We start from the raw sequence: 126,863 nt of genomic DNA on the forward strand, positions 1-126,863 counted from the left end.
GTACCTGAGCTCGTTGGATGAAAGCTAGCTCAGGTATGACTACCTGAGCTGCAAGCACACCCCATTGTTCCCACATAAACATACCCTGAAAGTGAATGAGGACCTTGTTTACAATTAGTTACAACTGTGTAACCCCACTAAATATACTAGTGTTGCACACACATAGCAGAGGGTGCAATCTGAAGACAATGGAGTTCCACAGGGATAACGGAGAACAGAGTTTGGCTCACAGAATCTTTATTTCAGGGAGTGAGAAGGAAAGACCCCAGCTTGACTTTCAGATCCCAGCAGGAGCCTGAAGTTAGAAAAAACACTTTCACTTTTAAGGGCAGCTTATCTGATCTAAAGCATTTGAGACACAACCAACATGGATCCTCACAATTCTGTCTTTACAGAGTCACTTTTAAGTATAGGATCACACGCTAAAGATTTCCCAGTTGTCGGGGACACAAGAAAACACAGAAAATATAATACATCTGAGGATCTGTTTCTAAAACATGTCTTCTAATATTTTCCACAAGGCATAAATGATGCTAATGGTTTGAAGATACCAGGGAAGAAACAGATATTAGAAAGTTTCTCTGGCATTGGCGATCTGAAAATCTAGATTAGACGTCCTTCTGAAAGATCTGCTCTAGTTAAATTTGAGGAAGTTCTAAAGTTAGTGTTATGCAGGAGTCAGAATAGATTTTCTCAGTGGTCCCTTCTGGATTTAGAATTTATGCGTCTGAATAAAATACTAAAACTGCTAAAAAAAAAACCCCAGTATTCAGTCAATACGACATCACACTGGCTATTGCTCACATGAAATTAAATTAAAGGTATTTTCCCATTTGCAGAGGTGTAACTGCATTACCTTGAACTGATTTGTAATAGAAAGCTAGTAATGACAGGTGAGCCCCAACCCCCATGCCACAAAACCTGTTTGCCAAAAGCAAGAGCAAACTGCAGAGTGACTTCTCCTCTGTTCACATGTTGTTATTGACAGAGGCCATGCTGGCTCCAGACACACAAAGAACAGCACTGAAATGATGTGAAACATGTCTCTTCCCAGCACAACAGGAACCCCTGGTCATTTGTAAGCATGGCACAACAGAAGCAGGTGATCCTTTACCACTGTGGGTTTTGCTTTTTGCATTTTATATCCTGCCTGAGCATTGGGTAGTCTCCCCTTACACCTGCTCAGCTGGTTGATCCATTGGAAGCTGGTTATCACATGCTTGTTGGCTTTTTGTTGTATTGTATTATTCTATTTCATTTTTTAATTTATCTATTTACTATTTAATTAATCCAAGATAAGATGATTAGTGTAAGTGGAAACCCACTACCTTGAGTTAATAACTGTCCCCTTTAATATACTGGGGAAATGTGTCAAGATTTGACCAAATGAATGCCAAAATAATTCCTGTTTGCAGTGTTGCTGCAGCTCTGTTGGTCCCAGAGACACAAGGTGAGTGAGGTAAATAATTTTTATTGGACCAACTTCTGTTGGTGAAAGAGACGAGCTTTCAAGTTACACTCTGAGTACCTTTCCCAGACCTGAAGAAAAGCTCTGTGGAGTTCAAAAGCATGTCTCTCTCACAAACAGAAGTTGATCCAATAAATAATTCCTGGTATTCAAGAAATATACCCACTCTGGGGCTGATATTGCAGCATTTAGGCAGGTGAAACGGATGTTGACTTCAGCCTGCAGTGTAGTTACAGCTGTGTCGGTCCCAGGATATTAGAGAGACAAGGTGGGTGAAGTAATATATTTTATTGGACCAACTTCTGTTGGTGAGAGAGACAGTTTTTGAGCTTACACAGAGCTATGGCTTGAAAGCTTCTCTCTCTCACCAGCAGAAGTTGTATCTCACTCACCTTGTCTCTCTAATTAACTTAATCCGTAGTTTTGCTACCCCCACCCGCAGCAAGATGGCCGGATCAGTCATCATCTTACATGGCCTGTGGATTGCTGGGAGTGGGAAGTGATCTAACAGAAAGAGGCTTCAATGACTCCTCCCAGGTCACAGAGACTCAGGGCCACAAACAGCATCTGTGCCCTGCCCTCATGTGTTTTTGGCCAACAGACCCATGCAGTAATGCTCCCACACCAGCCACGTCTCCCCAGCTCCTCGGGCAGAGCTGTGAAGAAAGTCACCAGAGAGCACTGCTCCACAACAAATTTGCAAAGAGGCCATCTCCCCATTGGTGGAACCCCTGCCTTCCAACCAGCGGCCCCCGCCCCCATGGTTACACTGCCTTCCAGGCTTTCTGCTGCTCTTCTGCTAGCTTCAGGATAAGGCTGGGGATGGATTAAGGAAGTCTCCACAGATCAGGGCCTGGGACTGGGATGGGGCATTGAGACCCACAGAGTCAAAGGAGGGGGAGCCAGAGGCAGGATGCACAGGATAGGGAGTCAGGAGTGTTGCAAGCAATTTAGCAAGGGGCATTGGTTGCAAGGGGGCGAGCTTTCCTTGGACTGGATCTGGACTTCATTTAGTCTAAATCCCTCACGGGGTTAATGAGCAAGAGAAGTTTTGTTGTGTAGATGTGTAACTGATCTTCACCAGCTACAGAGTGATGTGCTAACAGATGAGGGGCAGAAATAGCCATGAAGTGAGCATTCGTCATTCTTTAATGATGCCTCGCCCCAAAAGCAACTACGGCGCACTATGTGCTGCTCATCCAAGGGCCCCAACAACAAGTAAAAACAATGACCAGCGATGTCAAAATATGGAAATACAACATTTACCCAATGCCCTTCCCATTGGCCTCATCTTCTGCAACTATAGATTGAGAATGACAGGGAAATAAACGAAGGTAGAAATTGCCCCTAGCACTGAGGCCACTGGGGTGCTGCACCTAAAATAATATTCAGTTTTAAAATCAGAAAGCATGCCGAATGGCCTAGCTACAGGAACAACCCCATCACTAAACCTCGCACCTATAAACTCCCTGCAATATCTATTTGGCCTAAATTTGTCTGAGTGCAGTATTAATAGATTACTGATTGCTTTTGAAATGCAATTCCATCTTGATTTTTTTAAACAAGGTTTCATTAAATGTTTTTTAATCCCAACTATACATATAAAATGATGGGGTCTAAATTAGCTGTTACCATTCAAGAAAGAGATCTTGGAGTCATTGTAGAGAGTTCTCTGAAAACATCGATTCAATGTGCAGCAACAGTCAAAAAAGCAAACAGTGTTGAGAATCATTAAGAAAGGGACAGATAAAAAGACAAAATATATTGCCTCTATATAAATCCATGGTGCAGCCACATCTTGAATACTGCGTGCAGATGTGGTCGTCCCATCTCCAATAAAGATCTGTTTGAATTGGAAAAGGTTCAGAAAAGGGCAACAAAAATGATTAGGGGTATGGAACGGCTGCCATATAACGAGAGCTTAATAAGACTGGGACTTTTCAGCTTAGAAAATAAACAGCTAAGGGGGGATATGATAGAGGTCTATAAAATCATGATTGGTGTAGAGGAAGTAAATAAGGAAGTGTTATTTACTCCTTCTTGTATCACAAGAACTGGGGTCACCAAATGAAATTAATAGGCAGCAGGTTTAAAAACAAACAAAAGGAAGTATTTTTTCCACACAATGCAGTCAACCTGTGGAACTCCTTGCCAGAGGATCATAGAATATCAGAGTTGGAAGGGACCTCAGGAGGTCATCTAGTCCAACCCCCTGCTCAAAGCAGGACCAATCCCCAATTTTTGCCCCAGATCCCTAAATGGCACCCTCAAAAATTGAACTCGCAACTCTGGGTTTAAGCAGGCCAAAGCTCAAACCACTGAGCTATCCCTCCCCGCATGTTGTGAAGGCCAAGACTACAACAAGGTTTAAAAAAAAAAAAAAATGAACTAGATAAGTTAACGGAGGATAGGTCCACCAATGGCTATTAGCCAGGATGGGCAGGGATGGGGTCCCTAGCCTCTGTTTGCCAGAAGTTGGGAATGGATGACAGGGGACGGACCACTTGATGATTACCTGTTCTGTTCATTCCCTCTGGGGCACCTGGCACTGGCCACTGTTGGAAGACAGGATACTGGGCTCGATGGACCGACCCAGTATGGCCGTTCTTATGTACATGTTATTTAGAGTGAATTTAGCCAGTGGTTGTGCTACGCATGGCTTTTGCAGCAGATGAGCATACGCACTGGTAGGTGATTTCTACAGAGTATGGGACTCATTAGAATCAGCTGGTGGAGTAGAATGGTGGCTGCTCACATTTAAAAAGAAGATGGCTAACATGAAAATACACAGAGGACACTTTAAAGTGGCTGAGGGAAAAATGGAAGTGACGTGATGCATGCCGGGCATCACTCTGATCTCTCTGCTTTTATATTGTATCTGGAGCTGGCAAGGAAATTCCTTTTTCCCCTTGAAAATTTGTGACAAAGTCTAAACCAATTTCATTTTCCTCAAAAATTGTCTTGGAATTATTTTGGGGTTTTTGTTGGAAATAAAACAAAAAGTGATCTTTTGGTTGCCAAAAAACTGAAAAATTTTCCAGGTTCTGTGTTTCTGATGGAAACCCAAAGAGCGTTGATGAAAATAGGCATTTCTTTTGTGAAAATTTCCACTGTGCTGAACATTGTCCATTGAAAAACTGTTTCAATGGAAACTGTTCAATCTGCACTGGTTGCATCTCTTTCTCCTTTGTCTATTTAGGTTCCAAGTTCTTTGCCCCTTTGACTGTCTCTTGCTGTGTGACTGTACAGTGCCCAACACAATGGGGCCTTGATCTTAGTTGGGGCCTCTAAATGCTACTCTAATACAAAGGAGTAACTTAGAATAATTAGGAATGAGAGGCTAAAGGTTACCAAGCAAATATATTCTTACAGACTGGAATGTAATAAACATTAAAATATATTACTATACTGGATAGGGTGCAAAATTACTAATAGAGATGGACCCAAATGGGAATCCTACATCTGAATCCTCCCCTTGGGCAAATACAGGCTCAGGTCTCAGTTCAGCAATCCATCTCTGTTCAGCAGAGCACTTAAGCATTTATTTGTCTTTGACCGTGTGCCCCTTAGTCCTATGGATTTGAATGGAACTTAAGCACTTGCTTAAAGTTAAGCAGATTGCTTAATTTTTTTGCTGAACTGGGGCCTCAGATCCGAGTCCAGATCCAAACATAATCTTGCCTCGAGTCCATCACTAATTAACAATAAATAAATAAATTAAATAAAGTGGAAAGACTATGCAGTTACCCAAACACGTGGCTAGGAGTCGAAATCTCAAACATTTTCTGAAGGAGGCTGATCCCCTCCCTCCCACCCCAGGATTCCAGGGTCCAGCTCATGTGAACGATATTAAAAAAAATATTTCTTCTGAAATTCAAAGCCCCGCTTTTAATCCATGAAAACATAAACCTTGATCCTGCCAACACTTCAACACATATCTCCAGTGGGAATACTCAGGTGCTTAAATTAAGCACATGCTTTTTCAGGATTGGAGCCTTATGCGGTCGGAATTCACTGCTGCTGTGACTACAGCTCCACAGCAGCATCCTCTGGAGTAGCTACAGTATGTTTATCATTTTCTAGCCTGTAAAATCCTGGTGCGTGTTTGTTGCTGGCTCTTTGCTCTCTTGCCTGTCTTTGTGGGGGAAGGATGCTCGTGAAGTAAAATGGGGTTTAGGAGTGAGACAACTTTAATAGGAATTGGACAGAATGGCAGATGGTTTATGAACACAGCTCAGACTCTGGTGTATGCATTAAACAACCACCGCCACCTATAGTTAATTAATAATGTCTTTTTGCACCATCAGTGTGCTTGGCCCTGTATCAAAGGCAGTTTTTGCCCCAAGGCTTGGCGGGGGGGAGGGGTTTAACAATATGTTTGGCCCCATAACATTAAGATAAATCGACTCTCCTTTCTTTTAAGCAGGGTCCAGAAGCACAGACTAGCCAGCAATTAAATATGGGGAGAGGGGTAGGTGAGGAATGGAGAGGCAGCAATAAATAAAGGAGACAAGGCAGAGGGTTTGTTTTTCCTCTAGGTACTGGGCTGACAGATTCCAGCCTGCCATTAATCATCACCCCGCCGCAGGCTAACCCCGCAGCCTGTTTTGTCTGAGATAAGCCCGCTGTGCCCAAGGAGGTAGTGGGTTAAGCATCTGGTGGGAGAGCTCTCTTCTGGGAGTCTCCACATTACGCAGTTCCTGTCTCTTTAAATCCGGGCTGAGCATGGAATCGAGAGCAGCCCGCCTAGGAGCTGTTCTCCTTAATAAGCAAGATTTATAACCACTGGGAAGACGGGAAGAAGGGGACCGAAGGGAGAGCGGGGGAAGCAAGACGACCCCTCTTCCCCCCCCCCGCCCCCCCCCCAGACTGGAGATACAAAAAAAAAAAAAAAAAGAGACACCCCCCCTCCCTCCAGATCCTTCTCCCCCCACCCCATCCTTCCCATTGCTGAACGCATCCTTGCACCAAGATGCGGGACTTATTGCAAAAGCCGAGCGGAGGCCGAGCGGAGTGAGGTTTGCAGGGGGAAGGAATCAGAGCAGCTCCCGTTGTTTCCTAGGGTGAGGAGAGAGAGCGTGTGTGTGTGTGAAGCGTGTGTGTGTGTGTGTGTGTGTGTGTGAGCGCGAGCGTGAGGCGGGGAGACACAGACACTGCATTGCTGCTGAGCCACGAGCCTCCAATATGCTGCCGCCGCTTCTGCCGGGGCTGGGGCGCGCGAGTCAGCAGCAGCAGCAGCGGGCAGCCCCCGGTGGAGGTCACAGGCGTGGGGCTGAGACCCTGGGTGTCTTCTGATTTGAGAAGGATTCTTTAAAAAAAAAAATTGTTGGCAGTTAGTCTCCCCCCCCATCCCCTCCCCACACTTTCTTCTCCCCCTCCCCCTTTATTTCCCTTTCCTGGGCTCTGCCTTGGATGATTTTTAGGTGGAGTCGTTTGCACCAAAACCCTTCAGCTGCTGCTGCTCTTGCTGCTATTTCCCCCCACGCCCTCTTCCCCCCCCCCTTTTTTTTTTGGTGTGATACTGTTTCCACAGCAGGAGAAGAAGGGACTGATCCTGAGGATCCTCCTAGAGGATGAATAACCCCAAGAAATTGACTGAAGCAGCTCGCTGGACCTGGTGCACCATTCAGATTTGATTAAATAATAATTCAGGTTTTTTTGCCATTTTCTTTTTTCACCTTCTGGGGGCTTTGCAAACCGAATTACATGCATGTCCAGTGGGGGAAGGTTTAATTTTGACGATGGAGGCTCCTACTGTGGAGGCTGGGAGGACGGAAAGGCTCACGGCCACGGAATCTGTACCGGCCCGAAGGGTCAAGGCGAGTATACCGGCTCCTGGAGTCACGGCTTTGAGGTGCTGGGGGTCTACACCTGGCCCAGTGGCAACACTTACCAGGGCACCTGGGCACAGGGCAAGCGCCATGGCATCGGTGTGGAGAGCAAGGGGAAGTGGGTGTACAAAGGAGAGTGGACTCATGGATTTAAGGGACGGTACGGGGTCCGTGAATGCACTGGCAATGGGGCCAAATATGAAGGCACCTGGAGCAATGGATTACAGGACGGCTACGGGACAGAGACCTACTCGGATGGAGGTAGGTGATGTGTTAGTATCTTCTGAGCTGGCTCAAGCCGTGATAAAAGGAAATAAGAGGTTAGAAGAAATCTCCCCTGCCTCCCCCATAAGAGGGACCCTTTGCCTGGGCTGAACTCTCAGAGTTTGCAGCCTGCTAGTTGGGAGCAAGTGATGATCATACCAGTTTCCTACAGGGTACAGGAAAACCAGCCCAGCATGGCATTATCCCAGCGTTTGCCACAAGCTGCCTCATATGTTCAATGGGGCTCTAAGCTTTTTCTCCCTACTTAGATGACCAGAGCTTTTCAGAGGAGGGTATGGGAGCAAGAGGGAGAAAGATCTAATGCGGGAAAGCAGGAGGCAGTGTAGCCAAGTTGAAAGGAGATAGGCCAAGTTGGATTCAGAGTCATTACTGCACCACCATAACCTGTAGGATCTCCACCAAGCCTGCAAAGCAGCCATGGATAGAATGGACATTGCACTGCTGCGAGATCTTGTACAGATATTTGAAACTCTAGCTATAAGAAACAGATGGCAAATGCTCTCAGCAAGGGTCAGATCTTTACATCCATGTATCGCCTTCCTGTCCCCTCCAAATGCAAACCTACACTTGATAATACTGGGCAAGATAATTTCATTCAAACAGGGTTCTTATGCTCCTATTTCACTACAGCTTAATGCATTTTGTAGGGGCTCAGAGGGATAGAAAGAGCTCTTCTCTCAGCATGGCTTAATAAAATGTTGAGGGAAAATGAGGATTAAATAAAAACAAGAAAACTCAGTGAGGGTGATCAAAAATTGTCAGACTAACAGGCTTTAAGGCCGAACAGCTGTATTTCTGCTGCAAGTGGCTGTATCATTCCATCTAATCTAAACTGCCACCATAAGAATAATCAGGCCTATCTGCTAGAAGCCAATGGAATTAACAAGGCTGGCCTGTTGTTTTTGTTGGGTGTGTGTCTATCAAAACTGGGCTTTCCAATGGTGTTCTTTTCCAGAACTCTCAGACTGAGATAGGTCTCATAAACATTGCAATTTTGTGTCTTCCTGGAAGCTGGGAAAAAGCTCTTCTTGCAAGACATGTCTCTGGAAAACACAGCTCACTGCTTTGTGATAAGATAAGAAGGCAACATTAAATGTTACCTGAAACAGCTTTTAGTTTTTCCAAAAAGAAACAGAATGATCTATTTAAAAGTAATAATTTTGCACTGCTAGGGTTTTCCCCAAAAGAAAATACAATTGCAGCCTTCTGCTTCACATAGCTGGGAAAGAATGAGGAGCCCATTTTAAATCTGTTTGGTTTGTGTTGTGAAGCAATCTTTAAATACTGATAATCTTCTGTACAGAGGTAATCTAGGTTTGGAAATGATTTTTTTCTTATGCACTTGAAATGCTAGGACAGGATCTGGACAGCTTCGGTATGCACCTGACCACAGTACTGCCTTTCTATGCCCCTCGTGACATCTAGGCCCTGATAAACAACATTTTCAGTAGAGACAGACTGAAGTCAGGCTGTAAAAGTCTCAAACTACATGGCTCTGCGAACTGCATGTCACCAGACTGGCCGAGCGTGCATGCATGCAGAATACGCAGTCACCAGCAATGCATGCCCGTGACTAGTTGCAGCGGAACAGTTCTTTGAGAAGTAAGGGCACCAGAGTCAAATTGGGGGCAGACTAGGAGCAATTCTTAGTTCTCAAGAAGCTGCCGGAAACAAAGCTTTCATCCCCATCTAGTCTGTGCTTGGGATTTAAAAAAAAAGTGTCTTATTTTAGGAAGGGTTAAGAAAATTGCTAGGTAAAAAAGAAGGATGGCATCTGTAGCAAAATTATTTCAATTATAAGGGTAGGGAAAAGGATGTGATAGATAACTATGTAAAGTGGTACCTATGGTTAGGCCTGCAATTACCAAGAAAAACTACAAAGCACAAAATGTATACTCCAGTGAACTGGTTGTACTCTTTTCAAAGCACAGCGCCTCATAACATCTCATTCTGATGCTCACCTTGGGACAACTGAACCCAATAGAAATCGCACTTAGGTGAACTCTGCTCCAGCATCCCTGGGTACCAAGAAGCCCTGGTCCCTTCCTGAATGGATGTCGCCACTTTGTCTGGGCAAAAAGGCCAGATCTGGCATCTCCCGTCTTCCTGGCGCTAAATCTAAATGATCACCATGCATTTGGATAATTGGGTCCAGATGTGTGCAGTCATTATATTGAAAGAATAATTATCTGGCTATCATAAGAAAGAGGCAGCTATTGGAAATTATGTGCATCTCATTAATCTAGCCAAATTATTAGTTTAGTCACTTTCTGGTGCATTGCAATCATTGTCCCATCATCTGTTGCTTGCCACCAATACTAAACTTCAGTCCCTTGCATTGTATGGTAAATCAACTGGTGCTAAATGAGGGATCACCAAATGGGTAGCAGGGATTGGAAAACAGGATGCTAATGAATGAGGGGTTTTGGCTCAAAATTTTACTTCTTCAACAGTAGATAGAAAAGCAGCAAAGAATCAGCAAAAGTCTCACAGCTACAGCGATCCCTGCCAATGCTGACTTTGGGAAGCCGTATTTTGCATGGAATAATGCACAAATGTATTGTGCATTTTGCTTGGATTTAGGATATGGCATGCAAAGAATTCAGTTTTGTTTCCACCAGTCACTCTTCCTGTCCTGCTCACAGACATGTGTGTCTTCCCCCTGCCCAACACACACATTGTTCTCACACCTGTCTCTCACACACATCCCCCGTATGCAGATCACAGACTCTCACACCTCCCACAGACACACTCATCACCAGGCACATGCTCAGTCTTGCCATACATACCCACATAGTCCCTCAGCCCCATACAGATGCTCACAGTCTCCCTGACACATCCACTCAGACCACATAATTATGTCCCACAAACAAAGAACCACATGCATGTAACATGCACCCACCATGAGCATTGCAAACACACCCTTCCCCATATCACACTGACATTTACACACACACACACACACCCCTGCTGCATACAGATACACTCACTTCCATGCACAGTCCCATAGATATAACTCCCACACAAACCATATTTTGCAAAGATATCATACCCCAACTCCTCTGAATCTAAACCCTTCCTGCCCTCTAGCCCAGACTCCTACTTATGCCCATTCATAAACAGGCTTCAAATGAATGATTTACTGTTTGCTTTATGTCAAATTCTGATACTGGGCCTGATTTACCACTGGGTTACTCCAGTTTTACACCAGTGTCACTTCATTGGAGTTATACTACCATACAACTGGATTAATGGAGATGTGAATCAGATCTGCTGTTTACGGAGCTACCGATCAGAAATCTTTTGAAGGCATAGGCCCTGATTCATCAAGGAACATTACTGTAGGCACAACTTAAAGCAAGTGAATTGTTCCATTGAGTTCTTTACTGAATTGAAACCTCAGTACAGCTTGGTTAAAACGTGAAACAATTTCCCGCAAGTTGAACTGGGGGGGGGGGGCAGAGGGGAGGAAGAGAAATTATAAAAAAGAACCAAACCACAAATCAAGTAGAAAATAAAGTACAGAAATCCTTTAAAAACAAACAAACACGAGCTAGCAGGAAAAGCTTTGTATTTTGAAGCAGATTCTTTCTTAGTTGCTAAAACAATGGTTACTAAGAGGTGGGGTTAGGGAAATTAAGCAAATATCAAATTTAATGTTGCTAATCTCAGGCCTAAAAATGGCTGCTAAAAAAATAGCCTTAAAAGCTATTTTCTTTCCTACCCATCTCAATTTTAGCTACTTTATATTTGGAAATTGAGGCAGCGTTGGGTAAAGAATACCAAGAACCAGCACCCTCTTAAAATAGCTAATTGATACAGTAGTGATTAGGCCTGACTGACGTTCACAATTTGAATTACCCTCGCCAAACCTCAAGGGGAAAAAACCCACAGCTCAATCAATCTAGTCTCTGAAGACTGGCTTGTCTCTCTTCAGGACCTTGGAGAGAGATAGTAGCACTGTGCTGAATGGGCACGTCTCACCAAGCCCATGCTGAAAATATCTACTCCTCCATTCTTTGCAGGACACTTACAAAAGGGTCCATGTAGCTCTTCCAGGTCTCTCTTTAACAAACCCCTTACAAGCCAACAACCTGGGGGTGAATAGTTTGCATAAATCAAGTGAACATTCTTTTAACTCCAGAGAACGTGCTCCATCATAAACGCTGTGTAGGATGCTTCATGCAATAAGAAATGTTTCTCAGCGTATTCTCTCTCCATTTGTTATCATACCACAAACACTAGGGCAGGATAAATGACCAAAAGAAGACCAAAGGCTAACTGCAAGAATGCTTATGTGCCATACGTAGGTGATTTTAGCAGGACTTATATGGGAGTCTGGTATTTGAAGTCTTGGGGCAAACATCTGAGGTTGTTTGGGCCCCAATAATTTGTATGTCTTATAAACCACTTACATCCACACAGCCATCCCAAACCCAAAGGATTATTATCAATATCAGTCTTCCAAAGTTCTCCTTGTCCACATGCCTGGGGTGAATAATTTATTTGATGGGTAAGTGCAATATCATTTGTATTTTCCACTAAGCACGGGTGAGCAATTTGATTTTGTGCCTGGGCTAGCAAATTTTCATGACTGTTTTGGAAGACTGCCATAGAGGTCTAGAGTGCTTTGCAACCAGTAAGAAAAAAGATGGAGGTGTCGGAAACTGTCCTGGGTATGGTCAGGCCTAGGAGGCGAGGGTGGGGTTGGTGCAAGGCTGGAGCAGGACTAAGGTTTGGGGAGTCTGTTGCCACTATCAGGCAGGAATGAGTTCCAAGCCCCAGAGTGGTGTTGAGCAGACTGAGCTGCTGTTCCTCCTGTGAGGCTTCAATACCTGGTCTGAGAGTCACAAGACCAGTTCCTGGCTTTTGGATTGGCTGGAGCCTAGCACAGGAGTGACTCATCACCACCCAAGGGGCAGATTGGTTCAGTGGATGGGAGATGAGGCTTGGAGTCAGGAGGCTTGGGTTCCATACTTGACTCTGCCATGTTTAGCCTGGCTTAAGACCCTTAACATCTCCATGACTCAGTTTCCTCATCTATGAAATGGAGATAGTGATACTTATAATGCTGCTTTTGTCGAATGCTCGGAGATCTACAAACAAAAGGTTTTAAGTGTTGTTATAAGAAAATACAAAATACCTACCCCCCACCCCCAAAAGCCAGAGAATGAAATTAAGTCCTTGCCCTGTAAATCCTATGAACTAAAGGTGTAAATGGGTGGGTGCAGTAGAGATGGAACAGGAATGTTGGGTGGAGGGCCCACATTTACCTTGTATGTCTACAAATTTAGGGCCAATTTCTGCTCTCAGTTACGTCCATTCAAACCCTCCTGAAGTTAATGCAACAGAGAAGAGGATGTGACCCATTTTCCTTAATGTAGAGACAATCTGTTTTAAACTAACGCTGCATATTGCCATTAAGGGTGCTTGCAGAATCTAGTGTCTGTGTTGTATTGCTATTTGCATTGATGTTTTTCCACAGGTTTTCTTAATGCTGCAAGGAGCCAACCACCCACAAGGACAAATTTACATGAGAGCTGTTCATATCCTGGATGGCAGAAGTGCCATAGAAGTGTCAGCTCTCAAGTTATTTTGTTCCCATAAATGGCTTGTTGTAGCATTTTAAAAAGTCAGTGGGAAACAAACACAAATACTGAGTGTTCTTTAAATATTCAGGTTCCTACAGAATCCAAAGGCGAAGACCTAATTGCTGCTAATAAGATGATTTTAAAATAATTATTGTTAATTTCATTACAATAATAGCTTTATTTATAAAGCACCCAGCTGCCTAGAAGTTTACTGGGTATGGTTCATGCTTAAAATACAAGAATGATAAGAAGTGAACAATAATTAAAACAGAACAGAAAAATGATCAAAATACTAAATGACACACATAACATGTTACTTCATTCAAAGCACAGAGAGGTACTCAAGTAATAGGAGTCTGGCCCAGGTAATAACAAAAAGACACAGGAATTTGCAGACAGGATCAGACTAGTCCAGTGTCCTGTCTCTGATGAGGAGTAACCCCAGATGCTTCAGAGGAAGGTTTAAGAATCCTGCATTAGGCAGACGTGGGATAATTTGCCCCACACAGAGACCAGAATGAGACCTAACAGTCAGACACAAACTTGGGGCCTGAAGCACACTGTTTAATATTGCTTCCAAAATCTGTCATTGTTAATTGTTTAACTCTGGATATTGTACAGAAGTACAATATCCAGATATCCACAGAAGTATCCAATCCCTTTTTGAATATTTATTATTAATGATTATTATTATAGCAGAGACTGAAGCTTTTATTCAGAAGATCTCAAAGTCAGAGAGTCAGAGTTCAAGGCTGGAAGGAACCACCAGATCATCTGGTCTGATCTCCTGTATAGCACAGGCCAGCACCCACACACTAAACCCAGCATCTGAAACTAGACCCAAGTATTACAGCCCAAAGGAAACTAGACTATTGTGTACCATAGGCAGAGAATGGGCAGGACAGAGGCACGCGAGACCCCTACAACAGCAGGGAAATGATGAAGTGAGATATACCTAGATAATCCTGGCAAGTAACCTGCACCACATGCTGCAGAGGAAGGCAAAAATCAAACTCATGCTCACTGCCAATCTGACGTGGGGGAAATTCCTTTCCGACCCCACATATGGTGATTGGTTAGACTCTGTATGTGAGCAAGAACCAACCAGCCAAGCACCCGAGAGAAAGAATGCACAGTGCCACCTCACAATCCAATGACCCGTCTCTGGCCATGGCCATCCCTGATGCTTCAGTGGAAGGAGATTAAAAAAAATTATGGCAACACTGCAAGACATGTGGGGTGGAGGAAACCCTTGCTGACCCCTGCAGGAGCTCGGCTGGAACCCTGCAGCATGACCATTTAGAAACACAAGACAAAGTGCTTTACCAAGGTTGGGAAATATTATTTCCATTTTACAAGGGGTGGTGGAAACAAAGTCACAAATAGATGAGGAGTGAATTGCTTAAGGTCACAGAGACCCCAGACTATAGCGGGACTAGTCACGTTTCAGTGGTCCAGGATTGGAGCCATAATGAGCTAGTGTCAGAGTCAAGACTGTAGCATAAAACTAGAAGGCAGGTTTCTGTGCTAAAAGTACTAGCCAGACCACCTCCCTGTCTGCAATATCAGGGCCAAGGAGTGCTGCCATCTCATACAGCATCACAGCTATTAGAGACAGAAAAAGACCTATTAGATCATTGAGGCTGCTCTTGCAAGGGCAGGAGACAGTCCCCTGACACAGACTGTATCAGATGTTAAATTGATGCTGCACTTGCTCTCCGCCAAAACTCAGAAGAAGCAAGGAGGAGATTACAGGCATTTTAGAGAAGCTGGTACTCTCCTTTCCGTGCTGCTTCCAAGTATTTCTTGCCAATTTCATTCAGGGGGTTTTAGATTTTAAACACTAAAGTCCATTATTAACTGAGCAGCTCAGCTGAGCTTCGTCTAAAAGGACCAGATATGTTTACCTTAGGGCACATTTTCCCGCAGAATGTCAGGCCTGATCCTACCTCATTTAAGTCAGTGGGAGCTTTGCCATTGCCCTCTAAGGGCCCAGCCCTGCTCCTATTGTAAATATATATCATTAGTGGGGCTTCGTGGCTCCTTTTTTAGGGGAGGCTTTTCACAAGGATAGAAGAGATCTGGAAACGGAACTCACCTCTTACTCCTAGAGGTTATCCCTTCAAACCAGGGTCAAAGCACATGAGCACAGGGTGTTCTGCAGAAGCAGGATGTTGCTTAAGCTACCACACCCAGCGCTGTACCCAGAGAGACCTTCAGCGTCCAGGGCTGTCATCTGGCACCTCCTGCCAGCACCAAAACTCACACAAAAAATAATCTATCATAGGAACAACTGAAATGGGAAGATTGGAACATCCTTATAAAACAGCCTTGCCATCACTTGTTTATTGTGACTCTTGTGATCTTTAGTGTTTTTCCTCAAAGCCCCAACTTCTGGAATCAGGTGATTCTGTGAGATTCTCAGCTTCATTTGTTTTTTTTTCTAAAGTAAGTTTGTAGAGAAATGCTCGAAAAGGTGGCCATTAAAGGCTCAGAAACCAACTAAAAAGAACCCAATGTGTATTATTTTTAAAAATGGTATGGTTTTTAATTCAAATCTCATGATTTGGCAGGGGTGGGGAGGAAGAAAGCAAGCAGGAACCCATCTCATGATTTTTGAATGTTTGGGATTAGCATTCATGATAAACATTTATGTTCTGCTTTACCCTTGACATGACTGAAGAAAAATATCAGAATGGTGTAAACACCAGGGAGGCAGAGGAATTATTCAGGATTGGACAATGGAATAATGGGAGGAAACTAAGAAAGAGGAAATGGTAACTGACTACTGGGGGAAAATAATACTTTCTGATACTGAGATATATTAATGTGTAGAATTATTATTAGTTAATTGAATGTTGACATGCTTGGAATTGTACAAACCACAAAAATAAGGAGATGGAGCCTGTTCCGCAGCTGACTCCAATGGTGTCATGCAAATTTACACCAGCTAAGGGTCTGGCTCAGTCTGGAAGAGCTTACAGCGTAACAACGAGATGTAGATAACATGAGACACAGACATTATGTGTTTATAGAGTCCATGCTGTGCTGGGGAGGGTATTACACTGAGGTGGGCTAGTGTGTACAAGAACTGGGGGTCTCTGTAGGTGGAATTGAATGGGGAGTGAGGGGTTTGATGCACTGGAATGAGAAAGTCAGTCCATGCCTGCAGGACAGCGTAAAAGAGATTACGATGATGGAGAGGGATTCATAGATCCCAAGGCCAGAAGGGACCACTGTGATCATCAACTCCAACCTCCTGCATAGCACAGGCCAGAGACCGGCCCCCCAAATCATTCCCAGAGCAGAACTTTATGAAAAACATCCACTCTTGATTTAAGAATTGCCAGCGATGGAAAATCCATCAAGACCCTTCATAAATTGTTCCAGTGTTCATTTACTCACTGCCTGCTAAAAAAATTGTGTGTCATTTCCAGTCTGAAAATGTCTAGTTTCAACTTCCAGCCACTGGATCCAGCAAGGATAAACAGGAAGTTTTGAGGCTGGAAGTGGTGGAAGCTCCCGTCTCTTGGTTTATTTAAAGCTAGACCAAACTAAGCCCTAGCAAATGTGGACACAGACAACGGCCCTGGGCACTGGCAAGGAGATAGACCAAGGGGGTTATTTTCATCCCCAGAGTCTAGAATTTTATTACTGTGCTTTCTCTTCCCAGCTACTCTCTTTTTCAGCCCTGGGCAGTAGGCATAAATCAGGAGGTAGAAGGCCCAGATCCTGCAAAGGCATAAGGATGTGCTTAGCTTTAAAACAGGAGTAGCCCCAGTCAGTTAAGCATGTTCTTAAGTCTTCAGGATTGCCATCCCCCAAGTTAAAAACAACAAATTCCTCCTCCAAAACGTCATGGGATTGGCCCCAAAATAAGGAGTTAAAAAAAAAAAAAGGGTGAATTGTGGGGTTTGGTGTGTCTTTTGATTGAACTCCCCTGCCCCACCCCCACGTGGAGTGGTGTGCCAATTGGCGTCGCCAGCTCCCCCAATTGCACTGAGTGAGTCTGGCCCTCGCTGCAGAATCTCGTGGCTGCCTGCGGGTGCAGAGCTCCCAGCTTCTCCCCAAACATCTCATTAATTAATTGCCGCCCCCATCACCACACATCCCTGCCCTTTCTCCAGCCCCAGCCATTCATTATTCAGCCTCTACATCTGTTCTAGCCCTTCCCTCAGGTGCCCCGCTGCAGTTCCCAGGATTCTTAACCCCACTCCCCCTTCCCAGGCCTGGTAAGGGCAGGAAGCAGACAGACCCATTGTTCACAGCGGGGCAAAGGGAAGTAGAGCTGCTGCGTTCTTTCTGCTCCCTCCTTCCTTGCCCCCCAAAAATCCTCTCAGCTGCTGAGGGGAGAGGGAAGAGCTCTGCCTGTCTCCTGATTGGCTGCTCTTTCCCAGGAGGTGAGCAGGTGGGGATGGCAGCCAATTGTTCCCCCCTACCCCCAAGCTATGCTGAAATTAGTGGGAGGACTGGCACTTCTGGCCCTAATGCAGTGGTCCCCAAACTTTTCAGGGTTGGACCCCCACCCCTGCCCTATTCATGCCACCCCCTCCCCGAACTGGGGCCAGGTACAGAGCTGCAGCTTGGAGGAAGGGGAGACAGGGGTAAGGGGGGCTGAGGCCAGGGCCAGGGCCAGAAGCCAAGCTAGGTGGCACCCCCTCTCCATCCCTGTGGGAGTTGGCCCAGGTCCAAGCTGCACCCCTCCAAATGGTCCTCCTCACCCCTTAGGGGGAGGCATGCCCCACCGTTTGGGGACCTCTGCTATACTGGTGTAAAGCACCTTTATTTTGATATATCTGCATCCGTACTAAGGGGGAGCGTGCCCGTATAGTTAAAGCAGTACCACTTTTGCATTTAGACAAGGCCTTAGCAACACGAGACTTTACTACAATGAGCTGCTGTGAAAGCTTTGCTGCAAAGTGTGGCGAGATCACAGAGTTTTGAGGAAGATTATAGGGTTGGAGGATTAGCAGAGTGAGAATTAGCCAGATTCGACTGTATTTTGTGAGAGAAGCATATTAGAAATATTAAGGAGGCTGAATGTATTTTAATGCAGTTAGCATCTTACATGCTAAAGCCCAATATGTTCCTCCCCCCGCATCATGCAGACAGGTCCCTGAGGGTTCACCCGCATAGCTCTGATTGTAGGGCTGTTGCTTTGCTTTGTTAGGAAGCCTGGATTGAAGCATGCATGTGAGCTCCCTCCAGAGCAGTCAGCCTGTTCCTGGGGACAGTTATGGGTCTTATTTCTGCAAGCTGCCTAACTCGCTCAATTCCCACTAACTTCACATGGAGTTAGCACAACTGAGCAGTCCAGTGCTGTCAACCCTAAGCATTCAACAATCATTGCAAACCCCGGTCAGGCCCCCAGAATTGTGAGATTGGCTTTAAAATCATGATAGTTCCCCTCTCCCCATAAATAGGCTTGATTTGCCTTTAGGGGGATCATTTTCCTCCACCTTTGCTCTGCAAATAGAGGGCTAGAGATTTCCTTTTACAAAATGAAAGCTGAGATTCTCACGACTCTAGGAACTGAGACTTTAAGAAACGCAGCAACTCACTAGAGCTAGCAACCACAGTTTTTTTTTTAAAGTTATTCTCCTCTAAACACTGGCTGGAAAAGGAAGTTATGAATGAAACACACACAAGATTCATGGGGGAGGATGGGATATAGATACAGGGTTAGTGGGGTGGGCAGAAAGGCTAAGAATGTATTTGTATTTTACAGTACACGGTGGGGAGCAAATTGAGTTTTTGCCTCTCAAAGCATGTAGCCTAAATGCCTTAGAAGCCATTGTCAGGCATGCTCTAAAATGTATACATTAGTTTGCAGGGATTCCTCCATTACAGATGTGAGCCTAGCTAAATGTATGTGTCATTTTCTGGTGTGACTTCTGTCAAATATTCCTGGGGGAATATACCCAACCTGGTTAGCCCACATTGATAGTGGTTTAATACCATGATGTGTTGGGAAATCTCTTCCCAACTGTGGCCATATTTAGTAAAATCTAGTCATGGTCTGAACATATATAATCGAAGGAAGGGCTGGGAGGAGGTTAGTCTGCAGCTGGCTCCATGTCTTCTTGGCATTGCATACACTGTACTGTCACTGAACCTCATCCAGTGCCTCAAGCATCACTTGCGGCTCTTCCTAGACCTCTATGTGACTCCAGTGATAGGTTTAGATCACCATTTTAGGTGGAGCTCTGCAGCCCTCCTTAGCTGCCCATGTGTTGTTAGCCATGGGCAGTTCAGAAGCATCCCATTAGTCCTCTGTTGCAGCTACTGGGCTGTTTATTGCAGGTCAGGTTTTCCACTGGTAGAACTTCTAGTGCAGCTTCAGGCACTGGAGTGACTGCTCCCTAAGTGGATCTATGAGCAGAAAGATCAAAGATCTTTGTGTCAAATTAGCAGTTGTCATTGGTGCAGATATTGGGCGGAAGGTACAAGCAATTGACTGGTGTCATTTTCTCACTTTTTAGAGTGGAGCAAAGCTCCCTGTGCCCTGACACAGGGAAACTCTTCTTGGGTTAAAGTGACAGTGGTGGGACCACAAGGGGAAGGGTGCCCCTGGGGGCAAAAAGCAGCTTAAACACACAAGCCAAATACCCCCCCCCCCCACACACACACAAAGATGAATAGGGCATCACACACTATTTGAGCCACAGTCCAAATAAGGTGGCCACTTGATGCTTTCTGCTTCTGGCACACACACGTGTATATGTGCACATCCATCCATGGATGAGTAATTACACGTATGTGTGTATGATTATGAAGACAATTAAAAACTATCCAAAATAGACAACATTTCAAAATGCTTCCCATCTCTGTTCACCTGTCCATCAACACTGGTCCTGCAACTCAGAATCCCGTTCCCGTTTTTGTATTTAATAAACACTGGTACTCTGTCTAAAAACAGAATACCTCTGCCCAGCCATGGGGGAGGCTGCTACATGACCACCCCAGTTTGGGGTGCCCCTTGCAATCTTGGGAAAAGTCGGCATTTACTTTTTCCAAAGAAAATGGGTCTAAACTTCAGAAGGGCCAGGCACCCACAGCTCCCAGTCCAGCACCTTGACAATCAGGCCCTGTCATCTTAGTGCAGTGCCCAACACCCGCATCAGCTGGCGCCTTGGTCAGCAGCGTTAGCAGAGACCGGACCCGATGGGTGGATGTGGTGACTGAACTACCCCTTTTGCCTGTAGGGTGATCACTGAGTCAGCGCCGAGACATGGTGCCGAGGACGTGGAGCAAGGAACCATCATTCTGTCACTGCTTGTGATGTCCTTGTTCTCTAGGGCTGTCTGGGAGTTGACTCACTGCTGATGCACCCCCTCAGGGCTGGAAATGGCCAGCTTTCCCTTGCTAGCATCCTCAGCTGACCGGCTCCTGCCCTGCAATTCTCTGCTTGTGACTTGCCTTTCTAGCCAGGTCACATTCAGTTCCCGCCACTTCTGGAGCAAACAAAGAGCCCAATGAAGTAAATTCAAGCAAACTTAACTCTTCCCCCCTACTCTGACTCACTCCTCCTGGGCTCTGCAGGGTGGTTGTTCTGCTATTGTGCAGAGGGATGCCTCCCAGGGCTTTCTTCCTGGCAGCCCAGAGCCAAACTCAACAGTTCTCTCTCCCCTTGTGTCAGCATGGTTCCACACCACGTGAGGGGACCCAGGCCCTCCTTCTCTGGGCTCCAGTCCAGGGACCCTGTGGCAGGCAGCTAAGGTCTGCTTCCTCATATGCTTTGCTGCTTCCCTGGACTTCTTCCTAGGTTGGCCTTCCTTCAGGCCTTTACCAACAACCCCTCCCTGAGCTTCCGGTACCTCTGCCCCCTCTAGGCTTTTTTTCCACTCTAGTCTCCTGAGAGAACTACAAGAGTTTTTCCCTTTCCCAGTTGACTTTTCCTCTGAGCTTCCTTCCTTTATGGTCACCACCCAGCACCTCCCTGGCCTGAGCTTCATCTTCATTTGGGCCTGGCCCACCCTCCAGGTGCAACCAGGAGCACTCATTCCTCTATCTCCAGTTAACTCTTTCATTACACACCCTGTCACAAGCTCCTTTTTAAAAAAAAAGGTCTCACCACCGGCTTGCAAGCACATTGGGAATCTCAGGGCCTGGTTTCCCTCTCCCTGGCACTGCTTTTGGCCTGGAGAAGTTCTATCACCTTCCTGATTCATGCCTCCATGAGTAAGAGAAGAATCAGCCCAAGCGTTTCCCACCAGTGATGAACAGAGGCATCTCTTGGGATGTTTGAATTGTATATTAAAATGGAGATGATGCTCATGAAAGCTGTTGGACTGGCAGCATGGGAGAGCAGGGGCCTGTATGTAGCCACAGCCTGGGTAGCATCCATGCAACCTCAGCCCCACTGCCAGCTGCTCTAGAAGAGCCACTTTCAAGGGCGAGGGGAATGCAATCTCCATGGCTCAGTCACTCCTTGGCCCCTCTGCTGAGACTGCCAATATGGAGACCAATTAATGCCAGTTATAAATAGTGAGGTGGGTTCTGTGACAAGGACACCAGCATCTGAGCTGAGACCCCCCCCCCCATCTCACATAAGTCACCCAACCATCAGCAAGTAATGTTTTCTGTTTACTGTCAGCCTGAGCTGAATTTGAACTAATGAATGAGGGGGAAAAGGCTCTGGGTCCTGAAACTGGGCCATGCAGTCTCCTTTTGCCTCTCACACTTCAGTTTCCTTGGGACATATTTTCTGAGATGCTAAATATGCTTTTTAAACAACTGCATGAATATTACCATAGATACAGCTCCCCAGGCCTCTCTGATACTGAATTGCTGGCAAGTGATATCTGTACAACACGCTTTCTTGTATCATAATTCAGAAGATCTCTTAGAAGAAGATATGGCAGAGAGATCTGCCTAATTATTGTCGTTAGACTCCTTTAATTAGTATACTACAGACTCTACAGATAAGAGAGAAGGTGAACTCACCAGCAGGATTAATAATGAAATAAACTAACAATTTGCAAGGTACAATTCATTCCATCTGGTTTTGCAATGTGGACAGGCAGTTTGGGCCCTTCAGACCTAATTGCAAAGCCCCACTGAGTGCTATAGTGAGGTGTCCACGTTTTGGATTGCTGCCTTGGTCTGATATTGTCCTCATACCATGCAAATCTGGACATGCTTCAAATAGCACATGGAACAACAAAGAAACTGAGTTTTTGAAGCCTGCCACTCACAACCTCTGCAAAGGGCCAAGTACCTATATCTATCTGTCTTATCTATTTTAGGCAACCTGAAAAACAGCCAGAATTGTAGTACCTCGCACAGATATAGCCGTGCTAACCTGGCATGCACGGTTACAGTGTAGGCCTTCCCTGCACCCCACCATGGCCTGGGGTGGCACTACAGCACCCTGCCTCAGTTTCCCCTTGTCTCAGAGCCACTTAAGAATTCCACACAGTCCAAAAGCTATGTGACAAAATTCCCAAGCTGGGGGTTCTACTCTAATACACCCCCCCCAAAAAAAACCCTTTAAAATCTTCCCCCCCAACCCGCTTTCAGTCGGACCCAGTTCCTCCTACCTCAGGATCTGTTCTTCTCCATCAGCTCTCCTTTCCAAGAAACACGACAGTTCTCCCCTGGGCTGTACAAATCCCCGTAACACCCTTCCCCTAGAAGGGGAACTTTCACCCCATTCTCAGGCTGGGCCCAACCTCTCCTCCCTAACCAACTATCTCTTCCTGCTCTCGGATAACTGGGGAACAAGCCAGGCCTGCTCTCTCACTGCACCAGTTCCTAGCTGTCCCTTCTTTCCTACAGCTCTTTATGAGGGAACACCTGGCCCCCTTCTCAGCTTTATCTAAATAGCGAACAGGGCTGGCTGGCCCCAGGTCCTTAAAGGCGCAGGCCACCCTATTACATGCACTAAAAAACAACTGGCACTTAACTGGGGGCTATTTTTATTTATTTCTTCAACTCAATTTTTGTAACATAGGGAAGGAATATTTTTCTAAATGCATGATTCTTTTGACCTGACAGTGTCAGAATAACAACACTTAGCACTCGGGTGCCACTCTGCAGCCATACACTTCAAAGCACTTTATGAAGGTATCTATCTCCATTTTAGAGATCTGGAGACTGGCAGAGCTAGGCTAAGGACCTTTGAGGGCAAGTGCTAGGTCCACAAACCAATCAGTGTGTTTTATTCCTATCTGAGTGTTTCAGACACGATCCCTAGAAGGTGTGGAACATGCTGGCCTCAAACCAGGACAAGCACTTATATGCTTAAAGTTAAGCATGCGTATAAGTAGTCCCATGTGCTTAAAGTACAGCATGCACTTAAGTGCTCTACTCACTGGATCAAGGCCAAAGAGCTCAGCAACTTGCAAGCTTTTAGAGATGTTTGATGAGCCCGTTCCATAGAAGGAAAAATTTGATGGAAGAACGGTTCAGCCATTCAAAAAACCCCAGATCTCTTTTGTCCGTCTGATGGTGTAGACAGGAAGTGCCAGATTTTATAGTCAAATAAATGACACTGCATTTGGTGAACGAAATCCACAAGAATTGTGTATGCTGAGGGATAGAAAGGCTGGTTCTAAACTTTTGATTGGGTATAATAGATGAGCAATGCTAGTGTATCAATTTAATGTGCCAGACCTGGCATTTTGCTCTTATACTCTCTATGATACAGAACCTTCTGGGCGCTGTTTATTTATTTGAAACTCAGGCTCACTGGGATATCCTCCAGGGAGCAAGAACTTGTTTTTGCGAGTTTCCCAGGGGATGCCATTCATACCATCTTACTCCAGTACAAAAAACAAACAATAGAAAGCAGGCCACTCAACCTGAAGTAGCAGACAGCACACTGAACAGTCATCGCAGCATTGCATGTCACATGGCTATAGTTTCTTTCATGTGCCGAGTATGGTATCGGTTATTATAAATAAATCTGACACGTCTCTTCAGCGGGGGGAGGGGAGGGATATGCATTTTTTTTTGAATAGTTGAACCTCTTTTCCAAAATGTTCTCCGTCTCTTGTTTTCCAGTTGATAAAATGAGCCTAGAGTACACCTCTTTACACTCATTTACAGGAATTAAATCAATTGAATAACTTTTTAAACTGTGCCTCAGATTTTTGAAATTGTACAGGTGATATGGAGCTTGTCATTTACACATGTAGTTTCTATCGATGTGTGCACAGCCATGGGAATGCTTTTGGCTAGTTAGCTATTCAACTTCCCCTGCACCTTCCCTGTATGTTGTCTACTTATATGCTAAGCTCTTGGGGTAGGCACCTTAGGCCACAATTTTAAAGGTATGGGCATTTAGGTGCTTTCAAAAATCCCACAGGGCACCTAACTACATCTTTAGGTACCTAAATACCTTTGAAAATCTGGCCCCTTGTCTTCATATCTGCCTGTAAACTGCTTAGTGCATAGTGGGCATTATACCAATAATTAGTGCCCCATTTGGAACCTGGCCAGGGCTTTTAATTTCCCTTCACTTACTAAGTTGTGATGGGATCTTCTATAACTACATGTAGTCTAGACCTCAGGTTTTAAGTCTCACCTGAAAGGTAGTACAGCACCTCCTAGCACCAAGCTGGTGCACTGGTGCAAGACTGGTTCTGGGAGAAACACACCACCACTAAGTCACCATTACCACTTCCCATAGTTTGGAGTCTTTGGAGGTCAAAGGAGTACAATCTCTAGGTAGCAGGGCTGAAGGAGGGGCATTTGAGAAGGTTGCTTCTCCCATCCACTCAAGTGGAAGGAGGAATGTATGGTTTGGATAAGTGGGACGGAAGGGCAGGGATTGTTTCTGAAATGAGAGGCACGAGGACAGAAAGCAGGTGCCCTTTATTTCCCTGCTGTCACACTGCCCTGGGATAAGCTGTAAAAATACCTTTCCTAAAGCCAGATCTACCCTACAGATTTATATCAGTATAACAATGTCGCTCGTGAGTGTGAAAAATTCACACGCCTAAGTGACACAGTTATACTGACCTAACCCCGTAGTGCAGACAGCGCTATGTCCATGGGACAGCGTCTCCTGTCAACACAGCTACAGCCTCTCCGGAATGTGGATTAACTATGCCGATGAAAGAAGCTCTCCCATCGACACAAGAGCACCTTCACTTGAGCACTAAGTAAAACAAAACGAATAGAACATCATAATTCTTATTAAGTCTGTAACACTCCAGATCTTTCAAGCACTTTGGAAACGGGAAGATTGATTAGCTCCTAACACCTGTATGAATTGCTCAGGTATTCACAATATTATCCCTGCTTTTCAGATGGGAAAGTTGGGGCACAGAGAGATTGTTCACCCATGACTGGCACAAGGCAGCAGAATAATTATAATAATGCCTAACTCTTCATCAGGAGATCTCATCACTTTAAAAAGGAGGTCAGTATTGGTCCCTTTCCGGTGCCTCAGTTTCCCTAGCTGTAAAATGGGGGTAAGTGACTTGTCCAAGGTCACCCAGCTGGCCAGTGGCAGAACTGGGAATGGAACCCAGATCTCTAGTGTTGCAATCTAGTGCTCTGTTCAGTAGGTCACACTGCCTCCCCAAGGATTAGTGCTCTAGAGCCCAGGTTTACGCTCACTTCTGTAACCAGCTCTGTGCAAGGTGACCCCTGCACCCATGGGGATCTGCTGGCAGGATCATCACCTAGAGATCCATTCTGATCCCTGCTTTCAGAACCGTGCTCAATGGACGCGACACTTCGGGGGTCAGATTGGACCCCAGCTGTTCCCTTGGGTGGTTCAGTTCCAAAGCAGCCAACTCTGCCTTTCATACACTTGTTCCCAGCTCCTCACAAGGGGGTGCTGGGAGTGTTTGTAGCAGCGAACACATAAGATGCTGTGGCAGAGGAATGAGACAAAAACTATTCACCAGCCTTCAGCCCACCAGACATCTCTGCCCATTAGTGTCACAATGAGCCCCACCATGTTATCGCACTCGATACAGCTAGCACTTAACTTCCAGCTTCACCCAGGGTCAAACCCATCAGCTGGGCTGAACTTGCTGCTAGACCCCCACCAGCACCCAACTGATTTATTACTGCCATCAACAGCTATGTCAGGGGTAAATCCTCTGCCCCTGCCCAGCTCTGGGCCTGCATTCAGGAGTGTCCGGTGGTGCTGGAGGTAAAAGAATCCTCCCCCTTCACCAGCAGGCAGTATGAAGCCATTCTGTGGCCACTAGGGCCGTATGCAGAATACATCACCAGTATCTTCCCCATCAAGGATGTGGGGCTCACCCCCCCGGAAACACTTGTTGCTCTCCCTCTCTTGGCCATTTTGAATAATCGTGTAACTGGGGTCAACTGCCTCCCATGCAACCCCTCACAGCCTAGGGTCATGCTACAGGCTGTCTGCCTCAGTCTCCCCACTTGGACTGTTCAAATAAAATGTCCCTTCAGACCTTTTCTTGGTCAACAATACCCCTCTTTGAGGACTAGGGTTATTAATATAAAATGAACAGCAAATGAAACTCAACATCCCAAAACAAGTCCATCCCTAAGTCCACACAACACAAGATTTCTCTTCCTCCTCCCAGACCTTCCTGCCCAGGGTCTCTGCAATCCCTCTTTTGGCTGGACAGGGTCTTTCCCAGGCATCCTCGCCTGGTCTCAGGGTCTTCCTTACAGGAGCCTTTCCAAACTCTGCTATGGATTCCAGAGCTTCTCCTCCTACCGCACGGCAGCTTTTCATAGGAGGATCACCTGAGCCCTTTCAGGTCGGGTGCATTCTGTAATGAGGGTTGGCTAGCTCGAGCTCATAGGAGACAAGCCACTCTGTTACAAATCTTATATGACATCCATCACCCTACTATATAAGGTTCTCTGAAAAGTATGAAGTGGGTACAAAGCGATAGCTTTTCTCTTGCTTCCCCCACACACACCCCAATGAGCAGGGCCTGCAGTTTGGCATGTTATTTATTTAGTGTTTGCTGTTCTGACAGGTAGGCCAGCTCAGGGAAGAGGGTTTTGCATTTTGCTTGGAAGGTGATGGGCCAAGTGCATTGAAATCTTTCAAAATTTTGATGAAAGGTGGGGAAAATAGTGAATGGAATTTTTTATGACAATAGTTTTTGTCCTTTTTCCATCTAGCTCTAGTGCGGGAGTTGTGGCCTCACAAATATCTCTTCCAGGGGTGAGTTCCCGATTAGCAGGTCAGGTCAGGTGCCAGAAAAGAGCTGAATAATGAGGCCCAGCGATGTTACCTTTGCGACTTTCCATTTCTCAGGCATGTGGAACCTTTTATCCTAGAACTTCAACCAAAAATCACCTGTCAGACTCCACTCATTTCTTCCCTCTTAGCTGCCTGCAAAGAGACACTGTCCATTCAAATTTGGATTTGTGTGAAAAGATTTTACAAAACCTAAAGGCCAATAGAAATGTTTCTAGAGTTAAAAAAAAACCAAACCCAACAACTCTGGAACCAGTTGTGAAACAAATAAAACCTTCCCCTAAGGGTTTGGCAACCCAAACAACCAAAGACTATAAACAACAATGAAACTGACCTCATTGACTGTAACAGCCGAAGCTGAGAGAATAGAGCACAAGTGGAGGGAAGTCATTTGACTTTTTATGATTCTCCCCATTGCTGTTTTTGTTAATAATGTGGGAAGAGCGTTTGTTCACAGTGTGTGACTACTAAGGGTTTGCTCCCAGGTTTCACTAGATTAAAATTTTTTGCCTGACTCTGGAGCAGATCCCAAGGTGACAGTGCCTCTTTAACCTTTGGCAAAGGCTGTTATCTGGCCTTTGCCTTGGGAGCAGCTGATCTCTGTTATTTCCTGTATCTTTGATGCACACCGTCTAATTCTTTCCTTCCCAGAGCAGGAATTAGGATCTCTGCTGCGGGCAGTTCACCATCCTTCCCCTCCTTGATAAAAAGAAAAGCAAAAGAATCAGCCATTTTCTTCTCTCCCCCCTCCCTGTTGGCCCACAATCTTTTCTTTTTTTACTTCTGGTGAGTCAGTTTCCTCTCTTGCACTCCATCTGGTACGGATGCAGCTGAAGATTTTGCTATCGTCAGGAGGAATATTCTCAGCAATCCATCTTTCAGCATGTCAATTTTTTCCCCCCACCTCCAATTATCTTTCCAAATTATTTTGGTTCATGTATGTGTGTGCGCGCATGTGAGATCTCCTTGTTGGCTAGTTTGTGATTCTCAGAAGCCTGTCGCTTGTTGACACAGGAACAGAGATTGCACAAGCCAGGATTACTCAGATGTCAGAGGGAAAGAGTTAGAGGGGACTGCAGAAAAGGGATATAAGGTTATGATGGTCTAGTGGGAAAAAAATGACCCCTTCCTCCATTTTGATGCTGTTAGCCAGGGTGATGTTCACCCCAGTGCAGAGACCCCGCACCAACTTTCTGACACTCCAGTCATGTCAAGAAGCAGAGCACTGGGAGGGGCAGCAACCAAGAAGTGGAATGCAAAAGCTTTTACACACACACACACTCTCTCTCTCTCTCTCTCTCCTGGAAAACCAGCATGTGTGAAATTAGAATCAGGCCTGCTTAGTTATTCATTCTGGCCCTGCGTCTGCTCCCCCTGAAGTGAATGGCAAAAGTCCCATTGACTCCCATGGCTCTTTTCACAAGGGCGGTGGTTGGGATTCCAAGGCTTGGATTCCCAACTTTCACCTTCTTTCCTTGCATTTGTTCTTTCAGCAACTGCCATCAAGCATTAGCCCCAACCACATGGCCCTGGTGTCCATGTCCACGGCAGCCTGTGGGATGCTGCTGACCGCATAATGGATGCTGCATTTTCCTAAATGCACTCACACCATTACTCTCATGCCGTTCATGCTTCGGGTAGCACTTTGCGTTGATTGATTACGCAGAAAGTGCTACACAGCAAATGGCTGTTGCTCTAGTTGTATTATCAAAGTAAGTACTGGACTTTTGACAAAAAATATAGCAAGAAAGCATTTCCTTTCAGCATTCTAGCCCACAGGGCTGGCTCATGGTTGCTCCATTGCTCTTTTGCATTGGATATGCCAGTGCAAAGAGACCACAAAGCAGCCACCTGCAAATGAATAATTCCTGGCACAAGAGCATGTCTGTGGGAACCACAGTGCTGGAAGAGCAACCCCTGCACCCTTCTAGCAGGAGACCCCCGTGCAAGGGAGGGCAGCTGGAGCATTCTTACTCTCCGGTTATTCTGTGCCATTGGCATGTCCGATAACCTGCTAGCAGTGTTGGTTCGGAACTGTTTCCCTTACTGCCCTGGGTTGTAATCATGTCAGTTCTCATGAAATATGAGCGGGATTAGGCTAGGTCAATGAAAGACCATCACAAATAACCTGGGAGCTGCAGGAAGAGTTGCCAGTAATTCAGTGGGTGGTGGTTTATCCTTTATCAATATTGAGCCATTATCTCAGCATGGCAATAGGGGGCCCTACAGGGCCCTGAAATAATCCCATGGCACATTTTGCAATAGTGGGGTAAAGGGATCATCCCAGGTGTCCTGCCTTTATTCCAGTCTTGGGTAACGACAGCACGTTCAGCATACCTAAAATTCCCCGTGCAGTTTCATTTGGATATAGGATCCTCAGTCCTGCTGACTTCAAGATATCAAAAATGAGGAGCTGGACCTCCCAAAATCATAAGGGTTTTTTTTTTAAAGACCATGTTGTGTTTTTTGGTCCCTGCCCATCCCCAGCGCAAGAGACAAGTGTATGAAACAATCCGTGTTTCCCACTCTCCCACATTTATTGAATAAGGTGATTCTGGCCCCAGCGGATGGAGCTCTCACCCTCATGTCTGCCAGTCCCCTGCCCAACTATTAATTCTGCTCCTCCTTTGCCCCCACATCCATCAGTTCAACCCCCCCCCCACCAGTTCAGCTCCCCCAATCCCCACCCCATTAATTCTGCCCCCATCAGTTCAGCCCCCTACCTCCCCTCTGCTCCTCCTGGGGCTCTCCACCCCCCTTTCCAGGCTGGGGGGGCAGCAGGGTCCCCCCACCCCCTCCAGGCTCAGGGGGGCAGCTCCAAGGGCTCTTCATCTCCCTCTGCCCCTTCCCAGGCCAGGTGCTGCAGGGAGGGAGAGGGGAGGAGCAGAGGGACTGTCCTGACCCCCTTGCCCACAGGAGGGCAGAGGGGAGGAGGGGGCAGACCCATGCTAAGCTGTTGGGCTCTTTACTTCCCCCTCCCCTCCTGGTGGCTATGGGGAGGGAGAGGGAGAGAGAGCTCTGCCTACAGCAGCTCCAGTTGGCCTTTCTGCCCCAGAAGGCAGGCACGTTGGGTGGGCAGCATGGACCCAAATTCTCTAGAGGGCCGGAGCATCTTGCATTATTGAGAGACTGGGTCCAGCCCCGGCCCAAATCCCACTGGCTTCTTCTCCACTTCCTGCCCTAATCTGTTGGGCAGCATTGTTGTGCGCTGTCAGATGGAGGGCATGTTCCACCCTAGAGGGGACTGCATGGCAGCAGGAATGATCTGGCATCTTATACATAGGGTGTAGAAGCCCTGACTCACTGATGACGCTCTCGCTCAGTGCTGGGCGTGGCATAGCAGTTTTTTCCTCTGTTCGTGCCCAGATGTTGGAATGTTTAGCTGTTCTAAAAGGCTTAGAATCTGAACAAAGAAATGAATGTTCATTTAGAGGGGCAGCTCAGCTCCCCCAAAACACACTCCAGGCCTCAGTTGATTTCTTTGCTCTTTTTCATTAGTGCCATTACGCGTTCCCACCCACCAGGCTGATTGAGATGCTGGCAGCTGTGCTTTCTAGCCAATCCCCAGTAGCAAAATCCAGCATGTCTGTGTCCGACGGGAAAGGAAACAACCATGGAACAATATACATTTAAGCTACCCTCCGGGGGAAGGGTGATACGGCTTGTGTTTTACTCTCTGTTGCACCAGGAATGGCGTGACAGAAGGAAACCGCTGGGTGGGAAACCTGGCCTTGTGTCTTTCCATTCTCTTCGGCAGTGTTTTCCAAACTATGGCCGCCGCTTGTTCAGGGAAAGCCCCTGGTGGGCCAGGCCAGTTTGTTTACCTGCCGCGTCCACAGGTTCGGCCGATCGCGGCTCCCACTGGCCGCGGTTCGCTGATCCAGGCCAATGGGGGCTGCAGGAAGGGCAGCCAGCACGTCCCTCGGCCCGCACCGCTTCCCGCAGCCCCCATTGGCCGGGCACAGCAAACCGCGGCCAGTGGGAGCTGTAATCAGCTGAACCTGCGGACGCGGCAGGTAAACAAACCGGCCCGGCCCACCAGGGGCTTTCCCTGCACAAGCAGCGGCCCTAGTTTGGGACACACTGGTCTCGGGGTTTGGTTAAAAAAGCCGAACCAAACCTGCTAAGGAGCAGAGAACAATTGTTCCTGGCCACATGCAGTTCTGGAAATGGGTTTTAAGGCCACACATTGGCTAGGCCATCTCTGGCAAAAGAGGCTGCAGTCTCACTGTGTCCTTCACGTTGATAAAGAAATACACAGACAATTGCTTCTGCTATAACTTGGGGCAACCAATTTGCTCCCTGAGGGCCCTCAGAGATTTGCTCTGTCTCTCCCTGATAGTTTTTCATTCTGCTCTTCTGTGCAGCCTCTGGTTTTCAGGAAAGACCTGGATTTTTTTTATTATTATCTGGCTTAATCCAATTTTTCAGCTGGGGATTGACTGAGATACAGAGAGGTCAAGTGACTTGTGTGGGGTTGGAAACTGAGTCAAGTGACTCAGATGGGAGGGGGAGAGTTCAGAACTTGAGCAGAGAAGCCTACAGCTTGTGTAGCCGTGCTAGGCAGTGCCTTATTCCTCCGTCCCCCCTCTCTGCACTGACAGTGTGTATCCCCTCCTCTGCACCTGCTCCTGCAGTTGAGAATGTAGGAAGGAAGCAAAGATGGGTCTAGACCGGCACCCGGGAGCAGGCAGCCTGGAATGCGGAGAAATTAGGATCTCATTTTGCTCTCAATCCTGCTTCTAGGAGGAAGCAGGGACCAGAGGCTATGTGGCTGGGTTATGGTCCTTAGGGTTGAAAGAAGGGAGTTTGAGGCTTGGGGAAGAGGGCTTGGGGAGAGTTGAATCCTTTTTCCTTAGGGTGTTCCCTGATCATGTTCCCCAAAGTTTTCTCTCACAGGGACAACCCCAGGGAGGAATTCACTGGCAAGACAGCTATGCAGGAGAGAGAGCGACTGCATGGTACCTGTTCAGCTGTAACTATGAACAGAATTGCCATTAGGCTTCTTGGATATACCACTGATACTGAAGTAAGGAGCATTCCTTGATAGCAAGGATGTTCCGGAGGCAGTGTGGTCCTGTGGATGCGGCCAAGGGCTAGCAGTAAGAGGTAGGGTCTTTTCCTGACTCTGCTACTGACCCCGAGAGGCCAATCTCTGTTGTGCTAAGGCCCCTTTACATAATACTGGTGCCATAAAGGCACCTGTAAAGGGCAGACAGGCCCCAAGAATACCCCCTGCATGAGGGACCTTTCCCATCAGTGGTGAACAGCCAAAATGGCCCTGTGCCAGCCCCTGTGGTAAGGGTCACGTCAGGACTGAGGAGGAGACATGGCCAGAGGGCACTGGCTGTTCTCTGCATCTCAGGGCCCACGCGAAGCCTTGGTAAGAAGAGTGTGAGAGAGATGAACTGGGGCCTGAGGCTCCTAATCTCCTGCTCAGAGCACTGGCCTTCTTTTCTTCAGCTGTTTCCTGGGGTATGTCTACATTGCAATAAAAAGCCTGCGGCAGTGTGTCTCAGAGCCCAACTGAGGGGGTTCAGATCTAGACCCCCGTGAGTGGGGGGAAAGGTCTACACTGCAGTTTTATAGCCCTGCAGCCCGGGTCCTGGAAGCCCGAGTCAGCTGACTTGTCACAGGTCTTTTATGGCAGTGTCGACATACCCATGGTGTATGGCCTGACATGCAGCCTCTCTCTCTGTTCATTGAACCCCCCCCAGCCCCAAATGCCAACATGAGTCCCTGACCTTTCCACTTTCTCCCTCCCACCTCTCCCTGCACCCATAATCCGGACTCCCCTCCCTCCTGTCCTATACTAATCCAATAAACCCTCAGTAAATCCTCTGTCTGCCGCTGGCTCTTTCCCTGTTCCTTCTTGGAGTAAGTCTGGGTGGGATCCTCTCTCTCGGACTCCAGTGCAGCTGGTGAGGGGCTGCTGCTTGCATTGCTTCAGTTTTGCTCCTGGCTCAGGCATGCCTCTGCAACAACTAATGTTTGAGCCCCTGGAGCAGCCCATGTGCCCCAGTGGAGGCCTTCTGAAAATGCCATTTGGATGCACATCCCCCCACATCACACTGCCTTGGTGCCCTGACAACTTGGGTGTAACCAGATACTAGCTTTGAAAAGCCCTTGCAGGCTCATCTCCAGTTGAAACCTCTAACTGGAGGCACAAATGGCTGGAGCAGCTCGTCAGTGTTGGAAAAAAATTAGCATTAACCTTGTATTCAGTTTTTGGCTGTGTGTGTGTTCTCTCTGCGTGCTGCGCTGGCTCTGGCCAGAGAGCCCGTACAGCAGGTTCCGATCGAACTCTCCCGAAAACCACAGACTCGGTTTGTACAGTGAAGACACTCGGACAGGTTTATTGACCATGAAGCATGGTCCTAGCTCCCCGGCTCAATATCTACAGTTACACTAGCACATGTATGCTTGTGACAATGGATGTGGTTCAGTGAATGACGGGACTTTCCATTCCCCGCCTTGGGTGGACAAAGACACCTGTGACCACTCTTTTACATACTGATACAAACAAGTTATATATTGCCTCTCTGACATGGTTAGTTACCACCCTTTATCTTGTATAAGTAGGTTTGATCAAAACATCTCTAGCCAGCACCCTGTCATCCTGACCTTACCTTTCAGAAGGGTCAGTGTGTCCCTGAACCATCTTGGGAGAGTGTGTTTATATCATAATCTTGTATCGGGGTGCTCTGCAATGGGTTTACGTGAGTGTCCTGTGCCTAGCACTTCTTAGGAGGGTTTGCATTTTTGCAATACAAGCCCTGTTCTTGCCAAGTTCTGTGAGCTTGCAAGTAGGTCTGCGTTGTAACAGGGCCTGACTTTTGCTCATAGCTTGACTCTCGCTAACTTTCCTTTATATCAGCAGAGCCTGACTACTTCCGTTCAGGCCTTTGGCCTCATACCAGGCCCCTTATACCAGGCCTCATGTCTCAGGCTCTTTCTTTCTACAACAAACCTATTTGTGCCTTAGTCCAGGGATCAAATGCTTTGAAATCCTTAGATAGAAGGTACCAATTATTATTATTACATATTATTTAGCTTATTGTAGAAAACAGATAGCACTGGCTCTAGGGGGAGGACTAGAGAGAACCGACCAGACTTTCCCATCTTGAAATTCTATGCGGCAAATAGCCTAGTAAGGTCTTTTAGAAAGGATGAGCAATGTGAAATTACAAGGACTGTTGATCCTCACACGTCAGGGTAATAATACCACCTAGCCCTTCTCTCACACTTTTCAACAGTCGCTCTCAAAGCGCTTTAAAAAGCACATCAGAATCATTAGCCCCATTGTACAGATGGGGAAACTGAGGCACAGAGCAGGGTAGTGACCCAACAGCCCAGCAACAGAGCTGGGACTAGAATCCAGATCTCCTAAGTCCCAGTTGTTTCGGATAAATCAGCCTGTGGAAGCTCAGAGCACAAACCTGTTACCTTTGGCTCAGGAAAGCAGAAGCAGAAAGTGTATCCAACTTCTCTGGCGACTTTGAGACATATCACAGGATGCACTATTGTCATCCCTCTTCCTCAGTGTCCTTACGGGCTCTTAAGGAAAGTAAGATCCTGATCCAGCTTTAAGTCAAGTCCTTGGGACGACTCAGGTGTTTAAAGTTACACACATGCTTAAGTGCTCTGCTGGCTTGGGGCTTTAGCAAGAGATATGGTACAGCTGCAATGCTTTTAGTGTGCTGATGACATTCAGTCTAATATCTCTGTCTCGCCCAGCTCACAGAGTGCTTCTGAGAATCGAGATAAAAGGGAGGTGATGATGATGTGCTGGGAGGAAGCAAGCAGAGAATTTGGCGGAGGTTTATGTCCCTCGCTTGTAACTGACGTTCACAGTCTGGGGGGCTGGTTACATTCCCAGTGGCTCCCAGATGAACGAATAGCCTCAGTATTAGCCAGGGTGGCTGTTTCCCGTTTGTATCTGGTTACAGCACTGTGTCCTTTTCTTTCATATGTGGGAATCTCATTGCTGAAATCCACTCATTGCCTCTGGATTGGACAACTGCAATGTGCTCTAGTTGGGGCTACCCCGAAATCCACTCACAGGCTAATGCTAGTGCAGAACACATTAGCTCATTTGTTAAATGCCATCGCTCAGCCCAATCACACCGCACCAGTGCTCTGTGATCGTCGCTGGCTGCCGTTTAAGGTATTGGTTTTGACCTATCAAGCCCTAAATTGCCTGGGACCGTCCGACCTGAGACACCTCTCTCCCTGTGCCACATTGCCTCAATTGTGACCAGCACGGAGGTGCTCATGTTGGAGCCCCGCTTTGGTTTATGGGCTTGTCTACATGGGGACATGCAGGAAAATTAATCTGAATTAACTACAAGTGTGAATTTGAAGGGGCTTAATTAAACTGCATTCAATCCCTGTGTGGATGCTGCTATTTAGAATTAAAGCGGACTTAATTTGGAAGTGAATTAAGATAAAGTGAATTAAGGCCACTTTAATTCTGAATGAAGGTTGTTCACACTGTGGTTAATGTGGTTAACTAATTCACTTCAAATTCACACCTTCACTTAATTCAGATTAATATTCCTGGATGTTCCCATGTAGACAAGCCCTGTAAGGGAGGGGACTGCTGGCAGGTTGTTTCTTATGTGGGCCCCTCCATTTTGAAATTCACTTCCTCTCAGTCCCAAGTAGCCCCGGATCTGCGGCCTTTCGAAATGTGTTTGAAGAGAACTGAGGTGCTTGTGAGAGCGTGGGGGCATTCCTTTGGGAGACTCAGGTGTGGGGACGTGACTGGCTGTTATTTTGTGATCTCCTGTTTTGTTTTTTGTTATTCATTTGGATTGTATTTTTGATTAGCTGGCAAGGCCTAAGCAGGTCAGGTGTCTAACTCCCATTGATGCCAATGGGAGTTAGACACTTAACACACTGAGGTGCTTTGAAAATCCCTGTAGGTGCCTAGCAGCATCCTTAGGTGCCTGAATCCCTTGGACAGTCTGGCCCCTAGAGCCCAGGTCAAGAGTTTTTCACAATCTGAATGTGCCACAAATTAATAATACCGTCAAGAAGACCAAAATGATAGGGTTTCGGTTTGAACTGTTTGAGGCAGGCTGGGCTTTCTGTTTTTCTCATCTAAAACACACCAAGTAGGCAATGCAAATAAGAGACCTGGCTTCCCCCACTCCATTTTTCAACTCGGGCGGACAAATACAGTAGGACAGGACTATTAAAAAAACAATTGATGTAACCGATGGCAAACAATATTCGGACTGTAAGGCTTGGCCAAAAGATGAGCAAGAGAAGGTGATAACCATAACTGCACAGAAGTGTCTGACCAGCATAGATTTCAAGGAGGGAGCAGGATTATGTACTGAATTTCCAATAACAGGGAATAAAGGGAAATTTAGATTGCATTTTAGGAAATATGTCCTAGTGGTGTGAGCTGGGGGAAGTTCTATGGCCTGTGATATACAGAAGGTCAGATTAGATTCTCCTAATTAGCTCTTCTGACCTTAACAGCTATGACCTATCAGGCTGTACAAGAGTCTTGCAAAGGAAGCAGTAGAAGCCCTATTGCTCAGGACACTTAGCACTGGAAAACACTGCAGGGAACAACCTTCCACCAGACACAGGGATGGGCTAGGAAAAACCTAACAGGTCACTAATTTCTGCATGATTATTAGCAAGGGCAAAGAAAGTGTCATGCTGTATGCGGAGAGGATAGAAAGACTTTATCAGACTAAGTCCGAGGTCATAATCTGGGCTTTACCGGGGCCATTTTTATCAAGGTTTAGTTTCATTTTGGTTCAGAGAGGGGTCACTGTTCCAGCAAGTCTATTTTCTGAAGCCCTTGCGGCGTCGGAGTCAGTATGGTACAAAGGAAGGGCCCAGTTTTGGAAGGTGCTGAGTGTACCCAGGGTGGTGCTAGGCAGAGCCCGTTGGTGTTAGAGGGAGTGCAGGGAGCAGAGCACTTTGCAGGAGGCTGTCAGCACATTGATGGATCAGGCCTGAGAGAAGGGATTTGCCCAGGGAGGTTGTGGAATCTCCATCATTGGAGATTTTTAAGAGCAGGTTAGACAAACACCTGTCAGGGATGGTCTAGATAATACTTAGTCCTGCCATGAGTGCAGGGGACTGGACTAGAGACCTCTTGAGGTCCCTTCAAGTCATAATTCAAATTTCTATGAAATACGGTAGATGGCTTCTTAGCAAAAACTTAACTCCTGCCCAATGCACATTATCACTTCATGGCTGGCAAAGCAAGGAGTGTTTACTAGTGTTCATAAATACCTCATTGTGCACTCAGTCAACTTGGAAACTCTGGGCCCTCTGGGCCCAGAAAGGATTAAGCCACTATTAAGACTAAGATCTGCAGTTAAAATGCCTGGGATAAAATTACAAAGGACGTTGATCCCGGTGGTTCAGGATACGAATGAACATCAGCTCAGGGCGGGAAGACAGTCCTACCCCCCCATCCCCACACTGAGTACTGCACACTTACAAATGTAATAAGGATGTTATACCTTCCCATGGACTGTTACTTATAGCCCTCAAAACTGCACATACCTTTGCACCCACAATTACTGCAAGCGCCCATGTATACATGTAGACTCCTAAATATCTGTAAAGTAACCCAGGTAAATGCCCATGCAAACGTAGGAGTGCAGGTGGGTGCATGTTTCTGAATGTAATATCCAGAGAGGTCTCTAGGCATGTGGCCTTTATTTCTCTATTGCTGCTTCCTTCCACTGCTCTTTGGATGGAAGGCGCTATGTATAGAAATAAATCTTTTGTAATGTACCAGCCAGCTTTGATCACTGTCGGAGGCCAGTGACCAAAATAGATGGGATTTCAGTCTGCTCTAGGATAAGAGTTCCTGGGCTCTGTCTCCCTGCTCTCTTTCCTTTCAGGTTAGGGCGTGGGTGTGATAGGCAATTCCTGGAAGGATAGGCCCATGTGATGTGGTGCCTTGGCTGTTTCCTATTATTTCCGAGCCGACTCCCAAGGGAGCTGAAATGCATTCCTGAAAACTTGCTAATATATTTCTTCCTCCTTCCCCCACCAGCACACTGGCTGCCCCCAGAAATGAGATAGGCCTGGACTAAGAACACCTCCAGGCTTGGGAGGGGGGGTTGGATCTGGATCTGCCCTTTGCTGGGTTCCCATCCTCCCAGGAATGAATCACTCAGAGATTGCTATGCTCCTGTATACAACCCGCCAGGCAGGGCTCTGTGCAGTGCGTAAATCAAGCTCTCTCTGGTTTTTTCCTCCGGCATCTCTGTTCACAGGGACGTACCAGGGCCAGTGGGCTGGTGGCATGCGCCAAGGCTATGGCGTCCGGCAGAGCGTCCCCTATGGCATGGCTGCTGTTATCAGGTCGCCCCTGAGGACATCCATTAACTCGCTGCGCAGTGAGCACACCAACGGCACGGCGCTGCACCCTGACTCCTCGCCCGCCGTGGCCGGCAGCCCCGCTGTCTCCAGGGGCGGCTTCGTCCTCATGGCCCACAGCGATGCCGAGATCCTCAAAAGCAAGAAGAAGGGGCTCTTCCGGCGGTCCCTGCTGAGCGGGCTCAAGCTGCGCAAGTCTGAGTCCAAGAGCTCCCTCGCCAGCCAGCGCAGCAAGCAAAGCTCCTTCCGGAGCGAGGCGGGCATGAGCACCGTCAGCTCCACCGCCAGCGACATCAACTCCACCATCAGCTTGGGTGAGGGGGAGGCCGAGCTGTCCGTCATCGAGGATGACATCGACGCCACCACCACCGAGATCTACGTGGGTGAGTGGAAGAACGACAAGCGCTCAGGCTTCGGGGTCAGCCAGCGCTCGGATGGCCTGAAGTACGAGGGAGAGTGGGCCAACAACAAGCGCCACGGCTACGGCTGCATGACCTTCCCGGACGGCACCAAGGAGGAGGGGAAGTACAAACAGAACGTCCTGGTGAGCGGCAAGCGGAAGAACCTCATCCCGCTGAGGGCCAGCAAGATCCGTGAGAAGGTGGATCGGGCCACCGAGGCGGCAGAGAGGGCAGCCACCATCGCCAAGCAGAAAGCGGAGATTGCGGCTTCCAGGTAAGGCAGCCCCGTTGTTATGTCTGGTCATTACAGAGAGGAGGGGAGGTCAGGGGAGATGTCGGCTGGCAGAGTAGCCAAGAGCCCATCACGTTGCTGTGACTCTGATCTCTATGGTATTCTGTGTGACCTGTGGTGTCCCTCATGATGGAGGAGAGACAAGGTTTGGCCTTAATGAAAAGAACGGGGATTCTTTATTGGGGCTGATGGACACAGACAGAGCCTGTGGTTCTCTCTGGCTCTCCAGCTCTCACGGGCTGATAGTCACAACCTGAGCTGCTCAGTGTCACCCAGGGCTCCTTGTATCCTGGGCTGGACTTTGCAATAATGGAATTGACTGTTTGACTGCGCTACCTTATTCTAAGCAACAAATGAGGGCTCCCCCACGCATCTGAACCAGCACGTTTGCCGCGTGATCTCCATTCCCCAGCACAGTGCTTTGTAACTGGGAGCCTTTAATTTGCATAAAAAGGGCTCAGTTCTTCAATCCAAATGCAGGCAACGCTCGTCTGGATGTCAGGGGTTAGGTGCTGCAGGGTTAGGCCACAAAGCTCAATGTGCCTGATTTTCAGTCCCTGGCTTCCCACTGCAATTTTGCACCACCACACTGATGTGTGCAGTTTGCTGCATGCATTGGTGACAGTTTCTAGCAGCCTGTACAAAACTGTCAGTGCCAAAGTGGACAGGTTGGGATGTGACTGCAAATCTGGGCCAGTATTATTAAGGTGAAGAAGTAATAGTTTTATTGGCCACATGCAACCAGCTTGGAAACCTAACATATGTTCCCAGATATCCTGTCCCTGCATAAACTGGGTCTCATATAAAACCAGGGATGGATTCTTCAAGGGCTGTCTCAACATTACTTGTTCCAAAGTCCTGGTCAGGTGTAGGGAGAGGAACTTTCAGGGCACTAAAGCTATGAAGGTGAACAAATGTGATAAGCTGGTTGCATTAAATCAGCCTAGAATTCGGCTCTGCATAGATCTCACCAGCCCTCTGTTTGCTAAGGATGGCAATCGTTTGTGTTGAACTCACGGGATAGACGATTCTCATCTGAAGCCAACTCTGCCCTGAGGTGAAAGGTCAAAGTCACAGCAGCTCAGCCACACCAGAGGCACGTTCAAAGGATGTTCTCAGGTCCAGAAAACTGGTGCTGGGTGTCGAATTAAGTGAAGAAAGCAAAACAAAATCTCAATTAATATGCGAACCCCAGGCAGCATGTGCTACTGTTGTCCCATGTGACGCTGGTGGCACCATCTTCCCCTGTGGCAGCCAGGACAGTGGCAGAACCCCAGGTTCATTTGGTGGCGACCTCACGCCAATACCCAATGAGCAATATCTATAGCAATACCTACACAGGGGGTCAAAGCTCATGACCCTATTTTGCAGCATTGCATCGCCTGCTGCAGGACAAAGGCTGAGAAGCTGCAGCCCTGTTTGTCAAGGAACTGGGCATCAGCTGTGATTCACGGTTTCCTGGCTCAGCACCCTCTTAGCCGGTGACTCTTTCAGCCTGGTATGCAGAGATTTAGCTGTGCAACTACCATTAAAGCTTAGCAGGAGCCAAGCAGCTCGGTCTCCAGGTACTGCATGTGAACTATGCCCCTCACTGTCAATATTGTGGCATGGCCTTGGTGTTTAATTTCCTCTCCCTATTTCTTTACCGGTGGCATCACTTGTATGGGACACAGTGACAACACAGCTGTCACTTAGGAGGTGCTGTGTGTCATTAACCCCTCTGCATCCTGTTTTGAAGCCCTGCATTAATGGGGACCATATCTCTAATGCCAGACAGAAGGGTTCTCTAGAGGTTACTCCCCTAGTATTTTCTTGCTGGTCTATAGCTCAGAGAAACCTCGTGGGTCCGAGCCGATGCTTATAAATAATAAACAAGATTTCAAAGGGAAGAAGAGACAGATCCCTAATTACAGCTGCAGCTTCGGGAAGGGCTTGCCCTTTGCTAGGCTCTTTTATTCTTCTCTGCTTAGAGAGCAGGGGCTCCGTGTACCCAGTGGTGAGCTGGAGCCGGTTCTCTAGAACTGGTTGTTAAATTTAGAAGCCCTTTTAGAACTGGTTGTTCTGGGGCTGGAGCACCCACAGGGAAAATTTGATGGGTGCAGAGCACCCACCAGCAGCTCCCTGCCCCGCCCGGCCCCAGCTCACCTCCACTCCGCCTCCACCTCCTCCCCTGAATGCGCTGCCCCGCTCTGCTTCTCAGCTCCTCTCCACTTCCCGCGAATCAGCTGTTTGCATGGGAAGCCGGCGGGGGGGGAGGGAGTGAGAAGCAGGCAGCGGCTTCGCGCTCAGGCCCAGGGAGGTGGAGGTGAGCTGGGACAGGCGGGGTGTGAGGGGGCCACCCACGCTGCTGCAGGTAACCCGGGAAGTGCGCAGGGGAACTGCTCCCCTCCCCAGCTCACCTCCGCCTCCCTGGGCCTGAGCGCAAAGCTGCCATTTGCTTCTCCGCCCTCCCTGGCTTCCCGTGCGAACAGCTGATTCACAGGAAGCTGGGGGGGTGGAGAAGAAGAGCGGGGCGGAGCGTTCAGGCGCGGAGGCAGAGCGGAGGTGAGCTGGGGCCGGGCGCGGGGCGGGGCAGGGCGGGGAGCTGCCGGTGGGTGCTCTGCAGCCACCAAATTTTCCCCACACAGAGTCGGCACCTAAGGCGCCACTTTTGATGTGATCAGTGGGGGGAGCGGTCGCTCCCCATGCTCCTCCCCAGCTATGCTCTCCTGCCCCTAGGAGCCAGAGGGACCTGCCGGATGCTTCCTGGGAGCTGCCCCAGCTAAGCACCACCGGGACTCCCCACCTCGCCCCCCGGCAGGTCCTTCTGGCTCTTCGGGACGGGGTGGGCACCCACTACGGTGGCCCACAAGACCCTCCTGCCCAGTTCTGGGGGCAGTCAGGGGAGGGGGGTGGATGGGGCAGGAGTCCCCGGGGGGCGGGGGTGGGCCACGATCCCCTCGTGGGAACCGGTTGTTAAGATTTTGGCAGCTCATCACTGCGTGTACCCAAGGAATTCCTGCATGTCCCAGGAAACCAGGCACTCAGCCTAGAGATGTCTTCCTGAAGCTCTTCTTATTAACCACAGAGCAGCGCAAGGGACCTGAGGGAAAGACCCAGTTTTAGTTTTTAATTACACTTGGAAATTTTTCTTTCTTTGGGCCTGTGTTTGTTCTATCTAATCTATCTATCCATCCATCCTTTTCCACTCTTTCTCTCTGGGCCTTTGTGTGTGTGTGTCTCTCTCTCTCTCTTGGACTTTGTTTTCCTGTTCTCTCTCTCTTTCCCAGTGCTGACTTGCTCTTGGGTACATATTGGCAGATGCTTGCTAGGCTGTGTGATTAAATGCAGAGCCCCTGGAAGACCAGCACGCTATGCCACTCACTGATGGTCACAATGCTTTCCGTGATTCAGCGGCAGGGACATTTCCATCAAAGCTAGGGCAGGTGGGCTGCGCAAAGGGAAGGCCTCACTGTGACCCACTTTCCCTCCTACCCACTCTCATCCTATTTCCCTCTGCATGGCTCACCTGGGTGGCATAGTGCTGGCCTCTCAGGTATGGGAGCTGCGTGTGCCTTATCTCACACTTCTCGTAGCGCTGCTATGCTCTGTGCCTGTTCTGTGCCGCCCACGAGACTTTTAGCAAGATCCAGAGAATTCCTGTCAGTCAAGGGAAAACCCATTCATCAGGGTGAGGCGGAAATGCAGCGTCGCCCACCTGAGAAGCTGCTGGAATGCAGGGACGATGGCCTTGCAGTCACTTGGCTGAGGAAATCTCATCTGGGCCTATGTGCCTCCCCCATGTTCCCCTAAAGCCCCCACCTGGAAAATATCCATCCCAGGGCTAGAATAAGAAATACACGTGTTGCCAAAAAACAAACCAAACAAAAAACACTTCAGCTTTATATGAAAAAAGTGATCCTATTTTCAGATCTCTGTAAAAGCCTTGGGAATGCTGGGGTTGGGGGAAAAAAAGAGTCCTCTCTCTCCCTCTTTCCTTCTCTTTCTTTAAATATTTAGAGCCAAATTCTATTATTATTATTGTAAACTGCTTGTATTACAGTAGCACATAGAGGCCCCAGCTGAAATCTGGGCTCCATTGCGCAAGGTGCTGTCCATACACACAGGAAGAGTCGGTTCCCGTGACCAAAGGGTTTACCGTCTAAATAGACAACACAGTCAAAGGGCAGGGGAATGGAAGAATCATTATACCCATTTTACAACTGGGGAACTGAAAAACAGAGAGGAAGTGACAAGGTCACACAGGAAGTCTGCGGTAGAAGTCACAATCGAACGCAGAGCTGCTCAGTACCAGTCCCGTGCCTTCTGCAAAAAAACATCCTTCTGCCCATGTCCTCTGTGCAACCCTAGAGAATTCACTGGGGAGGCTGTGACCCTTCAAATTCAGTGGATACACTTTCCTCACAAGTTAGAATAGTTTGACAGTGGGTTGGATTTCAGGTCTTGGCTACTCCACCATGACCTGCATTTTTTCATTAAGGCATTAATGCTTGTGTATATCAAAGAGGGGTGAATTTTAGAGCTCTTGGCAGTGAGCATAGGGGTGGTAGAGCTGGCTGGAGATGAGCAGTTGCTGTGGGGGTATTGTGCAAGCATGCCCACCCAGCTCTGCTAATGTCCCACAATCCAGACTTATGTCGCACCTGTGCTCTTCCAGCTCCAACACACAGCTGTGCTAATGAACCCTAGTTCTGACCTACAGCCCCCTGGCTATTCCAGATGTGGGATCCCCATAAAGATCCTCCAATGTCCCTCATTCCTGACCCACTCCACCCCCTTGCTGTTCCAGTCCTGAGCTCTCCTGTGCCCCTCAGTCCCGATCTGCCACTCCCCATACTATTCTAGTCTTTTGGGCTCCCTCCATTTTCTCTGCTGATATTTCTGCATCCTGACCTGCCACCCCTTCTGATATTCTAGTGCCAGCTTTCCTTTCAATGGACACTGCAAATTTAAATAAAGTAATAATGGCATTGATTCCCAGCCCATTCAGCAGCCCAGTGACCAGGCAAAAGCATGGGGGAGTGTTATCCAACACCTCCCATTACCCAGGCTCCTCACTGTTTGAAAAGCCTTGCTAAGTAGGCACTGTTCCAACCCTATGTTTGTCCCACGAGAAGTTCCATTTATTCCTTTCCTTGTGCCAGTGTCCCCTCTCCCATTCCATTCTTAATAGAAATCTTTAGACTTATGGAAGCTTGGTTGTGGAGCGGTGGTGGGGAGTAGGGAGGGACATGTGCTAATGATGTGTTCAGAACAATGTGATCCAGAGACAGATTAAACTATTCTCTCTCTGTAGCCAGCTAGCTAGATTTATACAAATGCGCATGACAGATATACACAGCTAACTCACTGGTTCCCAAAATCTACCTGAGAGCCTAATGACTCAGAACCTACTCCAGGCAAAAGAGAGGAGGGCTGGGGAGAAAAGGCTCCTCTGTTGATTAAATGTCCCTTAATATTACTGCTCAGTGCCTTAAGGCTGCAGTGCAGAGATGGTTTATTACAGCATAGCATTTCCTCTCTGTTTTCTGAGTGAGATGAAATTAATTAGAAAGGAAAGGGGGGAGAAAAAGAAAAGAAGTCTGGTGCCACCCAGCTCTAACTGGATAAGACAAACTGTAAGTTTCAATCACCTGTATTCAAAGTGACACTTAAAAACCTTTATCAGAAAGTGGGCTGGATCTCTTATCTGAGTGTGAATGAGCCTCCTGGGCTTATTTTTTGAGCATATTTGCATTTGATGATACTTTCTAACTGGTGTTGTATCAAATTATTGTCAAAGTTTAGAAAAGAAAAGAGAAAATAACGGTAGAACACAAGCAAGTCCAGATCAGGCAGCGTGGTTTTGGGGGCCTGGCTGATCTGATCCACCCCCAGGTCTCCTGCAATATCATGAACTATTGCCACGAGTATTGGCTGCAGTGCAAAAGCTGTGCCTTTTGTTCTGATAGGAGGTGCCTTATCTGAGCACCCGTGAATTCTTCATCCCATGGTGGTAACTCACTCATAATAGAGGAGTGGGGCGTGTGATTGATCTGTCCTGAAAGACCAATAACGCAGGAGTGCTGGAGGAGACATAATTCAGAAATGGCGATGCTTCAATTAGCTTGTGGCATTTAAAGTTATAGCTTCTATTTGTTTGTTTGTTTTTAAAAGGAAGGAAAATATCAAACTGGACAAGTGTGCTTGTGTTTGTAATTAGCTCTCCCCCACCCCAAAACACTCAATGCAGCAGAAATCCAGGGCCAAGAAAGTGGGGGATGGAAGGAAGCTTGCACTGAGCTCTGCCCCCGGAGGAGCAAGCCCCTCTGGGGAACAAGCTCCTTGTGAGTGCATGGGATCTGAAGCTGTAGTAGCCACAGGTGGTTATCTCATCAGATCTTGCAAAATGAGCTGAATCAGCCCTGGTCAGTGCTCAGCTTGGAGGCTTGCAAGGGAAACCCAGGGCAGTGGAGGAAGGGCTGCTGGTGACTCCATAGGTGACCCCATCTCCTAGTACTGAACCAACGCCCTTCACTATGGGGCCCTGTATCTTTCAGACAGAGGTGAAAGTAAGTCGGTACGGTCTGGTATGACATACCGGCAAGAGCCAGTACGCTGTGCCAGACTGGACTGGCTTCCCTAGGCTGGCGATTTAAAGGGCCTGGGACTCCCTGCAGTGGCCAGAGCCTGTGGCCCTTTAAATTGCCGCCCAAGCCTGGCTGCCGGAGCCCCAGAGTAGTGGCGGCAGGGCTCCGGCGGTGATTTAAAGGGCCAGGGGCTCTGGGCGCTGCAGGGAGCCCCGGGCTAGCGTCAGCAGGGCTCTGGCGGTGATTTAAAGACCCTGGAGCTCTGCTGCGGTAGCGGCGGCCAGAGCCCTGGGCCCTTTAAATTGCCCCAGGGCTCCCAGCCACCTCTGCAGCTGGTAGCTCTGCGGGTGATTTAAAGGCCCTGGGCCTCCCAGCCACAGCTGGAGCCCCGGGGCCTTTAAATCTTGATTTAAAGGGCCCAGGTATTTAAAGGCCATGCCTCTTCTGGTTGAGGCCACACACCCCTGCTCAGGACTACGAAATACTGGTAAGTCCTTTAAGTTGCTTTCACCCCTGCTTTCAGATGAGATGCAAAACTGAGTTCCTGACCTGTCTTGAAAAGAGAAAAGGAGTACTTGTGGCACCTTAGAGACTAACCAATTTATTTGAGCATAAGCTTTCGTGAGCTACAGCTCACTTCATCGGATGCATGTAAGCTCACGAAAGCTTTTCTTTTAGCGAATACAGACTAACACGGCTGCTACTCTGAAACCTGACCTGTCTTGGTCATTAATAGATCCCATAGTATTTTCCCCAACAGTAGGGGGGTTAACTCTAGCATCCTGGCCAAATCCCAACTTTGGTAACCACATTCTGGCTCCCAACTTGGGTATGGTACTTATTTTTTGTGCAGAACTGTGCTGTTGTTGCTGTGTATTGTTAAATGGCTGATGCATGCCATCCCAGAGGTGGCTGCATTTCAGTAATGGGTCAAGGGAACCCCGTATACACTATAGCTTGTGTAAACACTCCACTTGTAAAGTTTGTTATGCATACTGAGATCTTTGGAGGACAGTGGCTATCTATCTTTTAGCTGTTTAAAGAGACACCATTAACTTAAAAATCATTTTCCCATCTGAAAATCTTGTACCCATTATTGTTGCACTTAATGCCTAGGATTTCTATAACTGAAAGAGATGAAGGAAAACACCGTTTTCTCTATTTCTGGTTTACTTTGTGCATTTTGACAGCACTTTGCATGCAGTCAGTTTCACTATTTATTTGACAGTGCATGCCCTTTCCCATGCTCTGCAAAAGGAACAGTGGCAGCATCAAACTCAAAACTGAAAGTGAACTGGCAGCCAGCAAGTATGCACACAGACAGAGAGAAAGGAGCCAGAATATTTCTGGGAGTGTTGCTTTTGAGTGCACCCCAAAAGACACTTCCAACCATCACAAAAAGGAGTAAACACAAGCCTTTGCATTTATAAAGGAATTTTAACAAACCAGGACACGCCAAGGTCTATCAGAAACTGGTATAGTCAATTTTTTAAGAGATTCCAGTTGACAGAGTACTTTTAATGACCGCTTACTCCCCCTACTCCCTTTAGAGCCAGCAAACAGTAACACTACCAGGAGGCCATGGGTAGTCTGATCTCTGCATTCTGTAGGACTGCTCCCTATACCTTTCCCAGTCAGCTGTTATCTAGCCTTCTCTTCAGTAGGCCCCTAAGAAAGAAAGAGAGCATGGCCTCACGCAGAATTGAAAGCTGTGTTCTTTTTATTTTGCAAATACTGTTTCCGGTGTGTGAAGACGGCTTGTCTATTGAAAAGACCCTTGAAGATTATTTAGCCCAGCGTACATTCATTCCTTTGTAAGCAGATAGTACTTGTAAGTTTCCTTTGAAATGTTATGGGCTAAATTCTCAGCTCCATGTAAATCAGTGTCATTCCACTGAAGTACACTGGAGCTATGCCAATTTTCACCAGCTAAGAATCTAGCCCTGTATGATTTCATTTCTGAACGTTATGATTCTCAGCTTCTACAGTCTTTAAAAGGCCACTCAACTCCAAGATGGTCCAAAATTTAGAGACTGCAAACAACAGTTTACAAAACCTAAGAGCAATTAGAAATGTTTTCATGTTTTTATCTATTTAAATGTCTCTATTTATTACAATTTTGTTAAAATCATCAGCATTCCCCTGCAGCATCTGCAGCTCAGACACTGCAATGTTAGTGAGTGGAACCTGAAAGGGAAACCAACTGTCACCAAAAATGAAAATCTCTTCACTGAATTTCACTGTCCAAATGGAGAGAAATTAAAAAAAAAAAAAAAAAAAAAAAAGGTAAAAATGCAGCATAACTAGTGACAGGTCAATTGGATTCTCAACATTGTTTCAGTTTTAACAAACCGGAGTTAGTGGTAACATAGGAAAGGAAGTTTGTTTAAAATGTTTTAACTTAAACTTTGGATAAATAAGAATTAGGGATGGAGTTTTTCCAGATTTCTTTTAATGCAATTAAAATGAAAGAATATGGTTCTAATTCGCCACTCTCTTACATCTATTATATGCTGGTGTAGCTCCAGTGAAGTCAATGGGGTACCAGAGCAAGGGATCAGGTCTTATGTGTTTGGAAATTAACACTGACATTATCTATTGAATTTCATTTTAAAAAAATAAACATGGAATCCCTCCAAGCCTACTTAGAATGTATTTCCATGGTGCCCAGAAGAACCTTCTGTTTGTATTATGGGATGTTTCATTCACATTTCGCTACTTAGCTTTACTCCACAGTTCCATAGCCTAGAAGGAAGCAGAACTAGACACCAGACCCTCTGTCACCTAGTGATGGATGGACTCCAATAGGTTAAGTGTACAGGTGGCCCAAGCAAACAAGATTTAGAGCTGGGTCATGTAGTGTCCCTCATTGCTGAAAAGATACAGGACTTGACTGTAATGGGTGGGAATTCTTTGCTGGGGTTACTGCATACCCACAGGCCCTGTAGTTCTCCTTGACTATCTTGTAGCATGAACAACACACCCTTTGCTGCCCACTGTCACCAGTCAGGGTCTCCCTAATTCCTGGAATGGACGAGGCAGTCATGGAAGGGACCACTGACTACACTACAGGTCCTAATCCCTTCAAAGACTGGGGATATTCAGCATATAAACTGGTCACATGTCAGGACATGTCTTACGGAAATAATTTTGTCAATACCTTAACCAGCTGCTCCTCGGAAGAACAGCTTCTAAACCACTCAATAGGTGATGCTACTCCCAGGTTAGTCCCAAGTACGGCACAGGAATTGGTTCAAGATGTATTACAGTTGAGCCACTAAGAAAATGACGAGAAAAATATAATTAAGTTTGCCGTCCACAGCGGATGAATTGGGCCAAAATCTGTAATAGTGACATTCAACTTTAGAAAGGGGAACTTGAAAATATTTTTTTTTTTTTAAAAAGAACAAGAGAGTCAAAAAGAACCGGACAAAGATGAGACTATTAAAATCCTTAGATTTGGCATGACTGCTACTTCAGAGTGCCATAACAGAGTCAAAGAAGGCCTGCATGCTCCAACAGAAAAAAGGAAGCCAGAAGGCAAGAAAAATCCCTCTATAGTTAAATGGCAAGGTGCAAAAGGTTATTTGAGCCATACAGGTCTCCTTCAAAAATCCAGCCCGAATGAAACCAACGGAACAGAACACTTACCGTCCAAAACATTCTAAAGCTACAATAAAGTTACTACAGGCAGTACACTGAGTTACAACAATGCTACTCTAGTTCTTTGTAAAGCTTATGTACAGCGTCTTATATTTGTACTTAGCTGTGGTTACACTTGCACTTAAGGTTTCTGCTGGCTTTTTTGATGCCTCAGGGAGCTATCTATGGGGCTCTTTCTTGAGTTTATTCCTACTCCCTTGTGTGTGTGTCATCAGAAGTGTCTTTGTAACAGATGATGGCAGAGCAGTGAGGAATCTGAACTGGTGGTAGGAAGCAATGGTCCACGTACAGCTGGGTTTCCTGCTTTCTGTCTTTGGTGAGGAACCATTTGGGGCCAGGGTGAAGGGGAATTTGTTGCTCACAGATTTACGCTGAAATGGGTCATGGTTAAATATGATGTTGGAGGCTGACTGAGCGTGAAAGTTCAACTTTGAGGAGCAGCAGCAATGAGCCGTGTCCCGCGCTGACCTATTTTAAACAGTGAGAGCAGCTATTACCGAAAGCAGTGAGCACGAGAAACGCAGCCATTCATAATTCATGCTGTAATTGTCTCCTGAGCTTGGGAATTGTGGAGGGAGGGGCACAAACTAGAGGGCATGGCATTGTCCTGGGAAATGACCCGAGTGGACAGACATATGTTAATGGCACACAGCCTGTGGAAAGGGACTGGGAACCACCTGACACTGGGACAGAGCCTGAGTGAGTAGGGGAGAGGTGCGTTCTTAGAGAATGGGGCCTGAGCCGTGAGGGAACCATGAGAGGGGGGCTAACCGTGTGATGCTGTACAGGGATGCCTGTGGAAAGCACGCAGGGAGCCAGGTGTTCCTAAGGATGTGGCCTGTGCAAGGGGGAGTGTCACAGGGTTTGCTCACCACTAGTGCACCTCCTGCTGGTCGCTCTTGAGATTAGCTGATTCCAGGTCCAAAGCCATCTTTCTGCCCCTCATCACATGCCCTGTCTTCTCTCCCGGCTGTCAGCAAGGCAAGATGCGCTGTGTTCATAGCTTAGCCCTCTCATCAAGTCACACGTGTCCTCCCTTTCTGGCGTATCCAAGTCTCTTCTTAGGAACAGGCTCAGGCACTCTTCCCATTCACTGCCCAGCCAGTGCCACTTCCCCCCTGGCAGGTAGGGATGCCACTTTTGGTTGGATGTATTCCTGGAGGTTTCTTCACATGGCATAATCTTTAATTAAAGATTAATTTTTAATTCCTGGAGACACCAGGCCAATCCTGGAGGGTTGCCAACCCTCCAGGTAGGAGAAGCCAGCCCCACCCTCTACTCCAGGTTCCAGCTCAGGGACCCTCTAATCAGCAGGCAAAGTCTGCATCATTTTAAACCTTGCTGCCTTTTCCCTGAGCCTTTCCTCACCTTCTGGTTCTCCCTCTTCTCTGGGTTTGCCGGCCCCAAAACTCCCTCCTCCCAGGGAGTAACTGCAGGCTACTTGGGCTCTGTAGCCCCCAAACACCCCTCTCTTTTCCCAGGAAGTGACTGCAGACCCCTTCCCTGCAGCCCCTTCTCTGCTGCCAACTTTCTGCCCTTATAAACCCAGCCCATCTAGCTCCTTCCTCAGCTGGGCTCCCACATTATTCAGTCAGAGGATTATGTAAGCCACCTATTCCCCTCAGCTTTGGCCTGGTTAATTGGCCCTCTCCTTAGCCTACGTTAACCCCTTCAGGGCAAGTGAGGGGTGGACACCCCAGCAAAGGGAGCCATGTAATCATAGGGGTGGGCCCTGTGCCAGGAGAGCGGGAATTATGCCACCTTTCCCCCACTCTGCAGCAGCCCTGGAAATGGCCATTTTGGGGGCAGGTTTCTGAGGCAGAGCCTGGCTTTTTCCTCAGCCAGTAATGCTTCTATCCACTGTTACTGGGGCTCTAGGATTCAAGGCAGCTCAGTTAGAGGGGAAGGAAACGTCCATGGTGGGGGACAACCTCCTCCCCCAAGCCTGCCGTGGTGACAGCTCACTTGGACCCCAATATATCAGAAAGGGCCTGGTCCCTGCTCCAGTTTGGGCCTTCTGCCCACCCACTCACTTGCCTTAGGGAATCAGTCAGGGGTTTTCATCTTAAGGGCAGCTTTGTCTTCCACATTGTTCTAAAACCACAGCTGCTTCTCTGTCCCAAGGATCTCTCCAGTCCAAAAGCTCAGGGGAAATGGCTTTGGGTTCCAAACCCTCATAGGAGACCCATTTCCCCCTCTCTTCAGTCAGCACCCAAAAGGCCCAGAACATGAGGGCATGTGTGATCCCAGTCCCTTCTCATTTCCTCCAATACCTCCGATTTCCAGCCCTCCGCAGCCTCTGTCCAGCCCTCACAAAGTCTGAGATACTGCAGGAGTCTCCAGAGAGATTCCAAGAGGAAATAAAGAGCCAACAAAATAGCACCATTGTGGGGAGTTTTTTGTCTGATGCTTCCTGTGGCATTCTCCGCTTCTCAGCTAAATCCTTCCTTTGCAGCCCCTTACTGCAGGGGGGAAAAGAGAGTAAAACCACCAACCAGGTACCTTCCTAAAGAGGGGTCCGACTCCAGGCCAGTCCCCATGGGGGACAGGGAGGGAGTGCCACCCAGCCCCCACTCCACTTTGGCCCAGCCCCAGCTGTGGCCCCACTCCCGGCCGTGGCTCCGTTCCTGGTCTCGGCCATGGTTCTTGGGCCCTGCCTCAGCCCTACTCCCGGCTTCAGCGCCACTCCCATCCACAGCTCCTGACCATGGCTCCTGGGGGGCAGAGGGGGAGACACGGGCTGGTTCCATTACAGGTAAGGGGGAGCGTGATGGAAAAAGTTTGGGGACCACTGCTCCAGTTCCCTTACTCTTGGTGAATCTCACTCACTGCACCCAAACAGTAACATCCCCTCCCCGCCAGTTCCCTCCAGCCCCACGCCCCTTTTAAGATGACATGTAGGGAGAAGGCTAAAGAGGCTTTCCTGATGGTCGACTCCCTGGAGAAGATCACAGAGGGGGCTGGAGGAGATGGCAGGCAGATGCAGGATTCTGTAAGGCCTTGCAGGCAAGCCTGAAAAGCTCAAACTAAACACAGAAGGACAGAGGCACCAGGGGAAGGATCAGACAAGAGAAGCGACATCATGGCCCAAGTGACAGGGAAATCAGGAATTTTTGTTGCAGCACTTTGGAGGGGAGTGGGAAGCAGGGCGCTTGGAGAGGAAGGCTAATTTTAGTTGGGGGAGGGAAGAGTGGTTCTCTGCACCTTACTATTTTACATTTAACTGCCACCCTCCATCCAGAACAATGAGCATTTACTGCAGACAGCAATACCTATCGTGCTTTCAGACCCGGCCCCCATGCTGCTTGTCAGTTTCAGGTGAGGGGGTCACTGTGTGTTTGGTTACAAATGGAAGAGCTGTGTTCAGGCAAATGCCAAGCACAGGAAGTCATTCAGTGCTGTCTCCTTTCTATACTCTGCTATCTTTCTCTCCTCCCTCCCTGCATCACAGCCCACCTCCTACTGACAGGGGGTCAGAAGATACCGCAGTCGGATGTGATTAGGATCAGCTGTTATTCCTCTCTTGTCCTTATAACAAACTGTGCAGCTGTCAGGCTGGATAACATGGGTGCCTTCTGACTCATTGTGCAGCCAGCATGTCCACCTCCGGGCCAGAAAGTTGGATGAATGGCACAGAAAGGCAAAGATCTCCAGCTGGATTCCATGAGCATTTAAGGGATCCCTGATGGAACAATTACATAATCAGCGATTGTTGGCACTCAAGGTCTGCCCTCTCTGGTCAGCATCTGTTTGAGTTCCTCTGCATGGCAAGGCTGATAACTTCCTGCTCAGACCAGACTTAGAGACTGTATTCTGTGTGGGATCTTAGTGGAAATGCTCAGATTCTGCGGTGATGGGCTCTGTGTACAAGGACCCATCAAAACAGAGCAGCACTGTACTAGCTGTTGCTCTTATGCAGAGATACAGCCATCCTCCTACCCTAAGCCCTTGTGTTTACAAGCCATCTACATAGAATACAGAATTACTGCTGCAGAATGCCCCCATCAGTCGCATGGTGAGGCCCAGACCAGCCATCTCGAGTCATGGCCCCTCGGACTTCCACGCACTTAGCAATCTGCATAAGGGCAGAGTTTTATTCCACCTTCTTGGTGGGGATGGAGTGCAGGGCAATACATTTTGATGGCTGCACAATACAAAATTGCTTTGCGTATATGCTCAGAAATGAATCTGCTGGAAAATCCTCAGGAAGTTTTACATCAAATGATATTGTTAAAAAAAAACAACCTCCAACAGGAAACTAAATGCCTCCAGTTCTCTTTGGCTATATCTTATTTAACTTGGCTGTTTAAACAGCTGTTATCTTGTTCCTGAGAGGGCAACCTAGTGGTATCTTTCTTTTTTTCTTTCAAGGCTATCATGTCTTTCTACAGCTAAACTCCTCTTCTTCTGACTTGGCGTTTTCCACCTGTGAAATGTTTTGCACCCACTAAGTAGAACGTGAACTTACACACTCAAGATACGTAGCATTGGTTTATAATAAACAGGTGTTTGTCCGATCATTTACATCAATTGCTCATTGAAATAACATTGTGAGGTCAGAAATCACTATCCTATTGAATCAGGCACTGCCACTGTCCCATTCAGTATCCTGTACATTGATGTGTCTGTGTGCCTCGTCCTTTCCTTTTTCAAGCTGACTTGTCCTATGTTATTCAGTGGAACCATCATTCCAGTCATCCTTTCAATGTTTTTAACTGTGCCAGTGATATATAAATAAAGGAAGTGGGTTGATTACCTCCTATCACAGTTATCTGGTACCAGTATCTCCTAACATAGGCACCAGTTGGGAGTACATGAGCTCTGAGGAGGCCCTGTGCTGTTATATCTCAGCATGCCTGACAGTGATACACACTTTAAATGCCATTTTCACCTTACAGCCAAGCAGCAGAGGTGTAATGAAAGCACAGTAAGGAGTTAAAAGCCCCGGGGGAGTGTTGTGAGGGTGAAGCTAATGCAAGGGTGGAGACTGGTTAGTGGTGCACGTAGTCAGGGATCGCAGAGTGGATGTGTGGGCAAGGCCTGGTTGGTGAAGAAGGAATAGTCGGAAGCTGAACGTTCTGTCCCTGTGCGGCAGTCTTCTTTACACTGGGGCCAGCTGGGAACAGGCAGAAATGACACAGCACGGTAGTGAGACAGGAAGAATCTGAGGGTGATTCATTCCTGGCACTTACCACTTTCAAGGGACTAGGAAACAACATGAGGAGATTGGCAGCATGTGGGGTTCAGTTGCCAGCTTTTAGAGAGAAATATAATACCTTATCCTGCATGAAAAGCTGCTGGAGCCAGCTGTATCGTCCTCACCATGTCCTTCCTCCTCATCACCACCTGCTGCTCTTGCCTGACAGAGACACTGCAGTCCATCCCAGACCAGATGCTATGTCTGATTTCTAATCCGAGCCCGTGACAGGCTTACAGCACGTATTGAGCTAATAACACCGCTGTTCTGCTGGGGACCAGCTCCATTGCAGAATTGACCCTTCCAATTGGAATTTGCAAAATCACTGTAGCCTCCTCCTCTCACCCAGTGGGGCAGCCTGACAGGTTATCACCTCCGTGGCGTGGCTACATGGCTTGGCAGGATAAGGCAAGGAGTGCAGGGACGGCATTAGGAACACAATAACTTCCAGCCTACTGGGACAAACACCTCCCTAGTGTAACTCCATTGACATCAGTGGGCTTACACCAGAGATGAATTTGGCCCACTCAGTATATAGACAACACGGATCAGTGATAGCTCAGAAGTTCCCATCCTGCAACCCTCAGTCCCCAAGTGCAGTCAGTGGGACTACCTGTATGAGTGAGTGTCACTCCCATGAGTAAGGGACCACAGATGTCTCCAGCTGTCCTCTCCTTGTTCCTTTAAAGCAGGAACACTCCCTGTGATCATGTGACAGCTGCTTGGAGACATTTTACAGTGGCCTTTGGGGCTCCCCTGCTGGTGCGGAGGGAAAAGGAGGCAGGGTGTGTGTGATACAAGCATGTCTCCTCTGACTCCAGGCTGTGCCTCACAAACACACAACTGACTTCCAACGCGGCCAAAACACACTGGGCAAATAGCAGCCACCTCGCCCTGCCTCCCCTGGGAAGTTTTCAACTTCTCAGGCATCCCTGAGACAGGGATCATCTCTGCTCACCTCACCTGAGGTCTCCGGCTTCCCCCCAGTCTCTGCAGAGCAGGTTTCATATACACCCTTCTGGGGCAATGAGTGAGGCTCTAATGGCTTGTGGAGTTAGGCACACCCCAGGGGGAAGATGCATAGACATGGTGATCCAGGACCTCCTTGTGGGCCATATTGGTCCACAGACCTGCCATTGTTGGAGTGTGAACCTTCTCTTCCACAGCTCCTGGAAAAGCCTCTTTTTCTTTCTGCCTTATCGACTCACTGATTTTCTCTCTCTGGACCATGCCTCAGTGCTGGGAATGCCTGTTGTTTCTGCACGTTATTATCTACCTCTCTAAAGCATTTTGAGCTATGGGCCTTATGTGACAGAAGGACCAGTTCCTCCTCCTGTGGGAGCAAGATCAGGCACCGCAGCTGCATTGTGCTGTGTTCCTTGGCACACTGCTCGTATCTCTCAGGTGGCTTCTTGTAGCAGAAGTTCCTCACATGACTCCCCAGCTTCCCACTGCTAAAGGTTTTCCTGTGCAAAGAACAGAGACTGCGGAGCTGCTTTTCTTTGTGATCTAGAGGAGAGACAGAGAGAACCTCCCACACCCAGTGCGGCTGGTTTTCAGGCCTCATGGCAATGGTGTATATGCCTCCACGTCCGACTGTCCCCATTCTTCCTCTTCACAACAGGGTCAGGGAAAGAGCCTACTGTGAAGTACTAGAAACCGGGGGGGGAAGGCTCGCCTCATTGAGGACCTTATCTCTTTTGTGCATTAAAAATCCCAGACAGGACACTTTTCATGATCATAGGCATATTAACCTCAGTGTCCTGGCCAATTTCCAATTGGAGCAACCATATTCAGACACCCTAAATTCCCCCTGCAGTTTCCAGTAGATGCAGGATTACTGTTCTCAGCTGTGTTGCTGAGTGCTGTCAAACAGCTGCCATGCTACACCCCAGAAAGGGATGCATTTGGGTGGTGAGAGGAGGGAGTCACCGACAGTTGGTGAAGAACTTTGGCGGGGATAGGGTACAGAAGGCTATTATGATTTACTCTGCCCTCCCATCCTAAGAGATCCAGAGATGCTTCTTTCTTTTCCTGCTTCCTTTCTTATTCCCTGCCATGTTTTGCTCTCTGCAGTACTGTTCCCCTCCCTAAATCCCCCACCCACCTTCTTTCCTACAATAACAACCCAAATACACTGATGACTCTGGACCCGCTTGATTTATTTCACACCCAGAGAGGAGGAGAAGGAATATAAGAAGCACAATATAGATGAAAATGCAGGGGTGTTTTCACAGTGTCTGGGCAAAAATATTTTGCTTGCCAGGAATCCCCATAGTCATAGATTTCTAGATCTTCAAGCCAGAAGGGACCATTTTCACAGCCTGGTCTGGCCTCCTGCGTTGTTATAGGTGGATTTTTGTAGGGCTTGGAGGGAGGTGGAATCTAAGCAGCTCCAATTTTTCCAGTGCCTTGTCTTGTTTAATTTTAAATGGCTTGAGTGATGAGGCTTCTGCCACCTCCTTAAAGGACAAACGACCAGTCGTTGTGACTTCATAATCCAGGAAATGAAAGGTTTTGTCTATAGACCCAGCTCAACAAATCCCCCAGAAAATCCCGCGGGGATTTACCCATGGATCTGACTGATTATCCCTCTAATGTTGTGACTAAGAAAAGTCCCAAGATGCTGAGCACCCTCAATTCCCATTGAAGTTAGGGGAGAAGCAGTGTTCAGAACCTTGCATGTGGACAGATGGGTCTCATCCCCTAATCCTTACATGGGGTATGCAACAACCAGAAGTACTCACCTGCTGCCAGTTAGGATGTGAGCTTCTTATTGTAACAAAAGTCGAAATCTTTTCCATCCTGAATATAAATTGGCCTCTCCCCCCATCCAAATGATCAGATCTGACCACAGCTCCCAGGCTTTTAGGAGTTTCTAGTTCTGGACTGGAAAGGTCATTTCATGGCCAACTCTCATGTGCAGCCTCTGTCTTCAGTGTTAATGTTTCCACACAGGCACCACATCCGTGTTTGTGTTTTGGGCTAGAATGTTATTAATGCACTCAGTAGTTTTACACCCACTTTGCACTCACGTCAGTGACTGTCTGGTGGGGAGAATCAAGCCTATTGCACTCACCAGCTCACTCAAATTTGAGAAGCTGAACTTCACCGGTGTCTGTTTTCACAGGTTATGCCTAGTTTGCAGATGCACAAACAAATATTGCTTGTCCTGTTTGTGTCTGCAAACTACTAACCTCTACTGGGTAGAATCAGAACGGCTAAATTATGAGTTATAAGCCCTTTACTGCTAATTGCTCTTGCAGCTTCTTCTTTGGTTCCAGCCATAGATGTGCTATTGGAGCAGGAAGATCACGGTTCTCTCTTGGTTGAAGGTCCAGGTGGCCATGGATTTTGTAGAACATTATCAATCCCGAGTCTAACCTGATGGGATTTTCTTTCCAGCATGTGAAATAACATTGACATTGTCAGGTCAGAACCTAGCATCCGGGCTGCTGCTCACTTTCTTCTGAAAGATAGTTTCATGCTTTTTATCTTTAGAAAATTAGTTTCTTCGGTGATTAGTGAGACCAGGATGATCATTATGTTTTTTCTCTGTTCTTCGTTATTATTGTCCTGTTGAGAGGCTATTTATTTACTAGAAGTTGGTGGAAACCATGTCAGAATTCTTCAAAAAAAAGCGTTGTTTGAAAGGCTTGATTTTAGGGGTAGTGAATACAAATCAGATGTGCAAATTTGCCAAAAATAGACCAAATTCAGCCCTAGCATATGGGGGGAATAAACTCCTTTGACTGACACCTGTGGTTCTTAAAATTTTTTGTACTGTCACCTGTTGTATTAATTTAGATTATGGAATATGTGGGCTCAAAGAGTCAAAGGTCTTTACATGACGCTGTATCTTGTGCAACACCAAACAGCTTTTTGGAATTTGGTTTATAGAGACCCCAGCCCATGGCAAACACATAAATCCTTTTAAACTCTTATTAAAGATACAGGAGAAAAATAGGAAAAGCAGTTAAAGCATTTGAAAGCGAAAGTATGAAATAAGGCTGTCCTTCAAATAAGGCTTTTCTGTTTCCCTTTAACGGGTGAGTTTTTAGAAAGAAAATCTCACTTGTTTGACAGTCTCTTAGCTGGTCATAACTGCCTTTTTGGGAGAAAGAGAAGTTAGTTGAGAGGCGCTGAAGCTGTTGTCGTTGTTGCGATTGTTAAAGTTTGATCCTGTTTCCTAGAAAGCAAAACAAGACAAACAAAAGGGGAAGGAAAAGAACAGCAAAGATAGAAAATGCAGTTTCTGTCTCTGGTGGAGAAAACACAGGCCCATCACAGGGTCTTATTTAGCTACTCTGGGCATGTCTACACTGCAATTAAAAACATGCGGCTGGCCTGTGCCAGCTGGCTCGGGCGAAGGGACTGTTCAATGGCAGTGCAGACGTTTGGGCTCAGGCTGGAGCCCAGGCTCTAAGGCCCTGCAAGGTGGGAGGGTTATAGAGTTCGGGCTGCAGCCGGAGCCAGAATGTCTACACCGCAATTAAACAGACCCACAGCCTGAGCCCTGGGAGTCCAAGTCAGCTGGCACAGGCCAGCTGCAGTGCAGGTGTCTAATTGCAGTGTAGACGTACCCTCCGAGACCTGGCAAACTTGTACCAGCATCGGGCTATGTAGAGCATTGCTTTTAGCGATCTTTCTGGCCACAGGCTCACAGCAGTGTTGCAAAATACAGCCTTGGCTGGCTAAGTCAGACTCTTATTAAACAGAAGGAAAAAGGAGAGAGTTAGGAAAGTAAGAAATAAGGTAGGGAAGGAAAAGGACACATTAGAGGGTGGGAGGCTATAGATCTCACATCCCACGTGGTATTTGGGATTTAGCTGGCGCTGGTGGTGAGGTCATCTGGCTCCCACTCACTGGCCCAGTCTGGTCAGAACATCTCTCAGGATTAGCATGAAGAAGGTCTGAGGTCCCAGGAGATGGTGGGGGTAGCAGCCATGAGAATGATGCTTGCTCCTTCCCCTTCTCTTGCCTGTCAGCCGCGTTCACATCCAGCTGTCCATCCATCTTTTCCCCTCCACAGTCTGTTTTTTTAAGTGCCGCAAAAGAGAGTAATGGGAAGAATAGCCCATCCCTTTGTTATTTTGTCCACTGATTAGGCCTCATTTCCAGCACACCAATTTTGGTTCACTGTTGTCCGGTTCCACACGTCTCTTGTTTACCAGGCATGATCTTAACACAGTCTTTGAATTATATCTGGAGACCCTTTTGTTTGTACGAAGTCAGGGTGACCATACATCCCGTTTTGGCCGGGACAGTCTCTTTTTTAAGCCCTGTCCCCGACAACCTGACACCCGCCCCCCCCAAAACTGGGCATTTGATCCCCAGCTGGCAAAAACAAACTGGACAAATGCAGTTTTGTCAAAAAAAAAAAAAAAAAAAAAAGGGTGCGACCCCTAGTGGTGCATGGAGGAACATGTGAGGGGGGCAAGCAGCAACGCCTGCCCTGCATCGGAGGAAGGGCTCAGGAGAGCAGCTTGGTCTGGGGCAGCCCCGCGCAGGCAGGCAGTGGGAGGGAGGAGGGCTTTGGGCCGATCCTGCACATGGGGAGGAAGAGGGGAACCTCTAGCCAGCCCTGGGTGGACAAGAGGCAGGGAGGGCTGGGGGTCTTGCATGGGGGGTGGGAGGCAAGGCCTTGTGCCAGCCCCATGCAGTGTACCATTTTCCCTTTGGGAAAATATGGTCACCCCACTTCACCTTTTCCCACCTACATCCATTGTTATAGGTTTTTGTGACAGTCTGTGAACTTTCAATTTCTCCGGCCAGCTCACATTTTATACTCACCCCTTTTGGGGTACGTCAGAGTCCAGTCCAGCCCAGTAACAGTCTAGCAGCCTGGTCACCAGCCTAACCCTAGGCCGGCTAGTCCTTATAACCATTGTCTGGGGCTTTCTTCAGACCATTCCCTAGTGGCCTGCAGGGGAACCCAACACCTCCCTCTACCCTGGGTTCCAGCCCAGGGCCTCTGTAGCAGGTGATGAAGGTCGGTTTCTTCCTCTGCTTCTTCCCTGGCCTATGTCCTTCTGCAGCCTACCTCAGGCCTTCTTTCCCAGCCCCCTGCAGGCCTTGGAGGAAAGGCACCAAAGGAAAAGCACAATATCAAAATAGTCCAAACATGTCCTTTCTTGAGCTTCTCCTGTTGGGAGATACGATACGAGCCATAGCCCAGCTCAAGTGTCTCAGGGCTATTGTGCAGGACCCCCAGGCAGCTCTGCCCTCCGCAGCTCTCCTGTCTGGGAGCTAACAGGGAGAGGTCTGTCCACCTCCCAGGCTGGGCCCTTCTGGATTTAGCTTCTCTCTTTTAAGTCTCCTCCTTCAAAACTGGAATGCCTAGTAGGTGTGGCAGGGCAGGGCTGCCAGAGCCCAAAGCTGTTTTAACCTTTCCTTTCCTGGTTGGGGGTTTCTACATCCTGTCACATGCCAACCTCCCTTCTAGCCATTAGAAAAGAGAGGGTGGTCATGATCCACCTTGGACCTATTCGTAACCCTCAGACACTGAAGGTGTTTGCACTGGCAGCAGAATGCCTCATTTTGCTGGAGTCTGCCCCTGAATCAGGTTGTTTTGAAGTGGGTTATTAGATTAGCAAATTAGTTAATTGCCATGGTTCCCCCAAGGAGTTCTTAGCTGCCAGAATAAAGTTCTTTGTGGGGCAGGTATGCAGATTCAGAATGCTCACGTAGTGGCTGAACCAAGTAATTGCAGATCAGTATTCACTAGTGAACATACAGAATCATAGAACTGTAGGACTGAAAGGGATCGCAAGAGGTCATCTAGTCCAGTCTCCTGCACTCACGGCAGGACTAAATATTATCTAGACCATCCCTGACAGGTGATTGTCTAACCTGCTCTTAAAAATCTCCAATGATGGAGATTCCACAGCCTCCCTGGGCAATTTGTTCCAGTGCTTAACTACCCTGACAGTCAGGAAGTTATTCCTGATGTCCAACCTAAACTGCTGCAATTTAAGCCCATTGCTTCTTGCCCAGAGGTTAAAGAGAACAATTTTTCTGCCTCCTCCTTGTAACAACCTTTTGTGTACTTAAACACTGTTATCGTGTCCTCCTCCCCTCAGTCTTCTCTTTCCCAGCCTAAACAAACCAAATTTTTTCAATCTTCCCTCATAGGTAAGCCTGCGAATCATTCACAGAGGTCACAGCTTCCGTGACTTTCCGTGACCTCCATGAATTTTGCAGCCCTGGTGCGGCTGACCCCAGGACCACCCTAGCAACTGGGGAAGCCTCATGGCCAGCCGCACTGACCGCTGCTCTGGCAGCCCCAGGCAGCTAGTCCCTGGCGCTGTCCTGGAGCAGCAGCTGGGGCCAGTGGTGGTGGGGCCCTGGGCCGCCCCACACCCAGAATGGCAGTGGTGGCAGAGCCATGAGCGGTTCCCTGCTCCAGTGGCAGGGGGCCCCGGGCTGCCCCCGCAGCAGAAGTGTCGCCTGCACTCTCCTCCCACCCCCAGCAGCAGTCTTCAGGGGCACCCCCCCCCTCCAAGCAGGTAAGATTTAGTCACAGCTATTTTTAGTAAAACTCTTGGAAAGGTCACAGGTCCGTGACTTTTTGTTTGTTGCCCTTGATCTGTCTGTGATTTTTACTAAAAATACCCGTGACTAAAACTTAGCCTAACTCATAGGTCATGTTTTCTAGACCTTTAATCATTTAATCATATCCTCAATCCCTATCAAAATCAAAATAGTGCTGTCATGCAGTGTGCATCCAAAAGCTGATCTCCTTTAAATTGGCTTGAATCTGGTACAGGAGGGAAGCATTCCCTCTGAGGAAGAGTCAACATGGTTTTAGTAAAGGGAAATCGTGTCTCACCAATCTACTAGGGGGTTAACAAGCGTGTGGACCAAGGGGATCCAGTGGATATAGTGTACTTAGATTTTCAGAAAGCTTTTGACAAGGTCCCTCACCAAAGGCTCTTACACAAAGTAAGCTACCATGGGATAAGAGGGAAGGCGCTCTCATGGATTGGTAACTGGTTAAAAGATAGGAAAATGGTAGGTATTCAGAATGGAGAGAGGTAAATAGTGGTGTCCCCCAGGGGTCTGTTCTGGGACCAGTCTGATTCAACATGTTCATAAACGATCTGGAAAAAGGGGTAAACAGTGAGGTGGCAAAATTTGCAGATGATACAAAATTACTAAAGATAGTTAAGACCCAGGCAGACTGTGAAGACCTACAAAAGGATCTCTCAAAACAGGGTGACTGGGCAACAAAATGGCAGATGAAATTTAATGTTCATAAATGCAAAGTAATGCACATTGGAAAGCATAATCCCAACTATACATATAAAATGATGGGGTTTAAATTCGCTGTTACCACTCAAGCAAGAGATCTTGGAGTCATTGTGGGTAGTTCTCTGAAAACATCCACTCAATGTGCGGCAGCAGTCAAAAAAGCAAAGAGAACCCTGGGAATAATTAAGAAAGGGATAGATAATAGGACAGAAAATATCATGCTGTCTCTATATAAATCCATGGTACACCCACATCTTGAATACTGTGTGCAAATGTGGTCGCCCCATCTCAAAAAAGATATATTGGAATTGGAAAAGGTTCAGAGAAGGGCAACAAAAATTATTAGGGGTATGGAACAGTTTCCATATGAGGAGACATTAATAAGACTGGGACTTTTTAGCTTGGAAAAGAGATGGCTAAGGGAAGATATGATTGAGGTCTATAAAATCATGCCTGGTGTAGAGAAAGTAGATAAGGAAGTGTCATTTACTACTTCTCATAACACAAGAACTAGGGGTCACCAAATGAAACTAATAGGCAGCAGGTTTAAAAGAAATAAAAGGAAGTATTTCTTCACAGAACACACAGTCAAGCTGTGGAACTCCTTGCCAGAGGATGTTGTGAAGGCCAAGACCATAACAGGTTTCAAAAAAGAACTAGATAAATTCATGGAGGATAGGTCCATCCATCGCTCCGAGCCAGGATGGGCAGGGATGGTGTCCCTAGCCTCTGTTTGCCAGCAGCTGGGAATGAGCAACAGGAGATGGCTCACTTGATGATTACCTGTTCTGTTCATTCCCTTTGGGGCACCTGGCACTGGCCACTGTTGGCAGACAGGATACTGGGCTAGATGGCCCTTTGGTCTGACCCAGTCGGGCCGTTCTTATGTTATGTTCTCTAAAATCCATATTCTTTTAATCTACCATTTTGTTGCCAAGACTGGAAATATATATGTGTGTGTTTATATAGACCCTACAGTGTTTCAGTGTTTTCTGCTCTGCTCCTACAGAGCCAGCTGGCAAAAGAAGCACACGTGAACTGTCAGTCTCCTTTCCCAGAGCTGTGCTGCTATCATTAGTGATGCTGTTACATAGACAAGAAAGTAAGAAAGCTGAAGGCAGCCAGGCGCCATCAAAAACATAGGCAAAGAAATTAACATTTACCATAGGGAGAGCAAGAACATTTGGTAGGGGAAGAAATGTTATTTTCAAGCTCCTGAGAGGTTGCTTCAAATAGAAGAAGTAATGAGCCAACATGAAAAGTTCTAAAACTGGAATTTGACAGTGTGGTGTTTGGATTTAGATTCATAGATTAAAAGACCAGACGGGACCACCCAGCCTGACCCCCTGCATAACACAAACCACAAGACATCCTTGAATTAATTCCTGTTTGAACTAGAGCATATCTTTTAGAAGAACATTAAACATTTCCAGGGATGGAGAATCTGACACCACCCTTGGTAAACTGTTTCAGTGGTTACTCACCCTCACTCTTAAAAATTTGTGCCTTATTTCTAGTCTGAATTTGTCTAATTTCAACTTCCTGCCATTGGATTTTGTTATACCATTGTCTGCTAGACTGAAGATCCCGCTGTTGTTAAATTTCCGTTCCCAGATAGGTACTTATAGACTGTGATCAAGTCACCTCTCGATCATCTCTTTGTTCAGCTCAATAGATTGCACTCCTTCAATCTGTCGCTATAAGGCACATTTTCCAATCCTTTAATCATTCTCCTGACTTCTCTGACTCAGTTTTTCAAGATCCTTCTTGAATTCTTGACCAAAACTAGACACAGCATTCCAGCAGTCGTCATACCAGTGCCAAATAGAGGGGTAATAGAACCTCTCTTCTAAGATGGATGAAGCACTGAGCATATGGAAGCCCCTCTCTACTTTGGTCGGGGGCAGTAGGTGTCAGTGTGATTGCCTTGGCAGTGGTAGACCCAGCCAGTGGCAGGGGCCTTTGCCCGGAGAGCAGGGGAATCTGAGTTGTTACCCCTAAAATCACTGTGGGGTTCAAGTGGCTGTGGCTGGTAACATAGGGGCATGCGCGGAAGCTAGGTAGCCATGGGTGGGTTACCCTGTTAGTATTAAGAACAGGGGAAAGAGGACAGAAACCAAGATAATGACACCTGCCCTGGCGACACTGTTTATCTGAATGTGCAGAAAGGCTTTTTCCCAGCAGTTCCACCCGCTAGGCTTCTGCCTCAGGGAGTGGCAGCAGGAAGAACCTGAGGGGAAAGCTGTGACCGAGCAGAAGGTTTGGGCAAAGGACGGAAAGCAGGGAGCCCTGGCAAGGAGGATCCATCTGATGGGACACATGCTGGGGCGGTATCTCTGTGGCCTGAGTTGCATAAATGACCGCCCTAGGGAGACAGGCTGCAGGCTTAGAATCATAGAATCATAGAATATCAGGGTTGGAAGGGACCTCAGGAGGTCATCTAGTCCAACCCCCTGCTCAAAGCAGGACCAATCCCCAATTAAATCATCCCAGGCAGGGCTTTGTCAAGCCTGACCTTAAAAACTTCTAAGGAAGGAGATTCTACCACCTCCCTAGGTAACGCATTCCAGTGTTTCACCACCCTCCTAGTGAAAAAGTTTTTCCTAATATCCAACCTAAACCTCCCCCACTGCAACTTGAGACCATTACTCCTTGTCCTGTCCTCTTCTACCACTGAGAATAGTCTAGAACCATCCTCTCTGGAACCACCTCTCAGGTAGTTGAAAGCAGCTATCAAATCCCCCCTCATTCTTCTCTTCTGCAGACTAAACAATCCCAGTTCCCTCAGCCTCTCCTCATAAGTCATGTGTTCCAGACCCCTAATCATTTTTGTTGCCCTTCGCTGGACTCTCTCCAATTTATCCACATCCTTCTTGTAGTGTGGGGCCCAAAACTGGACACAGTACTCCAGATGAGGCCTCACCAATGTCGAATAGAGGGGGACGATCACGTCCCTCGATCTGCTCGCTATGCCCCTACTTATACATCCCAAAATGCCATTGGCCTTCTTGGCAACAAGGGCACACTGTTGACTCATATCCAGCTTCTCATCCACTGTCACCCCTAGGTCCTTTTCCGCAGAACTGCTGCCTAGCCATTCGGTCCCTAGTCTGTAGCTGTGCATTGGGTTCTTCCGTCCTAAGTGCAGGACCCTGCACTTGTCCGTGTTGAACCTCATCAGATTTCTTTTGGCCCAATCCTCCAATTTGTCTAGGTCCCTCTGTATCCTATCCCTGCCCTCCAGCGTATCTACCACTCCTCCCAGTTTAGTATCATCCGCAAATTTGCTGAGAGTGCAATCCACACCATCCTCCACACCATTTATGAAGATATTGAACAAAACCGGCCCCAGGACCGACCCCTGGGGCACTCCTCTTGACACCGGCTGCCAACTAGACGTGGAGCCATTGATCACTACCCGTTGAGCCCAACAATCTAGCCAACTTTCTACCCACCTTATAGTGCATTCATCCAGCCCATACTTCTTTAACTTGCTGACAAGAATACTGTGGGAGACTGTGTCAAAAGCTTTGCTAAAGTCAAGAAACAATACATCCACTGCTTTCCCTTCATCCACAGAACCAGTAATCTCATCATAGAAGGCGATTAGATTAGTCAGGCATGACCTTCCCTTGGTGAATCCATGCTGACTGTTCCTGATCACTTTCCTCTCATGTAAGTGCTTCAGGATTGATTCTTTGAGGACCTGCTCCATGATTTTTCCGCTTCTTCCATTATCTGTCAGTCTGTCGGTCAGTCACCGCTCTTTGATCAGTCTCTCATCAGCATAGCACGGGGGTGAAAGGATCCCTAATTAAAAGCACAGATTTTTTCTGGAAGGACCAGATTCCACACCTCTCCTTTGCTGCGGGGCTGGCTCTCTGCATGGAAGTTTTCCTTGGTTCTGCCTCAGTGGGCAGAACAGCCTCCACCACACTGCAGCCTTTGTCACTGTGCAAGGTGATAGGTTTTGCGTGGAATTGGAAAAGTGGCACCCAAAAATCAATGGCCAGTGGGAAGACTTGGGCTCAGCCTGGTCAGTTCTGGCTGTCCTGCAGCCAGACAGTTCTGCAGCCAAGCGGCCTTCTGCTGAAAACACTGTGCCCCCAACACTGCATTTCCCTTGGGATCATAGTGTCAGAGAGCAGCTGCTGGGCCAGTTTAGAAGGGAGGGTCCACCCCTTAGGGATCCAGAGCCTTGTTCATTGAAGGCTTTAAACAGTGCCCTGATTCTGTTGAGAACAAGTGACAGATGCTGGACTCTGGCACGAGGGTCACCGAGAACATTAACTGGAGATTAGGTATCGAGGGCTGCTTTCCCACTTCTCTGCACCTGTCTTCCATACCAGGGTTCTGAAAGAATCCTGGAAACAGCATGGGAAAGGCTCTGGGGTGTAAAGAACCAGTCCCAGCACCAACATCCTATCCACTGAACCTGTTCCTGGAGCCCCTGGGAAGTACAGCAGCGGTGATCCAATCTTCTTCAATTTCCTTTCACCTGGATTTAAAGAATGACCCAGTCTTTCCCTCCCTCTTCCTTTCCTCCCTTCTCACCTTTTACACATGTACAATCAGAGACCAACACAGACAGTGTTTGCCAGGCCAGAAGGGGCTGCCTTCCAGTTACACGCTAGTTGCCCAGTCAAAATGCCAGGATTGTTTTTGTAAGAGGGCGTTTGGGGCTGTGTTTGGGCTGATGGGGTCTGCCCCCTGCCGCCTCTGTTTTAAACACAGCCGGAAGGGAAGGACCCAGATAAACAGATATGGGAAAACTGACTCCTTCTGGAGGGGGCCTGAAGTTTTAAGCAGCCAATGAGCCTGTTGGTTGCCATGGCAACAGTGATGATCTTCCACACTGAGGCTGGCAATGGACCAGCACTTTAACTCAAGGGGGCTCTGGCCAACCCTGTCTCCATGCCTAGGAGAGATCACAGCATGGGAGCCAAAAGGTACATACCAGCCTTTGTCTTCGGGCTTGGGGGAACAGCATGCTGGTTCCCCGCTCCCTCTTCCTCCTGCTGAATCCAGCTGGGAATATTTGTATCTCTGACAATGATATGGCAGTTTGCCCCTGGGGCTGGCTCAGCCTTCAATTGGGGCTCAGAAAGTTAGGCAAACCTGAGAACAGCAATCCACGCTTCCCGCAAGGAGCTGCCTTCCTTGCATCGGGAGCTGCAAAGACAAGTGGCAGGTGCATCAGTGCCTGCGTTAGAATGTAATGCTGTACAAACAGAGGCTGTTTAGTGACTGTTGCTGCTTGGGGTTGCTGTGATTCTTTGGATGTTTTCCATTGAGATCTCCTTCCAGGTTCAGGTTTGAAAGAATTTAAAAAAAAAAACCAAAAAACCGCGAAGTCAAGGCCTATCTATATTAGGGCTATTTGTACCTCTGCTTTCAAATTGGGGAATGCCGCATGTTCCACTGGTGCAATGTATCTACGCTGGCTTAGCTCTATGGGTGTCAATATCCCCTGCAAGGGGCCTTCAGTCAAAAGAGCGACAGTTCAGCTGGGTTTTGTTACAAAATCGTAAAGGTGAAGCTATGCACTTTGTGTGGTTTGGATGTGAAAGCACACACAGGGCCATGGGCTCATTCAAAGCCTACACCAGGCTTGCTTGGAGCCAGTGGGAGTTTTGGAATGTGAAAAGAATTCAGGATCCAACCCTAAATCATTAAAGTCGGCAGCATATGCAGCCAAACTAAATGCTACACATGTCCAAACAGGCTGAGTTATGACTGCTCTGGGAACTATAACTCCGTCTTTTTGTGCATTTAAAATCTCTACCGTAATGCTGCACTGAAGTGGGGCGGGGGGAGAGAGGTGGGGTGTATTTAATATAGACGATGTAGATCTTCAGCAGATGGCACATTCTCCACTGCTCAGGCTCCTCTTTTTTAGGATTGCTTGGGATTCCTTCGCCAACGTTTTGCCTCCTGCTTACGGGCGCTTTGTAACATGCTGCCTTTGCACGTAGTTGTGGAAGCACGTATGGAAGGGGTGTATTTGAAAGGGGTGTGCATGCAAGCGGTATGCGTGTGTAGGGCTCTCCACACCCCCTCTGCAAAAGGCTGTGAGTAGGAAGCAGGTGGAATGCCTGTATTTCACATTTACTCTTTAAGTATCCAAGCCGACCATTGTGTGCACAACGAACAGCCAGTAGTGTCACGGAAACCTGCTCTCTCCAAACCACAAGAGCGAGTCAGAAAGTAAGACACAGGCCACCTCTTTCCAGTTCCTGTTCAGACTTCCAAACAAAGCACCGGGGCATTGCTGTCTGGTGCACTGAATCTGCAGCACGGCAGGGTGTGTTTGTTGCCCTGTTCCAATGCAGTCCCCACAGTGTCATTGTGAATAATAATACTTACTGCTCCGGGTAAGGCTGTACATTGCCAGCCCTTGCTTTACAGACTCACCACACTCCCATGTGAGTTGGGTATTTTCACCCCTCCACTGCCTGGAAGGTTCCTGCTAAACCTTTTCTCTTTATATCCCCAGACACACCCCTCTATCTACCTTAGGGTTCTATCCTGCCGCCCATCACTGTGGTATCTGAGCACCTTTCCGGTGAAATCAACAGCAAAGTCTCTGGTGCATTTCATGTCACCACTGGCACTTCTCCATCTTCGGGGTCTAACCTCTGCTCGCAGGGCAGATATTTTGGTGAGCAGGGTTTAGGGGTGAAAGGGAGCGGCATGCTGTTGAGAACAAAGGTTCTCCCCATCTTCCTCTCCTGTTTATTCTGTGAGGGCTTTGGGGAGCATACAGAGGAGGCTGCTTTCCAGATACAACAGCCTCTCCTTAAAGTGCTCTGTTAACACTACACAGCATCCTGGGCTGCTGCCATGAGCACAGGCATCTCCCCTTCCCCCTCCCTGTAACAAGCTGCCACTTCTGCTACATAGAGGCTGCAGCCTGCTGGAGTTGTTATGCTGCTAATTGTGGGGGTGGCGGGACAGGGTTGGCATCTCTGGCTCCTTCCAATCAATTACAGCCTCCTGGGAGTGAAACCAGAGCCCCACCAGAGGCTGCGCAGCTCGTCCGATGCCCAGCTCTCTGTAACCCTTTGGCTGCTGGCACCGCCCCCCAGGTGCCCATCCGGTCATGTGCTGTTGGGATTTGCTGTAACCTCTGGGGTCAGTGCATGTGGGGGGTCACATCTCTTATTGGCCTGGGAGGCTCTGGGTGCATGGGGTGAGCAACAGAGCAGCTAGCAAAGGCACCTCGCAGCAGACTGCATTGCCTGCAAGAGCCCATCTGGAAGCAGAGGGTTTTCTCTTCCCCTCAGAGCTCTAGCTGTTGCACTGTTAATTGTGCTGTCTGTGGGACGAAGGAGGAGGAGAAGAGTGTGTGCAAAGGGATGTTCTCGCAGTGCCTGCCACCCCCACCCTGCCAGCAGTTCTTTGTGGATCGTAATGCTCCTGAAAGTCGACTGGGGGATGGGGAGGAGACAGAAGGAACTTGGATATAGGCTAAGCATCTTGATTTCCTGTAGCCAAGTATTTCCTGTCTGCGTTGTCTTAGAGAGACAAGGCGGGTGACACAAGGCGTCTTAATCCGTTGCTTGCTTGCCTGGTGCCCTCAATAGCTTCATTAGAAGTGACAGGTGGCTGGAAACACGTCTCCCTCTTCAGACGTTAATTACGTTGCAGTTGGTAAATAACATTTCAGTGCTGCTTACCTCCATCCTCTTTGCACTAAGGGGGCAAAGAAATGAAACCCCTGGGAGAGGAGATCAGCATTGTTTCATGAGCAAAGAGGGAAGCTGAATGCAGGTTAAACTGAACAAGTGGAACTTTAGTAAATCCTGTGGACTGCTCCGTCCACATGCCAGAGTTGCTTCCTGCCCAATTCTCCACATTCCCTGTTTTGCTGCTGTCCCCTCAATAACAGACCTTCCAGGGAACATGGGCCCTCTGATTCCAGTTCCACTGATCGTGATATGTTGCCCCTATTTTTCCAACATTAAAAACAAAGAATTGGCAGCCAGACCCCCATCCCGAGTTCCTTCGGCCTCAGGTTGCTAGATAGCTGAGCTGGAGGCTCATCTTTACCACAGACTCAGCTGGTCACATAGTCTTTGAGCTAGATTGGTCTCCTCAACAGGCAACCACAGCACAAGTCAGGATCTCTGTCTCCCTGTCACCAAGTCTAGAAATCTTGTGAAATCTGCTCCCTCCCTGTGGGGTTGGCCTCCAGATGGTTCTGTCTCTCTGATCCGCGGTGATCTCTGTAGACTCTCCAGATGCTGTGTCTGTTGGCTCATAAGTCCCTCCTGTTCCTTTGGATCACCTGTCCTTCTGGCGTAGTCACCTCATATGATTTAGGTGCCACTGCACCCCTCAGCAATCCTTTAGTCCACTTTTTCTGGTATCTAATTATGGAATCAAAAACTGGAAGGGACCTCGAGAGGTCATCTAATCTGGTCCCCTGCACTCGTGGCAGGACTAATTATCTAGACCATCCCTGACAGGTGTTTGTCTAACCTGCTCTTAAAAATCCCCAATGGTGGAGATTCCACAACCTTCCTAGGCAATTTATTCCCATGCTTAACCATCCTGACAGTTAGGAAGTTTTTCCTAATGTCCAACCTAAACCTCCCTTGCTGCAATTTAAGTCCACTGTTTCTTGTCCTATCCTCAGAGGTTAAGGAAAACAATTTTTCTTCCACCTCCTTGTAACAACCTTTCACATACTTGAAAACTGTTATCATGTCCCCTCTCCATCTTCTCTTTTCAAGACTAAACAAACCCAATTTTTTCAATCTTCCCTCAAAGGTGATGTTTTCTAGACCTTTAATCATTTTTGTTGCTCTTCTCTGGACTCTCTCCAATTTGTGCACATCCTTCCTGAAATGTGGTGCCCAGAATTGGACACGATACTCCAGTTGAGGCCTAATCAGAGCAGAGTAGAGCGGAAGAATTACTTCTCAGGTCTTGCTTACAACACTCCAGCTCATACATCCCAGAATGATGTTTGTTTTTTTTGCAACAGTGTTACACTGACGCATATTTAGCTTGTGGTCCAGTATGACCTCCAGATCCCTTTCTGCAGGACTCCTTCCGAGGCAGTCATTTCCCATTTTGTATGCATGCAACTGATTGTTTCTTCCTAAATAGAGTACTTTGCATTTGTCCTTATTGAATTTCATCCTGTTTACTTCAGACCATTTCTCCAGTTTGTCCAGATCATTTTGAATTTTAATCCTATCCTCCAAAGCACTCGTAACCCCTCCCATCTTGGTATCATCCCCAAACTTTATAAATGTACTCTCTATGCCATTATCTAAATCATTGATGAAGATATTGAACAGAACCGGACCCAGAACTGATCCCTGTGGGACCCCTCTTGTTATGCCCTTCCAGCATGACCATGAACCACTGATAACTACTCTCTGGGAATGGTTTTCCAACCAGTTATGCACCCACCTTATAGTAGCTCCATCTAGGTTGCATTTCCGTAGTTTATTTACGAGAAGGTCAAGCGGGACAGTATCAAAAGCTTTACTAAATTCAAGATGTCTACTGCTTCCCCCATATCCACAAGGCTTGTTACCCTGTCAGAGAAAGCTATCAGGTTGGTCTGACATGATTTGTTTTTGACATATCCATGCTGACTGTTAGTTATCACCTTATTACCTTCTAGATGTTTGCAAATTGATTGCTTAATTATTTGCTCCATTATCTTTCCGGATACAGAAGTTAAGCTGACTGGTCTGTAATTCCCTGGGTTGTTCTTATTTCCCTTTATATAGATGGACACTATATTTGTCCTTTTCCAGTCCTCTGGAATCTCTCCCATCTTCCATGACTTCTCAAAGATAATTGCTAATGGCTCAGATATCTCCTCAGTCAGCTCCTTGAGTATTCTAGGATGCATTACATCAGGCCCTGGTGACTTGAAGACATCTGATTTGTCTAAGTAATTTTTAACTTGTTCTTTTCCTGTTTTAGTCTCTAATCCTACCTCATTTTCACTGGCATTCACTACGTTAGACATCCAATCACCACCAACCTTCTTGGTGAAAACCGAAACAAAGAAGTCATTAAGCACCTCTGCCATTTCCACATTTTCCATTATTATTCCCCGCCCCCCTCAATGAATAATGGGCCTACCCTGTCCTTGGTCTTCCTCTTGCTTCTAATGTATTTGTAGAATGTTTTCTTGTTATCCTTTATGTCTCTAGCTTGTTTGATCTCATTTTGTGCCGCGGCATCAACCTCCCCAAAATTTGAAGAGTCATCCACTGTAATCAAGTACTGCTTTTTATATTGAAGGTAAATAAGTCCACTCCCACCTTTCCCCATGATCAGGTGGGCAGCTCATGGAAAACAGTTTCTTTCTGCTCGCAGTTATCACACATCTAGCAGGTGTCCCACCCTTCTATCTAGGAGTGGAGCTGTGTATTCATTCCTGGCCAGTCAACACCCTCTTGAGCCTGTCTAAGACAACTGTCAATGTTCAGGTGTGAAGCATGTCTTTTTTTGCATGGCACGCCTATGGAATGAGGCAGGAACAACAGCTCAATCCTGCACACTCAGCTCATCTTGAATTTGAAAAGTAGCTGGCTGATCCTGCAAGAACTACAGCCAGTCCTTTCTCTGATGCAAGTGGCTCTCCTGGCTGCAGTGCTTCAGGACAGCAGCACTGGTTATCATTTGTTCCAGCGTATCAAATGCTTACCGATGGGAGTCTGCCCAGGCCCACTCACCATCCTGACTTGTGAGTTGAGGAATGGGTTCCACTATTTCAGATGGGTGTGGACAGAACTTAGACAGGAAATTTATCATGGAACCATAGAAATGTCAGGCTGGAAGGGACCTTGAGACGTCATCAAGTCCAGCCTCTTATGCTGAGGCAGGGCCAAGTAAACCTAGACCATCCCTGACAGTTGTTTGTCCAGCTTGTTCTTAAAAACCTCCAAAGATGAGGATTCTACAACTTCCCTTGGAAGCCTACTCCAAAGTTAACTACTCGGATAGTTAGAACATTTTCTAATATCTAACCTAAATCTCCCTTGCTGCAGATTAAGCCCATAACTTCTTATCCTATCTTCAGTGGACATGGAGAACAATTGATGCCAGTCCTCTTTATAACAGCCATTAACATATTGGAAGACTGTTCTTAGGTTCCTCCTCAGTTTTCTTTTCTCAAGACTAAACATGCCCAGTTTTTTAACCTTTCCTTTTAGATCCGGTTTTCTAAATCTTTTATCATATTAGTTGCTCTCCTCTGGACTCTCTTCAATTTGTCCACATCTTTCCTAAAGTGTGGCATCCAGAATTGGACACAGTGCTCCAGCTGAGGCCACACCACTGCTGAATAAAGTGGGACAATTACCTCCCTTGTCTTCCTGACAGCACTCCTGTTAACACCTTCCAGCAGGATACTGTATTAGCCTTTTTCGCAGTTGTATCATATTGTGGACTCATATTCAATTTAGGATCCACTATAACCCCCAGAACCATCTCAGCAGTACTGGTTATTCCCCATTTTGTAACTGTGCACTTGAGTTTTCCTTCCTAAGTGTAACACTTTGCACTTATCTTTATTGACTTTCATCTTGTTGATATCAGACCAATTTTCTAATTTGTCAAGGTCATTTTTAATGCTAATCCTGTCCTCCAAAGTGCTTGCAATCCCACACAGCTTGATGTCATCTGCAAATTTTATAAGCATACTCTCCACTCCAGGATCCAAGTCATTAATGAAAACATTGTATAGTACCAGGCCCAGGGCTGACCCATGTGGGATCCTACTAGATACGCCTTCCCAGTTTGAGACTGAACCACTGATAATTACTCTTTGAATACAGTCTTTCAACCAGTTGTGCGCCCACCTTATAGTAATTTCATCTAGATCCAAATTTCCTGCATTTGCTTATGAGAATGTAATGTGGGACGGGTCAAAAGCCATACTAAACAAAAATCTGTCACATCTTGTCACATCTACTGCTTCCTCCCATCCACTAGGCCAGTAAGTCAACTGAGCTAGGGCTTGGAAATCACCAGCAGCAGAAAGTGAGGCTTCCTCTTTGTTATTCATGGCACCTGTTTTTCCTCTCGCTGCAAAGAACCAGAGCAGGTGTCTTCCTCTTGAATAACATCATGTCAGAAGTCACAGTAGCTGCTTTTTCTTCTTAATTAGGAAAAGTGCCTGATCTGGGGATGGGGAGGGAATAGCACAGAGGTAACAGGTGAGTCAAACTTATGTGACAAGCAGGAACCTGGAAGTTATCCACAGCTAGTTAATTGCTGTGGTAAACAGTTCGTGCCTGAGTACAGGCACTGTATTACTGCCTTCATAAATCACTGCAACGCGGCCTGGCAGCCAGAGTTCAATAGAGCCGCCCTTGGGACACAGGGCAGCGTGGCCTAGCCGCCGGAATTCAACAGAGCCACCCTTGGGACGCAGAGCAGCGTGGCTTAGCGGCCAGAGTTCAACAGAGCCACCCTTGGGACGCAGGGCAGCGTGGTCTAGCAGCCAGAATTCAACAGAGCCACCCTTGGGACACACGGCAGTGTGGCCTAGCGGCCAGAGTTCAAGGGCAGGGGGTGCCCACCAAGGGGTGTGGCAACCCCAGTAGAGAGGCCCAGGCCCACTCAACTCCACCGGGCCCCGACCCAGGGCCCTAACAGTAGCGGAGCAATTTGCTACTGACTCAGCGGGGGGGTCCTACCGAAACACGCTGAGGTTTCCCGGGTGGGAGGTACCACTCCATCACCCTCCCTAAGTCTTTTCCTACCACTCTCTGCATTGAGGTCTCCGCTAAGGCTTCGGATTCTCTGTGGTCTATTGTGCCGGTCGCCTTCTGTGGCTTCTCCTGTCGCCGGGGTTCAAGCGGGCCCAAGGAGGCTCTGGTTCCCGGCGCAGACAGGGGCTGTGGCAGAAAGCGGGGGCGGACAGGATTTCCCCACTCTGGGCGGCACCACCTACCTCTCGGCAGCCACTGCTCTCTGTCAGGCGTCAGCAGCTGAGCAGAGAGCAGCTCCTCCATGTGGCTCCAGCAACAGCTGCTGATCTTCCCGCCTCCCCCTATCCCTGGCCGGAGGCCGGTTACTGCAGACAACTGGACTTTTGGCATCCGGTCGATGCTGCTAGGTTCCTTTTTCAACTGGATGTTCTGGTCGAAAACCGGCCACCTGGCAACCCTACTTTTACACACCTGTAAGCAATGAAATAAGGCCACGGAGAATTAGGTCCTTAGTGTCAAACCATCCAGCACATTCCCTCCCTTGGCCCCTCCTTGCTTGACCTCACACTGACCCTGTCAGCGAATGGCCTTTGGACAGACAGCAAAACTGAGGCAGCGCGAGACAGAGATGACCCTTGACTGCCGATAGCAGGGTGGGGCGGGGTGCAGAGTGAGGGCAGCTGGCTTCAGTAGTGTTACTGAGCATGCTCAGTATAAGCTAAGCAGCAAATCGGGGTGGGGGGCATGTAACTCCAGATGCTCCCCCACGCCTCGCCTCTGTCACAGCAGGAGATCAGGTGACTGGCTTTAGGTCTCCCAGGGAGCCAGGGCAGACCCACACCTTTTAACTCCTAATCCTGGTCCCACGCCTTCAACTCAAAGCCATCATTCCTCCCACTTATGGTCCTGCCGCCAGAGATAAAGACTGAGCTGTGGATGAGGTTTTGAGGTGCAGTCAGAGTGGACTGCAAGCCTGAGCTGCATTTTTAGGAACAATTCTTACTGTAAGAATTACACTCCACTTGCAGTTTACACTTCATATGAGGCATGTCCCTCAGCTGGGCCAGGGTGTTAGCCATTGCATTTTTCATGATGAGCCTTTGTAAAGAGAGGCATGATCTTTCTGTCCAAGGCATTAGAACTGGACTGAGCAGACAGGATCCTCAGGGCAGGGGAGGAGGTGATAGCATCCCTTGGATCTGTACTGTAGCACCAGAGGAGGAAAAGGGTTGAGAACTGGTTGCGGTCACCCAGCAGCTCTATCCAGGAAGCACACACACACCCCCACCCCGTGTCCACTCTGCCCATTCCCCTGGCTGTAAAGCTGCGAGCTTTTCTGGAATAGACTCTGCCTGTGCTGTGAATTAATGCCCATTAGCTCCTCCTCCCTCTAACAGTTATTCCCTGAAAGGCTTGCCGATCTCTGGGTGGTTTGCAGGGTGTGAGCCTCTGGGAGCAGCTGGGAAATGTTCACAGCACAGGAGTCATGGGGGAGAAGAACAGCTGTGAAGAAGATCAGGAGGAAACAGGGAGGGATGGCAGGAGTAAAATGGAAGAAGGCTGGATGGTCTGATGGGCCTACTGGCAGCTCAGTGCAAGGGGTCTGAATTCGTATCCCCACCCCACAACCGCTTCCCCAGGGCCAGTAGGCTCTGGGAGTATTAGGAAGGTGGCATGCTGAGTCCTAGGTTGCTTCTGAAGTGGAGAGAGTAGCTCATGTTGCTCTGGAGAACATCCTCCAGCTGAGCCAGGAACAGTGCAAGCCAGTGCTAGAGGAAGAAGTATCCAGTGTCCTCAGTCATAGAAGGGCGGGTGGACTCCCAGATGAGTTCACACACTACCCTAAAGCCACTGCAGGGAGATCGTCAACAGTGCTGAGCTGAATGGGGCAAGTGCCTTGACTTCAATGGAGTTACACCAGGGATAGATCTGACCCTATATCTATAGCACAATCTATAATGGTAGCATGTACTTTTTCCCTTCATGGAATCTCCCTTCCAGCCCCAGAGGCAGGGGATGCTGTAAATAGAAGGAATGAACTACAGTTATTCATCAAAAGGGCTGAAGAGGGGTACGGGCATTTGGCTGATGACGGCCTGCTCATTTGAAGGTACCCGTGAGATGGCTGCAGGGACTGGGCATGCACTAGGGGACAGAAGCACATTGCATGGCCCTGGCAGGTATCTGCAGGGCAGGGCGGTGTGACCAGGCTAGGGAGCTTCCTGCTTTCTCCTTCCCCTCCCCGCAAAGGTGTATTTGAATTAGCTGCTCCTGCAGCCGGAGGAATCCAGATGGCTGGAGATGGAAGCCAGGCAGTCTGCAGTGGCTATTAATAATTCAGTTCCAGTTTGCACCCTCTAGTGCGAGTGCGGAGATGATAAAGCTGCCATCTCAATCACTCCTCAGTCGCTTCCAGACAGAACCTGAGAACAGAAGGGCTGCTACTGAGCATTGCCGTAGGCAGGCAAAAGCCTTCCCAATGGCTGTCTGGACCTATTGATTCTAAGCAGGTACCTGCTGCAGTGTTTCTCCTTCATTAGCTGGTTTCTTGGATAATCCCTCTTTGGAGAGGGTTACGTCATGTACACAGCCTTCACCCTACTCCCTTCTGCTGAGGGATTCATTTACCAGCTCTGAGCAGAGACTTTTGTTTTTCATTTTTTGGGGCTTGTAGGTTTGATGCATTTATGGCCAGATTCTGCTCTCACGTATGTAAATACAGAGTAGCCCCTCTGAAGTTAATGGGGTAAGGACTTGTCTATATTGGACGATTGACCAGAATGTCTATTTCAGAGCAGATCCCTATGTGGAAACTCTTACTCCAGAATAAGATTGTTCCCATGGAGAGTTATTCTGTAATAGCTATTGCACTTTAGGTTTACACTCTACCTTAATCCAGAATAGCTTCTCCATATAGATGAGCCCTAATAGTTAGATTGTCCTCTCAGTTACACTAATGTAAATCTGGAGAAATCCACTGAAGTCAAGGGAGTAGGAGTTGGGTTCTGCTCTCAGCGTACACCAGTATAAATCTGGACTAACGCCACAGAAGTTAGATATTTCCTCCCCGTCTTCCCCCTCTCATTGTTTATTTTCAAGAGATAACTGCAGGAAAACTGGCTTTGGGTCTGGATCCTACAAGCTTCTCTGAACCTCTTGCTTCTTCCCTCCCGAAGGCATCGCTGTTATCTCATGGCAACAAACTGTGATATCCTACAGAGGATTATGACTTCAAAAGGGAAGGGGATTGTCTAGTGAAAGGGGAGTGGCCTACTGACTGAGGCATGGAATAGTGGCCTGCACACAGGACTGGGAATCAGGAATCTTGTCTAAATTGTCTCAAGATTGTCAGTTTCTCAAAGAAGGGATTGTATCTTCTTTTATGAACAGCACTAAGCACACAGTCAGGGCTTAATAAATAACACTAACAACCCTGGCTCTTGCAATGAGTCCTGTCTGTAGCCTTGGACAAGTCATTTCACAGCTCTGGGTCAATTTTCCCATCTGTAAAATGGGATTCCCCTTCCTCACCGGACATCAAGAGTTTGTCAATATTTGAAATCACACTGACGATGAAAAGCACTACATAAATGTCAAGTTTTAAGCAACAGGATCAGATGAACTTGAAGGAACAAAACTATTTTCATGGACAAGCCAATAGAGATAGATGCAAAATTCAGACCTGGGCCAAGATCTTAACTTCCCCAAAGTTTGGGAGTGTTTGGCCCCTAGGAGTTAGACATGGGGATGATCCCCTGATGTTCCTGCGGTTAAGGAATTCAGGAGATCTGCTTTCTATTCCCAGCTCTGCCACTGGTCTCTTATGTAGCCTTGGGCAAGTCACATCCTTGTTGGTGACTCAGTTTCCCCATCTGTAAAATTTGGATAATCATAGTGATCCTTCTTTGGAAAGCACTTTGAGATCTCTAGGGGAAAAGCTCTGTATCAGAGCTAAGTGTTATTTGTATCTGACAGTCACTCAGGAGCTACACCATAGAAAAGTCTGCATAATCAATTACCAATAATGAACCAACAGCAGGAGAATACACCACTTCCAAACGCTGCTACAAAATGGCATCCTCACTGTCACATTAGCAGAGTTTTCCTGGTTTGGAGCGCAGGTTTACTCAGCTAGAACCTCTTGGATATGGATTTTTTCCCCCACAGTTCCCCCAGAGAGTTGATAAATGTGGTAGAACTTCTATCCAAGCATTCCATACACAAAGGGTTTATGGCTGTTTCTACTCCTTTGTGTAGCTAGGACACCTAAAACTAGCACTGATCTTAAAATATGAAATCCAGCCATGTGCTAGGATTACTTTGTGGTATTTCCAGGGGAAAGGTATAGATATTAAAAGCCCTGAAAAATGCTGCTTCTTAAATTTCCTTAAAAACATTTCTTACAGTTCATATCTAAGTGAATATTCCTGCTTTGTTTTTGTTTTTTGTTTTTGTTTTTAATTAGAAAAGCACACGAAGAGCCACGGAATCGAGAGAGAAGATATTCTCCTCCCCCAGGATGATAAACATGCATTTAAAAAAAAATGGCCTGATTACATATTGACCTAATAGATTAAATGAATCCAGCGGAGCCAGCCCTGGCCCCTTAGGAAAACTTGAGACAGTTCCTCATCTGCCATGATGAAGCCACTTGTTCCTTAACTGCTTCATTGCTGGTGAATGTTGCAGGTCTGAACAAGCAGGAGACTCGGGCATGCTGCTGAAAATGCCAGTTACAGTCTAAGCCAGACAGAATGCATCAGTCATATTACTTAATGTCCCACGTACATGCTGGCAGAATGCACTTGCCGTATCAGTGAATAGTCCCGCTGTGCTGCTAAATGCACCAGCCTGAGTTCTTGGTAGGTCACAGTCACTTCTTGCATCTTTGCCTCAAGGTTTAATTAAACCAGCAGCTTTTCATGGCTGGGACCGTGTCTTTGTACAGCACCTTGCACAGTGATCCTGGCTGGGCATCACAATTCTTAAATAATGGATACAGTTTTAAATTTGGGTGCTTAACTTTAAGCACCCAAAGTCACATTTAGGCCCCTAATAAAGGTGGTTTGATTTCAGAGATGCTAGAAATTAGAATTATGGGTGTTTGGCACCTATAAAAGTTCAGACACTTTTCTCATGTACTTACATCTAGAGTTAGGTGCCTAACTTTAAGCACCCAAGTTTGCATATTTTGGCCCATAACAATAAGGAATCTAGCTTTCTTCTCTGTAAACATTATCTGATACATGGTGAGGCTCTGTTAAGATTCTTCTGCAAAAGTGACTTTGTCTATTGCAAATAATGACTCAGGTACTTTTCCTTTATTTAATTGTTTAATTCAACTGAGCACAGCATCGTTGGATGGAGCCACAAAGCCTTTGCTACAGAATCTGATGCTTCAATATGCTACACAGCAAGAGACCCATGAGGGAGCTCCCCAACACTGCAGGTGCTTTGTGCTCCCTTATGGGGAATTAATCTTAAATACCTGTTGCCAGGCAGGGGCTTGGTCTCAGCTTTCTAAGCCCTGAACAGTGAGATCAACTCTGAATCAGACCTAAGCAAGTGGAAGATGGCAGGAGATGGGGGAAGCGAAGTATAAAGATGATAGAGTAGCTCATGCTCTCTGTGCCCCTAAGAACCTCTCAGTGACAACTGGCAAAGAATTCACTGTTCTGAACCAGCTGTGTCTATCAGTCCTGACAGATTCACTACACCTAACACACTACTGTCATAGTATTTATCTATCAAAGGTGGCATGCAAGGTATCAAATTAAATCATACTAGTCATCATAAGCATTGCAAGATGTGTATATATAGTGGGTGTGGAAGGAGTTGTGTACCCATTAAAAATATGTTTTAAACCACATAACCAGGCAGCATTGACATACAGGTTTTCTGCCAGACAAAGTGTGTTTATTCACCTATCCCTATCTAAGGTGAATTAAGCATTGGAAGCCTCATTTACACGTGAAAGTCATCAAGAAAAACATCTGGATGGGGAGGGTGAGATGCTTGTGGAGCCAGCAGCCAACTGTCTAACTGCACAAAAGCAAACACCTTTTCCCCGCCCCGTTCCCCGAGGCCCCATTCCTGCCCCGCCCCTTCTCTGAGCCTCCGCCCCCCCCACTCACTCCAGCCCCCACTTCCTCCATCCCTCATTCTCCCCCACCCTCACTCACTTTCACCAGGCTGGGGAAGAGGGTTAGGGTGCAGGGGCGGGGGGGGGGCAGGCTCCGGCTGGGGTGTAGGCTCTGGGGATGAGGGGTTTCGGGTGAATGAGGGGGCTCTGGCCTGGGGCCAAGGGGTTTGGAGTGTGGAAGTGGGCTCAGGGCTGTGGCAGGAGGTTGAGGTGCGGGAGGGGGTGCAGGCTCCAGCTGGGGGTGTGGGCTCTGGGGTAGGGCCGGGGATGAGGGTTTTGGGGTGCAGGAGGGGGCTCCGGGATGGGGCAGGGGGTTGGAGTGTGGAAGAGGGTGCAGACTCCAGGAGGGAGTTTGGGTGAGGGTGGGGATGTGGGTTCTGGGAGGGAGTTAGGCTGGGGGAGGGAGTTCTGACTTTGGACAGGAGGTTCAGGGTGCAGGCTCCGGCCGGGCAGTGCTTACCTCAGGCGGTTCATGATCCCTGGTGCAGTGGGGCTAAGGCGGACTCCCTGCCTGCCCTGGCTCCATGCTGCTCCCGGAAGCGGCCAGCAAGTCTAGCCCCTAGGCGGACGCGTGGCCAGGTGTCTTGGCACTGTGCCTAGGCGCTGGGGGCAGCACACGGAGCTTCCACGACCGCCCCTGCACCTAGGGGTCAGATATGCCAGCTGCGCCCGGGGAGCTGCGCAGAGCCAGGGCAGACAGGGAGCCTGCCTTAGCCCCGCTGTGCTGCCGACTGGACTTTTAATGGCCAGTCAGCAGTGCTGACCGGAGCTGCTAGGGCCCCTTTCAACTGGGCATTCCAGTCAAAAACCAGACACCCGGCAACCAGACGCCAGGGACATCCTGTCTTTGGGGAACAAAGCAATGAAAAGCAAGAAGACAATTTAGCAGCCATTTACTGAGGAAACCTCTTAAAGTGGGTGTGGTGTTCATGAAATAACCAGGAACCTGGTTAGGACTGAAAACCAGTAAGGCCTCTAGACTTAGGATTGCGTTTCGGGTATGTAACCAGTTCTACTTCCAGTATTCTTACTCACTACCCATTTGCATCTCTATTCTTCACTAATAAACTTCTTGGTTTTTATTATAAATGCATCTCGCTGCTGTGGTAGTAAGCAGGGACTGGCAGAGCCCTGGGGAGAGTGCTTGAGTGGCTGACAGGCTGGCAATGTCAAAGAGCTGGCATCCAGCTACCCTGAGAAAGTCTCCCTCACACTGGGGGGTAACAAGGTGATTTCCAGTCCTACATGCCCTGAGAAAGCATCACACCCTCATTGAAGTCGATGGGAATTTAGCTATCGACTCCACAGGGAGCAGGAATGGGCTGTAGGCACCTAAATGTCTTTGAGAATCTGGTCATTAGGGCCTGGTTCTGCAGCTGTGGTGAACCCCAGGACTCAGCGAGGTACAGAGAATTGTGTGAAAGTTAGAGGTGAGGTTTTGGGACCCCAAAGAGTCTATCCCCTCTTTACTCTTTAGCAGGTTCTAGACTGATTTCAATACACGTTGGGAGTATTTATTGCAGGAGTATTCACACAGCACTGACTCCAGATATACATGACCAATAAAGCTCAGAGTTTTGGACCTTGTTTGCAAGCCTCAGTGTCTTTATGGAGGGTCTGTCTGACAACACCCATATGTACTTTTGCTTTGGGTTTGCATGGGTTCACCTTAGGGTTAAGGAAAAAATAAAAATGTTTGTTTGCCTGGGAGGTGCAGAAGCACATGAGAAGCGTGATCCTTTAATGTCATGTGATTTTGCAAAACAGTGTTTCACCCAATGCAAAATATTTGACCAAATGGCTTTTTCCTCACATCAAAAGTGGGAAAAATACATCTTACTTCCTACTTTTAGCATAGAGCCAACTCATTTGAACACAGACCCATTTTTGCTCAGATAATGTGTTACCTTTGCAAAAAAAAATTTGGAGACAGATCTATTTTCCATTTGGTAACAAAATGCAAAGAAACCAGAGTACAAGTCTTTTGCATGCTTACAATTCTCCCTCCCCAAACTCTGCTTTTGCCCTTCAATTCAAACCAAGTCAAAACTCCAGATCTGCTATAAAATCAGCCTCGGCTGACAGATACCCTAATCCTTTCACACAAAGCCAGGGCAGAGTTTCAGATATATAATGAACATCTTGACTGGCTCTTTCCCCAAACCAAGCCCCGACTGACCTGTTGGCATTCCTGAAAGCCAGACTCTTCCTTTCAAATCAGTTTATTTCATCTTCTTATAGCTTAGACAGAACAGATAAGCTTGGCATTACAGTCCATTCTTAGTTAGTATCCCTTCACCGCTGTTAGCGTCAGCCAAATCACAACAGATCTGAAAAGATCTGCAGAAATCTGTTTGGTTGTTATTTTTCCCACTGCCAGTTCTGCCTTCCAATTTGACAAGTTGCCCAGTAATCAGAAATAAGTGAATTGGTTCAGGGGAGGGAGGGGAGAAGAATCAGAACCAGCCCCAAATTTGGCTCCCCTGTCCGCCGCAACCAAACCAGAGCTGTCACTCCACCCAATTGTGAGCATTCAGATGCGGGATGACCTGGACCTCCAACCCCAGCTGCCCTTGCCAGCTCTGCCCCAGCCAAAATCCCTACTACAGATGAACGGCCTGATATTCTACAATTAGCTTTAATATTTGGAGCCATTACTATAGTAAAAAGAAAAGGAGTACTTGTGGCACCTTAGAGACTAACCAATTTATTTGAGCATGAGCTTTCGTGAGCTACAGCTCATCCGATGAAGTGAGCTGTAGCTCACGAAAGCTCATGCTCAAATAAATTGGTTAGTCTCTAAGGTGCCACAAGTACTCCTTTTCTTTTTGCGAATACAGACTAACACCGCTGCTACTCTGAAACCTGTCATTACTATAGTGTTATCTTATTTTTTATTTGTCATGTTAATATTATGGTAGCACCTTGGAGGCCCAACAGAAGTCAGGGTCCCGTGGTGCTTGGCACTGTCTGAAAACCTACTAAGGCACTGTCTGAAAACCTGTCCAGAAGAACTTAGGGACCAAGTAGAAAGAAGAGGCCACAAGTGGGGATGACAAATGGAGGAGGAAGAGCAATGGTAGCCAATGCTCATCGGAACACAGGGTCACGTAACCTAGCTATATGCGTGATCAGCAGCTTTTTGATCGGAGTTAAAGATATAAATAAACAGGAACTATTCATGGTTAGGAATTTCTATATTTTCATCTCTGTCCATTTAAATGACCATTCCTCCCCTGCTGCCCCCTATGTCTTTCTCACTCAGCTACCACATCCCACACTTAGATCTGTCCCCAGTCCTTTATTTTTAAAAACAATTCCCTGCATACCTGATGCCAGCAGCTCCAGCCCAACACAGCAGCTGCTCTCAGAGTTATGCTTATACCAAAGGGAAAGCTTAAACCTTAGTTTTATAGTGGTTTCTAGGAGGTTACAGGGTGGCAGTACGGCTATTCCCGAGCACATTCCAAAGTCACTGCAGTCTTGTAACTCAGCGAGTCCCATTCACAAAAAAGCAGAACGCGATGCTGAAAATGCTGCTTTGCTGTTCAGCTGGGGACCATGTGTTCTTTGTAATATATCCAGAGTTCATCTTTTTACACGCAGCTAGCCCCAGGTTACTTAAAGTTAGACTCAGCCACGTGAGGCAGGAGAAGAGCAATTAAAATGTGTGTGTCATGTAGGCGGACTTGCTTTACAAGGAAATAAAAATCAAGCAATTAACTGGGGAATTAAGATCTAGTGCACGCTATAGACAGCATGCATATAAAAAGGAGACAGCTGTTAAATATAGTGCCTGAGATACTCAGGCTAGCACTAACTGGATTACTTGCACTTATTTGGGAATACTTATGTATTTTATTATACAACGTATGGATCACCATAATTCTACTTTTCACTTCAATGCCGCCTTCCTTCCAAGCGTCTTAGAGCGCATTACAAACAATTAAGCCCACCCACGCCTTTGTGCAGCGGTGTGCATTGTATCCGTTTTGCGGGAATTGGGTATATTTTATAATGGAGATCACTTAATTAATATCATTTATTTTTACTATACCTGGGGCAAATCCCAAAAGCGGCTAAGCAACCACAGCTGCCTCAGGCCCCCGCCGGATGCCCACAGTCAAGTTATCATCCAAAGCTCATTGTACTCAATGGGCAAACTCCTGTTGACTTTGGTGGGTCTTGTATTCAACCCTCATGGCCAGACATTCCCATCCGCTTCCGTGAACAGAGGGAAGCCTGAGCATGTGGATCTCTGAGGGGGGAGTAATGTATAGAACAGGGAAGTGCTGCCCTTCTTCCCATAGGGGGTTCTGCAGTAGTCCAGCTCTGTGGGTTGAGAGGGATGTAAGGGGGACCAGGCTGTGCTGCATTCTCCCACCCAAACCCTCAGGTCAAAGCAGTACAGGTTACCACAGACAGAGGGGCCAGGTCCTCAGCCCAGACTGAGGCCCTGGACCTGTGATTTCCCTGATGGAGGGGAATCCCACAGTGACATAAAGCTGGTGTAGCTGGTTCTATGCCACCCATTCTCCATCCTCTCTTCTATGAAGGATGTGTTGTGGGGCATGTCAGGGGAATAGCTGGACCACATTGTGCACTTGGGATTCTGGCTGGTGGCAGCCTTGAGGGCTTTCCACCTGGCATTAGAGCATCCCAAAGTATGTCTACGCTGCAGTTAGACACCTGTGGCTGGCCCGTGCCAGCTGACTCAAGCTCCTGAGACTTGGGCTAAGGGGCTGGTTAGTTGCAGTGTAGACGTTCAGGCTCAGGCTGCAGCCCTCTCACCTTGCAGGGTCCTAGAGCCCTGGCTCCACCCTGAGTGTTTACACCGCAATTAAACAGGCCCACAGCCCGAGCCCAAGTCAGCTGGCATGGGCCAGTTGCAGGTTTTTAATTGCAGTGTAGACATGCCCTCAGTGTCCACTTTGACTGGCATTGGTTTGGCCTGTAGGGTCAGGGGAGCAGAAATTTACCATATTGTGACCTCTGAACCCCACCCCAGGTGCACCAAGCAGAGCCCCAAGTCTGCAGTCCTCCATGAGTCTCCCCTTCCATTCTGCGGGGTCCCCTTGGAGTGAATGGGAGTTCCCGAGTGCTCTGATGTCAATGGACATCACGCAGCACTGGTCCAAGACCCTGCATTCCCTGGCAGTAGCTAATTGCAGACACAATGTAATGTTACTTAAACCCATTGTTGTGCCTGGGTGTTTGCTTGACAATAATATAGGTGTGATTGCGAAGAATGAATGGAAGCAAGATCAGGGCCCAGAATAGATTCTCATGGGTTCTCGATCCCGCCTTTAATTTACTGCTCTGTAAAACTACCCTCTCCTAATTTAGACAATTATGAAGGACACAACAGCAGGACAAGAGGAGAGGCCTTCTGGGGGGTTTTTAGTCTCAAAAGATTCAGGGGACAAACAATAAAACAGCATGTGCTCTGAAAACATCTGCAAGTAAAGTGCAACAGTTCTCTCAAGAGATGCAATAGAGCGCAAACTGTATATTGACAATTGTGTGTGGCAGGCAGGCATAAATTCTACAAACCTTAGTCCTCGCCTCTAAGAAGAGTTAGAAGAGAGGCGAGTATATATATTTAAAGAACATCAACACTCTGGACAAATATAATGGAACTAACAAGTGCCTTGTTAAACTTCCTGGCTGAATCATCTTTCTTTGGTAGCATCACATCTGCACTACGAGATCTTTGAGGGAATAGCCATGTCTTCAGACTTGTCTCAACAGTGGTTGGCTCACAGCTGGTGCTATAGAACTAATAATGATTTAATAAATAAATATGATTAATAAATAGCAGCCAAGGTTTTAGGGCATAAGGAAAACGACTGCACCTTGGACTGAAAATCAGCCTCCAGTTGTCAGTGCAACTACAGGCATTTTATCCCAAGGCTAGCCAGACACCATCAGCCCTCAGTGTGATATGACAATCGACTACAGGGCTGATCCTCACCCAGCGTGAATTCAAACAGATCCTTTGTGAAGGTATATGAATTTGGATCAGCTGAGGATCCAGCCCTTTGTATGCTATAGGTCTGTTACTTATATGGTAGCTCTTTTGGGCTGGGACCAATATGTACATAGGTTATAAGTACAGTGCCTAGCACAACAGGGTCCTGATCATGGACTCTAGTCAGTACTGTAATAATAAAAGTTAAAATGATGAACTTTACTTACTATCAAAGACTGGTCTCTAGTCCTTATTTTCTAACATAATAGTGTAAGTTGATATATTTATATCTCACTCCAAAGGAATCCCAAATGTAAACCACCCAATATGCACATTATACCCTTCATCTACCACTGCCAGGAGTGCACGGGACTGGACCAGATGACCTCTCGAGTTCCCTTCCAGTCCTACAATTCTAGGAGACTCTTGAGGTACATATACACTGATTAAAAAAAATCCATGGCACTGAGTCTCAGAGCCCAAGTTAGCTGTGGGACTCAGGCTGCAAGGCTATTAAATTGCAGTGTAGACATCCAGGCTTGGCCTGGCACCTGGGCTCTGAGACCCCTTTGGGGAGGAGACTCTCAGAGCCCAGGCTTCAGTCTGAACATCTACCCTGCAATTTTTAACCCTGCAGCCTAAGCCAAAGTCAGCTGACCTGGGCTCTGTGGCTTGGTGCCGTGGGGTTTTTATCACAATGTAGATGCACTCTTCATCTCAGGGGTTTGGTAAACACAAGCCTCTGTCACATGTAGTCCTTCCTCCAGGGAGAGCCTGTGTGGATACTTTTGGGGATGATGCGCTGTGTGTTTTTATTCAAGATGCGCACTTTACACTTGGAATGCAAAGTGGAGGTGTCTGTGGTGGTCCTCCAGAAGCTCAGTCCACACTTTTGGACCAGGACATTATGGAGTACTGATTCAATACTGACACAGATGGAAAAGCACCCAAATGAAACACCACCACCCTGTATATCAGGCAATGGCACCTGGGAGTTTCCCTACCCAGGCAGCTACCCAGAGCTGACCAGTATCCTGACTGTAAGCTAGATCTAGAATTTTTATTTCTGGTGAATCTAGCAGCTAATATTGAGGCTTATATTTTAGCTTTTTTAAATTTAAATTTCACAGTTGCAGGAAATTATGAGGGGGGTCAGACAATCTTTAGTAACAGTAGATATTGCGATTCAAACAGTTAACGCCTTTTAATGATTAAAACACTACTTGTCAACATCACATGTCAAAAATATACAAAGTAAATATTGAGTCTGATTTAAGGATAAGTTCTCAAGTAGCATTTTTCTTAATTTTCCTGTCAATGTCTATTAGTATAGATGGAAATGTTTTTTCTCAGTTTGTGTGTGTACAGCAAAATCACCATTTAGCAACATTTACTGAGAAAAAGCTAATCCTTCCAAGCCTAGCTATAGGCATGTAAACCCCAAAGGGACCCATCCAAATAGCGTGTGATTACACAGTTTGCATGTTTTTGGACTCTAAATTTCTCCAGTGTGCTGAACTGGATTCCTGCTGAGTTCTAGTTTTCCAGCAGGTGGCTGGGCACAGCCTGGAGCCAGCTTCCTTTCTAAGGCCTGGCACCAGTGAAGGAGAAAGCTTGCTCACTGTGCCCTGCAGTTTCTGGAGCAAGACCTCGGCTGGCAGTGCCCTGCTGAATTAGGCTATGTGTGGAGTTAAAAATGGTAATCTTGCCAATGTTGAGCTCTGAGACAGACAGGAGCCCAGCATCTGCTGAGCTCTGCACTCTGAGCTCCTCTGGCGCAATCCCTTTGGAAGGGAAAGCAGAACGTTGGTGATCTTTGCACACATTCTGTCTGTGTCATCTTTACTCAATTGATTGCATTGGTTTTGCCTCCTTGCACCCTGAGGTCAAACTAGCTGATGAAGTCAAACTGTCCCCTGTCTGTTTCATGCACCATCACTAACAGGCACCAAGAACAGAGTCATTCTTTGGGTGTCTTGCTTGCTTTCTGAAGAATGTTGTAGGAGGCAGAGTGTAAAATGCTGCACTCGTCAAAGCAAGTGTTTTAATCGCTCTTCCAGAGACCAAAGGCCAAGAACGTTTGTTTTCTTCAACAGCACTTTTTAAAAGGAGTTTATATATTTGAGAAACTGTATGGGAATTGGCCATATACATATTATCAGAACTACTGCCGCTGCAGCACCTTAAATTGGAGAGGGGTCAGAAAAGAGCCACAAGAATGACCTAAGGATTCAAATACACGCCTTATATTGGGTGCCTTGATCACAATCTATAAGCGCCTACACAGGGTACAAAATTGTGGTAATGGGCTCTTCCATATAGCAGACAAAAGGTCCAAGAAGATCCAGTGGGTGGAAGTTGAAGCTAGACAAATTCAGGCTGGAAATAAACCACAAGTTTGTTCCAATGGTTAATTACCCTCACTGTTTACCAAGGGTTATGGTGGATTCTCCATTACAGAGAGTTTTTAAATCAAGATTGGATTTTCTTTTTTTTTAAACAATCTATGCACTAGTTCAAACAGGAATTAGCTCAGGGAAGTCCTATGCCTGTGTCAGACCAGACAACGGTGGTCCCTTCTTGCCTTTTAATTTATGAATCTGTGGAAAATAGCCCTTAAGGAACTGGCCATAGTGATGCCCTCCATGCACCAGGGCTTTTGGGAGGGGGGGCTATAGTGTGTATAGAAGACAAAGCCCCTGCTATTGGGCTGGTCCTGATAATAATCGGGACATCTGGTCTCCCTATATCAGTGTCATCTCCACTACTCTCACACTGCCACCTTAAATAACACGTTAGGAACTAGTCATATCAATGCCATCAGCTACTCCAGTGGAGCCAATTTATCTAAACCTGGCACCTGTGAAAGAAACAGAACGTGTCAACAAGCGACAGGTCTGCGCTGCTTTCTGCAGTTATGCATCATGCTGATATTATTACACAGAACCCTGCTGTGACAGAATGATTGCAGATGTAGGTGCATAGCAATAGTACCTTCTAGCCTAGACTCAAGTAACTGACCACACACAAAAAAACCCAGACATTTATTTTGAGTACACTTAGTACTTGTTTTTTTAAACTATTTTGTGTAGAATGTATCCTATTGCCATTTAGTTGGGGATTGGTCCTGCCTTAAGCAGGGGGTTGGACTAGATGACCTCCTGAGGTCCCTTCCAACCCTGATATTCTATGATTCTATATTCTTATTTTCTATGTAAATGAGTTTGTCAGAGCACTGCACTCAGTTCTGGGCACTTGCAGTGACAGATTTGGAAAACTTAGAGGGAATTCAGAGATCAGCAACAAAAACGATTGAAGGAGCTGGAGGGACTGACTGGGGTGTGGAGAAGAGTCAGTCTATTGGCAGTGCTCCCTTTACCCGAGTGTCTAGGCACTAACATTTTTTAAGGGTACATCTATAGCTTGGCTGAGTGGGGCGTGGTAGGATAATGGTTTACCATTAGTCAAAGGATGCATACAGCAAGGACAAGGAGGGATTGTAGAAGGGCAAGCAACTCCAAGCAATGGGATGAAATTAAGAAAAATGTAGGCTACCGGGAACACTGCAAGAACAATTAGTCAGTAGAAAAGTCCCCCAAGGGAAGGAGTGTTATGTCCAGGACTTGAGACTTTAAAAACATGGATTGATAATGACCTATAAAAAGGTACAGTAGGTAGGGCTGGTTGAAAACTCACTGCCAACTGCCTTTCAGTGGAGATTTGTTTTTGATGAAATACAAGATTTTGTGAAAACTGCTTTTCATGGAAAATTTCAATTTTTCAATCAAAAGTGAACTTTTTGATCTTTTTGGCCAAAAACCAAAAAAAAAAAAAAAAAATTGATTCAGAAGTGCTGCCTTGGTGCCTCATGGGAGCTGTAGTTTGTGTGCCTGCTGCCCCTAATCTTTTTTATGGGTGAGATTCCCCAGCCAGACTACATCTCCCATGGTGCACCACGGCCAAGGACTCCATATTGGCTCAAGAGAAGAGACCATGGGAGATGTACTCCAGCTAGAGAGCTCAGCCTATAGAGAATGGGATCCTGAGTAGAGTGAATGAATAATAATTATTTTTTAAAGAGGCTTAACGCTTTCCTGCCCCCACTGCAAAAAAAAAACAAAAACAAAAACAAAAAACCAACAACCCTAAATGAAACAAAATGAAAATTGGGAAAAAGTTCATTTTGGGTCGGTGTTGTCTTTTGTTTGACCCAAAACAACTTTCTTTTTTTCTCCCCCAGCTGAAACTATTTGGCAAATTCAACCCAAATTCGAGCAAAACTACCTGTGACCTAAACTGAATTTTTTGGTGAAATATATTTGTCCAAAAAACTTCACCTAGCTGTTGTCGTGCCCCCACCCTCCAGCTACAGCTCCCACGAAGCACCATGATGGCATCGCCAACTGAAACTTTGGCTTTTCCACTAAAAGTTTTCAGCTGACAACCTTTTGCCCCAAAGTCAAAGTTTCCCACAGAAAGCACCTGTTTTCTAACTAGTGACTTCAGGGGATAATTCTGCTCAGGCTGAGGTGACCCACGGGTTTTGATTCGGAGATGAAGGAGTTTTGGTCAGGTTTGTGCATCAGTGTTACTGCTCAGAATGCTCATTAGCCAGTTGATTGTCTGTTTCCCAACTCAGCATCAGGCCATCTGTTTTAGGGGTGGCAAGCACTGAGTGCCTCCTGGAGAGGCTGAGCATGCCCGTCTTTTCCGGGCAAGCTGAAGGCTCTTTGCATGGCCTGGAGTTCCTCAGCACTTCAAAGGACTGAGTTCTTAGTGCACATTTAATACCCAATATTTTCAAACAGACTAATTCCTTTGCTGCAAACAACTGCCACAGCAAAACCCTGACAAAAGGTTACAGTAGGGGCTGTCTAAGGGGGAGAGGTTCCCATTAAAGCGTGGCTTTTGTAGCTCCAAACGGGGCTGATCTGTTTGCCGTGTGAGGTCTCTCTTGAAGAAACAGGTTCAAGAACATTGGACACCCGCAGGGCACTGAACAGTCCCAGGGCTGGTGCCTAGACCAGAAGAAAAGCTCTGTGTTTAGCTAGGTAACTAGTCGGGGTAGGGAGGAAGGGGACTCTGAGCTAGGATGGCAATGATCATTGCTACTGCTGCAGCTCTTTGAATGACACCTCTTTCCCACTTGAATAACTGAGGTACCTAATTAGTCTTTGTCGCTCATTCTCTTGCAGGACTTCCCACTCCAGGGCTAAAGCAGACGCAGCTGTGACAGCAGCGCAGAAAGCTCAGGAGGAAGCTCGGATTGCCAGGATCACTGCCAAAGAGTTTTCGCCTTCCTTCCAACACAGGGAAAACGGTCAGTCTGCACTGCAGAGCCGGCCAGTCTCCCTAGATGACTTCATTGTGTGTGTGCGTGCATGTGTTGAATGGTACAATGCATAGGGGCATTTTGGGGGTTCTCGGGGACAGGGCGGCCTGGAGCTACAGGGGGACAAAGAGGAAGTTTGCCCCCACCCCAATAATCTTCAAGGGCCCCCAAACTAGCCAAAATTTGTACAAAGTTAGTCAGCATTAAGTAGTAGAAGTGACAGTGACAAAATACTGACACAGTAGCCAAATTTTACTTTTTAAAACTCTTATAATGCAAGATTTTTCAGGGGTCTAACTAGTCCCACCGACTCCTGGAACGTTGGTTGTTTTTTAAATTGCAACATCCTGGGCCCCCAAAATACCCACTTGCCCCCACAGACTGGGATTCTAGAACCAGCCCTGCACCTGGGTCTATGTCAATTATTGATCTTACTCCCATGCTCCTGTTTCATCACTGAGCCAATCCTTACATGCTTTCTCCTTTCAACTCCTTGAACCTGACCTGCCTCTTTAGGCTTTCCAAAATATTGTTCCACCCAACCCTGCTCAGCTCAGATTGTGATCCAATGTGAGGACAGCCAAGAACAGATACAGCTTTTTCAAAGACATTAGACTTGTGCAGCACCTGGCTCTGGGGCTGTCTGCCCCTCCCAGCCCTTTGAGAGTCACCCAGTCAAAGCAGGCTCTAAAATGATAAAGCCGTAGAGAAACAGATCAGCTAGGAAGACCCACCCATGGCCTTAGACTTCACCCCCACCCCATCATTGATGTGTGAATCTCAGTGCTCTTGTGAGGATGCAGCTGTTCTCCACCTGCATTCAGTGGGGTGCCACTTTTGTGTTACCAACTCACAATTTTATCATGAGTCTTGCAATAATTTTACTTAAAACTCCAGCTTTTGGAGTCATATGAAAATCTCAACTTTCATTTTAAAAAAAGTAAGTTTCTAGCTCAACATTTATTTTTTATTTTATTTTTTTTAAATCTTCTGATTTTTAAGCCAAGCTCATGTTTCTTGAACCTGACTCATGAGGGGTTGGGAACGTTGCTGTTTTGTTTAACTTCTTCCTCCTTTCCCTATAAATATATGGGTTGGAGGATGGTTGGGTTCACAGGTGAATGATCATGTGCATCATAAGTAGTGTAGTCTAGTGGATAGAGGCATTGGAGTGGGACTAGGAAACCTGGATTATATTCCTGGCTCTGTCCCTGACCAGCTGGGTGAGCTTAGGCAACTCAGTGCTCTGTGCCTCAGTTTTCCCATCCATAAAATGGGAATAAGGATACTGACCTCGTTTGAAAAGTGCTTTGATATTTACTGATGAGAAGCATTATAAAAGGATTAGATAGTAGTATTGCATGTGTGTGTGTCCATTGGTGACTATGTGTAATTGTGTGTTTGAATCTGTGAAAGGGGGTTTGTGTATCAGACACAGCAAAGAGAGGGTTTGTGCATATAGGTCTGTATGTGCATGGAATGTGGTTCCTCATTTGGTGCCTGGTCTGAGGCTAGGAGCAGAAGTTCTGTCAGAGGCAGTTCAGCAGCCAGCATGATGAGGGAGCATCAGCTCAGCTTACTGTAAAACCAGGCTTGAAAGCAGCTTGTTTTCCTCTGGGCACTACTTTGCTGCTTGATGTTTTGTCCAAAGTTTTACCCATCGTAGTATGAAATTTGTCAGGGCTGTGAAACTGCAGGGTATTTATGGACAACAGGGTTGATCTCATGTAAGGCTCATGAGAAAGCAAAGCCAAGCCCCAAATAAAAATAAAGCCAGGCAGGGCCATATTAGGCCACAAAAGTTCCAGAGGCAGATCATTCCCTTCAAGTGTGTATGCATGCGCACCAGAGAGTAGGAGGGGGACAGGTATAAGTGGGGGTAGTTGGGAAGATCTAAGACTAAACTGCATTGATTAACATAGGTGAATGGTATTATTCAAACATTTTAGCAGACTACACTCTCATGAGAAGGCTGCTACCACCAGTTTTTCTCAAGCTCTTCAATCGGAGGTTACTCATGCATCCTAATTGCTTCAGTGTCTGATGTTGGTGACTCATTACGTTGGTGCTAGTCTCCCTGAGTCTGTGCCCCAGTGTGGGATTAAGGGGCTGTGCCATCTTTAGGACAACATGTTCCATCCACTTGTTGGAGTCATCAAGGATCCATGGTGCTTTTCATAAGTGTTGGGACGGCTAGCTGTTGCGGCCTGGCCAAATTCAAATTTGAGTACATATATTTTCCTATGTTCTCACATTGTTTCAGCTGGATGTGAAATTCATCTTCACTTTCCATTGTTGCTGCGAGCGGTAGAACCGCTTACCTGTGCCACTCAAGAGGTGGCTGCATTTCACTGGTGCCTGACATGATTCTCATCTAGAGAGAGAAAGCTGAATTCATCCCTCGTGTGATTCCACAGAGTTACACTGGGAGTGTCTTTTGCCCACACTAGGTAAAATTTGTGACTTCTTTGGCATGCTTAAGCATGAGCTACACCATATAAATGTACGATATTATCCTTGTTATTATACTAGTAACAATCAACAGCCACAGTCCCTTTCTGCAGGGAAACCGCCCTGATGAGCGCTCCTTGAGATCACATGTTTGGCTACCTTAGATGGCCCCAGGAAGCCCTTCCCAGTGCTATCATGCATCAGTCTGTTAGAAGGACATTACATAAAACATTTCAAAGATTTGTGTATTGGAAAATCCTTGTATGGCAGGAAGATGGACTAGGAATGACCCCAGGAGGACTTTTCCAGCTGAGGATAGAAATATATTCACAGGCATGATGCTTGCTGGTTGAGGGCAAGGTGACAATGCAAATGTTACATAACCCAAGGGTTATATAGACATAAACATTAAGGTGCCCAGATCTGAGATTTCTCCATTGCTTTGGGGCTAAGCATTAGCTTAATGCACTCGTTATGTGGAAAATTCTATAGAAATTAAGATGGGACTTTAGGCCTCTAGAGAAATTTCTATAGAACCCCAACTGAATTTAAAGGGGCACCATCAACTTAAAATTACAGTGCTGGCCTGAAAACGTTTCTGCCTGCTAACCTCTCAAATGACCATAACCAAAAGAAATTAGAGCAAGAAAATATTTTCTGTATTTTTAATGTGGTCACACTGGGCATTTGTACATAGTCCATTTCTTTAGTCACTCTGTTGTTTCACACAGCAACAAGGGAGATGGAGACATTTTTAAAAGCAGGCAAATGGGGTTGTAAACCCGCAAAAGTTGTCAGGGGTCTCTGATAGCGATTTGTACTACTTTTCTTAATAGATATATTTCAGGTTGACTGTCGCTTTTATAGAGAGAATAATCATAGCCAACCCATATGGCAGGGTGCGACAGGGTTACCACCTCCAGAGTCCCCTCCCCCCGCCCATGGCCTGGGGTGGCCCTACAGCATCTCTGCCTCAGTTTCCCCACAATGACTTGGCCGTTCAGCTAAGGTATTAACAAAATTCCACCCCTTCCAGGGTATCCAGTTCCAAAAACAAAACACAAACTTTTTGCCCATCTCCAGCAAGGCCCAGCTCCTCTTCCCCAAGGGGGCTATCTTCTCTTCTCTAATTCAAGCACTCCCCTGAGCACACTTTGGACTCAGTTTACATCCTGTCCTTTTCATCCTCCCCTCAACCCCTTGGGGTTGCTCTCTCTCACAAGCAACCCCTCCCAGGTTTTCCTGCCTAGATTCCTCCACATGCCTCTCTCTGCCTGGCTTGTGTTTGCCTCTGACCCTCTCACCACCATCTGCTCCTCTTTTTAGCCAGCTGGCCACTGCTGGGCTTCCTTTTAAGTCCCACCCTGCACAGGTGTAGCAGGGCAGGACTAACAGACCTTAAAGGGGTAGGCCATCTGTTAGATAGGGATATAGTTCTCTACCAAATTCGAATGGAGGATTTAAAAACCCGATTGTCATTTTCAGAGTTCCCCGTAAGGGATCAGGAGAAATACACAGAGAGACCTACAGCCCCCCGTTCCCTCCTCCCCGTTAAACATTCCCACATTATGCTCGGTCTTCCTTCCATCACATGTCAAGGTTAAGTCTCAGGTTGTTTCCAGACCCCATTGGTTATAAAATAACTATACAGATTTAAAGCTTCACAAACCTATGCAGTATGATTAAAAAAGAGTCTCTGGCCTTACCCTGCCCCTGTATGAGACTCCCATATTCCAGTGAGATTCTTTGTTTGGCATGGTGATACCAGCAGGGTGGATATTGGAGTGTCCCTTCGGAGTAGGTTAGTCTGGAACTGGAAAAGGAGGGGAAGAAAAGGACCTGTTCAGTGCCTCCGGAGCCACATCTCCTGTACTCTCATGCAGCATGGAGTATTCAGCTGGTGCTGTAGGTCTAAGGATGGCTGTCTGCTTTGCCTGGTTTCCACTGAGAGCAGCAAAGGGGAAAGGAGACCATAAGGGGGCCAGTTGTGGCTCCCTAAACCTGGGGCTGTTCTATGCCAGCCATGGCCCAGAGGGGCTCCTGTAATATATGCTGGCTGGCGTGAACCCCTGGGAGCCATCTGCTAGCTGGGAATTGCTGAAGCACGATGTGCTCCAGCCACAGCCTTCTCCTGCCCCCTTCCCAAGCCCAGCATGCCCCCTACACTAGGCACCACAGAAAGGCTGGCATGGGACCCAGATACTCTAGGGAGGAGAAGGGAGGGGATCCATGGTTGGAGAGATGCAGACAGGTTCCGAGTCCTTTGTGCCACCAGAATGGCACAGAGGGGATACAGCTGTTTCGAGAACCTGACCCTAGAGGTATAAGAATTTTTTCCCCTCCAAGTGACTGGCTGCTCTGAGACGCTACTCATGGTCTCCTCACTGTCCCTGCTTTTCAAGTTCAAACGCTTTATTTTCGTGCTGTTAAAAAACACCCCTCCTCCTGCCTCCCCCCCCAATTGGTTCATCTGTCAGATTTACTGAGCAGTGGGTTTGGCTCAGACACATTTGTAGTTTGTAGGATGGGGCTGGCATTCAGCATCTGCTCCTCACTTAAGTACAGCAGGCGTTTGATTATTCACTCCTCACTGTTGTTCCTTTGTTCTTACTGTATGCATCTGTCTGTCTTTGCCCTGAAACATTTCTGACCATTTTCCTCTCTGTCTTTCCAGGAACCTCCCCCACTACCCCAGGTTTACACGATGTCAAGCCAGCATCCTTGACATCTGTACCCCTTCCATGTATCCATTCTGTACATTCCATGCGCTTCCAAATGGCAAGGAGCATGAAATAACCTCCTAGACCTTAATTATGGATGCCAATCTGAGTGTCTGTAATGAGCTCATATGAATGCCCCTGAATGTGGGAGGTGGGGTTTGAAATCTGGATATAAATCTGACTGGTCCCAAAATCAGAATGTGTTTAGTTTTAATCCATCAGTAAGATGGGTTCTGGATCTGTGTCCCTTGCTATCCATCAGAGGAGTGAGGTTCTGGAACATCCTTCCAACAGGAGTGGGGGCAAACAACCAAACTCGTTTTAAGATGGAGCTTGATACATTTATGAGTGGGATTATAGGAGAGGGTTGCCTGGGATAGCAGGGCCTTGATTGGAGGACCTAAGAGGTCCCTTCCAGTTCTGTGTGCTGGGGTTATGGGCCAGACCCACCCTGACACAAACACACGCATGCCTGCACCCTGAATATTTACTGTGGTGTATTTCCCTTTGCTAGCCAGAGAGGGGCTTGCATTGTGGACAGAACCACTTAGAAAGTAAGCAAGAAAACTCAATAAAGGGACCATGTCTGTTTTGCGAGAAATGCGGATCTGACTGAAATATCCCTCCGGGTTATCACTTCCTTTCAGAGTTGCAATTCGTCTATCAGAGAGCTGAGCTTTTTAACAGGTCTTCCCACTCCCAGGGGCTTTTTCAACCCTGAGATATTCAGTATCTACATCTCCTATTGCTAAGAGACATTTCCTTTTTAACATTGCCTCTTGAAAAAAGACTTTTTAGGTAATAGATTTTTTTATTAGTTTCTTAGCAGGGATCTGCTGTTTGATTTGTGCTGGGGTTTGTGTGTCTGCTATTGGTGGGTGGATGTGTGTTAGTTTCCACTTAGAACGCATTAAAAAACCACACACCCCAGCCAAGTTCATGCCATGAACTATATGGTATGAAACCTGGAAGTGTCTGCTGAACAATTCAGGCAGATAAAAGCCAGGAGTGTGCATCTCAGTCTGGCTACTTGTCCTACCTGCAGCTCTGTAACCTCAGGGTGTGAACTGGTCAGCATTCACAAGCTGAGTGGGGTCAGGCGTTGGATGGGAGTCCTCAAGAGAAAGCGAGGTGATGCAGGAGGGGATGTTGGTAGGGTTTCTTGGCCCTGTAATATTGGAAAAAACGTAAAATGGAAGGTCCCTTACAGGAGTGCTCATTAAAGAGCCTTCTGCCCTTTTCGAAAGAGCAGGCAGGCAGTGCCCTGGCCTACTTCTAACTTACATTACATTCTCCCGAGAAGTCCCCCTGCACTTACAGAGGGAGCTGGCATTCTACTCCACTTTGTGTTCTCAGTTGGTAGTGTAACGTGTTGTGTAACAAAGCCACTGTGAAACAGCTGCCACATTCTACCTCAGAGGTGGCTGCATTCCAGTGATGAGGTGATCCCTCTATTTACCCAGGGCTTTGGGATTCTTTAAGGTGAAATGTGCTACAGAAATGTGTGATATTATTTGTTATTGTCTGAACTGAACTTTTTAAATACAAAACAAAATATCTGTAAAAGGCTTCCCTCCCCTTTCTACAGCTAGCCTGATTGCCTCTTCTTACATTTCCCCTATTCTTTCCCTTAAAAGTCCAAAATCACTGTCACTTAACCCAACACTAGAGCCCTGCCTTGCTGTTTGCAGGCACCCACGGAAATGTGGGGTCACAGCATTGGGGTGTGATGTAGGAACCAGCCATGGGGGCAGAATGAAGCAGTTGGCTTGGGGAGAGGGGGAATTGCAGCAAAGGTCCCCTAGCAGGTGAGTGGATGGGAGACTGGCAAGCTGCAGTTGTCTCATGGGGGTGCTATATAGGACTGGGGAGGAGAGCTGGTATGGAATAAGAGTTTCTATGGGAAAGCAGATCATGGCAATTGTTATCTGGGTAGGTTGGATTTAGCGAGGAGGTCAGGAATCTGTATTGTGGTAGCATCAAATGAACCAATCAGGACCTTGAAGTGAAGGGTTCTGCACCTGCACATAGGAGAATGGGAGAGCTTACAGTCCACTGTGGGACAAGCGAGTGTGACAAGCCGGAGAAGGGATGGAGGAAAGGGAGATAAGGGTGATGATGAAAATGTCATACGGGTCCATAGGAAGCTGCAGACGCCACAGGAGCGGTGGCTCTGGGAAGGGATTTAAAGGACAGAGCAGCTGGGTGAGGATATTCAACATTTCAGCGGTGGTGGGAAAGAAGGTGCCAAGACGCTTGTGGGTGAAGCAGATGAGAGGGTCGGGGAGGCTGGGCAGGGACAACTCAATGAGCCACAAGAGCAGATACACAGAGAGGGGCCCAGGGTAAGGGCAAGAAACTTGAGCTAGATACGGTGGGAAAAGGGGGAGCCAGTGGAGGGATTCAGGGCAGGGGGGTAACGAAGTGATGATCTCAACAGCTGGGTTTTGAATGAACTGGAGGAGGCTATGGGGTTGCCAGAGCCAAGGATGGGGCAAGAGCCAAGACAGGGGATGATGTGGGCATGGATGAGGGGTTTGGTTTAGGTTTAGGCAACAAAGAGGACAACTGGGGCTGGAGGAAGCCCTAGAATTTGGGATTAAGATTGAATTTGGGGATGGGGGGGAAGGAAGTTCTCACCCTTGAGAGCCACCCAAGGTTAGCCTCTCACTAGATCTACTGATACAAAGAGACATGGAAGTGAAGGGGACATTCCTGGGCTGTGAAACCTCCAGAGACAAGGCTGTGGAATGGTACCAACTTCTCACTTATGCCTCCAAGCATTGGTGTGGGACCTGGGTCCCTCGCTTGCCCCTCCCTCAAAGCCCAGCTGCTACGCACTGCATTGCTGGTGCGGCAGGACACCTGGCCACCTCTCAGGACTGTGAAGTCCCAGCATGTGACTTGATGTAATGCAACTTAACTGCAGCGTCTTCCAGTCAGACACAGGCGCGTGACAGACGGGCACATAGTCTGCTACAGCAGCCTAGAACATGCCGTGGTGCTTCCTTGAGAGAGGAGGCCGCAGGCTCCTGTCTAGTTAAAGCTCTGTAAAGTATCACAGAATGTTAAACAAATACATCCCTGCAGCCTGCACAGGAGGGGATGCCCTGTCTCCACCCAACAGCATGCTCCCCTCCCCGTCCGTTTGGTAGTCTCTTCCATTGCCCCATGGCGCTCTCTCTCTGCTGTTACTGGAAGTTGTGAGTGACCTGGCTAGTGCTAAGACCCAAACTACGCAGGGCTTTATTATACCTCCCTGATCTAGGCCAGCTGGGACTGAGCTAGTGAACTTGAGGTGAAATGCCCTTTTGTTCTTGTAGGCCAGCATTCAGTCCCCATGGTGGAATTCCTTTCAGTGTAGTTAGCATCCCTCAGGATACTTGATCAGCAACCATTAGGAACTGTGGAGGGCATCATTTTATTAAAAAGTGAAAGCAGTGCTGGTCAAAGGTGCCAGGTGGACAGCTTTGTATGCATGTCCCATCACAATGGTACCTGTCATAAATATAAAGGAAAGAGTAACCACTTTTCTGCATACAGTGCTATAAAATCCTTCCTGGCCAGAGGCAAAACCCTTTCACCTGTAAAGGGTTAAGAAGCTAAGATAACCTCATTGGCACCTGACCAAAATGACCAATGAGACGACAAGATACTTTCAAAGCTGGGGGGGGGGGGGGATGTGTGTGGAGGTGGATGACAAAGGGTCTGTCTGTCTGTGTGATGCTTTTGCTGGGAACAGATCAGGAATGCAGTCTCAGAACTTCTGTTAGTTAGTAAGTAATCTAGCTAGAAATGCATTAGATTTCCTTTTGTTTAATGGCTGGTAAAATAGCTGTGCTGAATGGGATGTATATTCCTGGTTTTGTGTCTTTTTGTAACTTAAGGTTTTGCCGAGAGGGATTCTCTGTGTTTTGAATCTGATTACCCTTTAAGGATATTTACCATCCTGATTTTACAGAGGGGATTCTTTTACCTTTTCTTTAATTAAAATTCTTCTTTTAAGAACTTGATTAATTTTTCATTGTTCTTAAAATCCAAGGGTTGGGTCTGTGTTCACCTGAACAAATTGATGAGGATTTTTATCAAGCCTTTCCCAAAAAAGGAGGTGATGGGCTTGGGGGAAGACATCTCCAAGTGGTCTCTTTCCCTGTTCTTTGTTTAACACGCTTGGTGGTGGCAGCATAGGGTTCAAGGAGAAGGCAAAGTTTGTACCTTGGGGAAGTTTTTAACCTAAGCTGGTAAGAATAAGCTTAGGGGGTCTTTCATGCAGGTCCCCACATCTGTACCCTAGAGTTGAGAGTGCGGAAGGAATCTTGATCGTACCTAAACACCTCCTACATGTATCCTCCCAGTCCTCCTGTCAGGCAGGGAAATGCTATTAACCCCTTTTTACCCATGGAGAACTCAGGCCAGGTCTACCCTTAAAATTTAGGTCAACGTCGCAATGTGGCTCAGGAGTATGAAAAATCCACCCCACTGGATGACATACCTCTGCCGACTTAACCCCCAGTGCAGACGCAGCTAGATCCATGGAGGAATGCTTCTGTCAACCTAGCTTCTGTTGTTCAGAAAGGTGGTGTTCCTATATGGACAGAAAAACCCCTGCCATCGGTAGCAGCTGCATCTCCACTGCATGGGTTATCCTGGCACAGCTATGCTGGTATAGTCAAGCCTTGAGACACAGAGATCAAGGCTCAGATCCTCCAAAGGTATGTAGGTTCCTAACTTCCATTGAAATCAGGAGCCTAAATACCTTGGAGGATCTGGGCCTAAGTGACTTGCCCAAGGTCACACAGGAAGTCTGTGGCAGAGCCAGGAATTGAACCAAGGATTCTGAGTTTCCGTCTGATCCCACTGTATTCCCAGAATGGGTACAGCACAGGCAATGGCAGCACAAGATTTTGCCACGCTGCCCCCTTGCCAACCTCCCTTCATCAAGGCCTGGCCTCTCCAGGACCCATAACTTCTCTGCTGAAACTGCAACAACCAAAGGGTTAAACATCACCCGATAGGAGATGGCCATAGCACGTTTCAGTGCTTTGCTCATTGGCTTTAGAGATCAATGCCAGCTAAGGATGCTTCAAGTCCGCTAGCACATTGAAATCCAGACATGAATGTTGTGTGTTCTCTTTTGCAATTTCACAGTGGTTCTTCTAGGAATACCACATGCTCCAATGCTAATTTTAGCTTATAATAATTGTTGAACATTCTTGGATGCTGCAAGCCGGCAAGATTGTACAGCGCTGCTGTCAAGTTTCTTTTAAAGGCAACACCCATGTTTCAGAGAACAACTGAATGCTTTTACCCAGGGTGGTGGGTTAATATGGACACAAAGTGCAGCCGTCTGGCATGCTGTATATTACATAAGGGCTAAAGATGAGAATATCACATTAAGAAAAGAGACCTGTCTTAAACCACTAATCAAGGGACTGAGAAAGAGCAGTGGCTTAACTGAGCTAATAAAAGGGCAGCAGAATTATACTCAGTACAGGAAAAGATATATTAAGGAGGTCTCCTAGAACAGGAAATTGCTTATTAAGCATCCCTTGCATAGTTTTTCATGGGTGCATTCATTGTCCCCCACTTCCAGGGTATAGTCTCAGGTTTTTTCCCCAGCCCTGGTAAGGGGCCATAGCTCTAAGGGTTCTTCCCAGAGTCCCTGCCTTCTTCAACAATCCAGCTGGGACACATCTTAGTACCCACAGCTGGTGTGCTTTCAGCAGCCCTCCATGGGCTCAGTCTTACTGCCCTCAGCTGGTCAGGCCAAGTTCTGGGCTCAGCCTGTCCACACTGACTTGTCCACAGTCCTGTCAACCAGCCAACAGTGCACCTGGTCCTCCCTCTTCAAGCTCCAGGCAAAAACTACACTGTCACCACACCTGTTTGACTTTTATATGGCCCTTCTGGCCCCTGACTGGTCGCTCCAGTAGCCCCTCCAATTGGTTGGTTCTCTGCAGCCATTCTAGGCTGCCTGGAGGACTTCTCCGCTACTCTATTCTGGGGCAGGGTGATGCAGAGCCGTGAGGCCTCCAGTAGGGGGCCTCCACACCTAGTCGACCCCATCACAGGGTGAAAGCCACTATTTACCCCAATGCAGCAGGCATGGATTTCCCCAATGGACCTCCAACTTTACAAGGAAGTTTCAAGTCCACCTAAACCTCCCGCAAGGGGCGGCAATAACCAGGCAGCCTGGATGTGCAATATGGAGAACATTGTTTAGGCTTGGCCAGATAACCCCCAACCTCATCTAAACAAATTAATCTGGACACTTGGGGTGGGGGGGGAAGAGCTGGCTCAGTGGCTTGGCAGACTGAGGTGGGTACAAGCTCAAGGTCTAAGAAGGCCCAAGATTACGTCTTTCTGCCACACTGATCACCTGTCCTTAAAAGATGCAAAGAAGCAGTAAGGCTCTCAAAGGAAACTTATTTGGGACAAATATTTAAAAAGTGCTTAGCACTCAGCAGCTCTCATTGAGAACAATGGGGAATTCCCATCCCCGACTCCCCCCCTTGAGAAACAATGAGGAATTCCTGCCCCCTCTTTGCCCCCCTTTGAGAACATTGGGGAATTCCCACCCTTGACTCTCCTGGAGAACACTGGGAAATTCCCATCCCCCACTCCTCCACTGAGCGCAATGGGAGCTGCTGGATTCTAGAAATCTTGTCCCTGGTTTTAAGCTTTCTCTAGGAAAGGATGTTCAAGAAGCACCCTGCGGGGATGGGGGAGGTAAGGGGTGCTTTAGAGTTTAGTCAGGAAGAACAAAGAGGTTAGGGTAAAAGTTCATTCCACACACACAGACTGGCCTCTGTCCCTGAAGTGGAGGAACCCCATTTCTATGCTGTAGGTGCACCCATGGTAAATTCAGTTTGGTGAGGGAGATGCCCAGACTATTCTCAGGAGCTGTACCCTTTGGAGGCCAACAAGGGGAGATTCTACAAAATTAAAAAGTAGCAAATGCAGAACCGATAAAAGGAAATACTTTTTCACTTAACACATTACTAGTCTGGAACTCACCGCCACAGCAAATTGTTGAGGCCGAGAACTTAGCACGATTCAAAAAGGGGCTGGATATTTATACAGACAACAAGAATATCCAGAGCCGGAATAATTAATAAACAAAAATTCTGGGAGGAATAGTAAATCTCCTGCTTCAGGGCTTAAGCCAATGTCTAACTATTAGAGACCAGGATGAGACCTACCTGCTACTGCAGGGTTTTTACACCTTCTTCTGAAGCATCTGATGCTGGTGCATTTCAGCAACAGGATCCTGGATTAGATGGACCTTCGGTCTCATCCAGTCTGACAATTCCTAACAGCAATCTGAAGGGACTCCTATGTGAGATGTACATCCTCACTCTCACTGCATATGGGGCCAACCCTGAGCTCCCCGCTTAGTTTTAACTCAAGCAAATTCTCACTGAATTCTCATGAGACAGAGTAAGAAGGAAGGATATCAAAGGGAGGTTAATGCCCTGGACTAGAATTTAGGAGAACTGGATCCAATTCCTGATTCTGGCACGGCCTTCTTGTGGGGTCACTTAAATCTGTCGGTGCCTCAGTTCCCCATATGGCAAACAGGAGTAATAATTTGAGCTGGCAACTTTCAGTGAAAACTCTTAAATCAAATTATTTCAGAGAACATGGGAATTGTCGTTCACTCCTCTTGTCCCAGTTCCCTTCTGAGGGCTGAGATCCCCAGCTTGACTATATCTCCCATAATGCATCATGGTTCCCCCCTCTTCACTGGGGAAGCAGTGCATAGGAGTCCCTGTTCATGATGCATTATGGGAGATGTAGTCCAACTGGGGATCCCAGCTCCTAGAGGAGAACGGGGGCAAGAGGAGCAAACTGCAACCCCTATAAGACATTACAGCTCCCATTTTCAGCTGAAATATTTCAGATTTCAGCCATTTTTCAACAAAAAACAATTTTCTGTGGAAAGTGGACACTTTTCACAAAGGCATCATTGAATTGAAAACCCAGGTTTCCACTGCAAACCGATTTCAACAGAAAATTTTTGACTAGCTCTCATAATGAGCCTTCCTTTGTCTTGTCTGTTTAGATTGCAAGCTCTTTGAGGTAGGGACTGTCTCTGACTTTGTGTCCGTACAGCGCCTCGCACAATCGAGCCCTAGTTGCAGTTGAGGCCTCTAGGTGCTATTGCAATAATAATAATAATAAAAATAAGATCTAAGCATCATCATGATTTGGATCTGGGTACGTTGTGGATCCAGGTCTGTGCTAAAAGGGGAACCATGGGCTCACAGATTGTTTGCTTTGAGTTGAGCTAGAGACCACTTGATTCTTCCGCCAAGTCTAAGCTACGAAATAAGAGTGCCTTCCTTTTGTTCGGGTGAACTCACACTGCACTTTTTTTGTTTTTTTTTAAACTTTTCATTAAGACAAGGTTACAATAAAATGTTAACATACTACATCACTTATCTAGGCTCAGGTTAATATTCCCAAGAACCTGGCTAAAGGTTCTGCTCTGGAAGTAACCTCTGCTTGGAGACATCTTTCAGGGAGATAACTTGAATCTGAGGTATGGCTTGAGTCTAGTCCAGTACTACTTCAGAGACAGCAAACAGACTTCTGCTATTTCCTGACCATAATTTCTTTCCTGGCTTGCCTTCTTGAGCTAGAGTCTCTCTTGTGTGCTTGAGGAGGAACAAGATGACACAAAGCAAATTATCCAGCAGGATCAGGCAGAAATTAAAGCAGGCATTTCATAGCGTTTATTTTTAAACCATGGCAAGAAAATTGAGTTCTTCCTTTTTGAGACTCATTTCTCATCTAGCCATAGCAATTGCAATTAGGTGTATTTGAGGGGTGTCAGGCAGTTAATATAGATATCAAGTCTTTCATGTAACTTAGCATGGCTTTAGCTGGGAACAAATATGCTTTTGGTGTGTTAAACGAGCATTAAGAACCTTTGGCTTTCACTGCTTCCTTGGACTCACTGGTGTTTGTTAAGGGATTAATAAAAATGCTGCTTTCATAGCCGAGTAATCAGGCTGACGTGAAATTTATCTTGCTGTCCCATCACACTTGACTAGGTCCTACTGGAAAATGCAGTCACCAGCATAGCCCAAGCATGGCAAAGTCACATTTTCCCTCTTGCTGTACTGTGCGATGGAGTTGGTTTTTCTGAGAAGCCCACTGTGAGAGCAAGCAGAGTGCAAATGTGTCTGTAAACAATGGAGGCAGCAAAGTGACACTGGTAGAGCAGGAGATGGGGAGGCAGGATGCCTGGGTTCTAGTCTTAGTTCTGCCACTGACTCACAGCATGACCTTGACCAAGTCACTTAATCTCTTTGTCTCAGTTTCCGCTACTGCAGAATTGGTATAATAAAACTGGGCACTTCAGAGGAGTTATGAGGCTGAGTTAACTAATTTGTGAGGGGCTTTGAGATCCTTACATGTGACTACAAAGTATTATTTTTAATATAACTGGCCAGAGTACTGGTTCATCCAAACAGCTTAAATCGAAGACACCACATCCTTCCAACAGCAAATAGTAGGGTTTGAAAATTTGGAATGGGGAGGGAATCTGAATGCTGATTGGCTGATGAGGATGTGTGTAGGATGCAGATGCCATGCAGAAATGCACTCTGCAGGGTACGCTGTGTGGGGTGGCATCAGGGTGCATTCTGCTTACTTCCTCATAAACTAGATTCAGCAATAATGGAGACTCAGAGGGATTCTCATGGAACATGAACAGGCATTTCATCCTAGTGAGTCTCAAGTCTCCTAGGCACTCAGGGCCACCATGGTGCATTGCTTTGAAAGCACAGTATGCTAGTCATGAACTACTGCCCTGCCTATAAGTCTATAACATCATCCAGCCCTTCAAAAAAACTGGGGCCAGTTCCGGGGGGCCAGTTCTCAATCAGAGTCTTGCCTCAATCAAAAAAAAAGGAGTACTTGTGGCACCTTAGAGACTAACAAATTTATTACATTTGGCTCCAGAAGCCTGCAACTTTAGATTATCTTCAGAGTAAAGTTCAGCTCAGAATCCTGACCCTAATGCTCTCAAAGTGCAGGGATGTTTGGACCCATTGTAGAGACAGGGGACAACTGTCAAGTTCAGATCTGGCTCTGAACTTTCCCTAACTTCCTTGCTGTTTCAATCTGGGGGTTTGATTCAAGCTCATCTCTAGTCCTGCCAGTTCCAGACAAAATGACCTTTGCATTGTCAAACCAATTCAGATGGGTAGCCCACTTGTCTAGTGGACTTCAGTCCCACTGCTGGACGTGCGGTAGTAGGGAAGAGAAAGGGGTGTTCACGTACATACTGTGAATGAGATGCTCAGTGGTATGGGCAGAGAATGGCCATGTGGCTAGTGCCCAGGACTAGGATCGGGGATCCAGCCACAGCTTTTCCCTGGGGGCCTTATGAACACCGTTGGCCTCTCTGTGCCTTAAGGACCTCAAAGGGAAGAGAACAAGGACAAAGCATCAGTGTTGTTCGAGGGCCCGTCTGCACATCACAGGTGAGTTGGCCAGGCAGAAGAAGGTATTTTGAAATGCCTGGCAGATCACCCGAGCGCCCCAGCCAGCACTCCCTCGCCCCACACCAGGCTATGATGTGAGCCACTGCAGAACTTGTGTGGTGCCTGCTGGGCCTGTCTGCATGATCCCTGCCCTGCCAGGCTCCAGCTCGTCATAACGTACAGCACTTCGGATGCTGTGGGCAGTATCAGGCACAGTCTGAAACCAGCCAAGTCTATTCTGTCGGTCTCGGAGCAGGGAGAAGGTTGTTGTCATGGGCCTGACCTCTGGTGTCCGATACGGTCAGTCCTGTTCTTTACCCTGAAAGGCCCTGTGATGCTCTCACAGAATAGCAGTAACCCTGTCTCTCTCTCTCTCTTTCTCTCTCTCTCCTCATTTAAAAGGGCTCGAGTGCCAGAGGCCAAAGCGTCAGAACTCAAGCGACGACATCGAGGTCCTCTCCACAGGGACCCCGCTCCAGCAAGAAAGCCCAGAGCTGTACAGGAAAGGCACCACCCCTTCTGACCTCACTCCCGACGACAGCCCCCTGCAAAGCTTCCCCGCCAGCCCCTCCTCCACTCCGCCGTTGGGCCCCACCTGCAGGACCAAGAGCGCCCATTTCTCCAGGCAGGTGTCGGTGGACGAAGAGAGGGGTGGGGAGATCCAGATGTTGCTGGAGGGACGAGGCGGAGACTACTTGAGACCCAACAGCTGGAGCGAAGACCAAGCAGGCGGGACGCGTGGCGTTAGAAGCGGGACCCTGCGCAGCAGTCATTTGGGGTCTGCCTCCATCCCTGAAGATTACGGAGGCCGGAGTGGAGGGCACAAACATAAGGCCTCCAACCACAAGCAAAGAGAGAGGTGGACAGATTCCCCAGCTGCAGTTTCTTGGACTTCCCACCACAGGTCCCACAACCACAGCTCAGGGAGTGCCAAGCTGCTTGAGCTGGATGAGGAGAAACTGAGCAATTACGAGATGGAAATGAAACCCCTCATGAGGATGGATTCTTACATGCAAGAGTTTCACACCCAAAAAAGACACTATAGTAAAGCAGGCGCCTGCAGGAGCCTGGCTGAGGACCACCGTGGGGAAGACCGGGGCTTTCGGGTTCAGAGACTGAGGTCTAAGTCCCAGAACAAAGAGAATTTCAGGCCAGCTTCCTCTGCTGAGCCCACAGTGCAGAAACTGGAAAATCTGAGGTTCGGGGACAAAGCGGAACCCCGGCTATTAAGGTGGGACTTAACCTTCTCCCCGCCACAGAAATCCTTACCTGTTGCACTAGAATCCGAGGAGGAAAATGGGGATGAGCTCAAGTCCAGTACGGTAAGTAGACAAACTTGTGTCATTGAACCTGACTCAGGAAGCAGATGCCAAGGCAAACCTGAGCTGGTTCAGAACCGTTGCAATGTTAGAAAGGTGTGGAAGAAAATTTACACCATGAGAAAAACTCCCCCCCCCCCAACCAACCACCTTTAGTACCTTAAATTCCCCCCACCTCCCATTCTACACAAGGTATCAAGTACATTGAAAGGTGGTTTTTGCAGCTTGCTTTACTGGCAAAATGTCTCTGGGGAAATGGCAAGTTTTCCACATTAGGTGTGGGAGGGTATAAGCAGGGAAATGTGATTTATTACAAGATAAAATTTTGTGACAATTAAATCCCAGCAGGACTCAGACTTGATCAAATGTATGAATCGTTGCAAACCACCCTCCCTCCACCCAGTAAAAACCCAGCACCCTCAGAAAGGACAAAATAATTATCAGGTTCCTGCCCATATGAAAATTCACCCAGCAAAAAAGTGCAGGTCCATGCAGCTCTTGTTGATACCATTTTATCGCTAGGCCTGGCAAAGCCTTGTTTTGGTCCAACAATATGAAATAACCCAGTTGCAACATCTCTGTATTTGAATCTTTACCTCATGCCACTGCAACAGTGTACCGTGATGTTATGTCACTGCAGCACAGTGTATCACCAAGTGTGATGCAATGTTCTTGTGCCATAGTGATGTTGCATTGCAAAGCCTGAAACGAATGGGATCCTTTAATTGTGCTATACGACAGTCATGGAAGAGGCCCAAGAAAATTAGGACTGTTCTCTGAATTTCTGGATAAGGGATGATCCAGATTCTAGTTTAACTCCTGGGAGTGAGCTGCATAGCACTAAACACTATGGAAGCCACTGGGAGCGTGTAGGTGCTTTGTCTGGCCCTAAAGATCTGCAGGGAGCAGGGCCTAAACAACTGATCTGTTAGCACCAATGCACAGGGCTCTGTCACAGGAGCTAAAGGTGAAATCCAGCCCTTGTTGTGGGCTAGGATCTAGCAGGTGACGTTACTTATGCACACAAACTCAGTACATCATATACTCCCCCAGAGTTAGACAAGCTTCTGCAGTTCACAGGAGTTGAACCCAACCTATGTGCTGGAGACATAGTTACGATATAGATCACACACACAGGGAACTGGCGCTCAAACCCTGGCTTCAGATCTAAACAAACATTAATACAAGACAGTTATTACTGACTAACTAGCAGGCACAGCCTGCATGTAAAGATGCACAGACAAGCCATTAGAATGCACATCATATTTCTAAGTGCTATAACTGTGAAGCAGCATGTTTGGTTTTCTCACATTCATAACCAAGGGTGGAACAGATGGCGAAGGTTTGAGTTGAAGTTAATGAAATACAGAGTGATAGATGATATGTGGATTTAAATAACCCATGTTGCTGGTGACTCTTTGTTCTAGAAAGAGTTTTCTGCATTAACAGGGTTTGGTTCCAGTGGCATGGACAGGGAGGGAGTAATCAGAAAGAGCTTGTTGAGCGAGTGTATCTAGGACACAAAGCATCACCCATCCACAGCATAACAACAAGACAATGTTGCATACATATAGCATGTTGCACCTTCAAGGATATCCAAACACTTCACCAACATTAGTGAGTTTAGCCTCACTATACCCAAAGGTAGCCGTGTGTGATTAGCTCCATTTTACAGATGGGAAAACTGAGGCACAGAGCAGTTAAGCCCCTTGTCCAAGATCGCACAGTGAAGCAGTATCAGAACCAGGAAAAGGACATAGCACCTTTTAGCTCTGTGCCGTCAGAGCCACAGGGTTCATGAGTGGGAACCCCAAACCTGTGCAAAGCATTGCCGCTCTGGACTTCCCAGACAGGCATTAAGTTTTTCAAAGCAGGTTTAAATCCATCCAGCCTCCCCAGAGCACAACTTAGAATGCCACTTTTAGACAAGCCTTCCTATTTCCAGCAGGCTGCCTCCAGCACGTGGGCAGTCCTGATGCAGAGCCTCCTGGCAGAGAGGTTTTGCAGAACGCAAACCACAGCTCCTGCAAAAGTCTGTGTGCTCCCACACAGCGGACAGCTTGCACAGCGGCCCTGCTTTTCTGCCATGCCCAGCGTTGTCGTTTGTGAAGCTGTTTGCTGAAAAAGACATTTCTCATCTCAAAGACAACTGGGTTGCTTCCGAAAGTGGAAGAAAGGGAGGCTGTTAGCTGGGCAGGTCTGTTTTTGACCTACCTGGAACATCCTTGAGCATCACTCTTGCAGGACAAGCGGTTTTAAAAATAATCGACCATAAACCAGCTCAACAGGAGCCACTATTGAAACCAGAATACTGGCTCCTAGTTGCAGTAGCTTCTCTCCTCTGGGTGATCAGTCCAAATCCAGCCCCAGCGCAGTAACGACCACAAGTAATGACCATCCAATAGTTATTATGTGCCCTATGTGAAGTGAACAGGGTGGGTTCAGGTCAGTTCCCAGCGAAGCCATTATCACAGCTGGCACTAGTCCCACCCCTTGTTATTAGCATTATAGGAGCGCCCAAGGCGTTGAAATGCTGTGGAGACGGTGCCTTCCCTCTAGATGTGATCCCTCCAGGCCAGGGCTGAACAACCGGCGAGGGGAGGAAGAGGTTGGGCAGCATGCGCTGCTTTGGCATGTGCTTTCTGTGAGTAGTCAGGGGATTTCAGTCTTCAGGGCTCTCAAGCCAGTATTCAGTTCATATGAAAAATTTAAAAGAAAAAGTAAAAAAAACCCAAACCTTGATGTTTCTGTGTGTGTGTGGACCTGCACACCCAGAACAAACTCACATCAACATGCAGCGGCTTGCCACCATTTGGGCAGAGGACTATGGACATGGATGGGCGTGTACTGGCTCCTGTATTGTCAGGTTGCGGGGACTGTATGATGCAGAAATCTGTCCTACGTTTGAGTGGTCCATCGCTTTCTGTAACCTCTGGACCAGTCTTTGAAAAAGAGAACTAATCTTTGGGGAGGTATGGAGGAAGAGAGTCTTTAAAATGCCAGCAGCCCTTTTACTCATCAGCACAAAATTCATCATGTTTTTAGGGAGGGGAGAATAAATACATGACTTGAGTTGCAAAGGGGCTGAACAGCTGCATCTCCCAGGCAAGCTAATGAGTGTTGTGGGACCTCAGTCAGGCCAGAATTCAGACATTAACTGATACCAGACAGTTTCATTAGATTATCGTAATTTAGCAGGAGTGCTAGCAGAGGGAGGGGATAGCTCAGGGCTTTGAGCATTGGCCTGCTTAAACCCAGAGTTGTGAGTTCAAGCCTTGAGGGGGCCATTTAGGGATCTGGGGCCAAAAATGGGGATTGGTCCTACTTTGAGCAGGGGGTTGGATTAAGATGACCTCCTGAGGTCCCTTCCAAAGCTGATATTTTATGATCACATTTATTTAGATGAAGCGATTACAGGGACAAATTCCAGTCTCAATGAAGTCAACAAACCACCTGTTGATTTCAGCAGGACGAACAGTTGGTCCTTTGACGTTCTCCTTTCACAGATGTTCATTAGAAAAGCCCTGTCCACTTTTGGGTACAATCCATGCTACCAAAAATCTGTGTTCACCTCTAACACATTTCCCCTCACCCCCAGATGTTGTCAGATGCAGCTTTGGTTTTCTCAGTTATTCGCTAAAATCCTGTCTTATTTCAGACAACTCAAGGACAACTCTTGTTATGGGAGCTTTGTTTGATTAGACCACAGAAATGTCCCTGTTCAATTTCAACGACCGGCAAGGCATTATAAACAGAAAGAGAAAAATTCCAGTGGCTGCCGGGTTTTGTTTTTTTAAGAGGCTCATTCTCTATTGAGCTATCCTAAGCATGTTTCACTGTCATCAGGGAAAGTGAAAGGAAGCCAGCCAGCCTGTAATTAGCACGCCTCTGCTGAGGTATCACAGTGGAAGTGATGAGGGTGTCAGCGAAGGCTGCTTGGCCAGGTATTGAGCCAGGGGGAGGATACCTGAGAGAAGAAGGTGATATGAGTCAATGCTTAAAGGGGGAAGGAAGCAGGGCGGATGAAATCCAGCAGCTCTCCCCAGAAATAGAACCTCCCGGCCTACGTAGGTGACAAATGTTCCTTTCTCAGCTCTTTCAGGGGCTTTCAAAGCATTTTAAAGGGATTGCACCTCAGGATGGAGAAAATGTAGTCACCTTGAGTCCCAAAGAATACGAAACAAGTGATAAAAATAGCGACCAGTTGCTGCCTCCGTAATGAACTAACACCCACTCCCTGCGCCAACAGAGACTCTTTCCACCTGACGTTTAGGAAGACGGGCGACTGAGAGTGAATCTCTCCTAGCGGCTGCTTGTAAAGGGCTCTTCCCACCCCCAACTCCCGCTGTCATTTGGCAGGTTGGGCTGGTCAACGCGAACATTGTTTGGACTCTGAATGGCTGTTCAGTTCACCCACATTTGTATCTCTGCCTGGGCCTGATCCAATGCCCTTTGAAGTCTAGGGAAAGACTTCCACTGTCTTCCAGGCCGTTGGCTTAGGCCCCTTTTCTGCTTTACACTGGTGTGAATGGGGCTTATCTGCATATCTGGGCAATGGGGTTCCTGGGGTCTTTCCACATTCAGGCCTTGATCTTAGCCTTCCCAGACCTCCTGTCTCACCACTGCCTTTTGCCACAGCCCTCTCTCAAGGCTACTTCCACAGCACCACACTTCATGTCTGAGGTCTCCCTCCCTAGAGACACTCACAACAGGTCCAATGTCTCCCTAAGCACTCTCTTTACTGACCATATATATATAGTCCGGCAGCCACTTGATTCCTGTCATCTGTTCCTGAGACGACCACGTATTAGTCCCGTTAGATGACATCCCCCAGAATGCCCTGGTTTAGGGCTGAGCCAGGACTGGTCCATGCTTGCCTATCACCTCCCTTTAAAGCCAGTGGATAACTATGTCACAGTGACTATACACAACAAACTGTAAAATTATAAAATCACAGAAACGTAGGGAGGGACCTCAAGAGGTCATCTAGTCCATCCCCATATGTTGAGGTAGGACTAAGGGTATTTAGACATCCCTGACGCATCTGCCTAACTTTTTCTTAAAAACCTCCATTGATGGGGAGTCCACACTTAACTTCTTTCACTGCTTAACTGTCCTTAGAGTTAGAAAGTTTTTCCTAATACCGAACTTAAGTCTTCCTTGCTGCAAATTAAGCTCATTACTTCTTGTTCTCTCGTCAGTGGGCATGGAGAATTATCCATAAAATTATCCATAAACTGCCTCTGCATAAAGTGCTGTCAAATGCACAGAGCAAACACATTTGGGGGTGGGTGGGCGGCAAGGAAATACTATTTTTTCCTCTAATCTCTTTCATGTACAGCCATCTCAGGGATTACTTTAACAACTCTAGGTAAATAGTTTTCAGACAGAAGTGTTATGTTCAACTTGACATTGTCCTTTCAAAACCCTTTTGATATCAGGAGGCCTTTGATGTAGCTGAAGGATTTAGCCTCATTTTTATTGTCATCCTGTATGTGTTTTAGTCTTTTTGAAGTGAATATTTAAAGATGGGCCTCACCCAACCCCCGAACTATGAATACTCCCCACCACCACTGCAACTATGCAATAATTAGGATAAAAATCTGGATCTCAGCTTTGTGGCTGGCTCCCTCTCCTGATAATTCAGCCAACTAAAATCCTGGATCACCCCCAAACTTCGGAAACATTGGCATTTGGATCTAGAACCTGCAACTCACACCCAGCTCTACAGCTTTTCATAACATGGGCCCATAAGTCACGCTGGCAGAATGTGCAGGTGCGCTAATACATATAACCCTCATAAGTAGGATGGAATTACATTACGTCTGCAAACACACAGACACACAAAATTCCCAGGTACAATTTAGGAATGCGTGTTTGAAAATGTAGCCCCTTAATCGGTTCTTGTTTTATTGTAAAATCTCCAAGCTGGTTTTCTTTAGCTAGGCACTATGTAAATAAAATGTATTCTCTCTCTCACACACACACACAAAAATGCAAATTATGTAAGGCCCTTGTCCTGTGATGTGCTGACTTCTTTGGGACTTGAGGGTACTCAACACCTTGCAGGATGGGTCCCCCCCCACACACAAATAAATAGCTGTCATGGCTCCAGGGCTTAATCCCTAAGGGCTGATGAAAGTCCACGGGAATTTTTTCTGAGTGAGGACTGAGGATCAAATTTCTATTATCTCTACATTCTGACTATCAGCGTCTACTACTTACACGGCACCCGTTACTTCTGGAGAAGCACACCGATTCACCATACCCCAGCCTTCACATACAGCCCTTCCTGTAACCAGGCAAGAGAGATGATGCAGAGGCTCCAAGAAATACGCAAGAGATCTTGCTATGCCAAGCTATTAGTCTGGGAGGTGCTCAGACACTAAGGTGATGGGCATCAGTACAGATCCCATAGAACGGCAGACAGTGTTTCTTACCGAGACCATAAACCACAATGGATCCACTTGCCATCTAACTATGCCCTGCTGCAGTATTATATGGCTTTTCAGTAATGCCCTATTTTATTGTGCACTGGCACCAAGTGACTGCTTCTTTTATGTAACTACATTTGGGGCCAGATTCTCTTCTTGGTTACTCCTATGCTCACTTACTGGGGTCCCTCTTTGCACAGGTGTCAATGAGAATTTACCCCCATGTTTTACTTGGTAAATGCTCTTTAACTATTTAGCAGTGACATGTTCCTATAGATTGCATGGGGGCTTCTATTCAGCAAAGACGACATCCAGCTGCTGATTTTTCAGCATTTTCCCAGTGCTGAGGCTTTCTGCTGAGCAGCATCCTTGATAATTACGCTAAAGAGATCCCAGAAGGATTCCTAGGTAACCACACTACAGTTTCCATGGCAGAGATAACAAAGGTCGGACTCTGTGATAACAAACAACAATGGATTGTTCATATTTTAATTAACAATGCTGTGGTTTTATTTGTGCGGTACACCTCCCTGGCCCCCCATATTCCCAGTAAGACACTTGGGTTGCTGTATAACAGTTAGACACAAACAGGATAATGAGACAGAAATTATGGTGCTTAGATACTACAGTGATGAGATTATTACTACATTGATGCTAGAGACAGATTGGAAACTACATTCAAAACATAAAGCTTCCCAAAATATTTATGATTAATTATTATTTCATAGCAGGGGTCCATTTTATTTCTTACAGAGCATCACTCTTGATCCACATCCCCAGTGCCCAGGAAGTCATGAATTTAAAAGCCAAGGACCTGATTGTCACTGAAGCCCATTTACACCTCTCTGGCAATAATATAATTTACCCCTCCTTCCATGCCCCTTTACACTGCCAGGGAGAAGTAAAGAGGCCTTCGTATAAGAGCGAATCAGGCCCCTGAGCTGCTCAGCTGCTTCATCTTCTTGCTGAAATTTACCATCCCCAGTGTGGAAAGGCGAGTGAGTGAAAGAAGGATCCATATAATAATTCCCTTCTGAGGATGTGGTCAGCCAGCTATTCACCCTGCATGTAGTTACACTGCTGCTTCGTGGTAGAGCAGAGTCTGGAAATCTGTGCATTGATGCTGGGCTGCGGAGTGAAATTTTGAAACTGTGCCCTGACTTTACAAGGGATTGGGACTGGAAATTATAAACAACCCCTTGCAGCTCCTGGTGTCACTGCCTAGAACCAGCACATCTCTCTCTACCGTTCTGCGCAGTGGCTCTTTGTAGGCGCTGGGATAAAGTACTCTGCCCTCAAATGACATGTGAGCCCTAGCTGCAAAACACTTCAGGCTCTGAAAGCCCATCCCCCCCGAAGTCTGCAGGCGGTGTCAGTCCCAGGTTTTGATTTGGGCTTCTCTCTGAATCGAATGATCAGTTACCAGATAGCTAAAGTGGGGCAAGAATTAAATAAAATGCCACTGAACGGCTAGAGCTGTGTGTGGCATCTCAAATCACAGGGCCTCAAAGTAAAAGGGATTTTTTCTTTTGTCTCAATATGGGTTTCCCTTGTTAAAGGTCCAGCATGGTCTACAGTACAGTGAAGTCACTTTATCTGCTGGTTCTAAAACGTTCACGGGAGTTTACCAACCTGTTGCCAGCTTGAGGACAGGCCTGAATTTCCTCCAGGGCTCACTTGCCTCAGAGTGTTTCATCTTCCTCCAGGGCACCAAAGAGGAATCAGGAAAAGATGACACATATCCCAGGACAGTCAGCTTCCTGTGACTGCAGGGGACAGGAAGGGGATACGTAGATCTTTAGTGGAAGTTCAAGCACAATGCTGTCGAATCAGAAGCCCAGGCATAAGCAGCATTTAAAAGTTTACAATTGGAGTTGAAGCAAAAGCTCTGAAAGGTCACAAAACTTTTTATTAGATTAGCTAGCATATTATCAGAAATCTGGCCCCTCTGCTAAGACATTCCAACGCCTTTACAATGGGTGGGCCATTCCCAACGGAGAGATCACTACATGCATAGTCCTCTTTGGAGTTAGCTCAGGAGGGGTAGAGAAAGGGCAAATGTGAAAAGCAAAGAGAAGCTGTAGGCTGAAAGAATGTCAGACATCAGCTGCCCCCTTTGCAAGCAATCCCCAGAGACAACTGCACACGCAGAGGTAATTTTTAAACTCAGCTCACCTGTTCCACAAGCTCACAGACCTCTCACGGGCATGACTTTGGTATCCCAGCACACACATTAAGGGCCTAATCCTGCAGCCTCTACTCGGGTAAAATTCCAGTCGACTTTCCATTGAACGCCATGATTGCCATGGGAGTTTGGTCTCAGGAAGGATTGCAGGGTTACATTTTCTCGCATTTAAGAGGGGAAAGTTGTAGTGACCAGAGAATTAAGAAATGCTTAGGCTAGCCACATCTGGTCCTGTTTTACAACTCTGTTCAGCAATGAGACAGAAGCACAGAGAGGGTACCACATGCCATCTGCCTGAGCAGCATTCAGGCTGGCTGGCATGTAAGTTTGCCTCTTGTATGTGGTTAATTTGATCTACTAGATCGAGCACATGAATAGGAAAAGGGGCAGAAACACTGTCACTTGGGACATTTAAACGGTGACTGGACCAAAGGCTAGAGAACGTGCACTAGGGAGCCATCCTGCACTGGCTGATGAGTGGCTGAGACCCAGTGGGGTTTTGCATCACTGTGCTACCCTGCCAGCAGAAACAACCAAACTGATAACCATCAGCAACCTATTATCCTATTGATCCAAGGGGAAAGCATGTGAAACCCAATAATCTTTTGAAATGGAGCTAGTACTGTGAATAACAATCTGCATCACAGTATTTAGCCTCGTTCCAACTTGGCAGCAAGCAGAGAAGGAATTCGGCACCCAAAAGGGTTGGCTACAGGCAAAGAGATTTGCACAAACCAGTCCAGAGCAGCTACCTGGCTGCCAGGAGGCTCCCTCAGAAATCCTTCCATTTGGTTGGCTTCCTTTGACCTCGTTGCTACGCAACAACATATGCCTTTCCAGCAAGCTTGAGCTTTTCAAAGGCAGAGCCCCATCCTCCCTGTCCTCCTTCCCCTGGGCCCCCGCCTCCCCAGATGTGAAATGAATCAAGCAGCTCCAGAGGAGAAATGATCTCTGTCTCGCAAGGAGGTTTTTAAATAGATCTGCACTGTGGTACGAAGACTGGCTTAATGAGGGCATCCACCCCTGCCTTGTTCCAACCGGAATGGGCAGATGAGCCTTGTTATAATGAAGAAGGGAGGGAAGGAGGGAGAAGCAGGGAACTAATTGCGCCATTTCATGAAATAAACAAATTTGTATAATTAAAAATGACTATGAGTGGGGGCCATTCAGGGCCTCTGGCTGTCCTACTGTGTATCCCATTTCCTGTGCTACCCAACTGCAGCAGCTGAGACAAAGGTGCCGGCTATTCCATCCAGTGCCCGCCACCTCCCATTCAGTTTTGCATTCTAGCCTGCCCCAGTACTTGGATTCTTCCGAACCATGTTGGTCGAGGCAAGCAGCAGTCCCACTCAGAGGCTTAGCATTCAAAGAGGGAGCAGCAGCCTAGCGTGCCAAGCACAGAAGACTGATGTCCTAGCGCTGGCCCACCTCTAGGGTGTGTTGCACCCTGCACGGGAGCTCACACTTATTAGACAACCGACTCTCCGAAGAGACCACCCCAAAGTGCCCCAAAGCATAGTGAGTACCATTCTGCACCATCTTTTTTCCCCATCGTCACCTCAGATAGGCACCTGGTTTTAGCTGGTCCCTTAAGGCAAGACTCACTGTGTACATGACAGGAGGGAATCCAAGCTCAGGTGCTATCCTCACTTATTGATCCACCAGGTATACGCTTTCTCGGTCAACCTCCCATCATGGTCACAACTTGGCACCAATGCACTGGATTGCTCCAATGCCCCCCTTTGAGAACTGAATGAGGTGTGTCGTGCTCTATCTTTAGTCCATCAGCTTTGTCCTCACTCCACCGTAACAAGGATAGGACTGCCGGGGGCTGCATTTGGCCCGTGGGGTGCACAGCGCTTGCCCCTAACTGAACATAATTGGTTTATTTCACGAAGACAATGACAACGAGCTCCTCTGAGGTCTCAGAAGCTGCTTTTGCACTGAATTGTACATGGACAAAAGCCAGGTGAGGTAGAGATCCTATGGTTAAAACAAAGTCCTAGGAGTCAGGACATCTGGGGTCATTTCCTGGCTCTGCCACAAAACCTGCTGTGTGTCTCTGTTTCCTCAGTGTAGAATCCTTACCGGCCTCAAAAAGGTGACAGTGAAGCAAAATTCACTAACAGTTGCAAAGTGCTTTGAAATTCTTGGATGGAGGGTGCTACTTAAGTACTACTTACCCCTCCCTCAACCTGTTTTGTCTCATGCATAGAGGTGCCCATAGCTTCAGTGGAAGTTACTGGTGCTCTGCACCTCAACAAACCATGCCTTGCCGGGTTATGGTATAATTACAGATTCTGACCCTTCCTACCAACAGTTGGCTAACCACCAAATTTCGACATGGTTTGTAACTCCTTTCCTTCTCTTTCTCTGTTCCAGGGCTCGGCTCCCATTCTGGTAGTCATGGTGATCTTACTGAACATTGGCGTCGCCATTTTGTTTATTAACTTTTTCATCTAATTGAGACTGTCTTGTTTGAAAAAATAAGAGTTACGTGTACGAACGGGGGAAAAAAACCAAACAAAAACAAATCAAAAAAAGGGAAAGATCATGACTTGAACCATCCTGTGACAACTTCCAAGTCTTTTCACAGAAGAACAACAAATGATTGAGTCTCACTCACAGTTTGCCTTTTTTTCCTGGGTAATGTTTTTTGGATTTTAGCCAAAATTCTTTGCTTGTACAACACTATGCTGTGTGGCATGGCAGAATGCTAACAACTCTATGACCCTCCCAGCACCAGAAAGGATGAGACAGGATCCCAGCAAAATAAGAGTCAGTTATTTTTTCCCCTCCAAAGTAAATAAAGAACAAAACTGGCAAAATGGAGGTAAGAGGGTGGGCAGATGGAACAGGGACGCAAAGGGGGTTGAATGAGTCTCTGGTGTAAACACTCAACCCCATTGTTGTGAAGTTGATGGGGGGGAATCCCCTTTCACTCATCCTCTTCTAACCCCCCTGCCACAAAAAAAAAAAAACCCCTCACATTTTTCTTCCCTTCTCTGCTACCAGAAAAAAAAAAAAAGAAGCAGGAATGAGGAGGAGAAAAAGAGGTGCTTGGGGAAGGGGAAGAGACCCCCCCCTGAGTACAGAGGATGAAAGGAAAGTGGCCCATTTTTGTTACAGTTTAAAAAAATTCTGAAGCAATCAGCATTTTGCTCAGTTCTGGTGTGGTGGTGGTGGGAATTACAAGGTGTAAATATCATACCTGCTGGCACCCTCCCGTCCTCACTCGGCCAGAGCAAAACCGCCCAAAGCCACCCTCTTTCCGTTCAAAGCTGATTTCTCCTAGCTACAAATCTGCCCTCCCTCCACCCCTCCTCACCCCATAAATTGCCTGGTAGCTTATTACAGCCCAAATTCCGCCCCCCAAACACCCACACACCCCCCCAGGAGTGGTGATACTAAAACAATCACCAGCTATCCCATCCTGAACTGCAACACCCCTACACAAACACACCAGCGCTTACAGAGAATGCAAGGAAGCTGTCCGGTGGGAGATTTGATTCTGATCTAGCAAAGGACATCTGTGGAGGAGCACTGGAACAGCTGCAGGAGCGGAGGAGAGCAGCTGGGTATGCTTGTTACATCTTGCCATGGACCGCTTCAGACATCATGCTTGGGCTCTGAGCATGTCGTATTTTTGCACTTTGTATGCAGGATATATATTCCAGCTTCCGACATGTCCCTGTAAAAAAATGTCATTGGCAACAGCAGCCTCTAAGGATGTATTCTTTTCTATACGTCACTTAATTTTGTTTGTTTTAACATCTTCGTAATGGAAGTGGCCTACTGAGGTGCCTTCCTGTCCTACCCTTCTATGAGTCTATGCCTGCCTTGATTTTTTCCCCACTCCTTCCTCCCGATAATACACATTCATTAAAGATGCAGTACCCCAGTCCTGAGCTGTTATGGTCGCAATGACAAGAGCATGGTTTTAGCTCAGTTGCTTGGAAATTCCTGAAGTCCTGTTACATTCCAAAAACAATTTAACTGTTTTCCCTGCCCACCTCCATCCCCAAGACTACATGCAGTCTGTCCTTGCCGGATAAGTCAGCTGTGCACTTCAAAAAAGTTAACTGCCTCTCTCTGATACAGTACATATTGGAACCCTATCTGACCCACAATTACACCCACTGCAAATCCATTGGATAAAGGGGGGAGGGGGGTCATGAGGGTCAGATATGGCCCGTATACAATCCTCTAGATTTTATCTGTGACCAAATCCGTCTCATCATTTTACATACAGAGTGTTGGGCACAACCCTGACTTGTGGACTTGGCTTTGCTTTGCTTACATTTTATCTGTTTCTCTGCTACCTTTTCAGCAGATTTCTTTATTACACTGCACTGGATTGCTATATTTTTAACCAGAAATAAACTAAAGATTAGTGCATGTGCCAGTTAAATTCAGTTCTTTTCCTTAAACTGCCACGCTCATTCTCTCTTACCATTTTCTTTCCTTTTTTTGTTTGTTTTCCTTTCTGGGTTGAGGGTGTGGGATGGAAGGAATGAAAGGCAGATAATGCAAGCTTAGTAACCTTTCTGATAATTTTGTTTCCAGGGGAACAGTCCATCTTTTTGGTCCATCTTCATTTTTTTCCCCATTCATCTTTTTTAATATTGAACGGTTGCTGCAGACCTTAAGTGAACCAAATAACGACATAATGTAATTGCAGCCCTAGGAAATCATACATGCTGCGATATGTGTTTTGTAATTCTGTTTGCAACTCTTTGTAAAGATTCTAGAGAACTTTTTTTGTACATTCCAGTAAGTGCATGACACACAGATACCTACAGAAGTAGGTTACATATTTAAATGCAAACACAGTACAATATTTAGATATGTATAAAACAGCACAAAAATGCATATCATTATCAAATAAAAGTACTAGTGGTTTCATGACTAGGTTTCTCACACTGGTGACTGACTAGTTATTACTGCTTTTCTTGCAGACTTCCAAGGAATCGATATATGGCTACCCCAAATTCAACCTAACTCCATTTGTCTTTCATCTCTTGGTTTCTCCCTTTGAAGCACCCGGCCTCGGCCACTGTCAGAAGACAGGATGCTGAGTTAGATGGACCATTGGTCTTACCCACTATGGCTGTTCTTATGTTCTAGTTTCCATGGGACTAAGATTCAGTGGGTCTGAAAGACATCTGAAGAGTAATATTAATTGGTTCCCAAACAATGTGATTAAAAATAATGATCCCTTGATTAATCAAAGTGAGTTGAGCAATTTGTCTTAGCTCTGTGCTTTCACATCCACCCAGAGCCAAAAATATTATTGACAAGTAGCCCATTGTACTCATTGTACCTCGTAAGTACTGTGTTCACGGCCCTCTCTCTCTCTTCGGCATGTCTAAGACATGCAGCACCATAGTATCTAGACACCACATCCACATATACTCTCTCTCCACGCTGTTTTACATGTATACTCAAATGTGTAGCTAGACAGATGCATGCAAGCAGCTGTGCGATTCTGAAGACAATTGACTTTGCTTTTCAGTCTTAGGGATCTTCTCATTTTCCTAAGGAGAAAGTTGCAGCTATTTATAACCAATCCAACCTCATGTCCTGAGGGCTGGTTCCATGTGTGTTGTACTGGTGACCCCCTTTCACACAGCAAGCCTCTGGTGCGACAGCCCCCACCCACCCTTATAAATTAAAACCCTTTTTTTATATTTAACAGTATAAATGCTGGAGGTGAAGCAGGGTTTGGGGTGGAGGCTGACAGCTCATGACCCCCCATGTAATAACCTCATGATCCCCTCAGTGGTCACAACCCCCAGTTTGAGAACCCCTGTGTTAGAGGATAATTGGTTACTTCCTGTATCTGTCAAGTGTTTTAACACCACGGGCAATTTTTAAATCACGATTGGATGTTTTGTTAAAAGCTCTGGGGGACGTTCATCTGGTCTGACCTCCTGCATAACCCAGACGAGAGATCGCAATGGTCCCTTCCGGCCTGCAAGTCTCTGAACAGGATCTTCTTTGTCAATATCAAATATACACATGCACACGCTCACTCTTTTCCGGGTGCTACCCTCGATCTGTATGGAATGGACTTCTGTTGTGCAGATAGTATGGAATGCAGGACTACGCTACACTTTCTCGAGGACAAGCTGACATTGAGTTAAGGAGCTCCACAGCACTGAAGTCAGAAGGTTTGGCCTTCCAAGGAAGCGGACATTGCAGTGTTATCCTTTAGCTCTGGTTTCTTGCCTTGTGTTGTTGTCGAGGGGATGCTGTCTGGAGACACTTGAAATCAAACACAAGGAGTAGATTACTTGGCATAAGGACAGAGATGCTGAGACGCGCAGCTAATGCTGGTTTACTGCAAGAAAGGTACCATCCCTAAGCGCAGCCGCAAAAGCAGATGCGTGAAATCCCTGCACCACAGCCATGTGACATGCAAAGAAGGCACATATCAGAGTTGGAGCGGGACTGGAATGCACAGCGTGGCCCAAAAAGAGCAGACACAAGGATAAGTCAGGGGGCCAGAAAGCAGCATTTGGTTTGCAGCCAATAAACACTCGTGAAAAGGAAGTGCTAACAGCACAGGTGGAAGAAGAGATCTCATTCAGATCTGAGGAAGGAAGCACAGGTGAGTCAGCAAGGTATCCAGACAAGCTGAGGAGATAAACTTTACGTGGTGCTTGAGACATTCAGAAAGAGCACTGAGCATCACGGAGGTACATGTGGGACCGCGGGGGCAAGCCTTGCTGTCAATGACCTAAGTTACAGGGAAGCTAAGCGCGCTCCAGCAGTGCAGCCTCGGTGGCAGGAGGCGCATGCCTGATCACGCGCTGAGCGCTCGCTCCAGCACCCGTGACCCCAGGATGCCACTTGCCAAGGCATTATCGGGGGCTGATTGTCAGCGTGAAGTCAAATGGTGCCGCCTGAAAAATCAGGCCCTTCCTTAGCATGCAGGGTTTGTAGGAAGGTGATGACGGAGAGAGATCAGGAAGGAAGGAAGGACTGCGAGGAGAAATGATCCGCAGGACTTCGCCATGACGTGTAATCTGACACCTACAATGTGGCAGAAGCTGTTGGGGACCGATCACTCTGAGAGGTTCTGGTCTGGGTGGTTTACATTGCCATGAAGATTGTCGATCTGTCTGTCTCTCACACACACACGCCTCTGACTGCGAGGATGATGCTGTGTGCCTCACTCACTTACACATCTTTCATACATCCAAGAGAGAGCGTGGGTGTATAAGCTCCATCAATACATTTCTATACAGTGCATCCACAATACAGATGCATCTACCTGATTACTTTTATCTCCCAATTTGGATGAAACACAGAGCCAAGGTCCCGATCACTTGTCATTAAAAATCCTTTGGCCCCATTTTCAGATGTGTAAGCACCAGTGGCTTATCAAAGCACTGATCCCCCTAGATTGACTTGTTTTAACCGGATCTGGTTTTCTTCTTAGCAGCCATTATGCAGCAGGATAGAGACAGGAAGCGGTGTCTTGCCCCAGAAGTGGCTGCATGTTGGTGCCAGGTAAAGTGATCCTGCTGAGACTATAGGGAAAAGCAGTTTGAGGCTTCGGAAAGGCACCAGCGAATCAGAATTGATGGCACCAGTAATTCCACTGTTGCACGCCAGCTTCCCCGCCTCTCCGCATCCTGACAGCATCTCAGAATGCAATTCTCTTGGTTAGCTGTAACGCTGAGGCATTCTGCTCTAGAGATGGGGATCAGGGCAGCCACTGGGCCCATCTCCACCTAACAGGTTGATAATAAGCAGAGCTTCTTGACATGAACTAAAATAGTTGATGAGCTTCTGCAGCCCGAGGCCTGCATTTGTGAAAACCTTTGTGTTCTTGTCCTTCCCTTCTTGCTGAGAGGCCTGGCAGCTCAAGGTTTTCTCCATTTGACACATACCAGCAGGGCCCATCAATGGTACTCAGTGCAGGCAGGACAGAGGTCACTTCTCAAAAGCCTGCACGTGGAAAATATGTCCAGATTCAGCCCAGATGAGGTGGGTGAGAACTAGAGCAATCCAGCCCCTGGTGCCAGGAAATGCCAACAA

The 126,863-nt window shown here is 47.1% G+C and overlaps 1 protein-coding gene across 1 annotated transcript; it reads left to right on the forward strand.

Annotated features, from left to right (window-relative positions):
* Positions 1 to 7,178: 7,178 nt before the first annotated feature.
* JPH3 (junctophilin 3) lies at positions 7,179 to 121,277 on the forward strand. The gene is made up of 5 exons (XM_077831285.1): positions 7,179 to 7,560; positions 38,595 to 39,372; positions 93,073 to 93,197; positions 109,279 to 110,198; positions 121,197 to 121,277. The coding sequence occupies exons 1-5, from the start codon at positions 7,179 to 7,181 to the stop codon at positions 121,275 to 121,277; spliced, it is 2,286 nt and encodes a 761-aa protein (XP_077687411.1).
* The last annotated feature ends 5,586 nt before the right edge of the window (positions 121,278 to 126,863 follow it).

This window comes from Eretmochelys imbricata, chromosome 12 (assembly GCF_965152235.1).
Source record: "Eretmochelys imbricata isolate rEreImb1 chromosome 12, rEreImb1.hap1, whole genome shotgun sequence".
NCBI classification, from domain to species: Eukaryota; Metazoa; Chordata; order Testudines; family Cheloniidae; genus Eretmochelys; species Eretmochelys imbricata.

Bases quoted from the DNA above. Each gene is read 5' to 3' on its own strand.
- JPH3 (XM_077831285.1), top strand. From the start codon at position 7,179: ATGTCCAGTGGGGGAAGGTTTAATTTTGACGATGGAGGCTCCTACTGT. The intron at 7,561-38,594 runs GTAGGTGATGTG...CTCTGTTCACAG, and splicing joins AGAGACCTACTCGGATGGAG to GGACGTACCAGGGCCAGTGG. The intron at 110,199-121,196 runs GTAAGTAGACAA...TCTCTGTTCCAG, and splicing joins ATGAGCTCAAGTCCAGTACG to GGCTCGGCTCCCATTCTGGT.